This window comes from Myotis yumanensis, unplaced genomic scaffold (assembly GCF_028538775.1).
Source record: "Myotis yumanensis isolate MYYU_CA2020_CCGP unplaced genomic scaffold, mMyoYum1.0.hap1 SCAF_17, whole genome shotgun sequence".
NCBI lineage: Eukaryota > Metazoa > Chordata > Mammalia > Chiroptera > Vespertilionidae > Myotis > Myotis yumanensis.
This window is the reverse complement of record NW_027223768.1, coordinates 32,157,438-32,295,334: the sequence shown is the minus strand read 5'-3', so window position 1 is coordinate 32,295,334 and position 137,897 is coordinate 32,157,438. Positions and strand designations below refer to the sequence as shown.

The following is a 137,897-nucleotide window of genomic DNA, read 5'->3' as shown; positions in this document are numbered from 1 at the left end:
TCTGGTAGGTATCCAAATTGGGGTTGAAGAAGTCAAGCTGTCACTATTTTCATGACAAAATTCTATATAAATGAACTCCAACAAAAGACTATTAGAAAAAATGAACAAATACAGTAAGTTGCAGGATACAATATCAATGTACAAAAATCCATTTTGTTCTTATATATTAACAAAATATCAGAAAGATATAAAACAATCCTATTTACAGTTGCAAGGAACAGAATAAAATACTTAGGAATTAACAAAGGATGAAGGACCTTTAGACTGAAAACTACATTGTTGAAAGAAATCTAAGAAGACAAAGAAATGGGAAAATATTTCATGTTAATGGATTAGAAGAGTTAGCATTATTAAAATGGCAATATAGCTAAAGCAGTATACAAATTTAGTGCAATCCTCATCAAAATCCCAATGGCATTTTTCAAAGAATGAGAACAAAAATTTATAAAATTGTATGGAAGTGCAAAAGACTCTGAATAGCCAAAGCAATCCTAAGGAACAAAAAACGAAGTTAAATCTATTGTAACAGGGCATAATAATGTTATACTACTCTATCCATGAAATGGAATTAGAATAAAGTCTCCTAACCAGCTGGTAAAAGGAATTCACATACAGTTTCCTTATCACAGGCATCAGCAGTTCCAGTTCCTGCTTGTACAAAAATGGCCTCAACATGACTTCAGTTTATGTAGATTACCCAAATATACGGATTTGCCAAGCACTGACTATTCCAGTATGTTGATAGTAAAGATCCATATTGGGCCCTAGCAGGTGTGGCTCAGTTAGTTGGGAGTCATGCCGTTCACTGAAGGGCTGACTGTTCAATTCCTGGTCAAGGCACATGCCAGGGTTTCAGGCTTGTTCACCAGTAGGGGGAGTGCAGGCAGCAGCTGATTGCTGTTTGTCTCTTCCTGTCTCTTTCTAAAAATTTATATATATATATATGTATATATATTTAAGATTCATATTGAGACAAGCAAGGACACTGCCTACACACAGGTTAACAGCCTCTCCTGATCTCTTTGCTCTGCTTTCCCTCTCCCTCCCTGCAAAACCCCCTGCCTGCACTGACATGTTAAGATGGGCTTTGCAACCAGTCCCCCATCTTCTCAGGTGACTAACTCTCGAATAAACCTTTTTTTAAAAAGAATCTTTCTTTTATTGTTATTATTTTTTAAATGTATTTTTATTGATTTCAGAGAGGAGGGGGGGGGGGAGAGAGAGAAATATCAACAATGAGAAAGAATCATTGATCAGTTTCCTCCTGCACGTCCCCTATGGGGGATTGAAACTGCTCCCCACACATGTGCCTTTGACCGGAATCGAACCTGGGACCCTTCAGTCTGCAGGCCAACGCTTTATCCACTGAGGCAAACCAGCTATAGCTTGAATAAACCTCTTTTCTTTTCACCAGCTTCTCTCATGAATTTGATTTCATGGCAGCAGGCAGCTGAACCTTGGTTTCAGTAACACACTCCCTGACTTCAAACTATGCTACAAAGCTACCATAATCAAACCAGTATGACATTTACGGGAAAACGGGTACACAGACTAATCAGACAGAATTGAGAGCATAGATATAATCCCTAACATATATGAACAACTAATTTTGAAAACGGAACCAAAAACAGACAATGGCAAAAGAAAAGTCTTTTCAATAAATGGGACTGGGAAAACTGGAAAGCCACTTGCATAAGAATGAAACTAGACTTCTATTGATAGCGTACACAAAATTAACTCAAAATGGACTGAAGACTGAAAATAAGATCTGAAACAATAAAATACATAACTATTAAACTTTTGGACCTTAGTCTAGTAGAGGTTTCTGTGAACTTGACCCCAAAGGCCAGGAAGTAAAAAAGGAAATAAAAGCAACAACAAATTTTAAAAGCTTTTACACAGCAAAAAAAAAACCTCCCCCCCAAAAAACAAAAACAAAAAAATCAATAAAACAAAAAGGCAACTACCCTGGCCAACAATGCTCAGTGATTCGCTTATTGGCCCACATATGGAAGGGTCATGGGTTTGATTGCCAGTCAAGGGCATGTGCTTGTGTTACAGGTTTGATCCCTGGCCCTGGTTGGGAGACAACCAATCGATGTGTCTCTCACACATAGATGTGGGGTTTTTTTCCCTCTCACTCTTTCCCCCTCCCTCCCTCTCTTCCACTCTCTAAAAAATCAATGAAAAAATGTCCTTGACACATGGACAACAGGGGGATGGGAGCATGATTGTGCGGGGGGGAGGGTGGGGAGGCAGGGAGGTTGGGGGTTAATGGAGGGGATGAGGACACATTTGTAATACCTTAACTAATAATTAATAAATAAATAAATAAAAGTCCTTGACTAAGAATTAACAAAAACAACAAATATGGTAACCAACTGAATGGGAAAAAATATTTGCAAAAGATACCTTTAATAAGGGCCTAATTTCCAAAATACATAAAGAACTCATAAAGCTCAACCACAACAAAAAATCTGATTTGAAAATGGGCAGAAGACCTGAACAGACAATTATCCAAAAAGACATACAGATGGCCTATCAATATATTAAAAGATGCTCAACATCACTAGTTATAATGGAAATGCAAATCAAAACCACAGTGAGGTGCCACCTCACAGTTGTTAGAATGTCTATCATTACGACAAGGTATAACAACTATTGAAGAGAATATGGAGAAAAGTGAACCCTCATGCACTGCTGGTGGGAATGTAAATTAGTGCAGGCACTGTAGAAACCACTGTGGAGGTTCATCAGGAACTTAAGAACAGAGCTAAAATACAAACCAGCATTCTTCTGGGTACCTACCTGAAAATTTTGAAAGCACTTTTCAATATATGTGGAACATTATGTTCATGGCAGCATTATTCACAATAGCTAAGACATGGAAACAACTTAAGTGTCCTTCAGCGGATGATTCGATGAAGAAGAGGTACATATCTGTAATGAAATACTACTCAACCATAAAAAGATTAAATATTGCCATTTGCAACAAAATGAATGAATCTTGAGAGGATTATGCTAAGGAATGGAACCCGGGACCCTTTGGTTCACAGGCTGATGCTCTCTCCACTGAGTCAAACCGGCTGGGGCAAGATCAACAATTTGTTTAGCTAAATGGAAAAAAGTGTGGAGGTTACTCATAAAATTAAAAATAGAACTACCTATTGGTCCAGCAATTCTACTTCCTGGAATATATCCAAAGGAAATGAAGTCACTATGTGGAAGAATAGATATCTGCACCACCCTGGTTAGTGCAGCATTATTCACAATAACCAAGACATGGTACACCCTGTGTCCATTGACATGTGACTAGATAAAGAAAAGGTTATGTATGTCCTGCCATTTGCAACAGCATGGCTGGACCTTGGGGGCATATGTGAAGTGAACTGAGTCATACAGAGAAGGACAAATACTGTTGACCTCACAGATAGGAATCCGAAAACCAGACTCCTCCAAAAAGAAATCAAGTTTGTAGTTGCCAGAGCCAGGGGTTAGGGAGTTGAGGAAATTGGATGAAGTTGGTCAATAGTTATAAATTAAGGGTGTACTGGAATGTAACGTACAGCATGGTGACTATAATAGGTAATAGTATATTGTATACTAGAGGCCTGGAGCAGAAAATTTGTGCATGGGGGGGTGTCCCCTCAGCCCAACCTACACCCTCTCCAATCTGGGACCCCTTGGGGGATGTCCAACTGCCAGTTTAGGGATTGGGGCCTAAACTGGCAGTCGGATATCTCTCTCACAATCCTGGAATGCTGGTTCCTAATTGCACACCTGCCTGCCTGTCTGGTCACCCCTAACTGCCCCCCCCTTGCTGGCCTGATCACCCCTCACTGCCCCCCTGCCAGCCAGGTTGCCCCCAATTGCCCCCTCCCTGCTGGCCAGGTCGCCCCCAATTGCCCTCTCCCTGCCAGCCTAGTCACCTCATAGTGCACCCCCCTGCTGGATGGTCACCCCTAACTGCCCCCTCCCTGCTGACCTGGTTGCCTCCAACTGCCTCCCTGCTGGCCTGGTCATAGGCAGCCATCTTGTGAGGGTGTGAGGGTTAATTTGCATGTTACCTCTTTATTATATAGGCTTGCAAGATGCTAAGAGAATAGATCTTAAATACTCTGATCACAGGGAAGAAAAATATTTTTTGTAACTATGTGAGGTGATGAATATTAATTAAATTTATTGTGCTAGTTTTTTCACAATATACACATTATCAAATCATTATGCTGCATATCTTAAATTTATACACTATGCCAATTATATTTCAATATAAATTGGAAGGAAAAAAGATTTACAAAGGGAATCTCTAATTCTATTTCCTATCATGAATGCAGATGTTAAGACATAATGCTAACATTGCAATGTAGCTTGAACGTAATCAACCTCCTGTGATGTTTCTTTGAAATGGTTATGGATTTGGGTCTGAACATGTCTGTTTTTCTTATTTGCATTTATAGGGCAAGTCAACACGGAATTCCTGGTAATATTGAGGTGGGTAAGTGATTTTTAAATAAAATTTCCAAATTTAGAAAAATGTAATACAAAATGAAAGTATATTTTGTTTGTGTAGACAGTTGTTTTGAAATCTTGTTTCAAAGATTGATGCCAACTCTCAAGATTAATTCTTTCAACAACTCCAAAATGTGTTTTATATATTGTATATTGTATGAAGTATTTACTATGTGTACATCACCTCAGCCATCAAACTGAAAACAAGAACACTGGAAATTCAGAATTTGAACAAATTTTACTTTCTTTGCTAAAAATGTTATTAAAAGTTAATCTTATAGTAAATAAGGTAAATTTTTATTTTGAAAAATATTTTCATAACTTCTTGATGATTTAGAGAAGCCATAAAATTAATGTCTGGCATTTATTCTTCATCTCTTCTAACATCAACAAACCAGTCTCAGAATTAATAAAACTTGGACTCAGTTGCTTACTTCTATAAAAAGTTAGAGGGCGCTAACAATCCTAACAGGAATGCCAGCTGTGGCCTTGTAGTTTTCTTGGGGAGAATTCCCCTCTTTAAGAGAGAACATAGAATGTGCTCTGAATTCTGGCCCAGGGGGATTTCTCCCCAGACTTGAATAAAAAGCTCTCTCACTGCAGTAAGTCACCTGACAGTAGTTTTGTAGGAAGTAAATCCATCAGATGCCTGGAGCTGCATCAGAATTAGTCTTTGTGTGGGTCTCACCTTACCTGCTAAAAGGCAGAGTAAACATTAAGCCACATATTTCAGAAAAGGAAACATAACTTTGTGTGTTGGTGGTTGGTCTTATGCAGGGAAGGGAAATCACATAGCTCAGGTATCACTTTATGCTCAGGTGGACCAGATCCCTCCCTCTCCGAGTCCTCACACCTCGCAGGGTCTCTTCCAAAGGAGCCATGGGCAAAGGGGAGGGGCTGTCAGTCTCATTTATTCTTAAAGATGTTTTTTTTCTATTTACATTTTTATTTTTATTGGCACAAACTGGACTGAAGAAATGTTGCCCTGAGAGGGACATGGTTGGAAAATCAGAGTGGACCAGAGTAAATACTATTTTACTCTATAAAGTGTTCCTTCCCTTTGTAATCTCTGGTGAAGGGTATTAGGAGGATGAATTTGAGCAAGAATAAGCTGGAATTCTGAGTTAAATATAGAGTTGAAGTTTATAATGAATTTGTTTTCACATATTTAGTGTCAAGAATGTAGCACTTGACAAACCGGTTTGGCTTAGTGGATAGAGCGTTGGCCTGCGGACTGAGAGGTCCCAGGTTTGATTCCGGTCAAGGGCATGTACCTTAGTTGCAGGCACATCCCCAGTAGGAGGTGTGCAGGAGGCAGCTGGTCGATGTTTCTCTCTCATCGATGTTTCTGACTCTCTATCTCTCTCCCTTCCTCTCTGTGAAAAATCAATAAAAAATATTAAAAAAAAAAGAAGGTAGCATTGGCTTAGAAGCAAGGACAACTGCACTAGTTATTTTCTTAAAACCTAATTGAACCCTGGCCAGTGTCTCTCAGAGGTTAGAGTGTCAGCCCACGCACCGAAGGGTCTCAGGTTTGATTCCTGGTTAAGGGCAAGTATCTGGGTTACAAGTTTGATCCCTGTTGCAGTAAGCATGCCTGGGGGAGGCAACCAGTCAATATGTTTCTCTCACATCGATGTTTCTCTCTCTCTCTTTCCCCTTTCTCCCCTCCCTTCTCTATAAAAATCAATGGAAAAATATCCTTGGGTGAGGATTTTAAAAAAAAAAAACCTAATTGAGGTATTTTTCAACCAAAGTTTATTTTGCTAATAAACATAAATTGACTTTTATAGTAGGTTCTGCTTCAAATTTAGTTTTTATTTGAATATATTTATATGTGAGATTGAAATATATGTGTCAATATCACTTGTGTTCTGTTGTAACATATTTTGTCAATTACTTAAATACTAGAGGCCCAGTGCATGAAAATTCATGCACTGGAGGGGGGTCCCTGAGCCTGGACTGCCCCACTCACAGTCCGGGAGCCCTCAGGGGTGAGAGGCGACTCGGCAAACAGGGGAAGGTGACACCCCATCACACTCTGCTGCTGCCACTGCCGGCAGCACAAGCCTCAGCCGGCCCTGGTTACCTGAGCCTCGGGTGGCCCTCGGCAGCTGTGTGGCCGCCAGCCGAGGCTTGCCTGCACTTCGGGCCAGCCCTGGGCGGCTGGGGGGCTGAAGGGACTGGGGGTCACCAGAGGCAGGCACCCTGGCGGGGCTGAGGGGACTGGGCACTGCCATCTTGTGGCTGTGAGTACCACCATCTTTGAGGGCGTGACAGTCAATTAGCATATTCCTCCTTATTGGCTGCGGGTGCCACCATCTTTGAGAACGTGATGGTCAGTTAGCATATCCCCACCTTATTGGCTGTGGGCACCATCATCTTTTGTGATGGCGTGAGTGTCAATTAGCATATTCCCTCTTTATTAGATAGGATATGGAAAATCAGTGTTCTATAAAAAAGTTTGTTTACTAGTAAATGGCAGGGAAAATGTAGATTTGAATTAAAAGTTTCTCAAAGCTGGAAGAAATGTGAAGTCCCACATTGGGAGGTCTTTGTTGTTCATTTTTTGAAAATAGGATCTTTAAATATGGTAAAAATGAAATGTAGGATTGGGGAAGTTTCCTTTGTGATGATGTGTTTATTTCCAGTGTGTTTTATCTCAGCTCAGAATGTTTCTAATCTGGGCCAATTTTCTCTAACCATTCCATTCGCTCATTCATCACTGGTGCCTCTCACATCTCAGAGTCTGAAGTACATCCGGGCTTCTCCATTCCCAGCCTGTCATGTGCCTCTCCTGCTCACTGGTGTCCTGCACTCTGGTGTGACACAAAAAACTGGTGTTCTAAAATTGTATTATCCTCGAATAGGAATTGAGTTTTGTTTTCTGTTGTTTTAAAAATTTGCCTAAAATTAAGATTTGTAAACTGTGCTCTTACTAGATTTCTCATCTCCTAAATGCATCATCTTTGGTTGTATTTCCCTGAGACTGTAACCAAGAGAAGAAGGAGACGTAGTGGAATCTGTATCTTTTAGGTTCCCTACTGCTGCCTGCTCCATAGCAGCATATCATCTCCTTCTGCCCTTGAACTTCAATATGAGCAAGATCAGGGTGGGGAAGGAGATTCAAGGCACTATTTCTGCATGGACGTGGACGTCACTGACTACCTGTGAAACTCATGTGGTGGCAGGAGCACGGCTGGTCCTGCAAGGGATCGATCGGGTGGTTGGGCAGCTGGCTCTGTTCTCCTGCACCTCTCGCATCTCTGCCTGAGTGGGGAGTGGGGATTGGGGACTGCTGGCGACGCACCTTCCATATTTCTGTGATGACTCAGGACTGGTGTATGTCCGTGAATGAGGAAACAACCCTTTCGCAGCAAATGACCTTTATTGGGAAGTGCAGTGTTTTTAAAGCTAGAGCTTTGTAGCTGCTCGGTGCGGAGGTTGGAGGGTGTTTCCTCCAAGCGGTCAGTTCTCAGGAATACTGATAGTCTGCAGTATATGGGCTGTTCAGTGTGCTACACTCCAGCCTGATCTTAAAAACAAAGATAAAACTCTACACCTACTCTCAAATTCTGCTTCTTTCTCAAAGGAAAATCATGTGGAACTCCACCGGAACCTGTCAATGGCATGGTGCATGTGAAAAGAGAAAGCCCGTTTGGATCAATAGTTAATTGTTCTGGTAAGGAAAGGTGAGTTGGGGGCACTGTCTCTGAAATATGAGTCCTAGAACAGCAGTGTCAGTCTCTGTCCCAGCCTTAAAGACACAAACTAGACGACTGCCCCCTGTACTTGAAAAAGTAAGCAGTAGGAGTTCTGGACAGAGATGGTAGCTTGAACATGGGCACATGACCAAAGGAATCTAAAAAAGGAGGAGGAATCTGTATCTGTATTATAAACCAGGGAGGGCACCGTGCTCTTGCCAAAGGCAGTCCATGTGAAACCTGGTAAGATAGCCACTAGATCAGCGGTTCTCAACCTGTGGGTCGCGACCCCTTTGGCGGTCGAACGACCCTTTCACAGGGGTCGCCTAAGACCATCCTGCATATGAGACATTTACATTACGATTCATAACAGTAGCAACATTACAGTTATGAAGTAGCAACGAAAATAATTTTATGGTTGGGGGTCACAACATGAGGAACTATATTTAAAGGGCCAGAAGGTTGAGAACTGCACTAGATAAAAAGGACCAGCTTGCCAAGTCAGTAGGAGGAAAAATACTAGTTGAACTGTGCAATCATCCTTAACTGAGGTCAGTGAGTTCTGTAGCTGAGCTGGAGGACCCTGAAGTGGTTGGGAGATAAGTCTTATGTAATAGCAGCTCTAGGAACTGTAAGCATTCAAATACACAGAGAGGGGACTGTAATGGAGTTCTTGCTCTTGACTTTTCCTTGGGACAGTAACTGAGCAGAAGCCATTGTCTCAAATTGGAGCAAATAAAGAATGTATACTAATTTTTAGTCACCATAATAAATTCAGAGAAATAAAAGGTAGCTCTGTATATTAAATCTTCCTGCAAAACTGCCCTTGGTGACTGGCCCCATCCTATTCTACCCAAGGGATTATACCTATGACTTGGCAAGTTTAATAAATAAATCAACATTCACCCCTGCTTACTTTATCTGAGCCTGGAGATTTTAACATATTTTCATACAATCCCTTCTCCAGTCTCTTCTCACCTCCCATTGTGAGTAAGCCTAGAGCCTTTTCTTTCATGAGCACACAAATCATCAGGACATACAAGGGAAAGAAGACATATCAATTGAAAATAAAAGTGACCAATCTGAGAAATCAGAGAAAATATTCCTCCACAAATCAATGTACTCCAATGAACCAGAGAATAAACAGGATATTAAAAATCTGATACGTGTGTGTTGACATAGAATCTATGAAACAATAGGAGGCATTTGTAAGATTTAACGATCTGATAGCAGTAAAGTTTATATATGAAAAAACAGAAGTCTAAAAATGCAACAATAATCAGGGGATTGAATTCTGAAAAAAGAATCCAAAGAACACATAACCAGGATTAAATACTCCAGAATTACCTGAGGATAAAGCTGGAAATTATATATACACACACTCCTCACACACACATCTCGATGTGAGAAAAATGAAAGAAGAAAGAGGTAAAGCACTAATTAGCATATAATGGAAGATATTTTCTCCAGTCTAAAGAAAAAGACTAGCTTGTTCGAATCTTAAAAGCTTATTAAAAATATGTTCTTGTTCTACATGGAGAAGATATTAAAAAATACAGCAACTATCTAAAGGTAAACAGAAAAGGAAAAATAAAATCTACAGTGGCATTAAAAGTCTCCTCCATACACTAAATACCAGAAATTGAGAGGAAATATTGTACCATAGAATCTCTGTACTCAGACAAGCTATCATTTATCTACAAAGCACAGAAGTAGAGTCTCACCCAAGCAAGAACCAAAATACATACCAATTAGATATACTTTCTGAAAAAAGAATGATTTCTACAAACAGTAAATTTTTAAAGAAGAAATCAAAGAAAATATTAAGTGGCACAAAACAAGTTAAATAGAGTTACCAACATTGTTCTTAATATAGGTCTGAAACTAAGTATAATGACAGGACTAATTCTTGAAAGAAGACTAATGGAATATGAAAAGAGAATAATAAATAACCTTGAGATAAAATAATTGATTTTACCAGTACAACTAGGAAGTTGGGGATGAAGTAAAGAAAAAAAACTAAGCTTATAACATATATGAAATAAGTAGATAATAAATGTTCTTGACATGATGAGTAAAGAGGAAATGTTATTTGACACTAGTATAAAATTGAAATATGTAACTTCAAAATTACAAGGACAATCAAAAGAGGAAAACTACTTGGTCTATATGATGAAAGAGAAGTGAGAGAAGAAAGACCGAGGAAGCTTTCTGTCTCTCGCTAGAAGCAGCATCAGCAGATAAGAATGGAGTTAGTCTCATCCATGCTGAGTTCCAGCCCTCTTCCAGGTTGCACACATCTCGTTGTGTCCACACGTGATGGAGGGCCTAGGGAGTGCTGTTGGGTTTATTCCAGAAGAACACTAATCCCATCCATGAGGGCTCCATCCTCATGACCAATCCCCCTAGGAAAGGCCTCATCTACTAATACCACCACCTTTGGAGATTAGGATTCAACATGAATGGGGTGAGGGGGCATAAACATTTAGACTATTGAAGACACTATGAAGAGAGTGAGAAGACAACTCACAGAATAAGGAAAAATATTTGCAAACCATATATCTGACAAGGTGCAAATATATGCACGATATACAGACATTTGCAATTCAACAGTAGAAAGACAAATCATCCAATTTAAACATGGGCAAAGGACTTAAATAGATATTTCTCCAAAAAAAAAAAAAAAGATATACAAATGGCCAATAAACACATGAAAAGATGCTAAATATCTTTATTCATATGGGAAATGCAAATCAAACTCACTTCACACCTCCTACGATGGCTTTAATAATGTTTTAAGTGAGAATGTAGAGAAATTGGAACTCTTGTACATTGCAGGTGGGAATGTAAAATTGTGCAGCCACTGCAGAAATGGTAAGATACCTGCATTATAAACTATTTTGCAACAATCAAAACAGCTTAATTAAATCCTATATTCAACCTCTGGGATGGATGTGAAATTAATTCAGTAAACAATTTGCAGAGAGGTATGTAGAGTTTGTTCTCAATTGGAAAAATAATAAATTTGGATGAGGTATTCTATATGCATATGTGTTTGAATGTACTTGGAAAAGGTGGAGTTACCTGAGGTGAGGTGAAAGTGACAAAAATAGATGGTATTCTAAGTGAATACATATATTCTAAAATGATGTTAAATTATTGAAAACAAATAAACTGAAATCTATATATGTAAAAGCCTAATATGCAAAGCCTCCGCTTGGGAGTTTGATCACTCGCTATGACTTGTGCTGACCACCAGAGGGTGGTGTGGAACAAAGAAACGCCCCATCCTGCAGATTCTCTCTCTTATCATTAATGTTTCTATCTTTCCCTCTCCCTTCCTCTCTGAAATCAATAAAAATATATTTTTAAAAGAATGATAGGAAAACTGACAAAACCTAGAGCTAATGGAGGCTCAGAAAAAAAAATGCTCTGCTGAGACTTATTAGTAGATAACAGTGAAACTTTTCTGGAGGGCAATTTGGAAATATACACCAAAAGACTTAAAACTCTGCATAGCCTTTGCCAAATCTACAAATCTTCCTTTTGGGTAGTCAATAAGATCTGAATCATCAAGCTTTCTTTGAAGTCAGTAAAGTTTCTATCTTTTTCTTTTCATGTTTTCCTAGTGTGTTTCTTTTTTTCTAACAATGAAGATGAGTAACAATTTCAATTTCCAACAATAGGAAGTAGATAGATTATGGTCCATCCAAGTAATAACCAATAAACATTGACTAAGAATGATGTGGGGAATACTATAGGGTAATGAGGAAAATATTTCACAATGTAGTTCATAATGCTAAGCGAAATAAATCAGACAGAAAAAGCCAAGAACCATATGATTTCACTCAAGTGGGCTATAAAACAAAACAACAAGAAAAGAATCATGACAAACAAACAAAAACTCATAGACACAGACAACAGTATGGTGATTACCAGAGGAAAAGGGAGGTAGAGGGGGTAGTGCAGGGTAGAAGGGGTCAATTGTATGGTGATGGAAGGAGATTTGATTTTGGATGTAGGGTACATAATGCAATTTATAATAATAAAAGCGTAATATGCAGATCGATTGAACAACCAAACAGCAGAACAACCATCTAGATAACCACGCTATGCCATGCACTGGTGCCAGGCCAGTCAAGGCGGGTGCGATGTGATTGGTTGGAGGGCTTGCCATCGCCCCACGATCACCCCGCAGAGGGAGGCCCAGGACACCCTCTGCGGGGTGATTGATGGGGGGGCTCTGCGATCGATCACCTCAAAGAGGGAGGGCAGGGCCTCCCTCTGCAGAGTGATCAATCTGGGGGCCCTGCAATTGATCGCCCCACAGAGGGAGGCCAGGCCACTGGCCAGCAATGCTGTGATAGGTGTGCGGGGCTGGCCAGCATTGCACCCCACACCTATTGCCCACAGAGGGAGGCAAACGGTGGAGGAGGGGAGGCTGCACAGATGGCAAGCAGTGGCAGCATCAGGGGTGGGGCCAGTTGCTGGCAGCTGGGGGAAAGAAAGCCTCGATAGGCCCTGATTGCCAGCCAGGCCTAGGCACCCTACCTGAGGGCCCCGGATTGTGCGAGGGTATAGGCCAGGGTGAGGGACACCCCTGTGCACGAATTTTGTGCACTGGGCTTTTAGTGTATAGATCAGTGATGGCAAACCTTTTGAGCTCGGCGTGTCAGCATTTTGAAAAACCCTAACTTAACTTTGGTGCTGTGTCACATATAGAAATTTTTTGATATTTGCAACCATAGTAAAACAAAGATTTATATTTTTGATATTTATTTTATATATTTAAATGCCATTTAACAAAGAAAAATCAACCAAAAGAATGAGTTCGTGTGTCACCTCTGACACACGTGTCATAGGTTCACCATCACTGATATAGATAATGCACCAAAGAATTATATACTTGAAATTTGTATAGTTTTATTAGTCAATGTCACCTCAATAAATTTAATTTAAAAAATGAAAATAAAACTGTATTTAAAATTAAAAAAGGTTATAAAACAAGTGCATAGAAGTTTAAATTTTTGATTTAAACTATACCTGAAGATTTGAAGAGGTTAAAATTTTACCCATCCTCTTAGGAAAGAAACTGCATTTGTTTGAGAAACTACTTTGAGAAAAAGTGGAGATTAAATATGGGTCGGACAATTCTGTTACAGATTTTTAATATTATTTTTATTATATCTGGGTAAGATATTTATTATTCCAGAGAGGGAGGCTTTGGGAAAGAGGAGCCAAAAAGATGGCCAGAGATGCTCTTCAAAATGTGACCCTCTCCAAATATTTAGTAAACGTAATAAAGTCATGAAATATTTGGTGTGAGTGGAACTTTACCTGAAATTCCCAAAGGACTTGGGCTTTGTAGCTGAATATTGTCTATAGAACCCTGAGCCATAGAGACAGAGAAACATGAGGAAGTAAGCCCTAAGAAATCTGAGAACTCATGGGCATTGGGCAGGGGTTGGTGAGGGCAGACGGGAGTGTATACTTAACAGTTGTGAAATTTGTGCTCCAATTCAACCAGCTCTGGCTTCTAAAGGTAAGTGAGCCCAGTTGGCATCGGGTTACATATATATTTTTAGATGGAAAGCTAGATGGATCCATAGCAAAATATTACCTGTGATGAGCGGTAGAATTATGAATGGTGGTATTTTTCTATCTTTGGGTAATTTATGACTTCTCAATCTGTCTATAATAAATAAATGTTAACTTTCATAATCCTGTATAAAATTCAATATAGATTTCTAAAATAAGAGGAGGCCTGCTGAAGAATCAAATCTGTGAGCTAGTTTCAATAATTGACAGCGTATTGCATGTCTTCATAGATTCCATCTACTGCTAAATAGTTGAAAGTACATGGATAGGAAAAGATAGGAATGGCACTCTATCCCAGCCCTTAATCCCCTCTTCCCTGATGTTACTTATAAAACAAGTGCATAGGAATTTAAACATTTGGTTTAAACTATAGCTGAAGATTTGATGAGGTTAAAATTTTACCCATCCTCTTAGGAAAGAAACTACATTTGTTTAAGAAACTAACTTTGAGAAAAAATGGAGATTAAATATGAGTAGGACAACTCTGTTACAGATTTTTATTATTATTATTATATCTGGGTAAGATATTTATTATTCCAGAGAGGGAGGCTTTACATCCTGATGTCCTACATCCCTGATGGGCTCTCCAAGGCCTCTGCGTACTTCTCCACAGTGTTCATATTGATTCTAGGGAAAGGAATCTCATCACTCTTCTTGGACAAAGGTTTAACTTCGTGGCTAACCAAATCTCTAATGCCCAGGGGCGCTAATAATTAGGCTCCAATTAAAGAACTTCAGAGAGGTAGAGATCAGCTCAGGAAAATTTACATCGTCATGGCTACTACAGCATATCAGAGTCTTACAAAACCTTCAAAACATTTGCTGTTTTTATAGCCATACATAGGCTGGGTCCTGCTTCACATGGTTACTCCAGTGCTCTAGCTTAATCATAACGAACAGCTTACGACCAACCTTGATAAGGTCAAAAGTCATGATCCTATGCTCTTAAGGTAAATTTTAAATGGATGATAGGAGACAGGCAGAGCAAACACATGTCGTGCAGGTCTGATTATCTTCTTTCCTTACTCTACTGGCTCTCAAATTGTTAGTTTGCAGAAATTTTGAAGATTGAATACTTGTTGGAACAGTTGAAAAGATTTTCCAACATAGCCAATAAAAAACAAGTTAATAAGTAAAATTCAATCACTACCTAAATATAAAAGTGACTGGATGTGTCTACAAATGTATTCACTGTCTTTGTTATATCTACCTGGTTCCCATCATCTTTGTCACTGTTTTGGATGAGATAATTTATTGGTTGAGATTTGATTAAGCTATAAAAGACAGAGAAAAAATAAACAACAGGAACTTAAGATAGTAGTTTATTTTTCTCTCAGGTTAAGAACCATGAGTAGTGTAGGCCTCATATGGTGTTTCCACAGTCTGCAGAAATCTGGGATTTTTCCATTTGAGATTCCATCTCATCTCCTGGTCTGAACTCCAGCCAGCAAAAGAAGAATGGAAGAGTGTAACACCCATTCTGTTAGAGACACTTTTCAGACATTCCACTTACATCCTTCTAGCAAGAAAGCAGTGAGATGGCTACACCGGCCGTAGGGGAAGCTGAGAAATGAAGCCTTTACTGAAGGTTGGCATAGGCCAGTTAAAAACACAGGATTCTGTAACTGATGAGGAAGAGGAAAGTGGATACTGGAAATACTTAGAGTTTCTGCTACAAATGGTTAACTGCCCTGATCATGTATCTTAAGTAATCAAGAGGCAAAGTTCTTAGCTGGTCCAGAAACTATCTCACTGTTACATGACATTGCATTAGACACCTTACCTTTCACTTAATTGAGGTTAGTCCTGATGTACTTTGGAACACTTGACTAGCTTAGCAAGTATCCTTTGTGACATTTCTTGCAGTAACAGTATAAAAATATAATAAATAAAACATAAATAATGATGAAATATTCCAAATCCGTGGCCTACTTTGAATGGTTTTATGGCACTGTGGGTGAACCCCCTGCCTTTCACACTTAAAGTGCAAAGATGATTCACTATTTTCTCTGAATTTTCAGGGTAAAGCCACCATTCTTCCCTGTACTGAATCTTCAGGGTAAAGTCATCATTCTCGCCTTCAATCAATACATACTTTATGAGAGCCCCGTGTTTGAAAGTCTCTTACCTAGAGCTAGAGTGGTACATATGTCATTAGGACCTCTTGCCAGCTAATCATGAAAGTTTTCATTTCCTCGATGAAAGTACACATGGATAACATGACTCTGAGGTTCCTTAAGGACAAGTACAAAAATGTTCCATGATGAGTGGAATTATTGGGTTGAGTTGTGAGGGACTAGGAAAAAAGATGGATTAAAGAGATAAGAATTTGAGCTGCACCTTAGAAACAAAGGACTAATTTGCACGTTAGTGGCATTTCTCCTTTGAAATCTCCCATGTTTTAATCTTTCCTATAACTTATGACATCCTCTTGCTATTATTTTCTCAAAATAATGATGTTACATGAGGGCTGTTTCAGGAAATTTAAAATCAACCCATAGTGGAATTTGTAATAGTGTATGGATAATCACTTTTAATCTAATCATGTGTCTTTGCATCAGCAATATCTTTGACATTATAATGACCAGTTACTGTTTCAGGCAGTTGTATTAGTTGTGTATGATTTAGTACTCACAGTAGGATGCACTGTCTGTGGAAGGTAATAAAAATAGAGTAATTGCCAAGGAATCTTTGACATTTACAAGGTCTATATAATGATCAGCAGATTTCAGTAGAATAATCTGGGCATTTAAGGAGGCAAAGCCTCCTCCCCTCATCCTTTTGTTCCTGAACATTTGCTCATTGTGCTTCTGTGAACCTCTTTCTGGCCATTACAAATGTAGTGGCAAGAAGGACGAGGGCAGGTCTCTATAGACCAAGGGTTCTAAACCTGTAGGTCGCAACCTCTTTGGCGGTTGAATGACCCTTTCACAGGCGTTACCTAAGACCATCCTGCATATCAGATATTTACATTACAATTCATAACAGCAAAATTACAGTTATGAAGTAGCAACGAAAATAATTTTATGGTTGGGTCACAACATGAGGAACTGTATTTAAAGGGCCAGCAGGTTGAGAACCACTGCTATAGACGTTCTCTGCTTTGCTCACTCAGATGGAGAGCTGTTTTTCCTGGTGACTCACTGATGAGAGTAAGTGGGATGTCACAGGACTGTCTGAGATGGGGTTTGAGTTTAGGGCACAGCTCTGTGTTCAGCGACTTCTGTAGGTGACACTGGGCTATGATGCCTGTAAGTCCACTGAGTTACCATCTCTGATGGCTTTGCCCATTACAGGATACAGTGATTCTTTAGAATAATTTGGCAACAAGTTCCTGTCAGCTTTTGAATTCTGGTCCCTAATGAACAGACACTCTTAGCTAGACCTCAACCTCAAAACCAAACAGTATTTAGACTGAAGTGAGAAAACTGAGTGTCAGTGGAGTTTGATAGTGTGCCCCACTGGTGGGAGCTGCCAGTGAGGAAGAACTGAGGCTTTGCCTTGGATATGAAAATGATAGTTTCAGCCCTGCCCAGGCAGCTCAGTTCATTGGAGTGTGGTCCCATACACCAAAAGGTTGCAAGTTCGATTCCCTGTGAGTGCACATACCTGGGTTGCCGGTTTCATCCCTGGTTGTGGAGCGTGTGGGAGACAACAGATTGATGTTTCTCTCTCACATTGATATTCCTCTCTCTAAAATCAATGGAAACATATCCTTGGGTGAGGATTAAAAAAATACTGTTTAAAAATATTTTTTAATAAATCTCTTATAAACACCATTTATTTTTTTTTTAAATCCTCACTGGAGGATATGTTTTATGGATTTGAGAGAGAGAGGGCAATGAGGAGGGAGAGGGGGAGAGAGAGAGAGAGAGAGAGAGAGAGAGAGAGAGAGAGAAAGAGATAAGAAACATTGGGGATTGAACAGGCAACCTATGTATGTGCCCTGACCAGGAATCAAACCCACAGGCTTTTCGGTGTATGGAACAATGCTCCAACCAAGTTAGCTACACAGGCCAGGGCAACACCATTTACTTTTTAAGCTTGCAAAAACTTCGCAAGGATTAAGATCTAAAATAGACATTTTAACTGAGAATATATGCAGCTTTTGTATTCAATTTAATTAAAACAAATACAGATCACAGTCAATGAGATCCATGTTATAAGCTTGATGAGCAAATGGTATCCCCCTGAAAAGCCATTTATCACTTTAAGTGAGCAATTTTCTATAGCACAGTCTAAACAAGTGTATCTTCCTACAATAAGCTTTATAGTGATTGACATTTTAATATTTCACAGAAGATACCAACACAAACTTTAAAAAGAGAATATCACAGCAGAGCTTCTATGAACCATCTAGTCAGGACACCAATTTCATGATAAAATAATTAGTAGAGATGTCAATTGAAGTTAACTCTTCATCCTTCCGAACTAATGTTCTCTGTGTGTTTGGCTTGACATGTCAGTACACTTCGCCTTTCTTCATTCCAGAAATGAAAGTGGACATTGCCTGATGATTTACATGAGCAAATGTCCTGTGTCAATAACCTTTCCCCCTTACATTTTTCACTTGGTACCACTGCAACTTAGGAGTTCTTTTTTTAATTTCAGGCTTCTAAAAATTAAGACTGGATTCAAGTCGTTGGGGCTTCCAGTTTTCTTTTTCTGTACCAGTCTCCAGTGGAAACCACCCAGCACAAATGAGATAGTCAAGATGACCTCCCATCTCCTCCCTTCCAACTACTTCATTCCTCACCTCTGTGCCTCCTCCTCGTTAGTGAACCGGAGGACCCAATCCCCAAGTCTGACCATTGATTTATTTCACCTACGTCATTTAAGATAATTTCCTCCTATTAGTCATCCTCAGGTATAAAAAAGATTGAATAATTGTTCCATAAAAATTATTTATTTACACACGATTATGGCCCAACCATTTTCTCTCTGACCAGTGGCAACCTGGGGTGTGGCAAGGAAAAGATCATGGTCCTCTCTGACCTGAAAGGTCAGGGAGCAAAGCTCCGAAACATCTAAGTCACCTCCCATAAAACCTACTACATGTGTGTAATCCAGGAAGATTTCAAAACATTTCTGACCTCTTTCTTTTGACCTGCTTCCCTTTAACAAAACGCCACTTCTTTTCTTGTTAGAAATAATGATGCCTACGAAGAGGGGGAGGAGGTATTGAGCTTCAATAATCAGAATGCAGAAGTCCCTTCTCTTGGAGGCAATTGGGCTGATTAATCATTCTGTCATAGGCCCAGGCTGATAAGCTGAGAGGTGGGGCTACATTGGGAGGATTGATTATTATTATCTGGGGCTCAAGCTTTCCTCGGAAGAAGGGAAGGGCATAAAGGGCCTCACAGTAAAGAAGAAGGAAACCCGGTGAGAGACACAGAATAGAAGAGTGGAGAGGGCCTCCATAGTTGTCTAGCCAGAGAGCAGTTCATTTCAGAGCCAAAGAAAACCGGACAGGGATGGAAGAGTATAGAACAAGATGGCCTGCTTTGTGGGAGACACAGGATCCAACCAGGCCTGGAAGAGAGGGTGCAGGGTGAAGCCTACCTCTCTGACACAGGAGACAGTTCAGAAACCACCCAGGATTCATTTGGTGGTGGTGTTTAGCACACTCATTTCATTGAGTGAAGATTTCCCTAGCACCGCTCGGGGCAGGAAAGGCCTAAGGCTTGTTCTGTATCAGTGAAGTCAGGCAAAAATCCCTGCCTTTTATGGACTTTGCACTCTAGTGGAGGGAGAGAGACTGTAAACAAGACACTAAATCATTTCTATTAAAGGGGATAAAGGTGGCTCTCTGTACTTCCTGGATTTGAAAGTCTATTTCTTTCACCAGGTAAGGGAAGTTTTCTGTCATTATTTCTCCAAATAGGTTTTCAATATATCGCTCTGTTTGTTCTGCTTCTGGCACCCCCATGAGGCAAATGTTGGTAGGTGTGAAGCTGTCCCAGAGCTCCTTACACTCACTTTATATTTTTGGATTCTGTTTACTTTTTGCTCTTCTGGTTGGGTGTTTTTTGCTTCCTCATATTCCAAATTGCTGATTTGATTCTCAGCATCCTCTACTATTTTGTTGATTCCCTGTAAATTATTCTTCATTTCCATTATTGTATCCTTCATTTCTGAATGGTCCTTTTTCTGGTCTTTGATACAAGTCCAAGAAGTGGAGAGAGTCCCAAACAAGAGGAACCAAAAGAGGCCTACACCAAGACACATCATAATGAAAATTCCAAAGATTAAATACAAAGAGAGAATCTTAAAAGCAGCAAGATAAAAGCAGTCAATTACCTACAAGAGAGTGCCCATATGACTGTCAGCTGAACAGAAACTTTGTAGGCCAGAAGGGAGTGGCAAGAAATATTCAATGTGATAAATAGCAAGGACCTAAAGATTACTCTACCCAGCAAAGCTATCATTTAGAATTGAAGGTCAAATAAAGAGCTTCACAGACAAGAAAAAGCTAAAGGAGATTATCACCACCAAACCAGCATTGCATGAAATGTTGAAGGGTATATTTGAAGAAGAAGGAGGAGGCAAAGGAGAAGAAGAAATAAAAAAAATATGAACAATAAAATGGAAATAAATATATATCCATCAACAATTGAATCAAAAAATCAAAATAAATGAACAAGGAATCTAATGAACGAAATAAACTGATGAATAAAATAGAACCAGAGGCATGGAAACATGGAACAGACTGACAAATCTCACGGGGAAGGGGGGAAGAGATGGGTGGGAAGAGATCAACCAAAGAACATATATGCATGCATGCATTACCTATGGAAATAGACAAAAGAGTGGTGAAGACCTGGGGTAGAATGAGAACCAGGTAGAGGGGGACAGTGGGAGGGGGGGGACATTATAATACTGTCAACAATAAAGATTTTAAAAAAATACTCACCCCCCCCCCCCCCACACACACACACACACCCAAAAAAGTGGGATAAAGGCAATGGAGACATAGAGTAGAGTAAGAGAGGTCAGGAGCCTGAGCATAGGGGAGATGGCATTTTAATATGATGGTCAGAGTCAGCCTCATTGAGTAGTATTCTAAAGTGAGAGCATAACTGTGTGTATGTTCTTTCTGCTTTGGTCTCATTTTAATTTGTTAGTAAATCCTCAAACCGCTTATGTTTTTTTTAAAAAATAGAGATAAGTTTTCTTTGCTATGTTTGGAGAAGGGAGCGAGAATGAAGTGGCCAGAAAAAATATGAGTAAATGGGCTGAAGTAGTACATAGAGAGGCTACAGCAAAGAGCAGCGTTATGACAATGAGTGGTATCTTCCAAGAGTTGTGCTATGGTCCACACAGCTGCCACTCTTCTCCATCAGGGAATTCTGCTATAACTCTCTACCAAGTGGACTAGTACATCTTTTTTTTTTAATATATTTTATTGATTTTTTACAGAGAGGAAGGGAGAGAGAGAGAGAGTTAGAAACATCGATCAGCTGCCTCGTGCACATCTCCCACTGGGGATGTGCCCGCAACCCAAGTACATGCCCTTGACCGGAATCGAACCTGGGACCCTTTAGTCCACAGGCTGACGCTCTATCCACTGAGCCAAACCGGTTTCAGCAGACTAGTACATCTTTAACCTGTTCTAAACTTACCTCAGGATGCTCATCGTGTTAATAGACTAACACTGAACTTGGTGAGCAAATCTGTTTTAATCTCATACCACATTTTTGATGACTTTGTATGTCTCCTCAATTGTCAGCCTTCCCAGATTCACACATCTAATTACCCTGTGTATTTCCTCCCTTGCCCCAGCATTGGGCTTTCCCACATTCTATTAATTTATCTCTGTCTTCTTGGTTCCCATTACACTCCTCACCATCCACCCTGTCAGGTCCTTGTGAGCAGAGACCAAGTATAGGCACACAAAAGTAATTTTTATGATTATTGACCTCCAGTTGTACAGTAGTCAAGATAAATAATAAGAATAGCAACAGCTAATAGGTTTGTTTGCAAAATGCTTTACTATTTATTGTCTTCTTTGGTCCTCAAAACAACTCTGAGAGGTAGGAAGGCCCAATGATGTTGTTATCCCAAAGCACAGAAGACTCAGGTTCAGAGAAATTCAGCGACTGACTTAAAATCATACCAGGAGGAAGTTGTTAAGAGTTAGGGTTTTACTCCCAATTATCTGACTCAAAATCTTGAAACCATTCAGCTATTCCATTGATAATTTTAGTTGCCCATTTCTGAAGCTGATTCTATATCATTGAAATTCAGTGTCCAGAACTGTGTATAGCACAAAACTGAAGGATTTCCTTTTTTCCCTCATATCCCCCACCCCCAACCTCTATTTTGTTGAATTTGTTTTGGCTACTTGGGCATCTTGAGCCAATATCCTTCTGTAGAAGAGTATGTGATGTCTCCTTTTATTCACTATTCTGAGTTATTAGCCTGTTGGGAAATTATAATATTTCTGTAAGGGCCTCTGTTTATATTAAGGCTTAATGAAAACTTCCCTCTCTGTTCACACAGACTTGCAAGTTCTTTCTGTGGTTTAACATTATTGGCTTGACATTTCACTGATGATAAAAATGCTTCTAACTGCACATTTGATACTTCACTGGTATTTACTATATCAATAATTTGTGATAAATGTTAAACAAGATTAGTCATGAACCAGTATTTGAAGAATAGTACTGTTAGACTGTTCCATTCAGAGCCTATTTGTCCTTGTGCCTCTTATGCGTTCCCATTTATCTGCAAAACAGCCTTCTTGTTCATAGTCTGATAAAGCTTTAAACTTTTCCTTGGTGTGAAGCTTGGAGTGACAAATCTAACAAGGCCAAATCTGTAAAACCTCCTTGCATTACCCTCTATTCACATTAACCACCATTATTAACTAACTGGGCAGCCATTCAATCAACACATACTCTCTGAGGTTGTATTCTCTCACACCCCATGTAACCCGCATCAGCCAAGATGACTTTCAGGCCATTGCTCATATAGCCACTTAGTCATTGTTCCTAGGAGGCCCATCCCACAGAGCTGTACAACTCTCGACTCCTTCATACACAGATCTCAAGTTTGCCCTTCCTCATCCTGTGACAACTTTGACTTCCTGGATCACAGTCTTCTTCTTTGTCTCAAGGGTTGCCCTCATTTATTTTCCATGAGAGGGTAAAGACTGGGTGATGAGGAAGCAGTAGAACGTGGTAGAGAGATTTACATTTTGGGCTTCCGTTCTTAAATCCCTAATACCAATGCATAAAACTCTAAAGGTACTGGTATTATTTATCATTTCATTTGTGTAAAATGAAGTGCTCATTAACCCCCAAAGGGGCAGTGTAGCATATCACATGAGACCATGGGCTTTGCAGTCACTAAGACCTGTGTTCACCCTCACTTACTAGCTTTAATACCCTGGTTAAGATGCTTCATCTTTCTAAAGTTAATTTTCCTTGCCTGAAAAATAGGGATAATAATAGCTTCAACCTCACCTAACAGAGTGTCTCACTTGTGATGAAAGTAAAAAAAAAAAAATGTTAGCTATTGTTTTTTTATACATGACTGTTATTATTGACATTTAAAAGAGATTAAATACTTCTTTTAACTGTCCATTCTCATATACCTTTATGAAAACTACTGATGCTCTCTTAACTGTGGGTACTAATTGTACAGAAAACAGAATTTATATCTTCATTATAAGGGGGAAGGAAGCCTTGTGTAAGATTGCAAAACAAAATTATTGACATTGTGAAGCTCAAATGTCAGTCTTGTAATGTGCCGCATCCGGCACGGGCAGGTTCGGTGAGCCTGAGGAGGGGCGGTGAGGGATTAGAGAAAAGACAGACGAGAGAATAGAGGTGAGGCTCAGTGGATCTCCCAGGCCTGGATGAAGACACGGAAAGACCCAGCCTTAAAGCTGAGGCTTTATTTTGTAGGCAGGTCAAAACAAGGGTGGTGGTCAACATGTTCACAATGTTCTTGTGAGTTTCACCTTGTTTTGACAGCACTTGCTGCACCTCCCATAGCCCATTAGCTACCTGGGAAGGAACTAGGGAGGACTCTAAGGTTAAGCTTAATTAACCCTCCAAGCTGGGACATGTTTGTGGCCCTGTCACAGGTCAATCCAAGGCTTGACCCTATAGCCGCTCCCTACATTGTAACAAGATTTACTAATCAAAATTAGTTGGAAAACAGGGAAATGTGTTGTTCTAAGGCATGGGCACTTGTCTATGAGCAGTTTAGAGTTCCAACAATACATATAGCAGTGATGGCGAACCTATGACATGCGTGTCAGAGGTGACACACGAACTCATTTTTTTGGTTGATTTTTCTTTGTTAAATGGCATTTAAATATATAAAATAAATATCAAAAATATAAGTCTTTGTTTTACTATGGTTGCAGAGATAAAAAAATTTCTATATGTGACACGGCACCAGAGTTAAGTTAGGGTTTTTCAAAATGCTGACACGCCGAGCTCAAAAGGTTCACCATCACTGACATATAGGATGGTTTTAGTATTATTTCCTAATCCAAGCCTTCACTTCATCTTGAAAAGTAGAATTGGATTTTTTTTAGATATCTTTACTAATATTTCAGAAACATAAAGCAAATTATGCCCTGAATTTCAAAATGAAATTCATTTCTTTCAAAACTAAAATGTATATAATTATTTTTCCCATATTTTTCTCCCCTGCCAATTAGCAGCAATACAGATGCAAAACCTTAAAGAAGTGAATATCCATTTACATCCCAAGAAGGCCGCTGTGATCATGCGCAAAGTCTGCAAACAAATCAGGAACATAGCAGGTACCAAACACACAAATTGAATTCAAAATCTTTTCAACAACTCAAGTATGGAAAATGGAAACAGGATTTAAATATGCTATTGCACCAGGCAGATCACTGACTCCAAAGATGTTAGGAAGTACTTCAGGAGCTGGAAGCGCCATTGCTGGTGGTGGCTTTTCTTGGGTAATTGTTGTTTCCAGTGATTTGGGCTGAGGACTCCGTCAGTGCTGTGCACAGGCACTGTTTTTCGTAGCATTCCTATATTTTTGTGCATTTATGCTAAGAACCGTTGAGAAGTAGCAAGCTTTCTTTTCCTTGTGGAACCCAAGCATTTGCCACTTGGGTGGGCCTCCAAGTCCTTCAGCTCTTATTTAAAAAAAATATATTTTATTGATTTTTTACAGAGAGAAAGGGAGAGGGATAGAGAGCTAGAAACATCGATGAGAGAGAAACATGGATCAGCTGCCTCCTGCACACTCCCCACTGGGTATGTGCCCGCAACCTAGGTACATGCCCTTGACCAGAATTGAACCCGGGACTCTTGAGTCCGCAGGCCGACGCTGTATCCACTGAGCCAAGCCGGTTAGGGCCCTTCAGCTTTCTTAAGGATCTTTTAAGGATCCAGTGGAGACGTTCACTTTTCACTTTCCCCTGCTTTCCCACTTTATCTTAATTCTGCCCCTCACCTAAACGCCCATGACTGCTCTCTTCTTTCTGTCCTCTTCCATTTGGGCTTATTGCTATGTCTTATCCCTTCATTCCTCCTCCTCAAGCAGCCCAACCCCAAGCCGCTTGTGTGGTAAATGTTCAGCTGTTTGCTCGAGGTTTGGAGTAAAGAGGAAAAATACACTACAACCCAAAGTGGCACACAGTAGAGAAGGGAATATTGAAAATCACTGAGCTAAAAAGTAACTGTTTTTGTAAATAAAGTTTTACTGGAACAGAGGAGCCACACCCCTTCATTCACCTGTTGCCTATGGCTGCGTTCACACCACAACAGCAGACTTAAATAGAAGACACCGAGATCCAGAGGCTTCGTGGCACACACAACAGAAATATTCTCATCTTTCTTAATCACACAGAGCAGTTCACTTGGTCCTTCCTTGCTCTGGCTATGCCGTGGAGTCCTCTAACGTTTCCTATCCATAAGATCCTTAGGCCATTTTCAGAAACAGCACCACCAGAAGCCTTATAAAGGGAGGGGTGCAGCCCCTCCTGTAGAAAGCAGAATTTTAAAAACGCCACCTTTTTTAGTAAATTTTCTTTCTTTCTGTCCTACCTCTTTCCATATCAGTGTGCGCCTGGCATGTGATATTTACATTGAGCAGAGGACAGTGCAAGTGGCCACTTGGAAAGGGAAGAGGAGCCCTGACCGGTTTGGCTCAGTGGATAGAGTGTCGGCCTGCGGACTGAAGGGTCCCAGGTTCGATTCCAGTCAAGGGCATGTATCTTGGTTGCGGGCACATCCCCAGTGGGGGGTGTGCAGGAGGCAGCTGATCGATGTTTCTCTCTCATCGATGTTTCTGGCTCTCTCTCCCTCTCCCTTCCTCTCTGTAAAAAATCAATAAAATATATTTTTTTAAAAAAGGGAAGGGGATGGGAGAGGCATTTCTAGTTAACTAAGATATAGCCAATTCCATTTTTTTTTCTAAACAAACCAACCAAAAAAATAGTGAATTTGCAAAGCCCTTTATTTATTATTTGGTTTACACTCACTTTGCTTTTGTCCAAGAGCATGTTTTTCATGACTGTTTATGGAAGCAAACAAAATATTTGTTGAGTTTTTAAAATTCAAAATTGGTAATTAACTTTTTGAAGATTTAATAATCATGGACCTTGATCCTTCTTCTCAAATGGGACCAAGGTGTTTACATATGCCTGGGGAATGTGTGGCTAGTATACCAAGGAGACACAGAAGTCATGAGGGAAAATGGCATAGTCATCTAGGGAAATGTTTTTTCCTAATGTTTTTCCAATAGTTTGGAGGAGAAATAACATTACTTCTGTATTAACACAAATGCATTATAGGGAGAAGAAGGCAAATAATGGAGGAGATTTTAAGATAAAATAAGGCACAAAACGTTGTATTTTTCAGATGCTTTAAGTTAGCCTCCAACGCTCTTGGGGTGATGCATTTGTTTTCCTCTTTTATCAGGGAACTTCGATGGAAAAGTTATGCAAAACTGATTCATAGCCAGCTATCCTGCCACCAAATATAAAAGACTATATAACCAGACTGTGAGGGCAATGTTTGTCTTTAAAAGATTTTATTTTAAAATATTATCGAAGCCGAAACCGGTTTGGCTCAGTGGATAGAGCGTCGGCCTGCGGACTGAAGGGTCCCGGGTTCGATTCCGGTCAAGGGCATGTACCTGGGTTTCGGGCACATCCCCGGTGGGGGATGTGCAGGAGGCAGCTGATCGATGTCTCTCTCATCGATGTTTCTAACTCTCTATCTCTCTCCCTTCCTCTCTGTAAAAAATCAATAAAATATATTTAAAAAAAAATATTATCGAAGACTGCTTAAAATGTCATTTGACTTACCCTATTCCTGCCAGGTTACCTGCCTAAAACACTTTGCCACCTTCCTTCCGACCTAAGTTACATGAACCCAGCTCGGGATTCACTGACCCAAGAAGCTCCCCCAGATCCCCAGATAACTCCAGTCCAAAGTGATGTCTCTTTTTGGAACTCACAGAACTCCCTGTCTATTCCAATTTTCAAGTAAACGATTTTCTTTTAAGGTAATCTGTGCTTCTTATTGAAAACATGGAAAATGCAAAAAAACATAAAGAATATAAAAATTACCTATAATAGCCTCCACCCACTGCTTAGTATTTTTTAAGCTTTATATTTTACATTTACAGGATCTCACCTGGAAGTTATGTTCACTGTATAATATTGAATCTGTGTTTGTTTTCCTCGCCAAATGACAATCATTTCCTCCTCATTAAAAACTGTATATAAACACATCCCATTGTATTTGACCTTTCATTTGTTGTTTTTTTGCCTATTAATTCTATGGCATTCATTTACTTGATCATTCGTTCATTCTTTAAGCAATGATTAGTCACTTATAAAATTCCATAAGTTGTGCTTATGTGTTTTCTTTCCCATGCTAAATTAACTCAAGTAAAGACCACTTTTTAACGTTCCCAAAATTTGTGAGTATAGACTTAATCAAATGAGGAGTATTTGGGAAATATTTGAGAATGAATTTTCAAAATTTAATTTTATTCTCAACTTTTTGAACACATTCTTTTACATCAAGGTGAATCTCAAATTTTGTACATCGATGGTTGGCCACCTTTTAATAAAAAGGTAGGAATTCCTTAATGAATTTATCTCAAAGTGCTCTTTTACTAGTGGAGTTTTGACCACAGGTGTTCTATAGGAGACGGTTAATCATTTGTGGCAATATCTCAGAGACAAGGTGTGACTTAGAGTTTGTACCAGGCTGAAAACCTGTGCGCTCAGGACAGGGATAGGAGTAGTGGGGGTGATACTGGTAAAAAGGCACACTCCAAAGACAGGTGTGGAAGGACATGAGAATGCTCAGCGATGATGTATGTAACAGATGATAATTTATCTTGGGATAATTTATGAGCTAGAAAGAGGGATCAGGTGGCAGTAATTGCTTGGAGTGTCAGGTGAACTGATAGCCCCCTCAGGGGTCTGTGCCTTGCTGGAAGGACAGTGTTCCCAGCCTTAAGAAAGAGGAGAGGCTTCATCCTGGCCAAGGAAGCATTTGGACCCCTTAGACTATGCAATACTCCTTTCAGTCTTGACTGTGTTCAGTGCAGAAGGACATGCCTCCTCCCAACTAATGGATCCTGTTTCCTTCCCCTGCCACAGCCATGGTTCAGAAAAGAAAAGACTGAAGGAAATAATTCATGTGTTATAATAGACCTGTAGGTTTTCTGGAATAAGACTCGTTATTCATTTGCTCACCTCTGAGAACACTTTTGACAAAAGAAGCAACGAGGAAAGGTCAGTTAATAATTAATCTCTCGCCGAACCGGTTTGGCTCAGTGGATAGAGCGTCGGCCTGCGGACTCAAGGGTCCCAGGTTCGATTCCGGTGAAGGGCATGTACCTTGGTTGCGGGCACATCCCCAGTAGGGGGCGTGCAGGAGGCAGCTGATCGATCTCTCTCATTGATGTTTCTAACTCTCTGTCCCTCTTCCTTCTTCTCTGTAAAAGATCAATAAAATATATTTAAAAAAAAATAATTAATCTCTCTTATCTTCGTAGTTTATGCCATACTGTCTTGTGCCCTACATAGCTACCACAACAGAGGACAAAAAAACCTCCACATTATTCTGAACTTATAACTTATGTGTAATGCTAGCACTGATGATCAACAACATAAACATTCTGGGTGGTTCAGTTGTCGACCACGCTGCCATCCACATGAAAATTCCTGTTACTTCAGTGTCCTTCCTTGTCAAAAACTATAAAGCAGGAGAACACCTTGAATTAAAATGCTCGTCGGAAAGGAGCCGATTCATTTCAACAGAATAAGATCTGAGACTCAAAATCCTTGAAGTGACTTCACAGAGCTGCCGACATGTACACATGAAGATGCTGGAGCTCTCCCAGTCCCTAAGGAAGCTCCCTCCTCGGAGTGTGGATGCTGTCACTCCGTCTTCCTTCTTTTGTGCTGAAATGAACATACTTTCTAGTCCGGGGAAAGACTGCACTTAGGACATATAACTAGTCTCAGTTACTCAAAGAAAGAAAGTGTTGCCTGAGATTTCTGTTTACAAGTTTGTCGTTTTCCTTATTTTCAAATGTGTGTAATATGGAATTGGGCTCATTAAGGAGAATTTGGAAAATGCAAAAGTAAGATAGGAACTGCGGGGGCTGGGCCAGTTGCCGCCAAAAGCTCTTTCTAGAGCTAGTATTCTAACTCTGTTTTCATTTAAGACTGTGAAGCTTAAATGATCTACACCATTATAATGAGAAAGGAATAAAAGGTTTTATCTTTGCAAATTTACTTATGGAATATGCTTTGTAATATGTTTACTGTTTCAAGCCATCCAAAGCCAACAGGAAACAAAATGAAAATACATCCCTTCTGAGAAAATGCCCTTTCTGTATTTGACTGGCTTCAGAATAGCTGTTGTGGGTGTGGCATACACAGTAATGCTCTTCTGGTAACAGCTATTGACTGGCAGGTTTTACCAGGTGCAAACAGAGGTGGTATGGCTCCCAGGGCCAACATCAAAAAAGATGGTTTTCTTCCCTGTAGCCACTCTCTTTCAGGTTTCCACAAACACCTGCTGTGTAATTCACCAGGACAGTAGGAGGCCTTTTCTGAGAGCATTGACAGGTGCATTCATGCTGCTACCCCACCTCTGAAAAGCATCATGTAAATATACTAATGTAAGCCACAAAGAATCATCTAACATGGTTTTATTTTAAAGAAGTTGGCCTCTGTTTAATGACATCCACACACATCCTTACCTCCATTCATAAAGCCTTAAAGAAGATCTAACACAGCTCAAAACCTGGTCTACAAACATGCATATTTTCCATTCTCTCCTCATTGACAACATCTTGAGGGGAAACTGGAGGAACCACTAGTGCAGCGGTTCTCAACCTGTGGGTCGCTACCCCTTTGGGGGTCAAATGACCCTTTCACAGGGGTCGCCTAAGACCATCGGAAAACACATATATAATTACATATTTTTGTGATTAATCACTATGCTTTAATTATGTTCAATTTGTAGCAATGAAAATACATCCTGCATATCAGATATTTACATTACCATTCATAACAGTAGCAAAATTAGTTATGAAGTAGCAACGAAAATAATGTTATGGTTGGGGGTCACCACAACATGAGGAACTGTATTAAAAGGTCACGGCATTAGGAAGGTTGAGAACCACTGCACTAGTGTTTACTCCCCTACTTCCCTCAAGGCCTTGACTCTCTTGAGTCAATACTCTGCTGTGAATTCCATCACAAGTCATCTCAAGACTAAGGGGCGGACATTAGCTCCACCTCAAGGATTAGTTAGCTTCCTTGCCTGATTTAGGAGGGTTTTCTGTGCAGACAGTTGTAGTTCATTCCTTTTAGAGTCAAATCCAGCTTTGTTCTCTGTCTAATTATTATTACAATTAAAATCTCTCAGACATCTCCCATGCTCACGAAGAATGGGCAGGAAGATGTTATATCATTTGCCAGCAATACATGTTTATTTAGTAATTAATATGTATTTATTATGTACCTACTACAGGCCTGGAGCTATCTGAGCACTCGAGAAAACTCTATCCCTCCTTCATGGAGCTTGTCCAGAAAAACAAGGAACAAGGTTCAGAACATACCAGTTGGAACCTCAGGTGAGTCAACTCCAAATGAGTTAAAGAAACCAACAAGGATACCATTTATGATGCTAAGAATGGTTTGACGCCTTGGCCAGTTTTTCTCAGTGGTTAGAGTGTGGGCCGTTGGACCGAAGGTTTGTGGGTTGGATCCAATGGCAGGTACCTTGGTTGCAGGTTCCGAAGCCCCTGTAGGGGAACGTGCAGGAGGCAACCAATTGATGTGTCTCTCCCAGGTCAATGTTTCTCTGTCTTTCCCCCTCTTTCCTCCCACTCTTCCTCCCACTTTCTCTAGCAATTGTATCCTTGGGTGAGGATTTAAAAAAATAATTTGATGATTCCGAGGTATAGAAATTTCACTGGTAGGAGAAAAGTTCGAGTAAATCCCAATCGTTGAATCTAATCTAGTACAGTGGGGCCTTGATTTACGAGTTTAATTCGTTCCGAGACCAAGCTTGTTAAGGAGCTCGTTAAGGAGCTCATTAACTCAAATTACTCTGTCAACTCAATGCAAAAAATCTGCCGAGAGACAGCTGGTATCTCAAAAAACTCGTTAGTCGGGACACTTGTAAGTCAAGGCCCCACTGTACCTATAACTAGGAAACTGAACACTAGCTATATTTTTTTCCCTGTTAAATCTTCTCATGAAAACAAAACAAAACAAAACATACATCTTACTTCCAAGCCTAGAAATAGATGGGAAAGTTTTCCTCCAGCTTTACTGAGATATAATTGACATATAACATAGTGTACAGATAGATGATTGTGGAGAATAGATTCTCTGTTTGCACAAATAAGTGCCAACATTGAGCCACAGAACATTTCTGTTATACCTTTACAACTATAATAATGAAGACAGAGTCTAAATCCCCCTCATTGAGTTTCCTATTTGTTGCCTTACTTATACCTCCTTCAAGTAAATGTCACCTGGAGTGTCTGCATTTAATAATCCAAGATTCTAAGGCAGCTGTGGACAAACTACGGATCTGGCCCGTTTGAAATGAATAAAACTAAAAAAAAAAAAAAAAAAAAAAAAGACCGTACCCTTTTATGTAATGATGTTTACTTTGAATTTATATTAGTTCACACAAACACTCCATCCATGCTTTTGTTCCGGCCCTCCGGTCCAGTTTAAGAACCCATTGTGGCCCTCGAGTCAAAAAGTTTGCCAAACCCTGTAAGGCCTTTTTTTATACATCACCTCCACACACACTGGTACTGTTTTACGGCTCAGCTAACAATCCAAACGTTGTGTTGGTCTGAGAAGAAGAGGAAATTCCATGATTTGTTGAGCCCTGAAAGTCGTTAGTATATCTCAGATGCTAAACTGTTTAAATATATATACAGTTTTCTGATTCCAGGAGATGTGTTTGAGGTTTGTATTGAGAGCTTCCATTTCCTCATCATCCTCTCATTCCTTAACCTTCTGTGATAATTTCTATCACCATTCTATGAACAAAGTAGATGTTGATATATAAGTTGGGTTATTTAAAAAAAATTTCTTTACCTGATTCCAAACATATCCCTAAGTCAATATAGAAAACTGAAAAGCACAAAAAATGAAATATGCACAATCCTACCAACTGTTATGTGTTTTGTGTGTTTTTTTGGTATATTTCCATCTAATCTTTCTTTACGTGTATCAATAAACTACTTTTGTCTTATAAAAGGAATACCAAAAGGCACATACTGATTTGGAGTCTGCTTTTTCCACTAAAGAATAGATAGTTTCTCACATTATATATATATATATTTTAACACTGCTTACTGCACAGAATTGTATCCCATTAGCCATCTGGCAAAATTCCTTATACTTTCGCTAGATACTTAAGAGCTTATTTTTTTTCCCCCAAAATTATACATTTTGGCTCACAGGACTGATGGTCTCTGTGGGATGAACTCTAAATGTAACAATTTGCTTTAAAAGTCAGATCTATTTAAAAACTTCAGAAACACACAAATTATGTTACAAACCAAAGTTTTGTTACCACTCCACTCAGGAAGGGTGGAAAGGAAACAAGAGCTGGCCCAGTCATCACATTTTTATCCTTTGCAACTAATAGGAAGAAAATGTTAATTCTTTTTGTTTGTTCTTTTAATACTGGTCATATTACCGGCTTTTGTTTTATTAATACAGGCTTACTCACAATTCTACAAATAAATCTTGCTCATTCTTATATTTCTAGCATTGAGAGACTGTTTCATCAGAAAAATTCTCCGTATTATTAATTCCTATATATCCGAACAATAATGGTATTCATCACTTCCAAGAATTTGCCATTAATACATCCTTGTCCTTAACTTTTTCATTCATGTGCATTTCCTCTTCAACAAAACAGTTAATTGATGAAGAGCAAGGGCCCATATGTTTATGGTCAGGTATTAATTTACCTTCCCAGGGGGTACTCTTACATGAGGGGCTGGGAATGCAGTGGCCACACCATCTTGGTGATTTTGAAATCTAGCAGGCATCGAGAGGATCCAGTAGCAGGCCTTCAACCACGGAGATCTCAGGTGTCGTCCCTAATTATGCCGACTTAATGCCAAATGTTGAGCAAGGGCCCTGGTACTACTGGCAGTCTGGTGGCCCCAGGACCAAAGTGGAGCCCCCTAGGGGTGCTGGTCCCTAGGCGGCCCCGGTCTGGGCTCTGGGTTTCTATTTTCAGGTCCATGAGCTTTATGTTTCCATCCCGGGCTCCGGAAAGGGCGCAGTGATGACTGGGCCAGCTCTTGGTTCCTTTCCACCCTTCCTGAGTGGAGTGGTAACTGCCTGTTTAAGGACGCGGTGGTGAACCATTTCCCGCAAACCCTGTCAGGTGGAGAACCCTCGGTCCCCCGCCGACGGGGGCGGAGCCTGAGCTGCCAATGACCCGCCGGGTTAGAGCGCGGCCAGGCCACGCCCCTTTCCTTCCTGGGCGAAGGCCCCGCCCCCTAGCCTTACTTCCGCTCGGGCGTGGTCCAGGCCCATTGGGGCTCCGCCTTCAAGGCTTCTTGAGTCTCCGGGTTGCTGGGTCGGGTGCTGGTCAACGGCTTCCCGCTCACCTCCCGGAAAATGACGGCTTCTCGCGGGCCTCGGAGGGCACCTCGTCGCCGTCCCTTCTCTTCTTGGAGCCACTTCGTTGGGATCCCTTTGGTGACGCTCGCGCTCTGGTCACCCGCGTCCACCGGTAGGGGCCTGGGGAGGGGGTGCGCTCCCGGAGCGAGCTGGAGCGGGTTGGGGAGCCGGCCGCCCGCAGCCGAGGGCGCGGAGAGGTTGGGGTGGTGGGCTGGGTTAAGGGGGACGGGGCTTGGGCGGAGCTGCCCCGGGTGGTGCTGTGCGCGGCTCCCGGGGAGGGAGGACCCCGAAGTGCGGGCGGTAGCGTTTGCTCTGTGGTTTGGACGGAGCCTCGCAGGGCGCTGGGCGCGGCCGGGGTTTGCAAAAGCTTGTCCACAGCGAACGCGGGCAGGTGCTTCGGGACGGAGCCCAGCGGGATGGGCAGCGCAGACCCGGCGCTCCAGGTGAGGGCTTGCTCTGCGGTGCCCCAGCGCGTGGGGGTGTCGCCAGGGCCCGCGCGTGCCCGTCGTGGGTGTTTGCGCTGTGTTTCCTGGGCGGTGTGATGTGTTGGTGCCCCATGGGGTCGGCTGGGGAAGCCCGGGCGGGTGTTATCTGCTGTTGTCGGTGTGTGCTTACGGGAAGTGGCCTGGGCAGGGGTGCGGAGTGTGGGGCAAGGAAGCGCGCTGCTTTCTCCGTGTGGGGGCTGGGAGCGCATGCGGAGCCCTTGAGTGAGAGGTGTGGTTTTGGAAGGGTGCTCAGTGCTTTTGTAATTAAAGTTAACGGGCTTCTTGTTGCCTGGATTCGTATTGGCATTGATTTGCTGACTGTTGCGCCCGGTGTGGTCTTGTTCCCATGTAATATACGCAGTAACCTATTCAATTACTGAATGTATTTTGGCGTGTGTTTTTTGTTGTTGGTGTTGTTTTAGGTTGAGTCATATTTGAGGGGCTATCCAAAGTAACCTAAAACGTTGGTAGGCAAACCCAGTGAGAAATTAGTATCCCAAGAAATGGACAATAAATAATGTTAATATGGTTTTCCCCTACAGGTCATAAACTAAAGCTGGGACTTTTGCTAAAATTTATTGGGACTGACTAACCAAACCATAATACAAGTCTTTTTTTTTTTTTTTTTAAAATACGTTTTAATTGAATTTAAAGAGAGAGGAAGGGAGAGAGAGAGACAGACAGACATTGATTGGTTGCCTCTTGAACCCACCTTGATTGGGGATTGAACCCACAACCTGGGCATGTGCCCTGACGGGGAATCGAACTGGTAACCTTTCCATGCTTTGACAACACTCAACCTACTGAAACACATTGGCCAGGGCCAAAATACTTGTCTTTAAAAAAATAAAATAAAATACATATATATATTTTAATTGATTTCAGAGAGGAAGGGAGGGGGAGAGAGAGATGGAAACATCAATGATGAGGAAGAATCATTGATAGGCTGCGTCCTGCACACTCCCCTCCCCCACTAGGGATGGAGCCCACAAACAGAGCATATGCCCTGACCAGGGAATGGAACCTTGACCTCCTGATTCATAGGTCGATGCTCAACCACCCAGCCACTCCAGCTGGGCTTGATACTAGTGTTATAACCCCAGACAGGTGCTCTGGAGGGACGGAGCGTGATTCTCCGACAGCATTTAACAAAGGCCTGGTGGAAGGGAAGGCTTTTCTGCTCTGAGACAGAACAAACTCTGCCGCTTTGGGGCTTCTGCACTTGCTGTTCCTCAGTCTAGGAGCATTGTCCTCCTGCCTCTTGCATAATTGGCTCCTCCTTATCTTTCCAACTCATTGGTGGTGTTACCCCATCAGAGGGACCTTCTGTGACCATCCTATCTCCGGTAGACACACACACTCACACTCACACTCATCCTAACTTGTAATTACCCTTCCAAAACAATGTTTGCGGTTCTCTTCCCACTAGAATACAGAGATCTTGTGTGTCTTGTCACACTTGTGATTACAAATGCTCACTGTTTTGCCTCAGTATCAACACTGTTGTATAACTATTAAGTAGCAGGAAGTTAAATATAATAATTCAGCTGAGTTTGAAAAGCTCAGGAACAAAACTCCTCCGGCCTCTAGGAGGAAGCTTCTGTAATCATGTTTTCCTTAAACAAATAGATAGCCACATACTTGTCCAACAGAATGAGTTTATTCGGAAACAACAAAGAATTGTATTTCAGGACGTATTGTCTAAAGGTGAACCAACAACAAGCCCAGAGAAAGAAAGGAGAGGAACTGAAAGTTTGAAGTATAGTGACTTCTCATTGGCCGAGTTCTGGCAGTCTCATCAGCTGAATAGGCAAGGAGGAATCTTTCTCTTCCTCCTGTTGAGGCAGCAAAATAGTATCACTTTCTGTGGGGAATGCATGGTAAGGTCTCTCACATTTGGGATCATCCATATGTGTTGCTTAATGTGTGTGTGAGTTTTCTCATCTAGCCTCCTGACTCCATTTTAAATGAGATTTCTATTTTTTAATTTTCACACGACCCCTTTTGAATGATTTTTCTCCAAAATCATTGCTGATCAAGAGTCAGGTCTTTTTGGATTCAGTGGCCTTTTGTTCGTTGATGCCGGGAAGGAGCGTTCCTGAGTGTCATGTTCCATGTCAGAGGAAAATGTACAGGTTGTAAACCTATCATTTGAGTAATGAGGAATCTGGAGGGGCAGTGAGATCTCCCAGGAATTACCCTTCTCCAGTTTGCCTTGTAGAATAGTGAATCCCCAAAGGCATACTCAGCACAGAAAGAATGAAGAGTTTTGGGAAGACATACTGCCGGCATAAAACATGAAACAATTAAGCAATATTGCTCTCTCAAAAGAAACTGAAACAAAATGTCTTATCAGTAAGCCTGTAGGTTGCAAATTCAGAGACTGAATTGGATAAGAATCCATGATCAGTTAATAGTCTATGAAAGAGAGACTTTCGTGAGTTTCAAACCTTCTAATTGGCTTGGTCTGAACATCCTGGGGTAGATGTCTCATCAGGTGTACTCTGCATCAATTTTGGGCAATTTTCGCCCTCAGGTCACTAGATGGGGTGCAGGTTCAGTCAGGATTAGGTGCTTTTTTTAGATGTGTCACCTGAGTCCAGGAATGTATTGCCTGAAGTTTGGACCCAGAAGGGTTCGTTAGCAGGACCTGATAGGGGCCTTTGTAGCGAGGTTGCAAAGAGTCTTCTCCAGTAGATGAAGTGCCCAGGGTGCACAGTGTGTTGTTTAAGGTCTTCATCTTCCTGGAGTTCACTGTGAAAAGATTGCTTTACCAAAACATTAATGTTCTTATAGATTTCTTTTTTAAAAAATTTATTTATTGATATGAGAGAGAGAGAGAGGAAGAAAGAGAAAAACATCGATTTGTTGTTCCACTTATTTATGCATTCACTGGTTGATTCTTGTATGAGCCTTGAGTAGAGATTGAACCTGCAACTTTGGCGTATCAGGACAATGTTCTAACTAACTGAGCTACCCAGCCAGGGCAGAAAGTGGTTAATTTTGATAGAAGAACTTAGGCCATTATAATATTGAAGTATATCTCCTTTGACCTGTTGTCCATCAAAAGAGGCAGGGGCGCTGTGAGAGTTTGAGTTCTAAAGGAGGAGGATCTGAGATTTAGAAGGACCAACTGCAGTGCTTTTGGCCAAGGTACGTGGAGGGTTTCTGTAAATTTTGTCAACGAGTCTTAATGCTGTTAGTGCATGTGACTAAACCTGAGGATTGAGCATGCTCAGTGCAGTGAAAATGTTGTCAAACTGGCCATACAGTACAAAACCGTGAAAGCACCTGACTGGTAAAATGGATTCCTTTGACCCTTGTGGGTTCTGGAGGGCTTCTCTAGGTGAGGGCGATCTTCTCACAGGGACTTTAGCCACAGCAGAAGCAGTAGCCTGTCTGCTGGGAAAGCTTCAGTCTAGTGAGAAAACATACAGACCACTACTAAAATATATTCATACCCACGAGATGGGAAAGCTACGCGAAATCCATTTGTCTGACTGAGAATGGTCCATTAGGCAACTTAAAATATCCGGCAGCAGTTGGATCAGGCTTTCCTGGCTCGTACTTTAGACAAGTGGGACAAATAGGTACTTTTGGGGGCCTTATTAATAGGTGCCCACTAATATTGATGCATAGATGCTATCATTTTGTCAGTGGGCCAGTGGCTTAATGCGTGTGCAGTAGTTGGGAGTGGGAATTTTAGAGCCTCTGGTTGGACTGGGCTGTTATTTGGCCTGAACCAGAGCTTCTTTATATCAAACCAACACTTATCAGATTTCCAATTTTGTTTTTCTTTTTCCTGAGGCCAATTGTTGGACGTCACTAGCCAGTTTTTTGACGTTATCATTTGAGGAAATATCCCTTTGGCCATACCAGAGGTTTGACTGTTGGTTCCTTTTAAGGACTGCATTCCTTGTGGAGTCAGGTTTAGAATTCCCTGGGATCTTAATAATAGCTAAAAGTATAGCATCCAGTAATTTCTGAACATACAGGCCATTTTTAAATTTCAGCTGGAAGTAAGAAAGCCACGTTGCTTCGACAACATTCCAAATCATGACCTATTCCAAAGGCATCTCTCCTATCAGTAGAAATATCAGCAGTTAGGCTCTCGGCTAAAGTGCAGGCTGGAATGAGCTTGGGGGGCTGTCATAGCTAAAGGCAAAGGTTCCACTTCAGTTACATCAAACAGTGATGATGTTGCATATACAGTTAAATATTTGCCATTTAAATAAGAATTATTACTGAGACATGAGAAGTCAGCCTTACCCGAAGGAGTGTCCTCCAGATCTAATTTAAGGTTTCATCCTTTTCTGGTCAAGGCCTTGTTTTAGCTGAGTGGCTTCGGTTGGCACTTGCCTGACTTTTAAAATCAGGCTGTTTCACTGCAACTGTGATGATGTTCTTCCTTTTGGAGCCAGGCTGCTGCTGAAACTTGCTGGCCTACAATCTGTCTTTGATAATGTTAAAATACTATTGCCAATAATAGCAGTAATGGGAAATGGGTTCATCCAAGCATAAATATTTTGACATGAAAGAATTTAAAACTCTAGTAAAGGGAAATAAATATCTATCACTAAACCAATGGAAAAAAAAACTTTGAATGCAGGCAAAACCTGAAGAAAAAATTATGCTTTGCAGATATCTCTGGAACAAGCTGGCTGAATCATAAAGAATTTAATTTTGGTCTAAGAGTGTATAGAACTGACAACTGTGCTCATTCAGCTCTGGTTCTAGGTACCAGAAATGCAGTGATGAATGAGACAGTCTTGAGGGGAATGCGAATAATAAAGAATTACAATATGAAAAGTATATTGGGGTATCATGATGACATCCCAGTATTTTGAGTGACAGATGTCGAGCCTCAAGGAAGAATTGGCATCTAAGATGTAACTGAAAGATGAGTGGGTGGGAAGAATGACAGGGTTCCTGGTCAAAACTGAAGTAAAATAATGCATGGAGGCCTACAATGCTAAAGTAATTTAATGGGCCCCAAGGGATTGAATATAGCTTGACAGTAGTGTGCAAGAGATTGAGATAGTGACAGATTGTAAGTCTGTTAGCCATGCCAAGGAGTCTTAGACATTATTCTGAGGGTACTGGGGCTCCATTGCAAAGTACCTGACTTGGAAAGTCCTTGGTCACTGTGTCCTATCAATATTATTCGGGTAACAATATGAAAAATGAATTGAGTGAATAGGGCCAAGGTGTGGGTAAGGAGACCTATCCAGAAACTCTGGTCACAATCCAGATAAATGATAGTGGCTGTAGAAGTAAGGATAGAACTAGAGCAGTGGTTCTCAACCTTCTGGCCCTTTAAATACAGTTCCTCATGTTGTGACCCAACCATAAAATTATTTTCCTTGCTACTTCATAACTTTAATGTTGCTACTGTTATGAATCATAATGTAAATATCTGATATGCAGGATGGTCCTAGGCGACTCCTGTGAAAGGGTCGTTCGACCGCCAAAGGGGTCGCAACCCACAGGCTGAGAACCGCTGAACTAGAGAATGAGCAGACATTCAGTTCTGGAAACCAATTGAACTAGTTTGCTTGGTATGCCTGTGAAACATCAATAGAGCACATTCATTATGTTATTTGAGACAGCATGACACTTTCCAAGTGGAGCTGTGTGGGGTGTCAATTTAATATATACGTTTGTCACCCCAGCCAGAGATCTAGGATGGAAAGGTATTTGAGAGGTAGCTCTTTTTAGGGGTAATGAAGTCATGGGAGTATATCTACCTCCCCAGGGGAGTCTGCAGAATGAAATATCAAGAGAACTGCCTATTAGAAATGTCACATTATCCAATCAGGCAGAGAAGGGAGAGTAGTCAGGACAAGCTGAAAACCAAGTGGTCATGCTGTCCTGGGAAACAAAGAGAGTGTTTCAGGCAGAAAGGAGCCAAGACAGAGTGACCAATAGCTCCAGATGTTCTAGACGGCAGCTAAAACTACCAAGGAAGAAAAGGTTAGGAGTCATTGAAGAACAAGGAGGCCACTTAATGACTTTGAAAGTAATTTAGTGATTTTCGTAGGCCTACAAATGAGGCAGTGAGAAATAATTGGCAGGTGTAGGTGCCAGTGTCTACATTTTGGGAAGCAAAGAAAGTTTAAAAAGAGGGTGTTGTGTAGACAGTGGGAGGAGGAGCAGGATTGTTAGGTTTCAATGGGGTTCTGGTTTGGTGAGACACCATGATTTTCTGAAGGCACCACTCTGGGCAGAGGTGTGTATACTCATGTCAGAAAGTGATTGTAATTTTTGTAAGCAGGGAGAGAGTGCTTACCCAGTTTTGGCAAGTGTAGACAAGGTGAGCAGTTCTCTTGATCCATAGCAGAAAACGATTTCATTTTCCCGAAACCCATCTAGAACATTGGCGAGTTTTCTGAATGCAGCCCATCATCTTACTTAATGTCATCCATGTTAAAGTGTAGCATTGCAGCCAAATAAGAATTGTATTTAAACTACCTAGAAAAAACTAAGACAAGGTGCTATTTTTCTGGGTCCTGAAATGTTTAGTTTATAAACATTCACATAGAAAAAAATTCAGTATTCTGAGCAAGGGAAGAAATTTGCTTATTAAAAAAGATGTGGTATTGCATTCAATTATTACAGTGTAGCTAGCTTGTGATAAACTGGTTGCCGAACACTGACATGCACATTGGTGGAAGCATGTCTTTCATGGTGTATGTTAGTGGGAAGAAATACTTCCAATTAGTTGAGTGGATTAAACGATCTTACTGACTTTTCCTTTTCCATATAGACACTACATGTTAAAGTCATATTAGGAATCCTCTCTCCTTTATCTGCTTTCAAGATAGTTACTGAGATTGAATGCATAAAACAAAGGATACTTGTATAATTGTGGGCATGCTGTTACATGATTTCTTTCGTGGTGGTTCCATGAAATTCTAGAATGTTGTTGTGCATTTGTATCTGAACACAATTGTATAGAATTTCTAGCCCATGTTTGTTTTCCTATTGAAAATGACAATATCTAGCTCAGGGTATTCAGTAAATGTAATGTTATTAATCAATAAAACAACATTCATCAATGTTATTTTAAACAATGCTTTTAATTATTAGGGGCTTTGGTTTGCTTTTTGCATTTATTTTGTTTTGAGCAGTTGATTGAGGAACATTCGAATATCAAGGGCAGCATAGTGGAAATATTGAAAACATTTGCCAGTAGGTGGATGATGGAAATGAAATGTTGGATTGGGTATAGAGTTTTAGAATTTAGAATATGATAAAAAAAAGAGTAAAATTTCACGTGTTTAGCGTTCTCTTTATTGGTCTCTCAATCTGAAATAAGTCCAAGATTAAGGAAGTAAAAGAGGAAAGATTCCTTAGGGAGCAAAATAGATCTACCTTAGGCCTTAAACTTTATAGGAGAGGCCTCTGCATTCTTTTAGTCTTCTAGGGCTTTACTTAATGTGTCTCCATCACATTATTGTATGTAATTGTTCTAAGAGATTGGTTAGATTTTCAAGCCCACAGATAATTTTAAGCAGCGGTTCTCAACCTGTGTGTCGCAACCCCTTTGGCGGTTGAACGACCCTTTCACAGGGGTCACCTAAGACCAGACTGCTTATCAGATATTTACATTACGATTCATAACATAGCAACATTACAGTTATGAAGTAGCAACGAAAATAATTTTATGGTTGGGTCATAACATGAGGAACTGTATTTAAAGGGCCAGAAGGTTGAGAACCACTGAAAAGGAAGGCAAATTGCTTAAGTAGAAATGTCAAGAGAGTGAAAACTACCCCCCTCCAAAAATAACGGGTAAAAAGTTCTAAAAGCATAGCAATGAAGTAGCTTTACTATTGGGATATATATCGGATACACAGCCCATACAGTTACCTCAGGGAGCTTCTGAGGTCTTGTATGATCCATTGATCTCTGAAGGAAGATTACATTACTGTTGACCCTTGAACAACATTGGTTTGAACTACCCGAATTCATTTATGCCTGCATTTGTTTCTATCTATAATAATAAAAGCGAAGATGGCGGCATAGGTAAACACAGGAGTTTGCTGCCTCGAACAACCACTTCAAAAATACAACTAAAAGACTGAACAGACATCATCCAGAACCACAGGAAAGCTGGCTGAGTGGAAGTTCTACAACTAGGAGGAAAGAGAAAAGCATACCGAGGCTCAGAGGAGGCGCAGTGCTGAAGTAAAATACTTAGGTTCAGAGTGCATGCAGAGCGGGCTGGAGGCTGAGGGCGTGGTTGTCGTTTTCAATCGGGAGGGAGTCTCAGGCTCTGAGCTCCAGTTCCGGGCGAGTCTCTAAGGACCCACACTCATACGGGAGAAGCGGGACTTTCTAGCATTGCTCAGAACCCTAGGGCAGCTTTCTCTCCGTGGGGCTTGCAGTGACTACTGGGACATTGAGAAGCAAAGCCTCTGAGGGCAAGACTGAGAGCAGCCATAATTGCTAACCCCGCTCTGTTGATCCCGTGGGACCCGCCCCACCCAAGCCCTGCAGGGAGGCTTTTGCTGGATAGCCTCAGGCAAAGGCTAGATTAGCACCTCCCTAGAGATCCAGGAGCCAGGAAGCCCAGTGGTCAGAGTGGGACCATCCAGCTTGCAGCTCCATGGAACCATAAAAGACACACTCAGGGGGCAGACTCAGTGAGCACCAAAGCCCCATCGAAGCAAGTCTAGCCCCAGAGGGGTGTCTCCAGCACAGAAGTTCTCCCACCCCAGACACAGCTGATTCTCACAGCCAATTGGCCTGGAGGTCAATTCCTCACAGTGATAACTACAACAATCAAGGCTTAACCACAACAAGACTGTGCACAGAGCCCACAAGGGGGTGCACCAAGAGTGTCTACCTCAGGTAATTGGGACACTTAGCACAGAAAGGCACTCTATCGACACAGCGAAGCATAAAAAAATGCCGAGACAAAGAAACAGGACACAAACAACAGAATTGGAGGAAAGCAAACTGTTGGATATAGAGTTCAAAACCACACTTTTAAGGTCTTTAAAGAACTGTTTAGAAGCCGTCGATAAATTGAGTAAGGCCCTCGAAAAGACTGGTGAGACCACCGATAAATGTAGTGAGATCCTCGGAAAGACTGGTAAGACCGCCGATAAATGTAGTGAGATCTCAAGAAATCTAATGAGACTCTCGATGTTGTGATAAAGGACCAACTAGAAATTAAGCATACACTGACTGAAATAAAGAATATAATACAGACTCCCAACAGCAAACCAGAGGGTCGCAAGGATCAAGTCAAAGATTTGAAATATGAAGAAGCAAAAAACACCCAACCGGAAAAGCAAAATGAAAAAAGAAGCCGAAAATATGAAGGTAGTGTAAGGAGCCTCTGGGACAGCTCTGGGAGTACCCATACAACTGTCAGCTGATTTCTCAACAGAAACTTTATAGGCCAGAAGGGAATGGCAAGAAATATTCAAAGTGATGAATACCAAGAACCTACAACCAAGACTACTTTATCCAGCCAAGCTATCATTCAGAAGTGAAGGTCAGATAAAGAGCTTCACAGATAAGGAAAAGCTAAAGGAGTTCATCACCACCAAACCAGTATTATATGAAATGCTGAAAGGTATCCTGTAAGAAGAGGAAGAAGAAGAAAAAGGTAAAAAGATACAAATTATGAACAACAAATACACATCTAACAACAAGTGAATCTAAAAATCAAGTGAATAAATAATCTGATGAACTGGTGATTGTAATAAAATCAGGGACATAGAAAGGGAATGGACTGACTATTCTTACGGGGGTGAGTGAAGAGATTAGACAACAATCGTGCACCTATGGATGAGGACAGTGGGTGGGGAGTGAGGGCAGAGGGTGGGGTTGGAACTGGGTGGAGGGGAGTTATGGTGGGAAAAAAGAGTAACTAATGTAATAATCTGAACAATAAGATTTAATAAAAAAATAAATAAATAAAATAAAAATAAAAATAAAAGCATAATACGTTGATTAGCCTGGATGTCCTCCCGGACGACCTTCTGGATGAAGCTGGGGCTGCCAGGGTGGGTCCCGGGTGCCTGCTAGCGGCTGGAGGGAAGCCCGGGTCCCTGGTGCTGGTGCAGGAGGGAAGCCGGTGCCGGCAGCCAGGGGAAGGAAGCCTACTCTTGTACAAATTTCATGCATCGGGCCTCTAGTAAATATATAGAAACTGCTGGTATCTAGGTTTCACGTCTGTGGAAACAACCAACAGTATTTTCCATCTGCAAGTGGGAATCCGACAATGCAGGGGACACACTATAGGCATTGTTCACCACTTCATATAAGTGACCAGCATGCAGGGGTTTTTGTATTCATGGGGTGTCCTGAAACCCATCCCTCACTGGTACGAAGGAAACACTCTATTTAAGTTTTGGGGAATTCAAAATTCATCTGTGGAATTTCAACTGTGTGGGGACCCCTGACCCAACCGCCATATTGTTCAAGGGTCAATTGTGTAGTTAAAGTAATGTTAAGAAGGCAGAATTTTTTTCATGTGAAGCTATTCAAAGTAATACAGTTTTATTTTAAATGGCGTTTACTCACTTGTAAAAATGCTCACTTCGCTAATATGAAGTCTTATATTTTGAAATAATTTGGTCCATATTATTTCTATCTATGAAATCCCAATACTTAAATAATTACCTCTACTCATAGCATTTCTTGAGTACCCACTGGGTGCAGAGTGTAGCAGGAAAAGAGGCAGATGACCCTGACCTCTAGGAACTTGCCTCCTGAGAGGAGGCTGAGCCTGAGGTGACAAGTCACCATCAGTTTGCATTTCAAACTGTGGACAAGGACCCTGATCTAGGGCTGCATACTGACGATGTCCTAGGGGACAGGTGAGTGTGAAATGAACTGAGAAAAACTGGGGAAGGACACACACCGATAAGTAATTAAAAACCAAAACTATTGCTGCTGTCTCTTTAACTTACTATTGAATGAATATTCTCCTTATTCCTTAAGAAACCATAAGCTCACCAAGGACCTGCCTGCTGCCAGGCCAGAATCCGTGGCTGGTGGAAAAGAGAAAATACTTGACTTTCATGTCTTATTCTCTCATGCCCAGATGCCTGTGATGAGATACCAAGATATGAATCTATGAAAGCCAAGGGTAATCTTGTGCCTCCTGTAAGTGCTGGGATCGCAGTAACATATGAGTGTCGCCCAGGATACCGGCTTATTGTTCCTCCTGTTCGTAACACCACCACTGTTTGTCAGCCTGATGGCACGTGGGCACCTCCTCTCCAGGAGGCTTGTACAAGTAAGTACACAAAACTTTTTATTTTTATTGCTCTAAAGATTTTCATACATTTTAGATGGCATATTCTACTACAATGATGGTTTTCTCACGTGGAGGTAGTTTTTAGATAGTAATGTATTTTTTCAAGCTTTGAAAAATTTCCAGGTAATCTTTTTCTTGTTAGTTGTCTGGGTAAATGTGAATCTTAAGTTTCACATTTGGCCTTTTAATAGTTAAAGAAAGAAAAGTAGTATTCTCACAGTAGAGCAATGTAGAATTTTGGTTTTGATTCAGATCTGTTTTGGAGTTTGTATAAATCAACGAATTTAAAAAATTTCTTTCAGGAAAATTATGTCCACCTCTAGCAGAGCCCCTAAATGGCCGCGTAGAAGGAAGTTTTCAGTTTGGTTCACAGGCTAACTACTCTTGTAATGAGGGGTAAGTAGAGGAAATAGGTAAATATTACTACTTCTGTTTTTGTTTTGCTTCTCTTCAAAGTATTCCCATAATGTTGATTTAATTTTGCTTTGTGTGTGAGAAGTTGTACTTGTAGCCAATCAACTCTTGGGCTTCTTATAGAGATGGAAAAGATGTGTAATGAATAGAAAGGAATTTCCATTGAAGTAAAGCAGAACTGTATAATGCTATCGTATATAATAAAAGCCTAATATGCTAAGTGTCTGACCCTTCGTTTAACAAGTTGCTATGACGCCCACTGACCACTAGGGGACCGGCCAATTGGGACTGGGAGAGACAGGCCGAACACACCCTGGAGCCCCGTCCCACAGTTTCTCCTCAGCCAGCCAGCCCCGATCGGCCCCTGCAGGCCAGGCTGAAGGACCCCACTGGTACACAAATCCGTGCACCGGGCCTCTAGTTCTATATAATAAAACGGTAATATGCAAATTGACCAAACAGTGGAATGACTGATTGCTATGATGTGCACTGACCATCAGTGGACAGATGCTCAACACAGGAAGCCAGGGGAGTGTTGCTCAGCCAGGAACCGGGCTGATGGCTGGTGAGTGCAGTGGCAGTGGCAGGAACCTCTCCCACCTCCACAGCAGCGCCAAGGTTGTCCGACTACCGGCCATCAGTGGGACATCCCTCAAGGGCTCCTGGACTGTGAAAGGGCGCAGGCTGGGGTAACAGACACCCCCTGCCCCAGTGCACGAATGTTATGCACTGGGCCTCTAGTATATAATAATAAGCCTACTATTAGCGTTAAAAATGTAGTAATCATGGTGACTTTATCCTTGACAAGAAGTTGCACCCTACTTAAAATGGCCAACTTTCAGAGTTGATGGAGGCCTTATAGAAATGGGAGGTAGAATTGTCAGCCAAAAATAATCTTATATTGAGACTAGAGGTCCAGTGCACGAATTCGTGCACCATTGGGGTTCCTCAGGCTGGCCTGTGTGATTGGGCCGAAACTGGCTCTCTGACATACCACAAGGGGTCCCGGATTGCGAGAGGGTGCAGGCCAGGCCGAGGAACCCCACCAGTGCACGATTAGGGCTGGGGAGGGAGGCAGGAGGTTGGCCAGTGGGGAGGGACTGTGGGAGGGCTCCAGGACGTGTCCGGCCCATCTTGCTCAGTCCCAATCAGCCAGACCCCAGCAGCAAGCTAACCTACTGGTCAGAGTGTCTGCCCCCTAGTGGTCAGCGCACATTTAGAGACTGGTCGACCAGTCGACTGTATGCCCCTTGGTGATCAGTGCATGTCATAACAAGTGGTTGAGCAGCCTTAGCATATCATTAGCATATTACACTTTGATTGGTTGAACAGCTGACAGGTCTACTGGACACTTAGCATATTAGGCTTTTATCATATAGGCTAACTCTGTCAGGTGTTAAACAGACAAAGGTGGACCTGGTTATCCTGGACCATAATGTTGCTCAAGATATCTTAGGGGAGCCCAGCCAGCGTGGCTCAGTGGTTGAGCATCAACCTATGGACCAGGAAGTCACTGTTTGATTCCCGGTCAAGGCATATGCCCAGGTTGCAGGCTCAATCCCCAGTATGGGATGTGCAGGAGGCAGTCGATCAATGATTGTCTCTCAACATTGATGTTACTATCTCTCCCTCTCCCTTCCTCTCTGAAATCAATAAAAATATTTTTTTAAAAAATAAGAGATCTTAGGGGAAAGCTTTATTTTTGAGACTGCTTCAAAGGAGTGAAGATGTCAAAAAGAGCTAGTGAGCATTTAATAGTAGCCTTTGTTCCATGGGGCTCATATAATAGTATATATTTGGGATATTGGAAATTTATGAAAAATGTGCATTATACACTAAGTAGAATCTAACCCAATAAAAGAGAAACATGCAAATTGACCATAACTTCGCTACACCCAAGCCACACCCACCAGCCAATCAGAGTGACTATATGCAAATTAACCCAACCAAGATGGCGGCCGGCAGCCACAGAGCTGGAGCAAGCAGAAGTCTTGGTTGCCCGAGCAATGGAGAAAGCCAAGCTTCGTGCCTGCCCTGGCTGGCTGAGGCTTCCACTAAAGGCAACAAAGTTTCAATTATAGAAGATAAATAAATCCCAGATACCTGCACCCGCCAGCCTTCACTGGGAGCTTGGGTGGCTGGGGGCCCTGGCCAGACTGCAAACTGCCCTCAGCCTGTCACCCAGGCTGGCCAAGCACCCCAGCGGGACCCCCACCCTGATCCGGGACACCATTCAGGGCAAACCAGCCAGGCCTCACCCATGCACGAGGCTCTATCATCCTATCTAATAAAAGACAAATAGGGTAATTAACCATACCTCCGATACGCTTCCCATTGGCTAATCAGGGCGATATGCAAATTAACTGCCAACCAAGATGGCGGCCGGCAGCCATGCAGCTGAAGTGAACATGAGGCTTGGTTGCCCCGTCGATGGAGGAAGCCAAGGTTCCCCGCCTGCCGTGGCGGCCTTCTGACCCTGAAAGCAACAGCTCCGAAAGCAACTGTGTTTCAATTATAGAATCTAAACAAACCCCAGATACCTGCTTTCAGCCAGCCGAGGTCTCAGTGCTGGAGCTGCAACAGCATTTCAATTATAGAAGCCAAACAAACCCCAGATACCTGCTTTCAGCAGCCGAGGCCTCAAGCTGGAGCCAGGCCTCAGAGCTGGAGCCGGTTCTCAGCTCTAGTGACAGCCATAGAAGGTAAATCCCAGAATAAAAAAGAAAAAAAGGACAGGTTGGGAACTTCAGTCGCCCACCAGCCTGAAAACGGCCCTCAGCCCCTCACTTAGACTGGCCAGGCACCCCAGTGGGGACCCCCACCGTGAAGGGGGTGCGACCAGATGCAAACAGCCCTCAGCCCCTCATTCAGACTGGTCAGGCACCCAAGCGGGGACCCCCCCCCCCCGCCCCGATCCGGGACACCCTTCAGGGCAAACCAGCCAGCCCCCACCAGTGCACCAGGCCTCTATCCTATATAGTAAAAGGGTAATATGCAAACTGACCCTAACAGCAGAAAGACTGGGAATGACTGGTCATTATGACACACACTGGCCACCAGGGGGCAGACCCTCAATGCAGGAGCTGCCCTCTGGTGGTCAGGGTCCTCTCACATGGGAAGCTCTGCTCAGCCACAAGCCAGGCTGATGGCTGCCAGTACAGCGATGGTGGTGGGAGCCTCTCCTGCCTCAGCAGTGCTAAGGATGTCCGACTGCAGTTTAGGCCTGCTCCCCACTGGCAAGTGGACGTCCCCTGAGGGCTGTCGGGCTGCCAGAGGGATGTCTGATTGCCATCTTAGGCCCAATCCCCCCAGGGAGCAGGCCTAAGCCAGCAAGTGATCATGCCCTCAGGGGTTCCAGACTGCGAGAGGGCACAGGTTGAGGGACCCCCCCGCCCCAGTGCACAAATTTTTGTGCACCGGGCTCTAGTATATAATAAAGGGGTAATATGCAAATTGACCCTAACAGCAGAACGACTGGGAATGACTGGTCACTATGACACACACTGACCACCAGGGGGCAGACGCTCAATGCAGGAGCTGCCCCCTGGTGGTCAGTGCGCTCCCACAGAAGGAGCTCTGCTCAGCCAGAAGCCAGACTGACGGCTGCCAGTACAGCGGTGGTGGTGGGAGCCTCTCCCGCTTCCTCAGCAGCACTAAGGGTGTCCATCGCAGCTTAGGCCTGCTCCCCGCTGGCAAGTGGACATCCCCCGAGGGATCCCGGGCTGCCAGAGAGATGTCTGACTGCCAGCTTAGGCCCAATCCCTCGGGGAGCGGGACTAAGCCAGCAGGTGTTCATCCCCTAAGGTGTCCCATACTGCAAGAGGGCACAGGCTGGGCTGAGGGACACCCCCCAAGTGCACAAATTTTTGTGCACCAGGCCTCTAGTACCCCTAAAATGGAGTTGATTTTTTATATTAACTTGGGGTCTGAGTTCATTTATTTTTTTAAAAAATGTATTTCATTGATTTTTTACAGAGAGGAAGGGAGAGGGATAGAGGGTTAGAAACATCAATGAGAGAGAAACGTCGATCAGCTGCCTCCTGCAAACTCCTCACTGAGGATGTGCCTGCAACCAAGGTACATGCCCTTGACCAGAATCGAACCGGGCACCCTTGAGTCCGCAGGCCGATGCTCTATCCACTGAGCCAAACCGGTTAGAGCCTGAGTTCATTTATTAGTTCTAACAGGATTTGTGTGTGTGTGTTTGTAATCTTTAGATTTTATACCTATAAGATCATACTATCTGCAAACACTGGTAATTTTGCTTCTTTCTAGCCGGTTTTGATGCCTTTTGTTCCTTTTTTGTTTTCCTTGTCTAATTGCTCTGGGAAAACTTCCAGTACTGGGTTTAATAGAAGTAGTAAAAGCAGGTATCCTTGTACTATTCCTTATCTTAGGAAATCTTTCAACTTTTTACCATTGAGCATGATGTTTGTTATGGGTTTTTCATGTATGGTGTTTATTACCTTGAGGTAGTTTCCTTCTTTTCCGAGTTTATAGATTACTAGAGGCCCGTTGCACAAAAATTGGTGCACTCGGGGAGGAGAGGGGGTCCCTCAACCCATCCTGTGCCCTCTCGCAGTCTGGGACCCCTCAGGAGATAATGACCTGCTGGCTTAGGCCTGCTCCCGGGTGGCAGAGGGCAGGCCCAATCCCTAGGTGCAGCCCCTGGTCGGGCTCAGAGCAGGGCCGATTGGGGAGCTGGGGCGCTGCCCCCTGTTATGCACAGAGCAGGGCGGATCAGCAGGTTGAGATGCCACCCCTAGTCACGCTCAGGGTACCGCCGATTGGGGGGTTGGGGCACCGCCCCCTGTCACACTCAAGGCAGGATCGATGGGGAAGTTGCGGCGCCACCCCCTGTCACGCACAGAGCAGGGCCGATCAGGGGGTTGGGGCGTTGCCCCCTGTCATGCACAGAGCAGGGCCCATCAGGGGGGTTGGGGCGTTGCCCCCTGTCACACACAGAGCAGGGCCGAGCAGGGGGTTGAGGAGCTCCCCTCTGTCACGCACAGAGCAGAGCCGATCAGGGGGTTGAGGAGCTCCCTCCTGTCACTCACAGAGTAGGGCCGATAGGGGAGATAGGTCACCGCCCCGTCACACACAGAACAGGGCGGATCAGGGGGTTGGGGCGCTGCCCCCTGTCATGCACAGAGCAGGGCCCATTAGGGGGGTTGGGGCTCCGTACCCTGTCACACACAGAGCAGGGCCGATCAGGGGGTTGAGGAGCTCCCCCCTGTCACACACAGAGCAGAGCCCATCAGGGGGTTGAGGAGCTCCCCCCTGTCACTCACAGAGTAGAGCCAATAGGGGAGTTGGGGCACCGCCCCCTGTCACACACAGAGCAGGGCCGATCAGGGGGTTGGGGCGCCGCCACTGTCACACTCAGGGCAGGGCCGATGGAGAGGTTATGGCTCTACCCCGTCACACACAGAGCAGGGCCCGTCAGGGGGGCGGGGAGGTGTTGGGGCGCCGCACCCTGTCACACAGCAGGGCCAATCAGGGTGTTGGGGTGCCGCACCCTGTCACACACAGAGCCCCAAGGCGATCAGGGGTTTGGGTAGCTCCCCCCTATCAGGCACAGAGCAGGGCTGATCAGGGGGTTGGGGTGCCTTCCCCTGTCATGAACAGAGCAGGGCAGATAGGGAGGTTGTGGCCCCGCCCCCTGTCACACACACAGCCGCAGGGCGATCAGGGGGTTTGGGCGCTGCCCCCTGTCACGCTGATCCCGGTGCCGGGAGGCATATTACCCTTTTACTATATAGAATAGAGGCCTGATGCATGGGTGGGGGCTGGCTATTTTGCCCTGAAGGGTGTCCCCGATCAGGGTGGGCATCCCCACTGGGGTGCCTAGCCAGTCTGGCTGAGGGACTGAGGGCCATTTTCATGCTGGCGGGTGACTGAAGCTCCCAACCCCTCCTTTTTTTCTTTTTTCTTTTTTTATTCTGGGCCAGCTTTAGCTTTAAGGCCTCGCCTGCTGAAAGCAGGTTTCTGGCCTTTGTTTACCTTCTGTATTTGATACAATGTTGCGGTCCGGCTGGCTGAAGCCTGGCTGACTAATGCAGGTTTCTGGGGTTTTGTTTAGCGTCTATATTTACAACATAGTTGCTTAGAGTTGCAGCTGAGAGTCCGGCAAGTCGGCCGGGGAACGTTGGAGTCTGCCATCACTGGAGCAAGCAAGTCTCCCTGTTCGCTTCAGTGCATGGCTGCCGGCAGCCATCTTGGCTGGCAGTTAATTTGCATATCGCCCTGATTAGCTATTGGGAAGGGTAGTGGATGTACGGCTAATTACCATGTTTCTCTTTTATTAGATAGGATGTTTAACATGAAAGAGTGTTAAATTTTGTCAAGTGTTTTTTTACTGCATCAACAGAGACAATCATTAGTTTTTCCTCCTTTATTCTATTGATGTGCCATATGATATTAATTGTTATATGTTGAGCCATCCTTGCATCCCAGGAATAAGTTGGTCATAGTGAATAATACTTTTAATATGCTGTTCAATTCTGTTTGCTAGTCTTTCATTGAGGAGTTTTACATGTAGGTTCATGAGGTATATGTGCCTGTCGTTTTTTTTATGGTGTCTTTGACTAGCTTTGGTATCACGACAATGTTGGTTTTATAGAATGAGTTCAGAGACTTCCATCCTCTTTAATTGAACAAAAAACTTTTGAGAAGAATTTAAGTTTGTGTTTTTTTAAATATTGGTAGAATTCACCATGAAACCATCAGGTCTAGGGAGTTTCTTTGATTTGGAGACTTTTTATTACTGATTCTATCTCCTTACTAGTTATAGATCTTATTAGATTTTCTTTATCTGTGTGATTTAGTCTTGGTAGGTTTTGTGTTTCCAGGAATTTTTCCATTTTGCCTAAGTTACTTAATTGTTGGCATAAAAATTGTTCATAGTATTCTTATAATATTTTATATTTCTATATAATTGATTATTAATGTCTCCAGTTTCATTTCTGAATTTGGGTCTTCTCTTCTTTTATTAGTCGATCTAACTAAAGGTTTATCAATTCAAAGAACCAGCTTTTGGTTTTTCTCTTATTTATTTCTGCTCTAATCTTTATTATTTTCTTCCGTATGCTAGCTTTGGGTTTAGTTCTTTTTCTAGTTCCTTAAGTTGTGAAGGGAGGTTGTTCATTTCAGATCTCATTGCTTTTGTAGAGGGAGAGGAAGAGGGAGTGGACAAGGAGGAGGAGGGGGAGAAGGAGGCATATGTGTGAGAGAGAAACATTGATCCATCGCCTCTGGGGATTGAACCCGCAAACTGGGTTTGTGTCCTGATCAGGAATCGAAGTGACAACCTTGCAGTGGCCAGAGTGACTCAACCAATCTGAACCCAACTGCAAGGGCTCAGATTTCATTTCTGTTTTTCTTTTTTTTTTTCTTTTTTTATTTAATATATTTTATTGATTTTTTACAGAGAGGAAGGGAGAGGGACAGAGAGTTAGGAACATTGATGAGAGAGAAACATCGGTGTGCCTCCTGCACACCCCACCGGGGATGTGCCCACAACCAAGGTACATGCCCTTGACTGTAAATGAACTTGGGACCTCCCAGTCCACAGACCGAAGGGCTATCCAATGAGCCAAACTGGTCAAGGCTCAGATCTCATTTCTTATTATAAACTTTTATAGCTATAAATTTCCCCCTTGGCACTGTTTTTGCTGTCTCACAAGTTTGGGGATGTTTTCATTTCCATTCATCTGAAAGTAATTTATAATTTCTCCTGTGATTTCTTCTTTGATCCAGTGGTTGTTTAAAAGTGTGTTGTTCACGTTTCACAATTTTGTGAATTTTCTAATCTACCTTGTGAGAATTGACTTCTAACTTCATCCCGTATGGTCACAAGACACTTTGATATCTATTTTTTAAAACTATTGATTATTTAATACTAATTTGTGGCCAAATGTAGTTATATTATTAATGATGTCTTTATTTGTAGTTAATTTATTTACAAGTTAATTTCTATTACTAACCTAAAATATGGTCTGTCCTGGAAAATGTCTCATTTGAGCCTGACCCTGTGTGTTCTGTTGTTGGGTAGAGTGCTCTGTGTCTGTGAGATCTAGTTTGTTTATTATATTGTTGAAGTCTTCTATTCTCTTTTTTCTTGTTGTTTAATATTTATTCTAGAGAGAGTAATAGAGACAGGGACATCGAAGTGAGAGAGAAACATCAATCGGTTGCCTCCCATACATGCCCAAACCGGGTATTGAACCTGCAACCTGGGTATGTGCCCTAAGCAGGAATGGAACCCGGCACCTTTTGGTGTGTGGGACAGCTTAAGCAACTGAGCCATACTGACCAGGGCAGAATCCTCTGTCTTCTTACTTACTTTCTGTCTGGTTGGTTGGTTCATTATTATAAGTGGGGTATTGAAGACTCACACTGTTATTGAGAAATGCCTAGTATGTAGAAATGTATATTTCACACTTCAGTTCTGTTAGTTTTCGATTCATATATTTTGAAGGCCTATCATTAGGTGCAAAATAAAAAGTATTTTGTATGAATTAGTGTAGCATCTCTGTTCTCTTAGGGTCACTATGTGCATGGAATATATTTCTCCATTCTTTTACTTTCAACTTGTTTGTGTTTTTGTATCTCAAGTGAGTCTTGTAGACAGCATACATTGGATCCTTTGTGTTTACCTGTCCGTCCAATGTCTTGTCTTCAGATTGGAGAATATAATCATTTTAAATATAAAAGGATTATTGACAAGAAGGATGGTTTTCTATGATTATGCTATGGTTTTCGACATGCCTCAGAGCTTTTTTGACCCCCCTTTCCTGTTTAGTTGATTTTTATAGTGAAATGCCAACATTTCTTTACTATTACATATTGTCCATTTTATAGGGTTTTTGTTTGTGGTTATGATGCAGATTTTATATTTAAAATCCTACAGTTAGAATATTCTAATTTGAATTTATACCAACTTAATTTCAATAAATTGTAAAAACTGCAACTTTACAAATCTATCCCCACCACCTTTGGTTGTTAATGTGATACTAATCTCTACACTAATAATTGTAATACTAGCCTTCATAGTAATGTATTTATCTGCCTTTGAAGGATTATTCTCTTAGACCACACAGAAAACAAAAATTATAGGTACAAAGCATTGTTACAATAATACTGGCTTTAATAATTGCCTGTGTATGTGCCTGCAGTGAAATGCTTATTTATTCATATGCCTTTGGGTTACTTTTTATAATTTCACCTTTCAGGACTCCCTTTAGTATTTTTTGAAGGCAAGGTCTAGTGGTAAGAACTCCCTCAGCTTTTATTTGTGAATAAACCTTAATATCTGCCTCATGATTCAGCACAATTTTGCTGGATTGAGGATTTGGGGTTGGCTTTTTTCTGTTTTTTAAATCACTTTGAGTCTATCAGTTCACTGTCCTCTGGCCTCCAAGACTCTGATGAGAAATCTGCTGATATTCTTATTTAGAATCCCTTGTACCTGATGATTCACTTCCCACAGCTTTTCAAATTGTGTCACTGGCTTTTAAAGTTCAGTCATGTTTCTCAGTGTGGATCTCTTGAGTTCATCTTACTGAGAGTTTGTTGAGATTTTTTAATATTTATATCTGTCTTCCATGAAATTTGGGAAACTTTCAGCCATTGTTTCTTCAGATATTTTCTTTGCCCCTCCTGTCTTCTCTTTCTGAGAGTCCCACAATGCGTATGTGATCTGCTTATCCATTTTCCACAGGTCCTATAGGCTCTCTTCACTTGTCTTCATTCCTTTTTCTTTCTGTTCTTCAGACTCAATACTTTCCATTGGCCTTTCTTCAGGTTCACTGAGTCATTTTTTTTGTCTGCTAAAAACTACCTTTAATTCCTGTAGTGAATTTTTCATTTAAGTAAGTGTACTTTTCAGTTCCAAAATTGCCTTTTGATATCTTTTTAGGTTTCCATCTCCAAATTGATATTCACATTGTATTCATTCTGTTAGGGTTTGGCCAGGGACATGGGCTGTGAAAGAATTCACAACTGAGAAAGGAGTAGATGCAGAGAGAGGGAGTTTATTTTATTTTCCAAGGGAGGAAAGGGCCAGGTGCCTTTTGGCAGCACAAGGGGCCCAAGGTGGGGAGTAAATGGCAGCAGTGGCAAATGGATGAAGAAGGGAGGGTGATCGGGGACTTCACCTTGACATTTTCCAGATCCTGGAGGCTGTCCTGAGGAGCTATGGCTTGTTTGTCCTTTAGCCACAGATGTCCTACAGAGGTGTCTATTAGCATCTTCACAAGCCTGTAAAACCTTCTTACAGGGAAAGTTACAAAGGGTTCAAGGCAGGGGCGGCTTGGGTTTGGAAGGAAGGGAGTAGAGCACTTCTACCAACTAGAAACTCTGTTGTAATTTCCCTGGAATCATTTAAACGGCAGGGAAGCGGGTAATGGGGGAGGTGCAGCCTGCTTTTCAAGCCTGCTTGAAGAGAGAGGCACTTTGAATAGGGAAGTCTGCAATCTCCACATGCTTCTCATGGCTTATGCAAGGTTACCATGAGGGAGAAGAGGCCTTTTTCTTGTCCTAATACATTCTTTTTTTTTTCTTGATTTTCAGCATTTCTTCCATCAATTCTTTGAGCATCCTGTTAACAGTTATTTTAAAGTCTTTGTGTATTTGATCCGCAATGAGGTCTTTTTTTCAGCGATAATTTCTGTTAATCTTTTTTTTTCTTTGAAGGCACCATACTTTCCTATTTCTTTGTATGCCTTGTGATTCTTTTCTTGAACTGGACACCTGAATTCTAATAATGAGGTAACTCTGGAAGTCAAATTCTCCTTCCCAGGGCTTGTTATATTCTCCAGCTCGTTATAGTGTTTTGATTGTTGTAGGGTCTGAGGATCAGCCAGATATGTAAACTGAAGGCCTTCTCAGGTCTTTCTAGGCCTTTCCCTGGGCAGGCACAGTCACCTAATTTCCCCCATCTGTGCATGTCCTAGATTTGATGTCTGTCTCCTGAAAGGGGAAAAAGCAAAAATTGAAAGGGGAGCAAAGGACACTGGATCCTTAAATATCTGGAAGTCATGTCAGTAGGCAATAAATGGGCTTGCAAGAGTGGGGGACTTGTGACAATAATGACTGCCCACTTGGTGTCTTTGAGTTAGTGTTTTTTTGTGATCAGTAGTAGCAGTCAGTAATAAGTGCATAAATCCCTGGTATCTGTGAGGACAGGGTTCTTTTTTCACTCCCTGGTTCCTACAGGCTGTTTATAAGCTGCCCCAGGAGCACGTGCATAGCTGCCTGCTGTGGGAGTGGGATGGGTAGCTGCCATTGTGCTCAGAGCTGAAAGTGACTGATATTAAATCAATTTCCATGTCCAAGTCCTGCCTAACTAACTACAAACCTTTCAGGGATTCCAGAGTTGCAAAATAGTTACATCATGCACATTCTAGCATTGTAATTGTTGTTTAGGTGGGAAGAGAGATTCTTGGTGCTTCCTACCTTACCATCATCCCCGACTTCTCTCCTAATCTGTAATAATAAAAGGGTAATATGCTAATTAGACCAGATGTTCTTCCTGATGACCTTCTGGATGAAGCCAGGGATGCTAGAGAAGCCCAGGTCCCGGGTGCCAGAGAGAAAGAGAGATCAATTGTGAGAGAAGCCTTAATTCGTTGCCTCCTCTACACGTCCAGACTGGATTGGGCCCGAAACCTGGGTGTGTGCCCTGACCAGGAATCAAACCACCACCTTTTGGTGTACAGGAGGTCACTCCAACCAACGGAGCCACTCTAGCCAGGGCCTGAAGAGTATGCATAAGACTTGAAACTTAGGCAGCACGTTCCACATGCTAATTCATCTACTACTCACAGCAATCCCACAAGGTATGTACTATTATCCTCTTTTCATAGATGAGGAACCTGAGAAAGAGAAAGGGCCTTGCCCAGCTCAAAGAGCAAGTCAGTTGTGGGGCTGGGACTCCAGTGCAGGCAGGGAAGCTCTCGGGCCTGACCTCTCTACGCAGTCATTGTCCTGCCTGGGCAGAATGGCATGAACTCGGGCACAGGGGAATGTTGATGTGCCTGCTGCAGATAGCAGAGGCCAGACCGACAAGCACATGTGTAGATAGTTTGCTCTAGGTCAGTGTGTGCTCAAATGCAGCAACTCTCTCTTCCATTAAATTACAGATTTAGTTAGTACTTTCATGATAGGCTATTTAAGAAACTTTCCCTCAAACTACTATAGTGCAGAAAAACAACCATATAAAATTTTTCTTCGTTATTATATGCATCGTGTTAACTGGTTAAAAAAACAGCACAACAGTAATCTTTTTTTCTTCTTCTTTAGCTATATCTTAGTTGGAACACCAGTTCTACGTTGTGAACTTGCTGGAGATGGGAATAATGTGGCTTGGAGTGGTGACCCCCCACAGTGTGAAAGTAAGTATATTCTGTCTTTAGAATTTAGAGCAGTTCTCAAACTTTTGATCTTGATTTGACTTTATGCTTTTAAATTTAAAAAGACCCCCTATAGCTTTTCTTTAGGTGGGATATGGCTATTGCTATTCCATTATATTGGAATTAACCTTGAAAAGTTTTTTTTATATGTGTGTGTATATATATATATATATATATATATATATATATATATATATTATTGATTTTTCACAGAGAGGAAGGGAGAGGGACAGAGAGTTAGAAACATCGATGAGAGAGAAACATCGATCAGCTGCCTCCTGCACATGTCCTACTGGGGATGTGACCGCAACCCATATACATGCCCTTGACCGGAATCGAACCTGGGACCCTCCAGTCCACAGGCCGACGCTCTATCCATTGAGCCAAACTGGTTTTGGCACCTTGAAAAGTTTAAAAAATAATTATTAAGAACAGTAAGCACAGTACATATTAATATATACAACATATTTTTAAAGGAAAACCAAAATTTTCAAAAAAGTGAGACTAGTGGCATTGTTTTACATGTTTGCAAACTCACCAATATGTGGCTTCAGTATAGACCTCGATTTGGGCCGTTGCATTAACACACCATTTGCACATTTGGCAAACTGCACTACATACTGTATGGATGAAAAAGATCATACTTTTTTTTCATGGAAACTTTGTTTCAGATAGATATTGGATATTCAAATAGATTGTAGAAATCATATGTTAATGAATTTATTGAAGCAGTTCATAATGCATTACTAATGCTGTCTTAACTTTTATCTTTTCTTTTGTGTTTCCTGTCCTCTTTTTTTATCTTTTTAAGAGATTTTATGTCAACCACCTAAACAAATAGAAAATGGAATATTCAGCAATAGCCACAAGGATATATTTGAATATGGTGAAGTAGTCACTTACAGTTGTAAACCTTCGACTGGGCCAGATGATTTTTCACTTGTTGGAGAGAGTAGACTGATTTGTACTGGGACAAACAAATGGAGTAGTGACCCTCCTGAGTGTAAAGGTAATAACATTTTTTTAAATTTCTTTATTAGTAAATAGTATGGAAATACTTTGTAATACTCGACTAACCAGTAAACAATAGCTATATATGCTCCCTCACCCTGCTAAATTGTTTTCTAACTTAATTTTAGAAAGGTAAAATTGAATGAAAACTAATTTTACTTGTATTATTCCCCACTCTTCACCATATATATTCTTGGCATTCCAACTTATACATTGTGAATTACTCTGTAGATGCATGAGTTGGGATTTTTTTCTTGCAAACATCAAAAAACTCAACACACATTGGTGTAAAAATAACAGATTTATTTTGCATTGCAAGAAGTCTAAAAGTACTGACTAGGAAAAAATGGTAAATTATAAAAGACTAACCTTTTCACCAGTACAATTGATAAACTCTGGACAAAACATCAAGCATACCTTGTTTAATAGTACTTTGCTTTATTGCATTTCACAGATATTTTGTTTTTAAAAATTGAAGGCAAGACCCTCAACAGCAAATAGATTATACCTTGCTTTATTATGATACTCATTTTATTGCTGTGGTTTAATACCAAACCTGGTATATCTTTGATGTATGCCTGTACTTTAAAAACAATGTTGAAGGCCGTAGAGCATGACTGAAAACAGGGAGGCAATGGATGGTATTTGACTCTTGAAAGAATGGAACCACTGAATAATACCAAAATAATTAGTCTTGTCAAAGGCAAATGGAACATCCCATTCTCTAATTATATATTCTAAGCATTTCAAAATATTGAAATCATTTACTATACATTATCTGATGACAGTGGAGTGAACATAGATATCAAAATAAAGATATCAAATCCCCAAATATATGAAAGTTATGCAAGGCACTTCTAACTCATGATACAAAGAAGACTTCTCAATGACAATTTGAAAGTATTGTGAATTGAATAAAAATGAAAATACCACACATCAACATTTGTGGGATACAGCAAAAAGCATTAGTGGGCTACTAATAGCATGAAATTCTTTTATTAGAAAAGCAGAAACATCTCAAATCAATAATACACACTTCTGTTTGAACCTAAAAAAAGAATAGCAAATTGTACTCCAAATAAGGAAACAAAAGGAAAGAATAAAGATAGAAATCAATGAAATTGAAAAGAGAAAAAAGTAGAATTAATGAAATCACCTAGTTCTTAGAGAAGATGAGTCAAATGTTTTAACATATAACCATTCTGACAAAAAGAAAAAAAATACAAATTACTAATATTAAGAATGAAAAAGCAGACATCACTAAACATATCCAACAGGTATTTAAAGGATGATAAGAGAATAACACAAATGACTTTATGCCTATAGATTTGACAACATAAACCTTCTCATGAAGAGAACTGTTCTCCTTTGGGAATCTATCAGACATTTCAGGAGTAAATAATAGTAGCTCTACACAAACTCTTCAGGAAAATCCAAAAGTGTGTGTGAGGGGGAATACATCTCACATCATTTCATGAGGATTGCATTGCTCTGATACTAAAACCAGACAAACATTTCAGGAACATTAAAAACAATATCCATAATGATCATAGAACCAAAAGTCCTCAACAAAATATTAACAGATCAAATCCTATAATAAATACTAAAAGTAATACATCATAATCAAATGCAATTTACTCCATGTATGTAAGGTTAATTTAAATTTAAAAATTAAATTTACTATATCAGGACACATAAAGAAGAAAAATATACATGATTATCTTAATGTGAAAAAAAGCATTGGACAGAATTCATCATCTTTTCATTATACAACTTCTCAGTGAAGTACTAGTAAGAATAGAACTATCAGTCCCTGAAAAATGGCTCTAACTAAAATCCCATAGCTAACATTTTACTTACTGGTACATGAATGATTTATTTCCCCCTTAGGTAGGAACAAGACTAGTATGGTCCTGCCCAGTACAGTAAGGCAAGAAATTTATAGACATACATGTTTAGGAGAAAGAAAGAAAGTAGATTTATTATACATCATTGTGTAGAAAATTCGAAAGCTTGAAGTTTTCGCCAGGTGGCAAGCATAATAAGATCAATGTACAGAAATCAATTGTATGTCTATATACTTGTAATAAATCAGTAAGAAATTGAAATTGTTTACATTATACTTACAACAGTTTCAAACTACATATATTTGAAAATGTATAACACATGTGCAAGAATTGAATGGTAAAAACAACTAAACACTTTATAGAATAAATTAATAGACCTTAATAGAAATAAGGTTGTGGATTAGAAGGGTAAACCATAATAAAGATAATAATTTTTCCGTAATCTATAATTTTGGCACAGTCCCATTAAAAATCTCAGTAGAACTTTTTGTATAAATAGACAAACTGATTCTAAAATTTATATGAAAAGACAACAGAGGTATAATCGTAAAGATTTTTTAAAAGTTAGAAGACTCATTCTACCTGTTGTGAAAGCTTATAAAACATACTATGGAATATATGATCAAGACAGTATGGAATGGAATAGAGTCCAGAATAGACCCTTTTGCCTGCGTCCAGTTGATCTACCACAGGTGCACAAATAATTCAGTGGAAAATGGTAAAAGCACAGGCACATTTGATACCCATATGCAAAAAAAAGAGATCTCAACCCAGTTTTACACCATATACATTTACTTAAACCATCATAGACTTAAATATAAAAAAATAAGACCTTTACTAGAAAATATAGAAAGTATTTATGACCTAAACGAAGATTTCTTAAATACAACCCTAAAAGGAATCTTTTAAAAGAAAAAAATTCTTAAAAACTCAAAAATTCTGCTCTCATAAAACAGTTATAAGAATCAAAATATGAGCCATAGACTTGAAGAAGATATTTTGCAAAGTACATGTATATAGATCTCTGAAAACTAAGAAAACATCCAATATTTTAAAAATGGGCAATATGTTTGAATAGACCTATTCCATCAAAGAAGATATATGGGTGGCAAAAAAGTAATGAAAATTGCTCAATAGCATTAGTTACAGAAATGTAATTTAAAAGCATAATGATATACAACTAAACACCTATTAGTATTAAAAGTAACAAGTTAACCATACCATTACAAAGATATGGAGTAATTAGAACTTTCATAATGGAAAGTTAAGAATGCAAAGTGGTATGTGTATTTAAGAAAGCATTTGATGATTTGTTGTAAAGTTAAAACATGCACTCACTCCCTAACCGGTTTGGCTCAGTGGATAGAGTGTCGGCCTGCAGACTGGAGGGTCCCAGGTTCGATTCCGGTCAAGGGCATGTACCTGGGTTGCGGGCACATCCCCAGTAGGCAGCTGATCGATGTTTCTCTCTCATCAATGTTTCTAACTATCTATTCCCTCTTCCTTCTTCTCTGTAAAAAATCAATAAAATATATTTTAAAAACAAACATGCACTCACCATACAACTCAGCAATTCAAGTAAATTAAAAGATGATCACATAGAGCCCTATTATGAGAATATTTATAGCAGCCTTACTCATAATCGTCACATATTGGAAACAGCCCATCTTTTTCAGTTGGTGAATGGCCAAACAACCATGGTGCATCCATATAATGGAATAATGCTCCGTAATATAAAGGATTGCGCATCTAATCTTGCAAGTACAGAAGTGAATCCCAAATGCATTATGCTAGGTGAAATAAGCTGTACTCAGAGGCTGTGATCCCATTATGACATTCTGGAAAAGAAGCATAGGGATAGAAAACAGATCAATGGTTAGCTGGTGGAAGGTGGTTGGGGGATGGGGACGGGGAGAGTTGATTACAAAGTGGCATGAGGGAATGTTGGAAGTAATGGAACCTTTCTGTGTCTTTACTGTGGTGACAATTACATGGTTAATATTTGTATTGATCAAACCTCATTCAGCTGTGCACTTATAAGGATGAGTTTTAACATATGTAAGTTATATCCAGTAATTCTAACTTACAGAAATAATTTCTGTGATTAATATCAGTTTAGCACAACAGAGAATAGATCAATGTACCTGACATGAGGACAATAGAAACCAACCAGATGAATTGAAAGAATTATTTTTTATTATCTCTAGAAAGACTTACAACCTGGGGAACAACTAGCAGTCAGATGTGCATGGAGAATAGCAAGGAGTCAAGTATGCATGTCATTGGAGTTCAGAAAGAGAGGAGAAACAACAGTATAGATGATTATTTGAATAATTATCCACATTTGATCCAAAACAACCACCCCACAAGTCCAGGAAATTCAGTGACCCTAGCAGGATAAATAAATTTTGAAATTTTACCAAGAACCCCCCGCTGAAGTAACCGATCATGGTAAAACTTCTGAAAACAAACAAGAAGCAGCCAGTGTGAGGGGGAAAGCAACACCAACATATTCCATTCGCCCCACCCCTCTCAGTAAGAATGACAGCTGACTTCTCTTAAGGAACTTGTAACTAGAAGACAGTAACATCTACTAAACTGCTGACAGAAAAATAAAACGGGACACCTAGAAATCTCTGTCAAGGGAAAATATTACTAACCTACAGGTCTGAGTGTCTGCCCCCTGGTGGTCAGTGCACATCTTAGCGACTGGTCGAGCGGTAGAATGATGGACCTATGGGTCAGACACTTAGCTTATTACACTTTTATTATATAGGATAGGATTACTGGCTATATTCCCTATGCTGTACTTTACATCCCCATGACTATTTTGTAACTGCCAATCGGTACTTCTTAATCCCTTCATCTTTTAAGGAGAAATCTTTTAAAACTGAAAGTGAAATAAAAACTTTTAAGATAAACTAAAGCTAAGAGAGTTGTCACCACCCCACCTGCACTACAAGAATTGCTAAAGGACGTTCTCTTGGCTGAGGGGAAAAGATACCTGATGGACATTCAGGTCCACATGCAAAGAGGAAGAGCTCACTTCCAGTTTATTCTCATAAGATGCTCTCTGTACTCACTGCCAGTCAGTGTTTTATTTTTTCCAAATTCTGCCAAACCCATTACTGGATCCTGAAATCAATCTAGAAGGTCAGCACCAGGGTTTTTCTTCTTGAGAAGTAGAGTACAATGGGAAATACCAGAGTCTAAGTATTAACTTTTAACTTTATGTCAGGCCTGTAGGATTACATACTGATTTACAAAGGAAAATGTAGTTTTTGGTTCCTGGGTTGGAATCCAAAATGTATGGAAACACTGCCCTGACTCCTTGGCCTTTCTGTGTCTTGAACATCCCAGTTCTTGTATGTTGTCAGTCCCTGAGAACCTTCTCTCTGCATCTCTGCAGAGCCAGCTGCTTTCCAGCTTTCACATTTGAGCGGAAGCTTTTTCTCATCACAAGAGCCTCTCCTAGGAGCCTTTGTACAGAGCAGGGCACTGGACTCAGTGTCAGCGTGAAATTGTAACAGAGCCCTAGGGCCAAAGAGCACCCAAAGGCTGTGTTTGAACTTACTAGGAAATTGTCCCTGGGAGGCAGACCTTTCTCAAAACTTGTCAATAATGGGGCGAAATGTAGGAAAGCCAATAAACCTAATGGCATCTCTTCTAGGTGGGAAAAGATGGTTGGATTGCGTGAAATCTATTTACCTGGAATTAAAATGTACGAGTAAAGTTTTGTTTTTTTTTAAATATATTTTATTGATTTTTTACAGAGAGGAAGGGAGAGAGATAGAGAGTTAGAAACATCGATGAGAGAGAAACATCAATCAGCTGCCTCCTGCACACCCCTCACTGGGGATGTGCCCGCAACCCAGGTACATGCCTGTGACCGGAATCGAACCCGGGACGCTTCAGTCCACAGGCCGACGCTCTATCCACTGAGCCAAACCGGTTTCGGTACGAGTAAAGTTTTTAAAAGAAGATGAACATCCTGCCTTCCATTCCTGGTCTCTCTGTTCACAGTGGAAATGACGACCTTGCGCTCGGTTTTCTCTCCTAGGCTAAAACAGCTTTTCATTAATTCTGAAATTTCTTCACTTTTCAGTGGTCAGATGTCCATATCCATCACTCCCTAATGGAACTATTGTGTCAGGATTTGGGAAAAAATATTACTACAAAGCAGAAGTTGAGTTTGAATGCAACCAGGGTTTTTCCCTTGAAGGCAGCCGCAAAATTGTCTGTGAAGCTAATAATGCCTGGGTACCCGAGATTCCTCGCTGTGTTAAAGGTACAGAGTGTCTTCTACTTTTTTGTTGTTGTTTAGATTTGATATCTTTGAAATATGAATGACAGAGTAATTGAAGTGAAGCACTTTTAGTATTTATGTCTTATCATGACACATGTCAAAGTCAGAAAGAATTCTGCTTTTGTTACTTGTGTATTTTCATAGGGTTGGCACATTATGTATATCACACAAGTTATAAAGTTTTCTTCTTTGACTTTATGTGGAAAACTGTATAGCAGCCATCTTTAAGAAAATTGAAGCATGGGTATTTCCATCTGAATAAGTTAAGAATGAAAAGACCATAATTCCTAAGTGGTTAATTCAGTTGAAATTATTTTCTCTTCTAGTGGTGACTTCTCCCAGTACCACACCTCCGATTTTGAGTCCTTCAGGTTTAGTAACATCCTGCTTATATTTTCAAAATTCTTTTGAATTCTTGGTGCTAATGCCAGCGATAACTCCCAAGTAATTTGATCCACTCTACATTATTTTGTTTTCCAGTGTCAACTCCTCCCAGCACAAACCCTCCAATTTCCAGTGTCACAGGTTTAGTAACTTCCTACTTACATTTTTTCAAAACCTTTTAAATCCCTGGTGATTTTTAGAAATCATTTTAATTCCTAAATATTTTTTCATAATCCTTTAACTATCTGGTGATTTACACTCATCGTTTTTAGTAATGAAAGGAGGAAGCACATCTTTACAGCCATCCTACTTGTTTTACGTAATGATTCTAAACTGATTTGCCACAACTTGGCAAGTTATGTAAACCTTAAATGTGTTTATTTACATGTAAACTGTTCAATGCCTTCCTCACTGGATGGCAGGAACCTTTAAGTGGGATCCATTAAAACATTTCGCACAGTATCTGGCATATCCTAGTAGGAAGTTGTTAAAGGAAGCTACATGCCTTAACAGCATCACTCCAGTTCGTCAGTGAACAAGAAGATCCATGGCTTCTGTTTTTTAATGTTTGTTTTCTGTCATCGTCATTGCGATTTTATCCATTTTAAAAGTGTTCTATCTGGTGACACCTTTATAGGGTATCTTTCTGATCCAGGACAAAGTTCATTTCCTGGACTGCGAACAGTTTCATTCTTTTTCTATAGTGCAATTTCAACTGGTACTTTCGGATGGTGTCTCTAGAACAAGACCCGTATTGCTACTATCCTCCACTCGCATCTCATACAGTTATTCTTTTTGTCTTTACTGGGTCCCTTCCTTTGTTTTTCAATCCTCACTTGAGGATTTTTTTATTGATTTGAGAGAGAGAGAAAGAGAGAGAGACAGTGAGTTATCAATTGGTTGCCTCCCATATGCAACCCAACTGTGGATCAAACCCACAACCTAGGTGTGTGCCCTGCCTGGGAATTGAACCTCAACCTTTTGGTATATGGGAACATGTTGTAACCAACTGAACCACCTGGCCAGGGCTTCACTAGCATTTTCATTTGGGAATAGAAACTAAATTTTATAGCAACTGAAATACAGGGAAAAACTTATTGAAATGAAATGGAGGACTTGTTGCGTGGACTACTCATCAATGGCTCAGCCTAAGACCTGAGAGATTATTTTCATGTGGTGGAAGGAGTTCCTGATTTCAGTGCTGCTTTCTTTGGCTTCTTGGTTTCAGCAGAAACAAGAGACAGGAGCAGTAGTGGGAAGACCGTTAGCCTGGGCTGACCTCACTCAGAGCCCTCAATTGGTTCTACTTTCTCATGGAACATCATTTCTGTGGGCTTTAATTTCCTGTTGGTTGAGGGTGTTGAACTCATATCTCAATCAGTGGCTTTCAGTTTGCTTGTATATTTTCTGTTTTCCTAAGACCTTAAAAATTGAGGGAAGTTACGCATGTTAACATGGTAATTAGAACACCTTTTTATAATCCCTGTGTATCTGGCCCCTGGTAGCCTCGAGTATCTCAGTTGAGCGCTGTGAGGTCTGGGGAGTGGGGTGAGAAGAGATGGTTTTTGCATGTGAAGTTTATACTCATTGGCCCATCGTGTTTATGCACATGTCCTAGTGGGCATATGCACTGTGGGATACTGTTTGTTGATACGCTTTTGAACGAGTCACCATGAGAATTCATAAAGGGTTTATAAAACACCTTTACAATTTAGCAGTTGAAAGAAGAGGAGCAAATTGATTGTAAAATGTTTTTAAACTATAGGGTTTTTAATTATTTTTATTCTTTATTGTTGAAAGTATTACATATGTCCACTTTTTCCCCCTGTGTACTCCCTCCAGTCGCCTCCACCCCAGGCCTTTAGCAACCTATTGTCTGTGTCCATGGGTTATGCCTATATGCATGCAAAGTCTTTGGTTGATTACCTCCCATCCACCCACCCTCTCCCGCCTTCCCTCTGAGATTCTGTCCCATGCTTCCATGTCTCTGGATCCACTCAGTTTATCAGTTTAAATATCAAAAATCAAAATTCTTCATGTGCCTGTAAAATATATTTTGTTATTAAAGAAAGAATCAGTAGTAACATGTAATAGTGATAAGGTATATCTAATTCTGCTCACATTAAAAAATACCCAAGAAGTGCTGAGGGAAAAGAAAAGGATAGAAATTATGTACTGTAGCATAATGCTGCTTGAATGGTATTTTTAAAAAGATACATATATTTAGCCCTGGCTGGTATGGCTGGGTTGGTTGAGCATCCTCCCAAGCACCTAAAGGGTTGCTAGTTCGATTCCTGGTCAGGGCACGTGCCCAGGTTGCAAGCTCAATCCACTGTCGGGATGTGTTCTGGAGGCAGCTGATCAATGTTTCTCTCATATCGAGGTTTCTTTCTGTCCTTGTTTCTTCCTCTCTCTCTAAAAATCAATAAAAACATATTTCAAAAAATATTAAGATACAAATGTTAATTCTGAATACTTTTTTTTACTATTATTAAATAACTTGTGATTTCCATTGCAAAATACAAAACTGTAGTGAAGACTGTTATGCATACATTGTTATGTATTTTTAAAATATATACTTAGGTTAAATGCCAAGAAGTAGAATTGCAAAGTTCAGAAAGTATCTGTATTTTTTATGTTAATGACTAATTAACATTTTTATAAATAAAAATTCAACCCATAGTATATTGATAAGGCTGGTGAATGGAATCAAATTTACTTTTCCAGGTGCCCCACCTAGTCCACCAACCACGCCTCCAGTTTCAAGTGGTCCAGGTTCAAAAACTCTTTGTTCTACTTCTATTGTTAAGTTTATAATATGACGGGTGGAACATTTTCATGTTATGTATTAATTTGCATTCTTTTAATGATCAGATAAGCTTTTTTGTCTAAATTACTTATTCATGTCCTTTATTTTGTTAGGTTTCTGAATTATTTGTGTTGATTTATCAGAACTTTATATAAATTAAAGCCCCTTGCAGTGGTTCTCAACCTTCCTAATGCCGTGACCCTTTAATACAGTTCCTCATGTTGTGGTGACCCCCAACCATAAAATTATTTTCGTTGCTACTTCATAACTGTAATTTTGCTATCGCTATGAATGCTAATGTAAATATCTGATATGCAGGATGTGTTTTCAGGGGTTGCGACCCACAAGTTGAGAACCTCTGCCTGAAAGGAACATTTTTTTCTAGTTTCCCCCCCTCCCCCCCTATTATTTTTCCCAGTTTCCTTTTAAGATTTTTACACTATTGGATATAGATTCCTTTATATAACTACTTTCAATTACATAAGTAGTGTATATGAATATAAATTTCAAACATTATAGAGTAAAAGAATCTTCTCTTAGTCCATTGTATCTGTTTCTATACCTCAATATCTTGTATGTGTAGATCTACATATTTTGGCAGTTTTTCTTTTATCTTACACAGAAATGGCATCACGCTGTTGATATTTTTCTAACACTTTTTACACTTACCATCTTAGATTGGGTTAGGGTTAGGGTTAGCGGTTGAGCATTGACCTATGAACATGGAGGTCACGGTTCGATTCCATGTCGGGTAGGACACATGCCTTGTTTTCGGGCTCCATCCCCACTGTAGGGCATGCAGGGGACGGCCGATCAATGGTTCTCTCTCATCATTGATGTTTCTCTCTCTCTCCTTTTCCCTTCCTCTCTGAAATCAATAAAAATATATTTAAAAATTAAAGTATATTTTAAAAAAAGATTGGGGTTTGTATTTAGACTTGGTCCCATCATTTTAATGATGACTTTAATATATGCCATATTTTACTCTATCAGTGGTCATTGATACGTGCAGAAGCTTCACATGAATAGGTAGCTAGCTATATTGATCACTTCCCTAATGGCTATGGGTGTTACCATTGTCTGTCTTATTAAAGCTTTAGATCTTCTCAATACTCAAATTACATAAACATTTCAACCATGTGTTCTGGTTGCATTCTTTGCATTTAAATTGTTGATACATCTGAAATACGTTATATGGAATGAGATACAGTTCCTTTACACTGAACCCACCCTATTTGTTGATAAGTTGTCTTCTCTCCAACTGTTTTGAAATGCCAATTTTTATCATACATTTTATATTCCCACTGCCAGTACACAAAGGTTCCAATTTTTCCGCCCTTTACCAACCTTGTTATTTTCTGTTTCTTTTTTTTTGTACTAGCCATTTTAATGTATATGAAGTGGAATCTCATTGTCATTTTTGTTAGCATTTCCTAATGATTAGTGTTCATATTTTTTAAAATATATTTTTATGGATTTCAGAAAAGAAAGGAGAGAGGGAGAGAAACATCAATGATGAGAGGGAATCATTGATCAGCTGCCTCCTGTATTCCCCCCACTGGGGATGGAGCCTGCAACCTGGGCATATGCCCTGACGAGAATTGAACCCTGACCTTCTGGTTCATAGGTCGACACTCAACCACTGAACCACACTGGTCCGGCAGTGATCATATTTTTATATGCTTATTGATGTTTTGTATAGCTGCTTTGGGGAAATGTCTATTCACGTCCTTTGCTCACTTTTTTATTTGGTGTGTTTTTGTTGTTGCTACTGAGTTTTAGATGTTCATTATGTATTTTAGATATTAATCCCTTGTCAGTCGTATGATTTGCAGATGTTTCCTCCCATTCTTGGATTGCCTTTTTACTCTATTGGTAGCGTCTTTTGATAAACAAACGTTTTTAATTTTGATGAAGTCCCATGTATCTATTATTTTTCTTTTGTTGCCTGTGTTTTTGGCGTCACATTGCCAGGTCCAACATTATGAAGCCTGTCCTCTGTTTTGTTCTCAAGAGTTTTATAGTTTTTGCTCTTATGCTTAGTTCTTTGATCCATTTTGAATAAATTTTTGTCTATGGTAAAGGCAGGAGACCAACTCCATTCTTGTGTGTGTAGATATCCAGTTTTCTAAGAACCACATGTTGAAAGACTGTTTTTTCCCTTTAGATATTCTTAGCATCCTTGTGCACATTTGACCATATATGTGAGGGTTCATCTCTGGGCTTCTATTCATTTGGTTTGTCTTTTTGCCTGTATCACTGTGTTTTGATTCTTATAGCTTTTTAGTCAGTTTTAAAATCAGGAAGTTTGAGTCCCCTCAACTATGCTGTTGTGTAGTTGTTTCAGGATTGTCTAGGCAATTTTTAGATCCTTGGATTTTAAGAATTATAAATTGGGCCCTACCTGGTTGGCTCAGTGGATAGGCGTGAACCTGAGGACTGAATGGTCCTGGGTTCGATTATAAGTTGGATTTTTCTATTTCTAAAGAATGCATATTCAAGATGGTGATAGGATGCATGTAATCTGTAGGTTTTTTTTGTAATATTAGCACAGGATATCTTTCTATTTATTCATGTCATCTTCTATTTCTTTCAGCTGTTTCGTACTTTCCAGTGTAGGAGTCTTTCACCTGCTTGGTTGTTTTTTCCTAACTATTTTATTTTTTATGCTATTGTAAATGGAATTGTTTTCATAATTTCCCTTTTGGATTGTTCATTTTTAGTTCTAGAAATGCAACTGATTTTGGGGTGTACATTACGTAGCCTGCAACTTTGCTGAATTTATATTTTAGTTTCAACAGGTTTATGTTTGTGTGTGTAATCTTTAGAGTTTTCTGTGTAAAAGATCATGTCATCTGCAACAGAGATAATTTTAGTGCTTCCTTCCCAATTTGGGTGCTGGTTATTTATATTTTTTTGCCTTATTTCTTTGACTAAAACCTCCAATATGATGTTCAGTAGAAGTAGGAAATGCAGGCATCCTATCTTGTTCCTGATCTTAAGGGGAAAACTTTCATTCCTTTACCATTGAGTATGATAATAGCTATTGGTTTTTCTTAAATGGCCTTATGTGTAAGTTTCCTTCTACTATAGATTAACTTCTAAATCCTTTTAAGCCTTCCTGTTTGTTTGTTTTTTTTTGTCTGTTTGTTTTTTTATTGATTTTAGAAAGGATTGGAGAGGGAGAGAATCCTTAATTGGTTCCCTCCTGCATGCCCCACACTGGGGATCGAGCCCACAACCTGGGCATATTCCCCAACTGGGAATGGAACCATGATCTCTTGGTGCATAGGTTGAAGCTCAATCACTGAGCCACGCAGGCCAGGCCCTATGTCTTTTAATTTTATGTAGAATCACATCAATCCATAGGCTAATTTTGATGTTAATCTAATGATAAATTTAATTACTGTACCATAGAATATTGTCATAGGACATGTTACTGGACAGGAATATAAATTTACAATATTTTATGATATTTGGAAAAGAAACTAATATAATTTATGTGAAGAAAATAAAATTGAGAGTTTTTATTCAAAGGTAAAAATTCTAAACTTATAATTTAGAGGTCTTAATCTTTGTTATTGTCTTCTTTCCCTTTTTACTTACTTTTTTTCTTTTGTTCTAGGACGTCCCACTCCTGATGAAACACCATCTCAATCATTAGGTATTATTTTAATTAGTAATGCTCTGCAGTATGAGATATTAAAGTTTTACATGGAAATATATTTTGATTACCTGTAGTTTAAGAAGGTATAATCAATCTATCACTAATGTGTGAGAATTAATATTTGGTAATTTTACTAGTAATAGTGTAGATACCATGACAAATATAAACAGTAGTATGTGTAGACACATGTAATTAATACAGTTTTTAAGAGGATTTCTTGTAAGGTGAGATAACTTTCTCAAATGCTGTATTTATTTATAGGTTAAAATTTGTAGGCTATAACTTTCTTTCCATGTGATAGTGTCATTTTGTGGCAACTGGTAGGTAAGTTTTCTTTTTATTCATACCTTGTATACACACGCCTTAACGTACTATAAGTTGGGTTAACATATCTGGTGTGTCTCACTTTATGTAGACTTACATAGTACACACAATATATATTCAAGAAAATGATCATTATTGTTCTGTCATTCAAATGAAGTATAAGGATTTTTGATGAATAAAAGAAAAATGGGTATTACTTTTCTTTACATTAGACTAGTTTAGTAAGGTTTTTTTTTTTTATAAAATGCACCTTAGACTCGTTAAGTTTCCCCTCTGAACGCTGTGGTGCCAGTAAATCCAGAGCACCTTCATTCATCAAACACTTGACAATTTTTTTAATGAAATAAAAAGCGAAGAGGTAAACAAGACATTGTATTCTTTGGCTCATACAAATTTAATTAAGATGTAATTAAGGTTTTATATAATTATTTATTGCTCTCTTGATAGTAAAAAAATACTTAAGTTTTTAAGTATAATTTTATCCATGTGTCCTGGTATTTCTTTTACATTCTTAGAATCTCCTTGGTATGTCTTAATTTGAAGGTGGGCGTGCATGAGGAAGGATTGATGATAAGATAATGTATTATTTGTGAAAATTCAACATACTACATTTCTGCGATAAATTAATAGAACTTTATTATGACTTATTCCACAGACCCACTGCTGTTGGTGAAAAAATATAATTTTGTAATAAAGTTATAAGAAATGATAGGCTGAATACTTAACTATATCAACTAAGATGGAATAATACATTTTTAAAATGATTTTCCCACTAATCTAGTGAATTCTAATTGTTCTAGTAATATTTACTAATAACCTAGTGTGGTAGCTACAGCACAAAACAGTGTTGGGGCCCTAAGCTGGAATCTGATTAGAAGGGCTCTGTGATCAAATGAGCTGGGTGCACTGTCACACTAAACTAGACTGATAAACTTTTTGTTGTTGTTGTAGTTTATAGATGATTTGATTAAAATGTAATTGCCACCTGGAGACACACATGTGCTCAGTTATCTTCAAACTGGTTTTATTTTTCTCAGGTGCTGGAGCCATTGCTGGCATTATTGTTGGTATATGTAAGTGTCCCAACTTGTATCCCACTTAAAATATTAATGTGAGGAGCATTATTTGTGTAACGGTTTTTCAATTTCTACAGTTTTTATAGCTTGAAATTAAGTAAACCAGTCAGAAACACCTCACCTTTTATATGAGACTAGAGGCCCAGTGCGCGAAATAGCGTGAGACCAAGACCTGCCGTGCCGTGAGACCCATCAATGCACCTCCTGGTGACTGGTCATTTGGTCATGACAGCATTATGGTCACTGCCTTTTTATAATATAGATACTGCCTTGTGTTGCTGATTATATATTCATTTATATTTTATATGTATGAGTCTGCATCTCAAATATGCTTTGGGTATCTTTTTAAATTGGGAAAGGACTCTTCTCTGGCTTACTGTGGATTAAGTGATACCAGAGACTTGCACTTAGACAGTGAAGAGTCCAGATGGAACAAATGAATGGCCAGGGCAATGTGCTTAAATAAAATAGCATTTTCTGCCATAGCCGGTTTGGCTCAGTGGATGGAGTGTCGGCCTGCGGACTGAAGGGTCCCGGGTTCGATTCCGGTCAGGGGCATGTACCTTGGTTGCAGGCACATCCCCAGTAGGGGGTCGGCAGGAGGCAGTTGATCAATGTTTCTCTCTCATTGATGTTTCTAACTCTCTATCCCTCTTCCTTCCTCTCTATAAAACAATCAATAAAATATATTTTAAAAAGTAAAAAAATAAAATAAAATAGCATTTTCTGCCCACTGAAAAATTTCTTCTGCTAGATTTTGAATCTTGGTGATTAGTTTTCAATTACATTTCATTTGTTCTCTGGTTTATTGTAGGTGTTTTATTGGGACTCACCGTTCTTTGCTGGTTTCTGTGCCGTCAGAAGAAGAGGAAAGGGTAACATACAGCACGTTTCTTGAACATATTGGTGCCTCTCCCTCTTGACGTACTTTTGTGCAGCTTGTGTTTACACTCTGTATTGCATGCATGTTTTTTCAATGTGCCTACATGACTGTGCATTCAGAATTGCATTTCTTTACTAAAAATATTTACAGCGATTTTTACTATCATTGTAACAAGAGAAATCTGTGTAGAGTTGCTTCAGCTATATGTCTGTAAGAAAAATTTCTGTGTGATTTGGGGTTTCAGTTCTGCAACATGGACCATGATGGGACCTTCCCTACTGTAGGTAAACCCTACATTCCAAATTAGGCTGGTGGCCAGAATTAAATTTAAAATTGTTCACTGTGGAAATTTTGACAGGTATATTCACTGGAACTTTTTTATGAAAATGTTCCGTTTGTTTTTATTAAGTAGTTGTAAGAAGCTATGTAGATGTCATCAAATTAGAGTTATTATTTATACTAGTTGGGAATTAAAAGCAACACTATTTGATTTCCCTCTTATGTTCTCTTAATTTACTAGGTTGCAGAAAAACTGATGGGGGTTAAACTTGCTGAGAGGGGTAAGATTTATAAGGCACCTCATTAACTTTGTCTTTTTATTTATAAAAAATGAAAAAAGATGGGAAACTTAGAAAATAATAATGTATAAATCCTAAGGTCACAGGGTTTGTAAACATTAATCTTATAATTTCGAATAAAATAATTTATAATTTAATGAAAGAGAATAAATCCTGGAGCACAGACAAGATTAGGTACTTTGAAATTTGATTTTTAATTGTTCATTCTTCCCAATTACTTTGGAAATAGCTTTGAAATCAAACCAATACTTCTTTTTAATCCTCACCCGAGGGTATGTTTATTGATTTTTAGAGAGAAACATCCCTATCAATTGCCTCTCGTATGTGACCTGACCGGGAATCGAACCCACAATTTTTTGGTGTACAGAACGATGCTCAAACCAATAATTTTAAGAATCTTGGTATTCATGATTTTGTGATATAGTTTTTTCTTATATTAATCATTGTGTTTAGACTATGTAGTAAAAGTATGTTCTACACTCATAAAGAGCTCAAACTTAATTATATTATTGGGTTTAAGTACTCACAGTGCCTTCATTTGAGTCTTCAATCTTATATTTGTAGAACACATGCTATTTCCCTCTTAGTAGTATTTTTTAAATTATCCATACAATCAGCCTGAGTAGGAAGTACTTTTACAATTCCAAAAGGTTCATGTAGAAATAATTTCTAAAGAAAGCAAAGTAATATAGCATTGTATCCCTCACTTTTCTTCTTTAAAACGTCACTGCATCATAATACTTAAAGATTCTTAAACAAGTTTGAATCAAACACTCTAGCTATCAATTAAAGGTTCTTTTAAAGCTGAAGAAGTCTCTGAGTGCTGTAGCCCCGGATTCAGTGTTCAGTACCATAACTGATCTGAGATTCCATTTCTGATGAGCCCTGTGTGATGATGATGCTGGGCCTGGACTACAGTTCGAGTAACCAGGGTGAAGGCTGTTCGTGATGTGCCAGTATACTTCCAATGTGAGGAAATACAGTAAAGTTTACAGGCAAATTTTTCTCTTAAGATAGATTTTTTAAAGACTCCTAGAGACTCAAGAATATTTGGGATAAAACTTAGCTTTACCTTGTTTTAAAAACTAAATATTTATATTCTTTGCACTGTTTAGTGTTCATAGTCTATGTTCCTCCCTTCCTGCAGACTGGTTGTGGTTGCCTTAGAAACTCCTTTTCAGGACTATAAGATGCATGCAGTTTCTTCCCCATTTGTAGGGGTAACTCTGGAAGCAGGACACCAGGCACAGATAATCCCAATTGCTGTTTCAACTAGGCACAAATTGGATTTGATGTAAACTTGTATTTATGATGATTTGGGAACGCAATAGCCCTTCTACGGACTTCATGCCAAAGTACAATATAGTGAAGAGGTACAGGATGTCTGTGGCATAGGTGAACACTGAACTCCCTCTTCCCATGAGCACATCAAAATTTGCACCTATATAGAGAGCAGTAACTCCTGATAGGCAACTGAGGGCTCATTGAACAGCTTCTGAAGAACAAACAAGAGGAGGAGACCAAATAGAGAAATGGGAAACCACGGGGGCTCTCCCGAACCTGCAGGAAATCTGTGAGAGGAGGTGCAGGTAAACTCCATTGTATACATTGCCCTCCCCCTCGATAAGGTGAGTGGGAGCTCTCTCTGGGTGCTTTGGCCCACCTGCAAGATGGCTGCAGTGTGTTCTCAACCACACTCCCTGTAGCCCATTTTGGGTCTGAATAAAAGGAGTAAGCAGTATGAACAAGGTGTCCCTGACCGGAGCTCTTCCATCCTGACAGTCTAGAGTGCTATGCGCCTGCCTGGCTCCAACTGACCTGCCAACACTACCCAGTACTCACAAGCTACTCACTTTTTACACAACAAAAGGGGGAGAGACCTGGTAGAGGAGAAGAGCTGCAAGAGCAGTATGGAAATCTGAGGTTGGAGTTACCAGTGAGCACCATTGTATATCCTCTACACCTTGAAAGAGTGGGCGGAGCTCTAACTAGGTGCTCGGGCCTACCTGCAAGTTTGCTGCATCTCATTTTCAGAATTATCTGAACCAAAGCGGGAAACAGGATCACTAGGGCACACACCTGACCTCCCCACCTGGAGCCTCTCCATCTCCGTAGCCCCATGCCTCAGGCACTATAGGCATCTGCGTGGGTCCAAGTACCCCACCAACAACCACCCGACACACATCCTACACAAAGGCCACTTTGTGAAGACGGAGAGAGAGCTATTTGGTCTAACTGATATTAACGAACATAGAAAATGACACAATGAAAACAAAAGAATATTTCTCAAATGAAGAGACAAAAAGTCTCAGAAAAAATCCTAATGAATGGAGAGAAGTATTCTGCCTGAAAAAATTTAAAGAGACAGTCATAAGGATGCTTATCCAACTTGAGAGTAGAGTAGAGGAACTTAAGGAGAACTTCAGCAAAGAGTAAGTATGCTGAAGAATGCAACCACTGAGACGAACAATAAACACGGGGATCAACAGCAGTTTAGCTGAAACAGAAGAATCAGTGACCTGTAGGCTAGTGGACATGAACCAATAAGAACAGCAAAAAGAAAAGGATTTTTTAAAATGAGGCCAGCTTAAGGGATCTCTAGGACAACATCAAGTGCACTAAGATTTGCATTGTAAGAATCTCAGAAGAGAAGATGGCGGCGTAGGTAAACACCGGAGACCACTGCCGCAAACAACCATTTCAAAAATACAACTAAAAGACTGAACGGACATCACCCAGAACCACAGGAAGGCTGGCTGAAGAGAGACTCTACAACTAGAAGGAAAGAGAACAGCAAATCGAGGCTCAGAGGCGGCGCAGTGTGGAAAATACAAAGGTACCGAGGTGCGCGCGCAAAGCGGGCTGGTGGCTGAGGGCGCGGTTGTCGTTTTCGGTCGGGAGTGAGTCTCAGACTCTGGGCTCCAGATCCGGGCGAGTCTCTAGGGACCCAGACTCAAACGGGAGAAGCGGGATTATCCGGCATCAGTTGGAACCTGAGGGCAGCTTTCTCTCCGAGGTTTGCAGCGGCTGCCGGGGTTCTGAGAAGCAGAGCCTCTGGGAACGGGACTGAGCGTGGCCATAACTGCTCCCTCCGCCCGCCCTGTTGATCCCGCCCCGCCCAAAGCCTGCGCACAGCCATTTGCCGATTGCCTCAGGCAAAGGCTGGATTAGCGCCTCCCCAGAAGGCAGACGTTTTCCACACAGCTGATTCCTATAGCCAGTCGACCTGGGGGTCAAATCCCTCTAGTGTTAACTACAACAATTAAGGCTTGGCTAGAACAAGACTGCGCACAGAGACCACAAGGGGGTGCACCAAGAAAGCATAAAAGATGCGGAGACAAAAAAACATGACAGAAATGGAGGATATGGAGCTAAGAATCGCAATTTTGAGGGCTTGCCATAAATTTGTGCAGAGCCTCACGAAAACTAATGAGACCCTCGATGCTACGATAAAGAAATTAGAAAGTAAGCATACACGGACTGAAATAAAGAATATTATACCCAATAGCAGACCAGAGGAGTACAATAATCAAACCAAAGATTCGACAAAAAACACCCAATTGGAAAAGCAAAATGAAAAAAGAATCCGAAAGTGTGAAGATAGTGTAAGGAGCCTCAGGGACAGTTTTAAGCGGTCTAATATCAGAGTCATTGGAGTCCCAGAAGATGAGAGACAGCAAGATATTGAAAACCTATTTCAAGAAATAATGGCAGAAAACTTCCCCCACCTGGTGAAAGAAATGGACTTACAGGTCCAAGAAGCGCAGAGAACCCCAAACAAAAGGAATCCAAAGAGGACCACATCAAGACACATCATCATTAAAATGCCAAGAGCAAAAGACAAAGAGAAAATCTTAAAAGCAGCAAGAGAAAGAGGCTCAATTACCTACAAGGGAATACCCATACGACTGTCAGCTGATTTCTCAACAGAAACTTTGCAGGCCAGAAGGGAATGGCAAGAAATATTCAAAGTGCTGAATACCAAGAACCTACAACCAAGATTACTTTATCCAGCAAAGCTATCATTCAGAATTGAAGGTCAGATAAAGAGCTTCACAGATAAGGAAAAGCTAAAGGAGTTCATCACCGCCAAACCAGTATTATATGAAATGCTGAAAGGTATCCTTTAAGAAGAGGAAGAAGAAGAAAAAGGTAAAGATACAAATTATGAACAACAAACATGCATCTATCAACAGATGAATCTAAGAATCAAGTGAATAAATAACCTGATGTACAGAATGAACTGGTGATTATAATAGAATCAGGGACATAGAAAGGGAATAGACTGACTATTCTTGGGGGAAAAAGGGGTGTGGGAGATGCGGGAAGTGACTGGACAAAAATCATGCACCTATGGATGAACACAGTGGGTGGGGAGTGAGGGTGGAGGGTGGGGTGGGAGCTGGAAGGAGGGGAGTTATGGGGGGAAAAAAGAGGAACAAATGTAATAATCTGAACAATAAAGATTTAATTTAAAAAAAAAAAAAAGAATCTCAGAAGAAAAAAAAGGGAATGGTACAGAAACTTTATTTGAACGAGTAATAGCTGAAAACTTTCCTAACATGGGAAAGGAAACAGACATCCAGGTCTAGGATGCGCAGAGTCCCGATATAGGAGCGCCTAAATATATAAAGCAAATACTGTCTTCAGAGGGAGAAATTCATAGCAATACAATAATTGTAAGGGATTTTAACACCCGCATTCACATCAATGAAGAGACCATCCAGACAGAAAATTAATAAGAAAATAATGCCCTTAAGTCTCACATCAACCCAATCGAGTTAATAGAACATTTCATCCAAAACTGCAAAGTACACATTTTTTCAAGTGCAGATAGAATACTACTCTCCAAGATAGATCATATTTTATGCCCCCCAAATTCAAAAAGATTGAAATCATGTCAAGCAAACTTTTGAAACACAGTGGCATAAAACTAGAAATCACCCACAGGAAGAAAACTGGAAAAATACAAATATATGGAGACTAAATACTAGCTTCTATACAATCAGTGGATTAAAGAGAAAAATAAACAGGAAATGAAAAACTGTCTTGAGTCAAATGAAATTGAAGACACAACTAAAATTTATGGAATGCAGCAAAGCAGTTGTGGGTGGGAAGTTCATAGCTATACAGGCCTACATCATGAAACAAGAAAAGTCCCAAATAATCTAACTTTACACCTGTGGGGACTAGAAAGAACAAACAAAACCTGAAGTAAGCAAAGGAAAGAAATCAAAATCAGAGCAGAAATAAACAAAATAGGAAAAAAGAAAAGAATGTAAAAGCTGGTTCTTTGAAAACGAAACAAAATCGACAAACCTTTAGCTAAATTCATCAAGCAAAAAAGAACCCAATGAAATACATAAACGAAAAAGAAGTTACAAATGACACCAAAGAAATACACAGAATAATTAAGGAATATTGTGAATGTATGCCCAAAAAAATGCCACAGTCTGGAAGAAATGGATGCATTTCTAAAAGCACACATACAATCTTCCAAGACAAAACAGGAAGATATAGAAAGTGTAAACAGATAAGTTACTAGCAATGAAATTGAAATGGGTTGGGGGGTAAAATAAAACTGCAGGATCAGAGGGCTTACAGGTGGATTCTAAATATTTAAAGAAGTGATACCTGCGCCCTAGCCAGTTTTGCTCAGTGGATAGAGCATCGGCTTGTGGACTGAAGAGTTCTGGGTTCGATTCCAGCTAATGGCACATGCCTGGGTTGTGGGCTTGATCCTTAGTAGGGGGTGTGCAAGAGATAGCTGATCAATGATTCTGTCATCCACCAAAAATTAATAGAAAAGAATTGAGTAAAGTAGCAGGATACTAAATATACAGAGATTCATGGCATTCTTACACAACAGTAATGAACAATCAGAAGGATCAAACAGCATAAAATACCTTGGAATAAGTTGAATCAAAGAGGTCAAAAACCTGTATCCTGAAAGAAACTGAAGAGGATACAAATAAATAGAAAGATATATGCTTAGTAATTGTTAAAAAAAGAAAGAAAAAAAAAAAAACCTTGAAAGCAAATGAAACTTTAAGAATTACATGGGAGGTATCAAACTTCCTTATTTCAAACTAGACTACAAAGCAATAATAATTAAACAATATGGTATTAGAATAAATACACCTAAACAATAGAATAAAATAGCCCAGAAATTCTCACTCAAATGGTCAGTTAATTTATGATAAAGGAGCCAATACAATGGGTGTAAAGACAGGTCTCTTCAAAAGGAGGTGTTGGGCCCTGACTGGTTTGGCTCAGTGGAAAGAGCGTCTGACTAAAGGGTCCCGGGTTCGATTCCGGTCAAAGGCACGTACCTTGGTTGCAGGCACATCCTCAGTTGGGGGTGTGCAGGAGGCAGCTGATCGATGTTTCTCTTTCATTGATTTTTCTAACTCTCTATCCCTCTCCCTTCCTCTCTGTAAAAAATCAATAAAAAAAAAATTTTTTTTTAAAAAAGGAGGTGTTGGAAAAATTGAGTTGCATGCAAAAAAAGTAAAATTGGACCAATTTCTTATACCAGATACAGAAATAAGCTCAAAATGGATTAAAGACTTAAATATAAGATCTGATTTCCTGAAATTCCTAGAAGGAAACATAAGTAGTAAACTCTTTGACATCAGCCTTAGCAAATATCTGTTTGGGTATGTCTCAGGAAAGGGAAACAATAACAAAAATAAACAAATGGGACTACATTTAAGTAAAAAGTTTTTGCAGAGTAAGGAAATCGTCAAGAAAATAGCCAGCCTACTGAATGGGAGAATATATTTTCCAATATTCAATAAGGGGTTAATATCCAAATACATAGGGAACTCATACAACTTAACATCCAAACAACCCAATTTAAAAATGAGCAGGGGACTTGAGCAGACATTTCCCCAAGGAGAACGTACAGATGGCCAACAGGCATATGAAACGATGCTCAACATCACTAGTCATCCGGGAAATGCAGGTTAGAATCACAATGAGATATCACCTCACACCTGTTACAGTGGCTATCAAGTCCGTGCTGGCAAGGATGTGGATGCCGGCAGTGTTGGTGGGATTGTAGACTGGCACAACCACTATGGAAAGCAGTATGGACATTCTTCAAAAAATTCAAAATAGACTTACTATATGACCCAGCAATTCCACTTCTGGATGTTTGTCCAGAGAAAACAAAATTACTCATTTTTAAAGATATATACAGCCTTATGTTCATTGCAGTATTATTTATAGTGGCCAAGATATGGAAGCAACCTAGGTGTCCATTGATAGGTGACTGTGTAAAGAAGATATGGTTAATACATACAATGGAATGTTACTTGGCAATAACGAAAAACAGAATGATTTTGTCATTTGCAACAATGTGTGTGAGTCTACCGGGTATTATGCTAAGTGAAATATGTCAAAGACAAAATACCATGTGATTCATTTATACGTGGAATCTGAAAAATACAAAACAAATGAATAAAGAAAACAGACACAAACCCATAGATGCAGGGAATAAGCTGAGGGTTGCCAAAAAGAGAGGGATTTGGGATGATAGGTGCATTGAAATGAAGAAATGAAATGAAACACGAAATTGTAAAGAATGAGACATAGTATAGCAAAACAAACAACATGTCCATATACATGTAAGACTTGATTACACCTTAGACTTCTTTGGAGACATTACTGCTAGAATGTACAAGGCAACATTTGGTAGAGTGTATGTGAGGGCAGGAGAATACATTAGACTCTAATGATTAGAGGCCCTTGTATCATTTTCTAAAAAGCACATGATTGGGAGTCTGTATGGGATAATGTCACCAAAAATTATAACATACGAGGAAACTACTATCAAAAGAAAACTGTCCCTCATCCATTGGCTAAAGAAAGAGGGCAAACAAAACAAAAACCAAAGTACAAAATAGAATAAGTAGTCCTTTTAAGATTATTACGTATCATTTAAATTATGGTGAAGCCCAGCCAGTTTGGCTCAGTAGTTGAGTGTCAACCTATGAAGCAGGAGGTCATGGTTGCATGCCCAGTCAGGGCACATGCCCCAGTTGCCTGCTCAATCCCCACTAGGGGACATGCAGGAGACAACCAATCAATGATTCTCTCTCATCATTGATGTTTCTTTCCCTCTCCTTTCCTCTCTGTGAAATCAACAAAAATATATTTTTTTAAAATGTGTTTTTTTTTTATTCTGATTAAAATGGCCACAAAATTTAAGTACTCTGGTACGTTTTTCTATTTCTTAGCTCTCAGCTAAGAAGACTAACAATAGGATCCCAAATTGGTCAGAAATGGGCCCCATCTATACGTTCCTTCCTCGTCTGTCCAGTTTCCGTTCTTAGCTGATTCCCCGCACTTTCCAGTCTGGGCGTGCACAGCCCTTGGCCTGTCCTTTGCTGCCGCTGCCGTGACGTTTTGCGTGTCTTGACTGTGCACTGCCAGCTGCCTTTTGTTTACATTAACATTTTCCCTTATTTGTAGTGAATACTTTCCTCACTGATGCATGGTTTTCTTTATTCTAGTTACATCATTCCAGGATAAGTACGAGTTTGCCATGTTCATTAGAATTCTCTGCATAATTTATGTATTTTAATAATGTGACTAAATCGTTTTGTTTTTTTTGTACATTAAAGATATTTAATGACTTGTTATAACATAAACCTGTTTTTAATATTAGGTTAATCATGCCTGATGCAGTAACTTTGTGATTTTTAAGCCGCCTGCTTAAATGAATGTCACAAGGTTTGGGGGATTAACTGTATATAGTGGCCAGGGCAGGTGGTTGGCAGAATAGTGACCTGGGACACAACAACAGAAGGATCAAATGAACGTGCACATTTTTCTAGTTGGGTCTCAAATTCTGGAGCATTCAACAAACTTTTCAAATATTTTAAACAGAAGACTGAGAAGAAACAAAGATTTTGTAGTTAGTGGAGAGAGCACATTTATGAGATTTAGACCCACCCCAGGGAAATGGGAGAGGCCTTATAACGAGTTTACAGAGATTCTTCCCTCAGTGCAGAAGTCAGGATGCATCTGCAGATGTGCAGCTTGTCATAAAACAGATTTCAAAGACAGTACTACATGCATTTAATATTATGCCGTGTGCTCCCTCGGAGCCTAAGGTGCTAGAGCCCAGGCCGTTTCTCCTCCCCACTGTGCTATCCTGTGAAAGAGTTTGTTCACTTCAGGATCTGTAAGATTCTAAGTTAAAGTAGCTTCTGGCACCACGCTCCTCTTTCCAGTTCCTAAGAATCAGAAATGTCATGATGTCTGGAGCTAATTGTCAGCTTTCCTTCTATTCGGCCCTGTCATTGATTTTATCCCTGTTATTATGCCACTCTTCCTTATGATTTATTATCACTATTTTATTCAGCCCTTTTCCCTTCCTCTGTTCAGCACCTACCTAACTGGTGAGAGCCACAAAGAAGTAAAATTTATTTCTCTATGAGAAGATGAGATGAGAGAAAGGTTTGCTTTTATCATCATAAGGTATCTGCTTCCTGTGTGTTTTTCAGATGTCCTTTCTTTTGAAAAATGTTGAGTGATTATGTAGATGTCAGTAACCTCAGCTAAGATATGATGACAGTAAACATTAACAAGGACACTTAGCCTCCAGTCTCCGTTGCTAAATTACCGACTTAATACCATTCCAGTTGTAATGTAAAGTAGTGTGGACTGGCAGGGTTTGGTTTGAGGTGGGCTCATTAGAGTGACGTTCCCTTGTCTTTTTATCTAGCAGCTGTACATCCATAAATGAGGACTTTTTTAGCCCAATGGGAAATAATCATAAATTTGTTCATGTTAAGTGCAGGGAGGGAAAGTTTCCTTTTACAGAAATCAAAAGACGCTTTACTTAATTTTGCAAACGTGTTCAATTTTAACTTAAAAATATTGACTCCCTGAAGGCATTTGTCTCTCCCTTGACCAGAAGTTTTAGTATATGAAAGAGAAGACAATTAAAAAAATCAGATCTTGAAACATTTTGAATTGCATTGTGTTAAGCCCTATGACCCCCTCCACCTTCTCTCTGAATGACATGAACTGCAAGTGCCCCCGTTTGTGGCGGAATGTGTCTCTACATAGCAGGGAGAGGGGGAGATCTGTATCCAACACCTGTAATGGGAGGCCCTGCCTAGGTCACAGGAGCTTAGAGCAGATTCTACAAAGCCCAGTGGGGAGGGCAGCTTAGTAAAAGCAAAGTGGTGTCTTTGATCCCCGGGCAAAGGCAAGTGACATCCTAGCCCTCCTGTCTTCCTGGTCTCTTAGGATTCTTTTGAGGCTGAAGCCAACCAGGACTGTCGTTTTCAGACAGCCGTGAGCTTCACGGTGTCTGTAAACAGTTGAAATTAATTGAATGAAAGGCAAGGTTAATACAAAATAACTAGTAATTGGGTTTCAGATTTTTATCATCAAGTAGCTTCACTGTTATTTTATCAAGTGTTTTTAGACATTTGTGAATTCTTTTTATCTTTATCACATATTGCAATTATATTTCAAATTCTTTTTAAAGAAGTTTCAGAAAATCAAATGAATTGACTGTGAAACACAGAAAAAGGAAGTGGTGTTGGAGAGCTCAGTGACAGGCCTACCCTTTGCCTCCCTCCCCACCACAGTCCTCAGGACCTGGCTCTGTCCCAAGGGCAGTCCTGTGGCAGTGGTGGTTCACAGAGCTGGCCTCCCACCAAGAGAAATATTCTAATATGCAAACCAACCTGGAGCCCTTGCACTGGGAGGCGTCCCTGAAGTGCCTGCTGTGAGGAGCAGACTGTGAATCAGTGGCTGGACCATTTGAGCTTTAGTCTGTCTGCGATGGTGCATTCACTGAGGCAGGGACTACGGCTGCATTTTCCAATTTAATACTTAGTGATTGTTAATATTCCAATTTAGTAGTTAATCCTATTGAGGACTTCAAAAGTAGCTAGTCCAATGCAAGATGTGCTGGAAGTGTGAAATACACACCAGATTTCAGCGTTAGCACACAAAATGTAAAATCGTGGCAAATGTTAATATTTTCACTGTATTGGGTCAAGTAAATATATATTAAAATTAATTTTCCAGTTTTACTTTTTTAATGTGGCTTCTAGAAAATTTAAAATTACCCCTATGATTCACATTTTTTTGGACAGTGCTGGGCTAGAATAGCAGGTTTTAGGCAGATGTCTGTTGCTACAATAACAGTGTGATGGCTACGTCAGGTAGGTAGGAGCATCTCTTACGGGAACCTGTGGTTTCCTTGACAGTATGGGAGAAAGGCATCATTGAACAGGAACGCTGTTGGAATCGTCACCTTTTTAAAAGTCTCATCTCAGAGGTAGATCTAAAACTGCTATATTAGGAGAACACGTTTCTCCCCAGTCTTTCCCATTGGCCCTAAATATAATTTGTGAGATATTTACCAAGTACTTTATATGCAACTGCTCTAATTCTTGTTTGCATGGAGTAAATAATACAATATAGAGATAGAAGAAGGGGGTTCTACAGTTGAATTGTCCATTTTCTAAGTAGGCTTCTGAATGTAACTTCTCTACTTAAATTGAGTTTGTCTCTGATGCTACCTCTTTATCTTGCCTTTAGGAAAACAGAAGGCACTGCTGCCTACAGCACGTACCAGAATAAATCAAGCACTCCAGCACAGTAGATGCTGTGACGGACTTTCCAGAACGCTCTACCACTTCATCTTTTTTAAAATGTCAGGAAAGACCCACATTAAATTCGATGGCTACTATGCAAAACAGTATGGAAGGCCCTCAAAATTAAAACCGGAGCCACCCTATGACCTTACGGGAATATATCTGAGTGAAGGGAAATCACTATGTGGAAGAGAGAATCTTCTGCCCCTCCCTGATTGTTGCAGCACTATTTACAGTAACAAAGACATGGAAGCAACCTGAAGTGTCCGTCAGCCAATCAGTGGATAAGGGAGATGTCTGCACGTACAGTGAAATACTATTCAGTCATTAAAAAGGAAAACGTGTATTGGCCTTCAGGACATTTCGCTAAGTGAAATAAGTCATATATATAAAGAGACAAATACTGTATGATCTCCTTTATATGTAGAGTCTATTTTAAAAAAATTCATCAAAGAAGCAATCAGATTTGTGGGTGGTGGGGTGAGAGAACTGGATGAAGGCAGTGGTCAAAAGATTCAAACTTAGTTATAAGCACATACTGGAATGGAATGTACAGCATGGTGACTATAACTAGTAATACTTTATTGCATATTGGTAAGTTCCTTAAAGAATAGATCTTAAAAATTCTGATCACAAGGAAAAAGATTTTTTTTTGTAACTATGTGTGTTGATAGATGGTAACTAAAATTTCCTCATAATAAACTTATCAAATCCCTATGCTGTACACCTTAAACTTAGATAATGTTACATATCAATTACATCTCAATGAACTAGAAGGGGGAAAAGATCTACAAAGGCGCTCTCTGGTTTATTTCACTGTGAAGGCATAATGCTAACATGTCTCAATGCCACTTGAATGTAGTCACTGTCCTTTGACCCCTCTGAAATGGGTGTGAACTTGGGAGTGAACATCTAGCCTGTTATCCCTTAAAAAAACACTTGCATTTACAGAGCAATTCAACACAGTGCCCTTGGATTATGGTAGGGAAATGATGTTTTTTATAAACTCTGAATATTTAGAGAAGTATAGTTCAAAATGAGACATTTCATCTATAAAGGATGTGATTTTGCAATGTTCATTTCCAAAGTTAATACCAACTTTCAAGACTCTTAACTCTGTGTATTGTAGATAATTTATTGTAAAAAGTCTGTATAAATATGTGTATACCGCTTCAGCCCTTAAAAATTAAAAACAATTATTGAAAACTGGGAATTTGAGTAAGTTTGACCTCCTTAACTAAGATTATTATGGGGAAGTAATTTTATAGGGGATGGGATAAATTCCTATTTTGCAAAATATATTTTAACTTCTTGGTGATTTAGAGAAGCCATGAAGTTAATGTGTGGCATTTGTTCTTCACCTTTTCTAACATCAACAAACCAGCCTGAGAATAACAATTTAGGCTCAGTTGCTTACTTCTATAAAAAGTTAGAGGGCGCTAACACTCCTAACAGGAATGCCAGCTGTGGCCTTGTAGTTTTCTTGGGGAGAATTCCCCTCTTTAAGAGAGAACATAGAATGCGCTCTGAATTCTGGCCTAGGGGGTTTTCTCTCCCGACTTGAATAAAAAGCTCTCTCACTGCAGTAAGTCACCTGACAATAGTTTGTAGGGAGTAAATTCAACAGATGCATCAGAATTAGTCTTTGTGTGGGTCTCACCGCACCTGCTAAAAGGCAGAGTAAACATTAAGCCACGTATTTCAGAAAAACAAAAAAACAAAAACCTAAACTTTGTGCATTGGCTGTTGGTCCTATGCAGAGGAGAAAAATCATGTAGCTCAGGTATCACTTTATGCTCAGGTGGACCAGATCCCTCCCTCTCCGAGTCCTCACACCTGGCAGGGTCTCTTTCAAATGAGCCAAGGGCAAAGAGGAGGAACTGCCACTCATTTATTCTTAAAGGGTTTTTTTATTTTATTTACATTTTTATTTTCAGTGACTCCAATTGGTCTGAAGAAATGTTGCCCTGAGAGGGACATGTTTGGAAAATCAGAGTGGACCAGAGTAAATACTATTTTACTCTATAAAGTGTTCCTTCCCTTTGTAATCTCTGGGGAGGGGCATTTTTCAACCAAAGATTGTTATGCTTCCCAAAATTAACTTTTATAATAGTGCTTCAAGTTTACTCTTTTTTAATTTTATATGAGATATATGCATATAACTATTATGTTGTGAAATTCTGTTACTGAAATATATGGGGAAACCACTTTTCTGTAGAAAAATTTGTTTAAATGACAGAGGAGGAAGTATATTTGAATTAAATGTTTCTTAAAACGAGAAAAATGTATTTGCATTGAAGTGGGAAGCCCCACGAATGGAGGTCTTTATTGCTTTTTGAAAAATGTGTTCTTAATATCTGATAAAATAAAATGTAGGGTGGGTTAAATTTGCTTGTGTCAATGTGCTCATTTCCAGTGTGCTTGATTTCAAATCAGAGTATGTTTCTAATGGGGTCCCACCCTCTCTAATCTTTCCACTCTCACAGTCATGACTCCTGCTCCTCACATCTCAGAGCCTGACATACATCCGGGCTTCTCCACTCCCAGCCCATCTGGCCCATCACCTGCCTCTCCTGCTCACAGGTGTTCAGTGACACCTACAGCAGAAGTCCAAGTTCCTCAGCGTGATGCTTGAGGACGTTCTACAATTAAATCCCAAATTTTCTCTCCAGGGCTCCTCTTTCTGCTGCATTTCTCTAAGTAACATGTTAGTCAAGCTGTACCATCTGCCCTGTGCCGTATTCCTGCTTCACTGATGCCTGAGAGGCCTGTGGTCCTTTCAGATTCTGGGCATCTTCCAGGGCCAGCACATCATACCAATTGGGTGAAGCTTTGCCCGATTTCTGCCCAGGTGTCCTATTACCCAGCTTGAGGCAACCACATCTGAGTATCTGTAGACACTGCTAGGACACATACCTTCCGCGTCAGTTTAATGTGTGGGTATGGCTAAGTACTTACAAGTCCAACAATACTATCTAATAAAGATGGAATATGCAAATTGACCTTCCCTCCATCACCAAGAAGGCGGCACCCATAGCCACAAGATGGTGGCACCCAGTCCCCTCAGCCCCACCAGAGTAGTCCTTTTAGCCCTCGCCGCGGTGAGGGGTAAGCAGCCCCCCCACAGAGAGCAGGCAACAGGGCCCTGCTTGCCCCTGGCCGCGGCTATGAGCCAGAGAGCAGACAGGCAGGCAGGTCCACAGAGAACCAGAGGGAGTGGGCCCTGGTGTCTGCTCTGAGTAGGCTGTCAGTAGGACATCCCCTGAGGGCTCCCAGATTGGAGAGGTTGCAGGTCGTGCTGAGGGACCCCCCCATCCCCCGTGCACGAGTTTCATGCACCGGGCCTCTAGTGAAATTATGATTTGATTTGTGTAATTATTAGGATTTTTTTTTTTTTTTTACTTAGGTAAAAACAAACAAAAAAAACTCTTACTCTTGGCATTAAATCGGGTTGCTGGAGCTCTGAGATCAGGCTCCGTGGGACTCAGCCATGGCTGCAATCACTAGCAGAGCTTCCACCCAGAATTCCCAACATAATGGATCTGCTCTGTGCCCTGGGCAGAGGGATGTTTTTAAAGCTCCTCAAGTGTTTCTAATATGCAGCTAAGGTTGAAAACCTCTGCATTGCTGACTCTCATCCACAGTCCGTTTCTACATGGAAACTTATAAACACAGGAGGGAAAGGTTTATATTTGAGAAATTTGAGTTTTATTAAATCAACCTATGAAAGAAATCAGAAATGCCTTAGACTTGAATCAAGGTCTTGTTGCCGGGCTAACCAAACAAGGTTATCTGTGGTTTAAAAATACAAGAAGCGCCCTAGCTGGTTTGGCTCAGTGGATAGAGTGTCAGCCTGTGGACTGAAAAGGTCCCAGGTTCGATTCTGGTCAAGGGCATGTACCTTGGTTGCGGGCACATCCCCAGTAGGAGGTGTGCAGGAGGCAGCTGATCAATGTTTCTCATCAATGTTTCTAACTCTCTATCCTTCTCCCTTTCTCTCTGTAAAAAATCAATAAAATATATTTTTAAAAAAATACAAGAAGCAATCTTTCTAATACCAACACTGGAGGAAAATTAACTTGATTATAAACAAAGCATTTTGTTAAAAAAAATTTTTAAATATATATTTTTATTGATTTCAGAGAGGAAGGGAGAGGGAGAGAGAGATAGAAACATCAATGATGAGAGAATCATTGATTGGCTGCCTCCTGCACGCCCCTCACTGGGGATTGAGACCACAACCAAGGCATGTGCCCTTGACCAGAATTGAACCCGGGACCCTTCAATCTGCAGGCCGACGCTCTACTCACTGAGCCAAACCGGCTAGGGCTTAAATTTTATTTGGCTTTATCTTGAGGTTATTTTTTATACTTGTCTATTGGTATAAAATATACAGGAGAACATTCAAGGTGACTAACAATAAAAGTCTTCTACGAAAATGCTAAAAAGTGGGAGAGGAGGAATTTGAATTTTCATTGTTAAAGGAGATGTTAGGTTTAAGGAACTGGTATTCTAAAATTTAGTAATGCCCAATGCCTGACAGCTAATATGGTAACTCAGAATGAACTTTACATATTTTAAGAATTTGCGTATTTGAACAGGATTTAACCTAGTGTACTGACTTACTGAAATCATGCAAAATTGAGGATACTCATTTTTTTTCCCTAACCTACATTACTTTCATTTCCAGTCTTGTCCATGAAAAGTTACACATACACACACACACACACACACAAGCTATTTTTGTAAATCGTAGCACTGCTGCCCCCATGTGGACAGTTGGAGTATTGGAAATCTCTTCCTTAGCCCTTCAAATTCTTTTGTTTTTTAAATGTTTTTATTGATTTCAGAGGGAGAAACATTGATAAGCTGCCTCCTGAGCATACATATATCCACTGGGAATCAAACCGCAACCCAGGCATGTGCCCTGACCAAGAATGGAACCGTGATCTCCTGGTGAATGGGTCTACACTCAACCACTGAGCCACACCAGCTGGGTGCCCTGCACACTTTTTATTCAGATGTTTCAGTCACTAATTACCAGAAGCCCTTTATTATTTCCTTTTGGGTCTAGTATTAACTAGCTCTTTTCTGGTTTCCTTCTGTGAAATTAGCAGTGTTTAATGTCTATAGTCTGTCCTTTATTGCTTAATATGGGGGAAGTACCACATTGGGGTTTGGGGTCAGGAAACCATTTTCCCTTCCCCCTCATTTACATACCAGCAGAAAGGGAACGAATGACCATAGCACAGATCACACTGAGAAAGTTACCCACCCCGATTCCCGACTTGCCCACGAAAACGTGCAGCGGGGTAGTAACACCCACGTTCGCAGAGGAGCCACTTGTGGTTATGTTACTTTTCTGAAGCTTTTTGAAAAAATTGAATTATTGTATGTTGCAGCGGCAAGCCTTGTGCCAAATACCGGAAACAAGCGACAGCCCCGCTCTCCTGGGACTTTGGGCTTGTTGCTTCCTTCGGAGACCACTGCCATTTAGATGAGCACTTGTTTATGGTGTTTGAGAAAAGGATTGGTCTCTGACCACCTACCGCCAATGAAAAGGCTCCTAGGAAAACACTCCTTCGAGTTGCCATTGACATGGGACTCCATTATGAGAGGCTCTTTGGTTAAGGTCCCACAGAACCCTGCTTCTCACATTGTAGTGTGTAGGTGAATCACAAGGTGATCTTGATAAAATGCAGATTCTGACTCAACAGGTCTGCTGTTTGTGGTAGTTTGAATCGTGGCCTCACAGATGTCGGGTTGAGGCCATGCTATTCCTGGGACCTGTGATGTTACCTGCACGGCAAAGGGTTTTCTCAGATGAGACTTGGGATGGGGGAGGTTACCCTGGCTTATCCAGGTGGGACCCTAAATGTAATCACAATCTCCTTCCAAGAGGAAGGCAGGGGGAGATGTGACGACAGCACAAGGTGATGTGACCACTCAAGCAAAATGCTGCTGGATGGAGGATGGAGGATGGAGGCAGAAGCCAAAAAACAAAGAATGCAGCTCCAGAAGCTGGAGGCAACGGAATTGCATCTCTCCCAGTCCCTGCCAATACCTTGCTTTCCACCAGTGAAACTGATTTCAGATTTATGACTTCCAGGACAAAAAGAATAAATGTGTGTTGCCTTGAGACTCTGTGTGAATGTTTGTGTTCCTCCAACATTCCTGTGTTAAATCCTAACCTCCAAGGGGATGGCATTAGGAGGTGGGGCCACTGGGAAGTTACTAGGTCATGGGGGCTCAGGCTTCATGAATGGGATTCGTGTCCCTATAAAAGAATCCCAAGAAAGTCCCTCAGCCCTCTGCCAATGTGAACTTATAGCTACAAGGCCCTGTCCATGAACCACAAAGCTGGCTCTCACTAGATGCCGACACTGCCAGGGCCTCCATCTTGGGCTTCCCAGCCTCCAGAACTGTGAGGAACGCATTTCTGTTATTTACCAGTTACCCAGTCTGTAGTATTTTTTATAGTGACCCGAAGACACTGAGACTCCCAATCTGCTGTGATTTGTTACCGCAGCCACAGGAAATGAGCCCCCAAAGCTATGGGTCCCCAGAACACGCTGTGAGGAGCAAAGCCTTATAGAAGCCAAGCCACAGACAGGTGGTTGTCATCCCCAGCTACGCATTAGCATCATCTGGGATGAGTTTGAAACAAACAGCAAAAAGCAATGCCCAGGTCCCACTGCTGGAAGAGTGAAGGCAGAACCTGTAAGAGTGGCTGCTAAGCAGCACTCTAAAGCAGCGGTTCTCAACCTGTGGGTCGCGACCCCTTTGGGGGTCGAACGACCTTTTCACAGGGGTCACCTAAGACCATTGGAAAACACATATATAATTACATATTGCTTTTGTGCTTAATCACTATGCTTTAATTATGTTCAATTTGTAACAATGAAAATACATCCTACATATCAGATATTTACATGACGATTCATAGCAGTAGCAAAATTACAGTTGTGAAGTAGCAACGAAAATAATTTTATGGTTGGGGGTCACCACAACATGAGGAACTGTATCAAAGGGTCGCGGCATTAGGAAGGTTGAGAACCACTGCTCTAAAGGCTCCTTGGGTGAATCTGATCAGAAGGTAGGGAGGAGCTGTCTCATGAGAATAAACCCAAAATACAGCTTTCCTTGTGTTCAAAGGAAAACTCTTAAGCTCCCCAATATATGGACACACTAGTCTCCCGCCACCCCGCCTGCCCCGCTGAACTATATGCCGGCTTCTCAGTGAGGCCTGGGCCCACGCCTCATGTGAAGAATTACCAGGTTCGAGACTTAACACGTTATTTCACCTAAGTTGTGTTCAGCTCTGCTGTCTCGGGCTTATGAAGAACGCCTCAGCCTTTATTTCCACAGGTGGGAACCATTGCCAGTACAGCCAGCACGGGCCCGAGTGAGCCTCCCATCCAAGACGCCTTCCCACTTACACACCTACAGCCAACCAGGTGGCACAGCTTAGCTAAGCGGGACTCCCAGCCAAGGAAGCATTTTCCAGTGCATTGCCTTGAAAATCAGATCCGAGATGTGCCCCCAAGCAGCATCCTGCTAATTTTAACTTCTAGTACTTAGTCATCCGGGGGCCGGAATCAGAGCAACCTGTCGGCAGAATCCCTGTCTTTTTTGTTGTTTTTTGGATTTTTTCCCCCCAGTACCTAGGTTGGAGCTTGGGACACAGTGCATGGGGCAAAAATTGTTCAATTTGTTACAACTGACCCAACGCGCTCAGCAACTACCTCCCAGAGAAGTGAACGAAACAACTGAGGGTCTTACCTATTCCCACCACCACATCCTGGGGACCAGAACATGGCATCTTCCATCAGCAGCGTGCACTGGCCTGGAGCTGCCGTCCCGCGGGAATCGCATCCACAGGGGAGTTTTCCCAGCAGGCGCTTCACCCCCTCCCGGGCCGGCAGGGCCAGCTGGGAGGAGAAGCTGCCCGCGTGGCTGAGTTGCCACCACTCACCGAGAACCACGGGGTCGAAGTGAAACCACCGCAGGCCCTTCACAGTTGGCCGGGCACGTTCCGTGCAAAAAGCTCCAGCAAGGGCCCACGGCCCTGCACCCTGAAGACCCCGCAGGCCTCGGCCCCTGTACTGTCAGCTCTGGCTAACGTCTGAGCCCCTCTCCGGAGCTCGGCGCCCTGTCCTTGCGAGAAACTGAGCCTTCCAAGCGGAGCTCTCCCGCTTGGCTCACACCGCCACGGAGCTCAGCAGGCGGCTCCTTTACAGCCACGTGCAGGAGCGCTGCCTGCCGGGATCAGGGCGGGGCCGGGCCCAGGTGGGTTTCCCCATCAGGTGTAGCTTCCCTAGCCCCACGTGACCCACATCTGCCATCCTCTCTCATCTTGTTTCCTGGCTCCCAGAATTCCATTTTGCCTTAATGGGCTTTTTAAAAAAAAAAAAAAATTATTTTTTTTATTGATCTCAGAGAGGAAGGGAAAGGGAAAGTGAGATAGAATCATCAATGATGAGAGAGAATCCTTGATCAGCTGCCTCCTGCACGCCCCCTACTGGGGATCGAGCCCGCAACCCGGGCATGTGCCCTTGACCGGAATTGAACCTGCGACCCTTCCGTCCACAGGTTGACGCTCTATCCACTGAGCCAAACCGGCCAGGGCTGGGCTTCGTTTTTCCTGTGTGTCTGCTTGCAACCCACTAGAATGCTTCATAAGGCAGGTAAGATCTGCATAGGGAATTAACTTTTCAGGCCCCCGCCTTCTCATCATCGCAGAACTCTGAGTGGGAAATAACAATGAAAAACACGGACATGATACATCGACGATAGTAAAATATTTATTACGTTCAGAGGCATGGACAGTTTATTTCTTAACAGAAAGGTCAGTCAACAAGCAACCAATCTGTAGAACTTACAGCAGGGCTACATTCCAGCAAGAGGCAACCGAGGGCCTCAGAGAAGTTAGCGATCTGTTCTAAAAAACCCATGACATCATCTCCTACCTCCGCAGTACAGTATCACAAATGCAGGTACAGAAATTAGCAGGAAACAGCGTGCCCTCCCTCCCCCAGCCCCCCGCCCCCCCGCCCCCTGCCCATCCATCTTCCAGGCAAGCACAGGCCGTGGCTGAGCAGACTTGGCAGGAGGCTCCGCGGCTGCTGCTTTTCCCCCTACATCATAACCGATTTCAAATGGTGCTAGACAAAAACAGACTCTGAACACCAGGAGAAATCGGTCAGCCTGTGTAAGAGATGGCTCCAGTGGCGGTCCGGGGGTCCTGCCCTCTGCCGTGCAGGTGGCAGGTCTGCATCAGCCGCGCTGCCAAAGCAGCGGAGTGTCCCAGGGCCCGGGAGCAGGCGGACAGCGCTGACCGACGGATCTGTCCTCCAGGTGCACAGCCCTCCCCCCTCCCTCGACGAGCAAGTACCCGCCCAGCAGTGCCCCTCACCGCGCTCACAGGCTCTGCCAACAGGTGACTGTGGCTACCTGTCAGCGGTATCCCGACCTGGCCCCTGCTCTAACCCCCGACACACACACTGTCACCCCCAACCCAACATACTCCAGGGGGTGCTTTGCTTTTTCCAGTTGCTCCTGTCTTGACGCAGCTCAGGCGGCCCGAGGAGGAGCCCATCCCCAGAGCCGCAGCTCCTGTCGCCGGCTCCCGGCTGTGCTGCAATTCTTACTCCTAAAACACTGATTTCAAATGGTGCTAGATACAAAGATGGAAAAATCTAAGCCACCATGTGAAACCAGCTTCCAGAAGAAGAGGGTCTCGCTGGAGAAAAGAGGGAGGTGCGATCGGAGGGCCCGGCCTCTGGCCTGGGGAGGACGTCTTCTTGCGGTTCCACGCGTGGCGTCACCAGATCCATCGGGAAGGCAGACAGGAGGGTCCACAAGGAAGCTCGGGGCGCGTGAAAGTCACGGCTGACGCTTCACGCCGACGCAGCGGCACAAATCCATCAACTCTGCCCTAACCTGTCTAACCCCACTAGTCCCTCCGAACCAGCAGACACGTGCTGAGCTAAAGCAGCCGAGGCTGCTGTTACCATGCGTTGGGATCGCCCTACGGCAGATCCACACAGTAGGCAGGATGTTTTCTGACATGATCTCACTTGCTATGCCTGGGGGGCTCTAGCACTGCACAAAGGTGACTGCCACCCGGGCCAGGGCACCCCTCCTTGTGCCCTATCCAGGAAGGACGCGGGCCCCACAGTGCCACACGTCCGTGTCACCACCCCACCGCCTGACTTAACTTCTGGTGCGACCCAAGGAAACCAGCGTCCGGAAACTGTAGCAAGTAGATGACCCTCTAACGCAGGCACCGAGTTTTGTTTCGTGTTGCTATGGACACCTGCCTGAAAATAAGATTTTTCAAACTGTGTTTAAGTTAGGTTTCCCATCTCCTAGCGGGCCCCGGCTCCTCTGGCTGTTTGAAGCTCAGAAAACACGTCTCTATTTCCTCTGAGGCCCTGACCGTGAGCAAATGGAGGCAGTAGCATCCGTATCTTTCAGGTTCCTTACCACCCTTTAGGCCTCTAGCTACAGGCTTGTTTTCTATGGTTCCTGGAGGTAATGGTACGTCCTGCTCTGGGGAAGAGGTGGCGGTAGCGTCTGAACACGGAGTTGCACTCTAATCCTCACAATAGTGGTTGGGAAGGGGCCTGCCTGGTCCCGCCAGGGGCCGTGGTTGGGCACCTCTGGCGCTTTGCAGTGGCTCACAGCTGGCCTGTGGGAGTGGGGAGTGGGCACCGCGGGAGAGGAGCTCCCCATACACTGGGAAGCCCAGCACCAGGCTCTGCAGCCGGGGGCTCTGCCAGGCCTCAGCTGGGCGGGCTCTGCCAAGTGAGGACACTCCAGCCAACAGCGGGGCCTGTTAACCAGGTTCCTGCTGGGCTGTAAGGTCAGGAGCGAGTGCTAAATGGCAGCCATTACCATGGGGTCTGAATCGTGTACAACGAAGAGATCGACATTGGGTCATTCTCAGCTTTTCTCCAGCCAAGCTCTACCTCCTTAGCAACTTCCAATGGCCAGTATCCTTACCACCTTCCCTAAGATGCCGTCACACAGACACCCTGCAGGGATCCAGGCAGCACCCCGCCTCTGCATATGCCGCCCCCCGCTTTCTGGAACATTCTCCATCCACTCTCCCACTGCTACTACCTGTCAACACCCCCCCCCCCCCCATCCCAGCAATGCAGGGGTCTCCCTTCAGGTTTCCCCTCCTCAGGAAAACTGCCCCCTCGCCTCCACCCCCTCAGCCCAGCTTCCGGCTAAGTCACCAGCTCAGCGTCTAGTTCTGTTCCTTAGAGCACACTTGTCATTTGATCATCTGGGTGATTAATTCATGCCTCTCCTGCTGCCCAGGGAACGCCAGCCAGGAGTTCAGAGGCCGGCTGCCCAGCCCAGGGTCCTGTCGCTGTCACAGGGAACTAGGGGGCACCAGTCAGGGTGTGGGCTCCCAGCCTCCTGGTTATAAAACACTCTGAGTTCTCTGGAAGAAGAGATACAAAATCATTAGCGAAGCATCACGGGGACTCTCTTCAAGAAGAAGAGGGGAGAGGAGGTCATCTCAGCACCAAACGTTCCGCCCTTCCGATCCTATGGGATGAAACCTTCTGCGGAGGTGCCAGCTTTCCCGCCAGAACCAGGCTTCTCTCTCAGAACCAGGCTTCTCTCTCAGAACCGGGCTTCTCTCTCAGAACCAGGCTTCTCTCTCAGCTGCTGAGCCTGAGCATGGACGCACCTGCAACCAGCTGCTGGTCTGCTCCCCGGTGGGATCTGGGAAGGGCTGCTGAGGGCTGCGGGGCCTGCTCTCCCTGGCACCTAGGTCTGTGTAGCCCAGGAGAGCTCTGCCATCGCCTGCAGGGGGCAGGATCCTCCCGTTGGCCTAAGAGCCCCAAACATACTGGCCAGTGGAGAAGGGCTGGGTGGGCAGCCTGGGAAGGGAAGTGCCCACCCAGAGGAGGGGGTTGGTCACCCTGGGAGGTGCCTCCGTACAGAAACGGGGCTCTGGGAGCCAAGCGCAGCCCCAGTGCATGTCTGTGCCCACATTCTGTTTGCAGGTTTGTCTACCCCCCACCCCCCCACCCGCCACCCCCCAATGCCCGGGACCCTCCCCGGCCTGGGCAGGGACCCGAGCTCGGAGGATAGGTCACCACACAGTGAATCAGAGCCCAGGCCTTTACTTCCTGCTCGCGACTCTGAGAGCCTCCCTGGCACGGCCTCGGAGTGCTCCTCGGCGGAGGCTGGTGCAGACTGGTCACCGCACGTCCCGGGCGCCGGACCCTGCAGGAAACAAGACAGAGAAGCGGCCGCAGCGAGCAGGAGCCGCGTGCCCGGGGAGGCCACGTGGTGTCTGAAGGCATGCAAGTCAGACACGTCCAGCAGCAACAGCAACTGTGCAAGCCCCACGAAAACATCGAGGGTTAACTTCAGTTCCTGGCCGTCGGTTACAGAACCGTCCGGGGACGGCAGAGAGAGCTCCAGCTCCATTCTCTAAAGGACGCTGTGTCTTTCAAAGCCCTAACGACCCACGGATCGCAGGCCCAGCCAGGTGCCCGAGAGGTAGCCCGGGAGGAGAGTGGGCAGGAGAGGCACTCTGCTGGATGAAATCCGTCACCAAGCCCGGGGGACCCACATAGTCCCCCCCAGGAACCAGCGCAGCTGATGTGCTCTGCGCAGCCAGGCTCTGCTCACAGCCAGAGCGCCGAGGCTGAGGCTCCGTGGAGGCAGCAGCTCTCCCTCCCCGCGGGGCTGGGTGCTGAGTCACAGCCACTTACGTGACTGACTGACGCAAGTTCCAGCCCGGGCGGGGGAGGGGTGCCGGAAGCGGAGCCCAGATCTGGCTTCTTCCTGCCACTGGGAATGCTGGTGTCAGGGCTCCCGGCGGCCAGGCCGGGTCATCGGGCTGAGAGAGGGGCCCGGGGAAGGCCCTTCTGAAAAAGCGGAACATTCTGCCCTCCAGACAGCCCCAGTCCATTGTCTGTACGGACCCAGAGGCCCGGCCCTGCTTCCTGTCACTCCCTGCTCTCGCCCAGGCCCGGTGTCCTGGACACTTTGTCTTGAGCTGTCAGGGTGAGGCCTGTGCCAACTCGCTGTGGTTAATGAATCAGAGGAAAGGGTAGTGAAAGGAAGGGCCGGGGTACGGAGGCCTGGCGTGGAGGGGACCGTGGAGATGGCTCTCTGTTTGGGGCAGTTTGTCCTCCAAAAGGGGGCTCAGCAGCCAGGGACCACACCACACTTCCCAGGCCCCAGATCCCCAAGCAGGAATAACATGCCCCAGACCCACAGAGCCCCTCAATGCCCACGGAGGCCTCAGGGCAAGAAGTCACAGCCTCCTCACTTGCGGGGGCCCAGCGTCAGCATTCTGGCCTCCCCGGAGCCCGGGGTATGGAAGCCTGTGCTCCAGGTGGTGCTCTCTGTCCCTTCCTGACTGCCAGCAAGAACCTGGGGCTGGAAACCCACTCGGTTCAGGGCAGGGGACCCTCGGGCGGGCGGGCGGGCTGGAGGGGAGGAGGCCCCACGGCTCCCCTGCCCCTGGGTACAGTGGGCGTGGGAGGCAGCGGGAGGCGGTGGGAGCCAAGGGAAGGAGGCGGGATGGAGTGGGAACGGCTCAGCCCAGGGCTTCGGAGGACGGCACAGCCCTGAGCGGGAGCTTCCCACGGGAGGAAAAGGGAGTGTGCCCACGGCCTGTTACACAAACACACTGCCCACCACCCAGTGCCCAGGTCCAGGCCAATGTGGATCCAGAGGAAAACCACCAACTTCTGTCCTTGACTCAGTCCAGGGGGACTCAGAGGGGACACTGCAGGTGAGAGCTAACTCTGGAGGTCCAGGGAGAGAGGCCAGGCCCAGCCTCCCACCTCCCCAGGCAGAGGAAGCAGCAGACGCGGCGTCTGTGGGTGCCCCGCTCACAGCCCCTCAGGCCTGCTGCTGCGAGAGGCCCTCCCTCCTCGTGCCCGGCCCGGGCAGCACAGGCCCCGCTGCTTTTGGAGGGAGAGCAGAGCTGCTCCCCAGGCCACGCACCTCCCGGGGCACCTCCTGGAAGCCCGGGCATATCCACTAACCTCCGAGTGGCGGTTCTACCCGGTACCTGGGCACACACCTGGCTGAGCACATGGACGGGGCACACCCTGTGACATGGTTCCACTTCCCTAGCGGGAGGGAGGGAGGCTGGGCAGACGGGGGGTAGGTCCAGAGTCCAAAGCCAACCCCGAGCACCTTCCTCTCCTGCTTCCCCTGACGTTGGCGGGGCTGGTGGCTGTGCCTACATTGCTGGGCCAGCCTCATTCTGCTCTCAGGGCCTCTGTTTGCCAGTCTCAGAACCTGGAACAGTGAGTGGTGGGAGGAGGCAGGAGGGGGTGGGGGGGAGGGAGGGGAGAGAGGGAGGGAGGGAGGGAGGGGGGAGGAGGAAGTTTCACAGTCTAGTGCATTCCCATCAGATCAGAGAACGGGGAACACATACAACTTCCCCTTTTCAAGCGCGTCTCTGCCCCCCCCCCCCCCCCCCCCCCCGTTTCCTTTCAGTTCCTTCCCCTCTGGACGGGGGATGGCATGGCTGGTGGGCTAGACGGGGGCAGGCACCCAGGTACGCAGCCAACTGGGCTCCTGCCCGGCTCCACCGTGGCCTGGCAGGCTCCCTCGCTGTTACCCGGCATGCCCTTCTCCTTGTCAGGGAGGCCTCGCCCTCTTGTTTTCAAAGTTTTATAACAGTATTGTTTGTTGTCCAGCAGATTAAATTCTTTTGGAGGCTGGGGTGGCGGGGGGGGGGGGGGGGGGGTGGGGGTTGAAGGAGAGAGAGGAGGGAAAAGAGAGAGGGAGAAAAAAATACAAATAACTTCCATTAGGGCCAAGAGGTGAAATGAGCTCCTTTTTGAACACAGTCCACCTGTTGAGAGAGGCCAGGGGCCAGGAGCCTGTGTTCCCCGCCCCTTGGCCTGTCCCCTCCTCCCCGAGCTGGGGGACAGGTGGTCTCCGACGTCCAAGGCTCTTACTCAGGGGCCACGCTGAAAAGAAGAACCAGCTAGTGTCTGGGGGATTCACGCGTGAGCAACCCCCACCCCAAAGAGGTGGCCTGGCCCTGGCCGGTTTGGCTCAGTGGATACAGCATCGCCCTGCGGACTGAAGGGTCCCAGGTTCGATTCTGGTCAAGGGCATGTACCTTGGTTGCGGGCACATTCCCAGTGGGAGGTGTGCGGGAGGCAGCTGATCAATGTTTCTCTCTCATTGATGTTTTTTTTAAAATATATTTTATTGATTTTTTACAGAGAGCAAGGAAGAGGGATAGAGAGTTAGAAACATCGATGAGAGAGAAACATCGATCAGCTGCCTCCTGCACTCCCCCTACTGGGGATGTGCCCGCAACCCAGGTACATGCCCTTGACCGGAATCGAACCTGGGACCCTTCTGTCCGCAGGCTGACGCTCTATCCACTGAGCCAGACTGGTTAGGGCCTCATTGATGTTTCTAACTCTCTATCCCTCTCCCTTCCTCTCTGTATAAAAGAAAGAAAGAAAGAAAGAAAGAAAGAAAGAAAGAAAGAAAGAAAGAAAGAAAGAGGTGGCCTGCCCTGCCGTGGCCTGAGCTGGTCCCAGCAAAGACCCCCGATGCTCACCTCCTCAGAGGTCTGGGGACTAGGAGGGGCGGGGAGGGTCTGTCTAGGCTCCTGCCCCGCTCAGAGATGGCTCATCTCTGCAGTGAGCGTGTGGCTTGTTCGCATCCGAAATAAAAGTGATACGTTCAAGGATGCCAGAGACACGGAAAGCACCACACCCCCGCGCCCACCCAAGAGCACGTGTGCATGGGCAAGTGTTCACTCGCTGAAGGAACGGGTGAGAGTGAAAACAGCAAAGAAAGGAGAGAAACAGGCAGTCTAAAACAAGCGTGATCTTACAGGAAGGAGGGCCCACTGAAATGGCCCCCACCTGTCAGGCCGTTCGAAGCTAAAGCTGCGGGAGTCATAACAAGAAAGGCTACACGGTTCTCCATATTTAATACAACCCTCATGCAGCCATTAACGGGTTTATTTCCGGCTTCGGGTTTCCTCTAAATAGTATGCCCATGTGCACACACACCTGTGCCTCCAGCAGAGCAGGTACTGCCAGTGGCCCCCGAGCTGTGCATCTGCCTGAGAGAGTCCTCTTCTACCTCCTACCTTCTTCCCAGCAAACCAGGCCCGGTCCTGCCTCCTGCCCCCCCCCCACCCCCCCCCCACATCTCCAGTGCCCAGCGAAAGTCCCTAGGGCTGTGGGGAGCTCAGGGCGGGCGGTACAAAGACAGGCTTAGAGCAGCTCAGGGTTCTTTCCTGATAGGGATGAAGGGCAACATGTCTTTGCCCTTTTTTTACTTGCAAATCGTATCAGTCCTACAGGGTCAGTTCCAGAAGTTGTCTCTGCAAGGGGGGAACCGGGCGAGAGCTCCCCCCGCCCCCCAGCCTAGGCTCGCCTCAAAGGCAGGAAGGAAAGACGGACCGTGCAGTCAGAGTGCATTCTGGCCCCTGGGACCCACACCTCATGCTGTCCAGGCAGTCTCAGAGTCCACGGGCCCGGGGCTGGGAGGACATCAGTCCTCCGTCCAGTCCCCCCCACCCCCCCGCCCCGCTGCCCCCCAGAGAAAGAGGACTCGTCATTGTTAGGGAGCCATCAGCAAAGGGGATGCCAGTTCTCCCTGAAGGCTAGCCTAAGTCACTCTCCCTGCACAGGCTCAGCCATCCTCCCGTCCTCCAGGTGAACAGAAAAAACTGGGATCAAGAGGACAAACCTCCCTCCACCGCAGGTGACCTTACAGAAGGCTTCGGCCACCAAAGCCACCCGCTGTGGGTTCCCCATCACAGGGCTCCTCCGCAAGCTGAGGCTGGATTCGGGGGGCACAGAGGGCCCGACCTGTGCAAACACAGGCAATTGGCCCGGTCCAATCCCAAGCCTTCCGCAGGGAACACCTGCAGATCCAGCCTGAACCATCCGGGCTATGGGTCAAGTAAATACACACACAACACTCCTCGCCCCCTTCCTACAAGCCCTGGCTGTTCAACTGCAGATCCCTCAGAGGGCCACCCCGCCAAGAAGACAGGCTGTTCCCTGCTCTGCCTCAGCACCCCTAGAAAGAGTGGGGGTCGGGCTCACTATTCAGGGAACACAGGTGCCCAGGAATTCTCTGACCCGCCTTCCTCTCCACGGGGGAGGTCTGCCTCCTCGAGTCAGCCATGGAGCCAACGTTCCCCGTTTCCAGGACGGCATCTTACTTCCCACTGGACATTAGCCAATCCTCCCAGCAGGCGCTGTGCTTTCGCCAGCGAACAGGTAACACACACAGCGCAGGTGCAGGCCGGGCAAAGCGCCGGGCATACCTCCCACACCTGCCGGAGAGACGCTCCAAGGCCCCGCGACCAGGCCTCGTTTCTGAGAGCCGCTTGGCGGAGACGGGCCTGCATGCACACGCCAAGGTGCCGTGCAGCCGGGTCAGAGGTGCGGAGCGTGAGACCTCGCAGACGCCAGGGCGTGACTGCTCCCCAGCCCAGAAGCACCCGTCGGGTCTCACAGGAGCTCCAAGGAGCTGAGAGATCGGAGAACACGAGACCCCGGGTGTTCTGAGAAGAGACCTGCAGCCGACAGAGATCAAGGCAACTGCCGAGACCCGCTCCCCATCCCTGCCCCGCCCCACCCCACCGATCCGTGACAGAACACGGCTGGAAACCAGGGAAATGACAACTGGACTCAGGGGACCTGGGTCGGACCCACATTCAGCCGGTACCAGGGATCAGATCTTGGCAGGGCTCTCTGGCTCAGCTTCATCAACTACAGGGATAACACCAGCTACCCTCGCAGGGCTGTGTGGGGACCAAATGAGCTGGAAAATGTGAAAAGAACTGCGAGCATCACATGGTGTGCGTGAGAGAGGACGGCTGCCGATCAATTCCTCTCCCGCCGGAGTCCCAGCCCAAATCCCCGCGCGCCCCACCATTCTGGGGCGAGGGCGGTGGGCTCACAGTGCTGAAGCCCAGGTAAGTGTCTAGTAAGCAGGTGGTATCTTGGAGAGATGTAGCCATTTTTAAAGCCCTGCATTCTGGTTAGCGGGCAGCACGATGCGAGCCCTCAGCCCCGGAGGAGAGGGAGTGGACCTCGGGGAGGGAGGCTGCCCGGCCGGAGCTCGGCCCAGCTCCCAGCCCTGCTGGCCTCGGGCTGGCCTTGCACAACCGCCCGCAGGACCTGGACCTGGGCTCTCCCGCACGCGTGTTATTTTTGTTACCTTTGAACTAGTGACTCAAGACTCAAAAGCCAAAATGGAACTGGCGGCTCTGAGATATTTTTGTTTTTGTATTTTTTTGCCCCCTCTTCTCTCTCTTTTTAAATAGAAGGGCGAAAACAACCTCACGAGAAAAGAGGCTAAATATAAAGGAAAACTTCCTGACAGCAAAGGGCACAGCCCCCGAGCAGGTGTCTCGGGGAAGGGCCAGGACACACAGGACCTGCCTGCACTCCCATGTTCTCTCCGAACTCGGGGCCAGACAGAGCAGTGTGTGCATCTTTCTAGAACACGGCACCTCAAGTCAGCCCAAACCACAGGCACAGCTGGCCCCGGCAGCTTCCACACGCTGGCCCATCGCTAGACAAGCCTCTTGGTGGGAGCAGAGTCTCCGTCCTCTGTCACCGGAGGGTCCCCATCATCCACCTCCCCACCTGCTTCTGGGGGAGGGGGCCTTTGAAAGTTGTCCCTACCCACCTGCCTGCCCTGATTGACAGCATCAGTGCCTCTTCAGAGCACAGGATGCCGCTGAAGGTGGGTCCTCAGACCCCTCCCCTCTTCCTAGCTGGGGTCCAGCTTCCCTTGTCCAGAGTTTCTGGCTGAGATCTACCTCCACCCACACCCAGGGAGGCCCTGCCGGAGTTGGCAGGAACCTCCCAAAGGCTTCTTTTCCAACCCCCTCATTTTCTCGAGAATGCGATCGAGTCCCAAAGAGGTAAAGCGAGCGCGCTTTCACCAAGGGAGCCAAGGCCTGCCGACCCGTCTCCACCAGGTCACGGAAGCCCGCGCTCCCTGAGCCCCCACCGCACCCCGTGCCACCCCAGGCCCCGGGCGGCAGAGGGCAGTGTCGGTGGTGGGGAGGGGGGCAGGTGTGACCCGGGGCCAGGAGGGAAAGGGCTGCATGTGGCCTGAGTCACGTGGCCCGGCCGCTGTTCCGCTGGCGCCACGTAAACAAGTCCTGAGCCCTGAGCCGGCCCCACGGAGCTCTCCCTCCCACGTCCCCAGCCGCCCACTGCCTCAGCCTCAAGACATCATGCTCACCCAGGCCTCGGTGACACGGGGTGACTTCTCGTCCCTTCCCCTCCGCCTGTCCCTTCCCTATCGCGACCATCTCAGAAGCACGTGCTGTGCCAGGAGAGGCTGGGCACAGAGCGCTGCCTCCCCCGGGCACATATTTTACCAGTGACTCGGCAAAGCCATATCCCGAGGTGCCCGTGCTGTGGGGCAAGGGGCACGGTGACCGGGCTGAGGCAGGGACACCGGCAGGCGCCGCTGAGGGTGGGAGACGGAGCACCAAGGGTCAGCCACGGCCAATGGAAACACCCTGGTCTGCGGGAGCCCCACGGCCTGATGTCTACGGCCTCCGAGGTCCGTGCAAGTTCCTCTGAGCTGTGCGGACCTTGGATGCCTTTCCTAGGTGACAGACGAGAGGGCTTGGCATCCATCTCGATCCTGACTCTCTGGAGGCCCGAAGACTATGGCTTCCCATGTGGCTGAGGTCCTTCGGGCCCCTACATTCCCTCCCTGACCAACACCTGGACCCCCACTCCTTATGCGTGGGGGTCCTCCTTTTCCGTAACGTCTACTTTATGTTCCTTTTCATTCTGTTTATTCCTGTTTTCTACCTCTGCCACACCAGCATGCTGCCTCCCCGGCACCTCGCCCAGGCCCTGGCACATGGCAGAGGCCGAATCCAGATGTGAGGAGGGGATGGATTTGCCTGCTCTGTCCTGCCCGTCCACGGATACCCCAGGGGGCCTTCCTGGGCCCGGCCTCCCCCAAAACGGGCGCCTGGCCTTCCACTCTGGTTCACATCCGTTCTCCTGGCCGCCTCCCCACGGAGGGCCTCAGCTCCCCAAAATGTCTGCACCAGCCCCAGTGGGCGAGAATGAAAAGTTCAAGCTTTGGACGTGCCTGGGTTGAAATCTCAGCAACCCCACTTACCAAGTGAGTGACCTTGGTGAAGTCACTTCACAGTCACAGTTCCTTTCACCGTGAGAGGGAAGTAACACCTGCTTCATACGGTGGTTCTGACGGTGAAATCAGATAAGCAGAGGCGGGCTCTGCACACAGGTCAGTTTCCCTTTCCCGGGGCTGCCTGCTGAGACCAAGAGCTCTGCTGCCCATCCCACGCCTCCCAGGCTCAGCCCGGACCCTGAGCTGGGCTCCAAGCGCACACACGTCCATTCCAGGCCCCAGCAGGCAGCCCTGGCTGAACACGGGATACACCCTCCCACGCCCTCCTGGCCTTCAACCTGCGATCAATGCACAGCCCTCTCCCTACCTGGCGTTCTCCATCCTCATCCGCCCGCTCCTCCCCTGCCCAGGCTCAACATGATTGCATCCGGTTCTGCATGGGCCTTGGAGCCTGCGGGTGCTCCCCGGCTCTATCGGCCCACAGGCAGCTCCCGTGGAGGGAGCCAGCAGGAACCCAACCCCAGCCTCTGCTTTCCTCACAGACACTGCAAGTCCCAGAAGAGCAAAGCGAAGCGAGGGCCTCCCTGGAACAGCCCGCTGGTGGGAAAGGGCAGGCGGTATCTCTCGCCTATCTCCCAGGAAGGCAACGTGCCCACAGAAGTGACCGGCACAAGGTACAGATCCTCTCTGAAGCTGTGGCTGCAGCCTCGGGGGCACCGGTGCCAGGGGACAGGGCCAAGGCATGCATTAAACCGTCCACAGCCCCGACCAGACCGGGATTCAATGGGACCGAGAAGGTGCTGACCAATCAGGTCCCCTGGCAGGGCCCCGCCTCCAGTGCCCGCTGCCCAAGCCACGCCACCACAGCTCGGGTGCCACCAGCTCGGTTAACCTCTGCTGGACTCAGATGGAAAGGCCTCACCCTGCCTCCTGGCTTCCAGACCACAAGGATCCAAAGGTCAAGAAAAAAGTGCCAGATATGCCTGTCCTACCCGCCCCCTCCCTCCCCGCCCCCCCCCCCCCCCCCCCCCCCCCCCGCCCCAGGAGGTGTCAACTGTTCTGCTGGCCTGACTTGCAACACATAGTGCCCCAGGCTGGTGAGCAGGGACAAAAGAATGAGGCGAGGAACACACATAGGAAAATCAACAGGGAAGCGCCAACCCAACCCGGGGCTGGAAAGGCCAGAGGTGACAGGCAACTGCCCCGTAGCTTCCCACCCTGGTTCTCCCAATCTGGACAGGCAGGGCTGTGAATGGGAGTGGTGGTCACCCAGAGCTGGGCCAGGGATGCACCGCACACGGGAGAGCAGAGGCCCTTGAGCACGGCCAACAGCTCCGTCTGGCTCCAGCCCCACAGCCGGCACATCTTGAGGGACTTGGCCCGCGCCTCTTCGTCTCCCCAGCGGCACCAAAGTCGATCCCTCCTCTTTATTCATCTGCCAGACCAAACACTCTTAGCCATCGCTTGCTCCATTACTGCTGGAGGGGCTGAGACTGGTCAAGTTCCTTGAAGGAAGAGAAACCCGACTCATCCCCCACAGCCCTGGTGCCTCTGTCTAGAGCAGTGGTTCTCAACCTTGGCTGCGTATCAGAATCACCTGGGGATCTTTTTAAAATTCTGATTTCTGGGCCTCATCCTCCAGAAATTCTGTTTCTTTGTTCTGGGGTGGGGCCACCACATTAGTAACAAAGAAACAGAATTTCCAGAGGATGAGGCCCAGAAATCGGGATTTTAAAAAGATTCCCAGTTGATTCTAACGTGCAGCCGAGGTTGAGAACCACGGGTCTGGAGGATCTCAGGCTGCTCAGAGCCAATTCACAGATGCATCTCAGATGGGAAGAGAAATGAAAGAAATGAAACATGGTGGCAGCACTGGCCTGCCTTCCCAGGGGAGGGAGTGGGGTGAGGAAAAGAGAGCAGAGAGGTGGGACCCCACAGGGCCTCCAGGTGTTAGCGAGGGTGTCATCAAATTACGCAGCAACCCTCCTTTTCTCTTCAGACACCAGACAAAGCTGCCCTGGCTAATTCCAACCAGTGCTACTGGCCCAGAGCGTTGCCGGAATTTACACGGTAGGGGAGAGGTTTCTGGGTGTTGAGAACAGCGCCGGGAGTCGGCTCTCTGAATTGTCTCTACAAGGCGACAGGCCTCCCCAGTTCTGCAGCCGTCATCGTTTTTAATCACCGATGCTATTATCCTCAAGCGAGGCAGAGAAAAACATTTCTACATCCACTGCCTACAGATGCTCTGCCATGGCTTACTGGGCGTGGAATTTTTTTTTTAAGGCCAAGGCAATAATAGCTTAGAGGAAGAAAGTCACACACACACACACACACACACACACACACACACAAAGGTAGGCAGCCCGGGCAGTGTGGCTCAGTGGTTGAGCATCAACCTATGAACCAGGAGGTCACGGTTCAATTCCCAGTCAGGGCACATGCCCAGGTTGTGGGCTCAATCCCCAGCGTGGGGAGTGCAGGAGGCAGCCGATCAATGATTTTTCTCTCATCATTGATGTTTCTATCTCTCTCTCCCTCTCCCTTCCTCTCTGAATTCAATAAAAATATATATATTTTTTAAAAAGGTAGGGAAAGAGCCCCTAAATCTACTGCCCAGGCCATAGTCTAAACTCCAGACTGAGCTCTAGACTGAGGCCAGCAAGGCTAAAGGTGCTAGAGTAAGAAAGGACATCCCCAGAGATGACTTCGGGAAGAGGACACCCCAGTCCCAGGCGGGTTCCCAGGACCTTGAGGGGTCACAGCCAGAATCTCAGGCTAGGTGATATACTGGGGGCTGAGGAGAGTAGCCCGTCAGTGACGCGGGAGATGCAACTGCTCTGCGAGCAGCCACACCCAGCAACCTCCCAGCCATCTCCCACACACCCTAGCAGCGTGGTCGCTTGCGGGCCACCTTCCCCCCGTATCTGCTGGCGACTAACCCTGTTCACAGAAGAGCTGGGAGGAAGAGAATGGGAAGGAGAGAAAAGTTGTCTGGGAGATTCTGAATGAAGACGCTGAAGGATTCCTCACTGAATAAGGAAAATGGCCTCCACGGGAAGAGAAGGGGTTGGGGAAAAAACGAGAAGGGGACAGGCCACACCCGACTTACCTGGGCGGCCGGGAAGGGGTTAAGTCATATTTTCCATGCTGCATCAGGTTTCCACGGAGCAGCCTGGTGATGCGCCACATCCATCAGCACTCTGGGTCCCGGAACCGCAGTGGTGGCTCAACAGCACCTGCAAGAGGGAGAAGGCAGAGATCCAGCCCACGCTGCCTGTACCACCCAGCATGACACCCTCAGTCACCACCAACTCTCCCGAGGTCGGCTGACACCTCTGCCTAGCGAAGGCAGATTTCCAGAAACTCCAAGGGGAGTGAGGGCAGGGAGCAGGCGCAGTTCCCGGATGCCGGAGCTGAGCTTGCCCTCATGTACCCTAAAGAAAATCAAAGGAAGGAGGAGGAAGGGGTGGGGAAAGGCAGGGAAGACAAGAGGTCCAACAGAAGGAAGGGGGAGGTCAAAGCAAGGCAAACAGGAAACCCAGAAGACATACCAGGGGCTGGTCTTCGCCACGGGTCACGCTGTGCCTTCAGCCACATCCAGGGCCTGGTCTCTCCTCGTCCAAAGTCCAAATCCATCGAGGCTGTCAGCCCCTCCTCCATCAGGACCCTCATCCATATGACCTTTGTATCCATCCGTATCTGAATTAGGGGAAGAGAGCTTAGCAGCCCTGAATCGGGCGAACACACACACACACACACACACACACACGCCCCTCCCAGAACGAAAGGCCCCTGAGAGGTGCCTCACTCTCTAGGTTCTGATCCTCTGGTAGAACTACTCCTCTCCCACAGGGGAGGGCAGACACGTCCGATAAGAATTGCTTAGCGAAGGCTATATATAGTCTAGGTTCCAACCGGCCTAGAGATTTGGAGCTAGAACTTGGCAGAGAACCATGCTAGATGCTGGCAAGGACCAGCCTCCCTCAGCCAGCCAACTGAGAGCCTCACCTCCCTGCCGGGGGCAGGGAGGGCAAACAGGGTCCTTCCATTTGGCCCGTTAACACTCTGCACTGAGGGACACGGGCTTTTGGTTCCATTTTAGGGAAAACCGACGTCTCCGAAATGAGAGGGGGATGTGTGGGGGCTGAACCCTGAGTTCTAGCCTCTCTACAGCTCTCCGCACAGCAGGAGAAATGCAACCCAGTCCTCTCTTCCGGAGCACCAAGGGTGGGGTGTGCCAGAACAGAATGGAGACGCCACAGCAGCTGGCTGGGGTCAAAACACATCTATCCGCTCCCGATGTCTGAAGGAATAAAAAAATGCAGACAAATACTTACTGCACGGAGCCAGGATGCCACGCATCTGTCTCTTTTTGGGGGGTGACAAATAAATGCAAACGGGCGCACATGGCCCCACAGTATGGCCGCTGTCCTCTGCTACCAGCACCATCCTCAGCTGGGCCGAGTCTCCACGAGGTTGTCACTCACGGAGCTCAACTCCTCTTGAGTTCTCTGTGGGGAAGAAGCAAAAGGAAGACAGGTGGGCTCAGCTACAGGGCCAGCCGCAAGCAATTCGTTGTGCAGGCTTCAACCAGGCCCCGTTAGGGTTACGATGTGGCCCTGGGACCGTGGCCCTCCGCTGCGGCTCAGCATCCAATGACAGAAGCAACACTTTGCTGGGCCCATCGTCCTGGAGAAAGACCAGTGCCACTGGGCACAGCGTCTTGTCAAGGAGGGCCTGTCTACCAGCTCTTTCAAAAACAAACCTGAGGCTGGTGTGGCTCGGTGGTTGAGCGTCGACCTGTGAACCAGGGGGGTCATGGTTGGATTCCCAGTCAGGGCACATGCCCGGGTTGTGGGTTCGATCCCCAGTGGGGGGCGCACAGGAGGCAGCTGATCAATGAATCAATGATTCTTTCTCATCTTTGATGTTTCTACCTCTCTCTCCCTCTCCCTTCCTCTCTGAAATCAATAACATTATTAAAACAACAACAACAACAACAACAACACCTGAGGGACGACGGAGCTCTCTGAACTACAGAGTTGGGTCTCTCTTCATACACACAGCTTCTGGACAAGGAAACATGAGACTCAAAGCATCCAACACCCACCTATATATGATTTTTTTTTTAGGTCAAGTTGCTCTGTACTCAGGCTCAAAGAGACATGACGCAAAGGGGCTGGTGCTGCCTGTGAGCTCTGGGTGGGGACGGCTGGCTCACCCATCGCTCTGACCAACTGTCCGCTGTGACCTCGGTCAGGTCTCCCTGCTCCCTCAGCCTCCCAAGGCCCCACAGCCACTCCTTCCAGAGGTCCCCCGTGAGTCCCGCCCGAGGTCTCTGGGGAAGGGAGGGGGTGCCAGCATCGCCTGTGGGAAAGCCTGAGACTGAGCAACGGGGGCACAGGGACAGGAGGCCGGGCGCTCCGGGCCAGGCTGCCCCTCCGTCCCCGCCCACAGGTTGTCTGCTCCCCTGCCCTGCGACACGGAAGGGGGAGGAGAGCGAGCGAAGCCAGATGCTGGGGATAATGGTTTGGCCACCATTCAGCGGCAATGGAGCTCCGTGTTCTCTTCCTCCCCAGCAGGGATGGTGGGGCGGGGCCGGCGGGCGGGCGGGGCCCGGGGGAAGGTCACATGTACTCAGCGCAATGCGGCAGATTCAGGAAAAGCCTAGAACCCTGAGCCGCCATGACACCCGCCCCCTTCAGGTCAGGAACTCAAGGTCTACAGTTTTCCCTGAGAAAGGAGGGAGGCAGATGAAGGGGTGGGGGATGGGGGGAGATAAGCTTTGATTTGGGAAGGCAGGAAGGGGGAGGCCCGAGCAGGCTACCCAAGAGCTGAGCTTCAGCTTAAGGCCAGGGATGTGTCTCCACCATCTTCACACGATGCCAGCTGAGAAAACCTAAGATGCCACATCCCCACGATGGGCATTTGTTCATGGGGTCCCGGAGCGCTCCTGCTAGGCCGGCCCCCACCCCAAGAAGAGACTCCCACCTTCTGTCCAAGGCAACGAGCCACAGGGAGGCATCCCCAAGGGGCCCTGGCAAGGTGTCTCCCATTTGGGACTCAGGAGAGGAGCTCAAGAAGCGACCCTGTTTGTCAAGTTCATCTAAAAATACAGACAGCTGCGTGTTCTCTTCCGATTCTAAGCAGCAAGGGCCCACAGAACCCTGGTGAGTCCCTGGGGCTCCCCCCGGCCCCGATACCCAGCGGTGGGCTTCTTGCTGCCCAGCCCGTGTTGAAAACGACCCTGGTGGCCGCCGAGGGGTCAGCTCCCAGCCCCGACAAGCTGTGTCTGCTTTCACGCTGACAGAATGTCCTGGCCATTCAGCTGAGCGCTCCATCTTCCTGCTCCCAACGCACTGAGTCATCATCCAGAGAGGAAAAAAACAACAGAGCAGCCGTCACCAGGGTCCCCACTGCCGTCGGCTGGCGACTCATGGCTGTCGTCACTCTCCGCTCTGCAGCCCCAGAATTGGTGACGAGGGGCCTCGGGGTGCCCGGCTCCCCTCCCACGGATGCGTGGCAGGAAGCAGGCAGCCACGGCTGCGAGGAGGGGAGGGAAACTAACCTGGCATCCAGAGGCTCCCAGGAAGGCGCCCCGGTTAACCCTCCCTCTGCCACCACCGGTCCTCTGGCTCCGTTCCCGTGGCCTTGCTCGCTCGGAGGCAGACGGTGGAGGGGCATTTACTCTGGGTGGGGAAGGGCACGGCCTGGCAGGCTTCAGGTGCCTGCTGCCTGGGGATCTTCCCCCCGCCCCCGCCCCCCGCCCCCGCCCCCGCCCCCCGGCTCTGCTCCTGCTGTCCCTGAAGGCACGCAAGCTCCCCTCGCCCCCATTTCTTCTTGAGCCCAGCCAACTGCTGTGTTCCTTCCTCATGTCCCTGCAAACCTACTGGGTAGGGGCAAGGGAGTCACACTTTCGGTCGGGAACCTATTTGCTTGGCAAGGTATCAGGCATTTCTGTGTAGTCACAGTGGCTCCGTCTCCCTGACTGAGGACACAGAGACTTAGGAAGATCAAGTCATTTGTCTAAAACCACCCGGTGAAGACGAGGCAGGGTCCAGACGCAAACCTCCGTCTGTCCAAGAGCAATCCATGTTCCTGCTCCCTGCCTCCCACGCTCTCCACTCCCTTCTGGGTTCTGGAGCTGATTTCTGCTCAGAAGACACCATACCCCACCCAACCTCCTCATCCTCTTCCAGGATCACTGAGGTCTGTCAATGCATCCATGTCAGCTACAAAACAAGAAGCCGGCCTCATGAATGAAACTGGCCACGACCGAAGAGGATGAAGTCAATGAGGGTGGTAGGGGCCAGCTAAGGGACCCAGGCCGTGGGTGCAAAAGGACCGGGCACCCCAAGTCCCACCATGCATTAGGATTAGGAGCTTACAAAATTCCTTAAATAGTCACGTTGGGGGGGACCTACCTCGTCGTTCAAAGGCATTTTGCAGACACAGAGGATGGAGAGAGAAAAAAACCACAAAGGCTTTGAGAGACCAGGGTTCGAACCATGATCAGAACATTTACCAGCCATGGGTGCTCCCCGCAGGGTTGGGGTGAGGAATAAATGAAATGACCGCTGTGAGAGAGCTGGATGGGGGACCCAGCAGGCAGGAGGCACCCACTGGCTACGTGTGAGCTCACAATCTAATAGGTGACGTGAGATTTACAGACAAAAAACAACTAAAGGGGCATAAAGGGGGATGAAGCCCATGGGAGCTGGGCCCAAGGGGGCAGGGGTGGCTCTGAGGACCCCGATGGTGAAGGGGAGGACAGGTCCGCGGGGGACGGCGGGCACTGCGGCAGGTGGGTGGGTGCCACGGAAAATGCCACCGGTGAAAGCAGAGATGGGAAAAGCAAGCAAAAGGAAGTCACCTGGTTTTGCGAGAATCTGTGGCCACCTAGGGACAGGATCTAAGGCTGGCTGCAGACAGCCCCCGGCAGGCAGCCTGCGAGGGGAAGGCTCTCCTCTGGATCGAGGAGAAACCATTTCACGTTTCTGGGCAGGAAGACAAGATGGCTGCTGCACGCAGCCGGCCGGGAACGGCATGGGAACGGGGACGGGGACGGCAGGGTGCCTGCTGGGCTCGGGGTTCGGCTCTGGTAGGGGCCTGAGCACAAACAGAGGGGAAAATGGCAAACAGGCAGGGCCATCCGAACAGATCCTCAAACTGCCAGGGACCACCCCACCCCTGCCCGTGGGAGGCTGCCTGCCCGAGGCAGACCTATTTGGGGAACCCCAAGCACAGATCCCACACGTCTGAGATGAGCTGCCATGGCTCTGCCTCCTCTCACGCCCAAGATCCAGCTGTTCGCCCGACAGCCCTAAGCCTCAGGCTGAGGCATGATGACCCAGGCCTTGGTTCAGCAGGGCCCCCGCTCTGGCAATACCTGGGCCCCAGGGGTGAACCCCCACCAGGGCTGTGCTTGGGGTTGGGACTGGGCCACCTTCACTGCGGCAGCCACCGATGCCCGCCTCTGCCCCCCCCCGCGTGCCCCCCTGCCCCCCCCTCACAGCCCCTGCACCCCCACCCCCGCCCGCCCACTGCAGAACCGGCACAGCAGGACCAGAAAAACCAACGCCACCATGTCAGAGACCAGCACACATACCTCCAAAATGGCAGCCTTGCAAGGAAAGGAGTCCAAGCACATTATCAGCCCACCTAGGGAACGGAGGGCCAGTGACAAGGGTAGTCGACGGCCAACCACCTCCCACCGGGGCCCCCCAACCTTTCCTCGCTCTCCCAACTGGCACATCGTTCCCCTCAGAAACTGCCTCTCAAACGCCAGAAGCATAAGAGGGAAGGAAGGGCATCAGCCCATGCCCCCGGGAGGTCCTGGGGGCCAGAGGTGGCCCCGGGCGCTCAGAAGGACAGCCTACGTTCTACACCCCAATACGAGGAACAGCTGCCTGCAAACCTAGCTCCTACCTCTGACCGGACGACAGCGGAACCTTTCATGGCTCCCCTGTGAGACCCTCCCCAGCTTCGTGGGCCCCGGGAGCCAGGAGGTAGGCTGGCGAGGAAGGGCCGAGCAGGCGCAGCCGTGCCCTCCGTTATGTAAGAAGAAGGGCGGTGCTGCCCTAGGCCAGAGACCCAGGGCGCATTGCGCTCCCAGATGCGCAGTCATGGGCGGGGGCCACTGCGCAGGGCAGGGCAGGGCCTGGGACCCCCTCCCCACCAATGTGAGACCTGCACCACAGACGGGATGGGGAGCTGGAACCCTGAATTTCCCCCGTCCCCTGCCCCCCAACCAGAGGAACAGCCTGCTGCCCTAGTTTTGCTCTCACTCTCGTCTCTCCCCAGAAGGACAAGCCTGGCTCACCTCTCAGGCCCCAGGGGCTCTCCCTGAAATCCCACCTGATACGCAGCTTCTGAGCAACATCCGGGGGGGGAGGGGGGGTCGGTCCCATCCTCACCTTTGCAAGCGCCAGGGAGCAGCAGCTTCCAGAAGGCAGGTCCTTCCCACACTGGGCTCAGCTCTGGGCAGCCCCAGACGTCAATGCAAATCTCTGGTCCCCCCTGGGAGTAGCCCAGAGTCAGCAGGAAGCCCGGGGGGGTGGCAATAGCAGCAGCAGCAGCTCTGCCCTACCTTGCCCGGGCGTTTCCAGGGGAGCCAAGAATTATTTTGCCGCAACACTGAGGTGTGGCTGGTTGGAAAATTCCCTTTTCTGACACCAAACTAAAGGACAGATATTTTCTTCCAGTTGGGCCAACCCTCTGTGCACCTGTCTACCTCCCCAGCCCTTCCCCCTGTATGAAGTTTGGGGTGCCCTGAGCTCCTCTTCCTTAGAGTGCATGAAATAAAAAGGCCCAGGGAGAGGTTTCTGCTGGTCAGTCAGAAGCAGGCACCCCGGAGCACATACGCACACCCCTAAACAGATTTTAGAAAGCTGCTGGGCTTCTCCCCCCTCCCCTTTAAGCAAGTGAAATGCAAATTCAGATTTGATACCTTGCCCTCAGCCAATGAAAAAGAGGTTTTCACCTGCCACGGGCCAACCCACCAATCAGAGGAAGTGTCTGGAGTGAGAGCCCTCCCCTGGCCAATGGAAGGCCAGCTCAGTCACTTAGTTAATGATGCAGCAGTACAAGGAAGGCCATCACATGTGAACTGGAAGGGTGCCAACATGGAGACACAGAGCGCGCAAGGTAAACAACTTTCCAACGCCAAAGGGATGACATTTAATCTCTAAATGCTGGCTTCCCTGCTCAGCTCGTCTTTAAACCCTCTCGGCTGGCCCCACACACCCCGGGAACCTCACTACCTGTCCCCCTAGAGATCCTAACAAGATGCAACAGTGACTGCGTCACCATTCCCCACTTTCCCCAACTACGCAGTGACAAACCAACCAGCTTCACCCCACGTCTCCCAGCCCATACCCCACCCTGCCCACCTGCTCCTCACCGGCCAGATTCCCAGGGCTGAGCGTTTCAATACGGCAGCCCCTGGGCAACTGTGCCCTGGCCTCCCTCTCAGCACCTCTCCTTCTCACTCCCTCCCCCCCTGTCTTCTACCTGAGACCTGCTCGGTCAGACAGACAGTGCTGACACTTAACCTGGAAAACCAGTCCGTATGTCTGCCCAACAGGAGAAAGGGAGGATAAAGACTAGGAGGTCAGGTGGGACGCCTGGGACAGCTTGCTCCTCTCTCCTCTCCCCTGAACAGGTTTGAGCAGCTGACACGAAGGGAAAAGAAACTGAAGTGGAAAAAAAAAAAGCTCTCTCTCCAAGAAAAAAATAGCAAAAAGTGAGAAAGGAGGTGAGAAAGACAGAGCGCCCACATACGCAGAGACATCGCCCCCGATCCCAGCAAATACGTACATGGGGGAAGAAGAGGGTTACGCCATCAAGTCCTGAAGCCCATCGGACCGCCCATCGCCGGCTGCGCAGACCCAAATCTTGGTCCGGCTGTAAGATGCCGCAGTCTCGAATGTTCCAGAAATCGGTCCGGTTAAGTCTTCCACCGTGGCCCCACCACCTCTTGCTCCCACCCTTGCCCCCCCTCCCCACCTCCTCCCCACGGGAACCGCCCGTGCCACCTTGCGTATCATCCTCTTATAGCCTAGGCTACCCAGAGGCCTCCAGCCCCCAGCAGATTTCTGAACGGCTTGGCAAGTGAGCTGGCAGAACCTGGTGCCCGGTGTTGCTATGACTTGTTTCTTGATTTCTCTCTCTCTGCTGCAGCACGGCTGTTGCTAGCAGACCTATCGACGGAGCGCTCTCTCTCTCTCCCTCTCCCCCTCTCTCTCTCTGAGCTCTGTGACGCAGATCTAAATTCTCCAGTCTGCTCCTTGTGTTGCAAGAGCAGAACTGCAGCTTTTCCCCTGGAGAGCCTGAGGGCAGTGCCAAGGCTGGTCAAACAAGGCAAAAAAAAAAAAAAAAAAAAAAGTTGGGCCTGCACTCGGCTCCCTGGCCACACTTTCCCCCGTCCCATTTTTACCCCACACCTCACTGCTCTGGGGCATCGAGAGCCTGGTCCCTGCAGGCTCACACCTTCCCTGAGGGCTTCCCAGCCACAAGACCAGCTTAACTCTTTGAGGGACAGCACCCACAAGGCAGACAGGGCTGTCCCACACCAAATGTTGCGTCATCTTTTCTTGAGCCCTGGGAGAAGGCCCTGTGAGCTTCTCCTGGCTGGCCGTAAGAAAAAAAAATGGTCCTCACCCCGAGACCACTGTCCTGTTAACTCTTTCTGCCACAGACAAGTCCAGATTCACAGCGCAGCTGGTCTGTGCTGCGTTTTGCTTTTTTGGCCACCAACCAGGACCTTTTTCTCCCTGGAATTTCCTAAAGACAAAAAGTGTAATTAAAACATTGCCTGGCTTATCCCACGAGTGAGACCCTTGTATCGGGGCAGGAACCGGAGAGCCCAAATTGAATGGCAGCCTGAAGAATCCAGAGCAAAACCGCCTGGGTCTCCATTCTTCCTGAGCTCAGAATTTTAGAGACGGGGTGGATCCGTCCAATCGCTCCTCAAAAGGCACTTATGCCACACTCAGTCCCGGAGATCCAGGTTGCTGAGTCATTTGTTCCCAAGAAGATCCTCCGACAACATGAAAAGCAGCAAAACAGAGCGGCAGCCACGCCTGGACCTGGAGTGGCCAAGGACTGGGTTCTTCTCTCTGGGGGTGGGCAGCCAAGTGAGATAAGGCGCCACCAGCCCACCCCCACTGCCCCTGCGATGGTAATGCCTGGGCAGTCACATACCTGGACACTCTTTTGGGGACGGCGGCGGGGGGGGGGGGGCACCAATGCTCTGGAGAAGGCCTGAGACTGTCTTGGGAGACTGACAGGTCTCCACTACAGCAAAGCACAGACCCAGATATGTTTCCAGAACAATTCTGATGCTATCACTGGACCCTGTCTACCTAGGCAGACCCAAGGGGTCTTGGGTCCCACACTGTACATCCAAAGAATCCAGGCCCATAAAGGTTTCTGACAATCAGTTGCACCATAGGAGGCTAGACCTGACTGGAAGTGAGAGAGATACTCGGGTCCTGGGGCAGGTGACTCATAAAGTACATCACACCAAGAACCCTGCCACTCCCAAGAAGATGGCTTGAGAAAGAGAGGCCAGGCAGCCCCGGTATCCCGTGCCCTGCCTCCCCAGCAGCCTTCTTCAAGCAACTACCCTGGGCCCCGGTTTCACGCAGCAAGAAGACCACTTGGAAGACAACCACGGCACTCCACCGTTTTCAAAGAAGCCCAGGGCATCATCGGTGCCAGGCTCCCCGCGGGGGGCAAAGTGCTTCAAATTCACACCTTCTGGGCTCCAGGGTAGAGCATGCCAATGAAGAAGTTACCTACTGGTCTGATGACCGAAGAAATGCGGCCTTGATGGCACTAGAGCCAGCCCCCCGGAATGGTCCTCTGCCTACTTAAATACCATTTGCCGGAGTTTCCTTTTCCATGGAAGAAAAACATGCCTAAGTTCATGTCAGGACATTCCTGATTTATCCAAGAGCCCAGGATCAAATAAACAAAGGGCTTTGAGCTCTGCCAGGGAGCCTCCTGCTCCGGGACAGAGAACCAGAGGGAAGTAGGGCTCCGCACACAGTTGGCCCATCACCCGGTGAACCTGGTGAATGACGTGGCTGCTCACTGCCATGGCGCTGGGGATGTCACGGGTGGGTGGCGGTGAGAAAGAAGAGGCAAGTCAGTCATGAGAGACGGAGCAAGAGCAAGTTCGGGTCAGAGGAGGGCCGTTCACAGCCACAGAGGTTGCAGGTAGAGGCCGACTGTGGCCAGCCACTGAGCTTGGGTAAATGCAAAGAACGGTCCCCGTCTCAGGGGCTCAGCCGGAACCGACTCTGACTTGCAAAGCAGTATGACAAGCTCTACGTTTGGGAAGCTTTTGTTAGATTTCACTCTTCACCTAAGTCTTCTCTTCTTCTTCTTCCCACAGCCCCATCACCGTTCTTACCATGTCGCTAGGATTGAAACGGTCTTTTTAGGTGCCTCTGCCCAATTCTAGCTCTCTCTTCTGTTAACTTGATTCTGCGTGGCACCGAGAACAGAAACACCCCAATGGGATGACCAGGAAGCAGAAACGAATTTGGTTCCAAAAAAACCAGGGGAGGATGTTTACTTAGCAAGCACGCTCGAGCCTACCAGGAAGCGACTTTACAGGGTGCTACGTGCCGTGTTTGACTTCGGGGGTAGAGATAACTTGTGGGTGAGGAGAAGGGGCTGGCTCCTCCCGGGGACACTCGGGGGCCTGCGGAGGCTGGGCCGGGGCAAACTTGCAAAGGCAGGGCTTCCACTCCAAGCCAGCAGGCCACTGGTCCTCCTGGGCTTCTTTGCAGCTACAGGCCTCGGAAACTAGCCCGGCTCTCCAAACATCGCGAGCTCCCCATGGCCTCTGACGGATCTGGGTCAAAACTTTGCAATGCCAAAGACGAAGAATTTTTTTTTTTCTTTAAAGGGAATGAGCTGAACTTTTACCCAGCCCTTGTCCAGGGTTTGGAATGCAAGCACCCTGTCATTGCCACAGACTCCCGTTTGGCATCGGCCAGGACAGCAGGCTTGGGGCGGCCTCTAAGTCCCCTCATGTCCTCATTAGGACCCACTCTACAGGGACAGGAGCTTTGATGCAGAGAGAAACTGTTTCTCTCCAGACAGGGGAGCTGGGCCGGGGACTGATCCCAAACTCCACACCAGTATCAGGGCCCGAGTGGGTGTTGCAGAGAGAGATCAGGCCCAGGCCCACAGTGACGAGGTGTTTCTGTGCTCCGCCTGGGAGGGCAGACGACGAGCACTCAGAAAATCATTTCTTAAGTTCCTACGAGGTGCTAAGCCACACACGGCAAACAACGTAAGACACAGGCCATCATCTCAAGACATACCATTCTAGTTGAGGACCCTGTCAGCATTCCCAAATTTGCATTGTTGATATATCTGCTCTTTAAAAGCTGATATTCATTTTCCCATTGAAATATACTAAAAAAATATTGTTTGGGTTCCCAGGATAGCCCGCAAAAGCCTATTTCAGTCTCGTCAGAAAGTCGCAAACTCAAATGCCTGTGGGCTGGCCGGCAGGTAAGAAAGGCGAAGCCGCTGGGGGGATATGCCACGTGGAAGGAGGACCCTATCCTCACAGGCAGCCCCTCCCCAGCCTGCCTGCTGGGGAACCAGCTGGGGATGGAGCCCCCAGGAGCCCAGATCACCCTGTTTTTCAGGAGAAGGCGGAAATCCAGATTTATTATATTAAACTCTTGATTTAAAAAAATATATATATTTTTTAACTGATAACAGAGAGGAAGGGAGAGGGAGAGGGAGATAGAAACATCAATGATGAGAGAGAATCACCGATCAACGGCCTCCTGCATGCCCCACACTGGGGATCGAGCCCGCAACCCGGGCATGTGCCCTGACCGGGAATCCAACCGTGACCTCCCTGTTCATAGATCAGTGCTCAGCCACTGAGCCACGCTGGCTGGGCTAAACTCTTGATTTTTAAACACCGTCCAAAGTTTTAAAAGCCAAAACATACCTGCACACCTTCCAGTCTGTCTGCTCTGTGGTAATGGGTCCAAAATACAATATGTTTGCAATGAAAAATAAGAGCAGTCACTGCCAGAGTGAGGATTTAAATAAAGAAACAAAGAAAAGTCACGGAATAGGAAACTGCCTCACAGAGGCTGCGACTGGAGGAAAGAATGACACAGACAAAAACCAGGGGACCCTTGACCTTCGGCTCAAGGCTTGTCAACCGGTTCTAAGTTGAGGGCTGCTGGTAGAGCCTGCCTCCGAATCATTTAAATATTCATGACACCATTAAAGGCCTGGTATTTGTGCCCAGCCTAACCCGGCAGGGGCACAAAAGAATCTCCCAATTGAGAGGTGCTGCTCTGAGCATCCCCAAAGGGTCCGTCCAGGGCTTTGTTGATAAAATCGGAAGGGATTATCATAATCCAGCTGCCCGTCCACGGCACCGGGCCCTCCACAAACAGCACCGTGACCTAGACGTGGTGCGGTCTAGCCTCTGCCTGAGCCAGTGACTCCCATCCCACCTTTGGAGGTCCCACTACTGGGACAAAACTGAAGCAAACTGTCTTTCCGGGTCCTATCTACCGCTCTGCCTCCGGGGCCCACAGAACAAGCCTACTCCCCCAAAGGCTTTCAAATATTTTAGGATAACTTTTACGACCACAAGTTTTTTAGGCTAAACAAGGAGGTACAAAAAGGGAAATGAAAAAGGAGGTGGGGGGTGGGGTTGGGGGGAAGCCGGGGAGAAATCTTCTTAAAACAGCTGATCAAAAATTAACAAGCCCAAGGAAAAGAGGAAGACACACACACACACACACACACACACACACGCACATATATTATGTATTCATGAGAAAGAGGCACCTTCGCCAAATAAACAGCTGGGTGACTCAGGACTGTGAAAGGAAGGGCCCGGGGCCACACATACCGGAAGAGAACAAGAACCACAGGACCTGACAGTTCCCAAGGCCAGCCACCAGGCCGTGCCCTGATCAGGCCAGCTGCTTAAAACCTGAAATCGGGAGAAGAAAACCACATACAACCCACCATTATAAGGAAGGGGCATTCCTTTGACCATGTTGAGGGAAGGGGTTCTTTTTCTTATGGATTTTATGGATTCCTTATATGTTCTGAATACAGATCCACTTGCCAGTTATCGGTGCAGCCTGCATCTCCACTCTGCTTCGTTTCTCTCTTTTATTCAGGTCTTTTGACGATCAGAAGTTCCTCATTTTAATGTCAGTCAACTGATCGGTCTTTCCCTTGATAGCTAGTGCTTTCGGTGTCTTCTTTAAGAAATGTACGGCCACTCAGAGTTATGAGGATATTCCATGTTCTCTTGTAGATGAAGTTTCACTTTGGATTCACTTGGGCACTTAGATTGATGAGCTCTCTGGAATGTATTTTTGTGTGTGATGCGAGGGAGTGGTCAAGAGTCATTTCTTTCCTCGTAGATATCCACTATCCCAGCAGCACTGTTTGTTAGAGTGACTGTCCATTCCAAACTGCTCAGCAGTGGCCCTGCTCAGGTGTCCAGATGTGTATGGGTGTGTTTCTGGGCTCCCTGTTCTGTTTCTTTGGTCAGAAATAAGATGATGCCTGGCTGGTGTTGCTCAGTGGTTGAGCATCGATCTATGAAGCAGGAGGTCATGGTTCGATTCCCGGTAAGGGCACATGTCTGGGTTTCGGGCTCAATCTGGGGGTATGCAGGAGGCAGTCAATCCATGATTCTCTCTCATCATTGATATTTCTATCTTTCCCTTTCTCTCTAAAATCAATAAAAAACATTTAAAAAATTTAAAAAAAGAAATAAGATAAAAAATTAAGAAAAAGAAATAAGAGCACTAATCTTCAGGTAGGTGATTTGACAAGTAAAGTTTAAGAAAATATAAATCAAAGAGCCAGTTTTGCAAAAGGAGTTCAATGTGGACAGAAATAGTCGGGGAGGAGGGCTCCAGCCACGGCCCCTCAGAAAGAATACAATGAGCAGGGAAAAGCAAAGAAGAAGCAACCCAACCGAGGAATGGGTAGCAAGACGAACGGGGCAGAGGTCAAAATGAGTCTTGTTTTTGTAGGTAGTTAACACAGTGATCAAGAGGATAGACTGATACTGCATCCAAGTCCTGAATATATACTGTTTAGCCTCAGTTTCCTAAGCTGCAAAATGGGGAAACTCTTCCTCACTGAGCGGTGCAGATTAAATAGGTTCTTTGATGTCTGCCACCTCGCCCAGAGCCTAGCACTGTAAGTATTCAGAAAGTGCTGGTGTCATCCGCATCGGAGTTAGTGCTGCCATGGAGATCAGGCAGACTATTGGAGCAATCTTGCTGTTCAACAAACATTAAGTGAGTATATGCTACTGCACACGCACACACACACACACACACATATATATATATTGCTTAAAAACTCAGACTCTACAATGAGACATGCTTGAGTCTAAATTCTAATTCAGCCTCTTTACTAGTTATACAGACTCGAATGACTTATTTGATCTAAGTTTCTAGTTTCAGCTTCCTCCAAACTTCCTAGTTTTCTTGGTGACGATGTTGTGCAACACAGAAGCCTTTCGCACAGTGCCCCATACAAAGTAGTGATAGTGATAGATAGTGATGCCAGCTATCACTATGATGACAACAACCATGGGCAATGACGGTTCTGTACTTGGTATCCTGTCAGGCACTGGAAGGCAAGGCCCACTAACCCCTGGAAAAACCTACAGTACCTGGCATTCTCTGTCTTCCATCCAAGGACTAACCAGGCCCGACCACACCTGGCTTCGTATTGACAAGACTAAGGTGGTAGGCCCAAGACGAAGGAAGAGCTTGGAGGAAAAAAAAGGGCTAGAGACATCAAGGAAAAGCCGAATGGCTGGGGCAGTTAAACACTTGGTAAGAAAGAAGAAACAGCCCTGGCCGGTGTGGCTGGGGCAGTTAAACACTTGGTAAGAAAGAAGAAACAGCCCTGGCCGGTGTGGCTCAGTGCATAGAGCATCGGCCTGGGGACCGACGGGTCCCGGGTTCGGTTCCGGTCAAGGGCATGTACCTTGGTTGTGGGCACATCTCTGGTGGGGGGTGTGCAGGAGGCAGCTGATCGATGTTTCTCTCTCATCGATGTTTCTAACTCTCTATCCCTCTCCCTTCCTCTCTGTAAAAAATCAATAAAATATATTTTTTAAAAAAAGAAAGAAGAAACAAAAACACAGAATCCCACCAATATATATAATCAGAAAAATTGTGAAAATGTACTGGGTCGCCAAAACCGGTTTGGCTCAGTGGATAGAGCGTCGGCCTGCGGACTGAAAGGTCCCAGGTTCGATTCCGGTCAAGGGCATGTACCTGGGTTGCGGGCACATCCCCCGTGGGAGATGTGCAGGAGGCAGCTGATCGATGTTTCTCTCCCATCGATGTTTCTAACTATCTATCTCTCTCCCTTCCTCTCTGTAAAAAATCAATAAAATATATTTAAAAAAAAAAAAAAAAAAAAAAGAAAATGTACTGGGTCGAGGGGGTCAGAAATGTCACTCATAGATTAAAAGTCTGATGGTCTCCATGGGGAGAAGGTTCCTGAAGAACAAGCCGTCAACAGCTCCAATCAGCACTAATGACCATGCTATGGTCAGCCTGAAAGGCCGCAGCTCGGCCGTCTCCTGCAGCAACCACCCCAGAGCCACCGAGTTGTTTGAGGCAAGTCCCCAACCCGAGGGACCACCGCACGCACACCCGGCGGCTGCGCTGAAGTGAAACACGGCCCAGCAGGGACAGCAAACACTCCAAGGACACAATACAGCGCCACGTGCCAAGTGAGAACCCGAGAGACAAGGGCCGGGGACAGCCTGTGCTTGGCGAGGTCCTGGCAGAGGTGAGATGCAGATGCTGACGCGAAACGCCGCCTCAGACCGGGAGCTGGAGCCAGGCAGCAGACAGTAAGCGGCCTGGCAGACGCTGGCCCTGAGCACACGGGCCTCCCATGGCTGCAGGGGGAGGGAGAGGGGAGATGGCCCTCAAGTCCTGACTTCTCAGCACAGGTGGAAGGGAACCCCAGCACCCACAGAGACCCCACATGGACTACGGGCAGTGTGGAGACGGGAGAGGGATGGGGCATGTTTGTTTGGGGGTAAGGCCAGGCCTGGGGTGGGATATTTGTAAGCAGAAGCTTTCCCTTGGGCAGACTGAGTCAGTCAGCCACTGAGGCCAAAAAGCCTGGCTCCACCCCTAGCCGGCTGCTCAGTGGTTAGAGCGATGGCCCTTGGACTGAAGGATCCCAGGTTCGATTCCATTCAAGGGCACATACCTCGGGTGCAGGCTCGATCCCTGGCCCCAGTCAGGGTGCATGCGGGAGACAACCAATCGATGTGTCTCACATCAATGTTCCTCTCTCTCCCCCTCCTCCCTCCCACTGTCTCTAAAAAAAAAAAAAAAAAAAAAAATCAATGGAAGAAATATCCTCGCGTGAGGATTAACAACAACAACAACAACAAATAGCCAGGCTCCAAAATGTCCTGCCCACGCTAGGTCCTGTCACCTCCTGGGAAAGTGAAAGAGGCCGACATGTCTATCTTGCCCTAGGTCACTGGCCATTGAATCCAAGTTCCTGCCCCAGCGGATGTTACCCTGGAGCAAACTGCAGGCTGCAAGGGGACTGGCACCTGCTCTTCTGACGCTGGGCTGGGGCTGAGTGGACACGGTCACTCCCCTGGCCAAAGCCCTGGACCAGCAGCTTCCAGTGCCGCCCACAGCGCAGGGGGACAAAGTCTTCTTGGAACTCGGGGAGTAAGCCAACGTACCTCCTGGCTGGCTGCTCTTGAAATCCTGGCCTTGCCAATGGGTGGAAGTAATTTCCAGAGAGATGGAGTGTGGCTGGGCCATGTGAGCCGGACTGGAGAGAGCTGTACACCATCCCTGCGCGGGGAAAGCTGCGGCCTGCGCCCAAGGCCAGACCGGCCGGCTGGGGGGGAATGAGGGTCCCGCCATTCACCCCCCAACCACAGGCTGGGACCCTTAGATGTTACGCTGGCTGCTCTTGGGGTTCTTGGTCAAGGATCGAAGCTCTGGGCAGGAGGAGCGGTCCCCAGGGTAGAGAACCTGGGCAACTGATGACTCATGCGCTGCACTGACCTCTGTGTGACCACACGAGCTCGCACCATGTGACTCAAAAATGGAGTTTCTTTCCTGCTCCGGAACAAACCCTTGCTTTGCTTAGCTGAGTCACATCTAGACGGCAAGAGTCTCCAACACAAGCAGGACAGGGGGTTCCCCAAACAACTCTGACTTGAGCTGTAATTTCCATACTGCCCTCTCCCCGACACAGGGGTATGCCCCTGGCCATTCCCACAGCCGAAAAGGGAAGACGCAAGACACCGGGGCCATCGGGCCCACCGGGGTGCAAATCTGGGCTTCCGGCAAGGGCAGCCTCGTCAGGAGCTGGAGCAGGGACCAGGCCTCGAGGGAGGAGACTGTCACCTGTGGGGTGGGAGGGGCTGGGAGCAGGCTAAAACATCGTACTTAATGTCAGGCTTGGGGGCAATATTTGTGATGCACGTCATATTGAAACCTTGACGAAAGTAAGGGTCCACAAGATCTGGGATGACATGAAGACATCCTGTGCCTACAGAAAGCTGGAGCGTGGGGAGGGGCTGGTGACCAAAATCGTGGGGGTGAGAGGCAGTCAGTCCCTGATTGACTTACAGAGGGAAGGTGTCGGACAAACATTCTAGAAGGTTCAGCCCTTTGAAGCCCTTTGGGGCCAGCGGGCAGTCGTTATTCTTAAGTTAGGGTCTGGCATGGGTCTCTGGGGTCACTGTTCTTTCCCCCAAACCGGAGCAGCGGTAACAGCTCTGCCTTAAAAAAACAGAGAAACAGCCCTAGCTGGTTTGGCTCAGCAGATAGAGCGTTGGCCTGCGGACTCAAGGGGCCCAGGTTCGATTCCGATCAAGGGCATGTACCTGGGTTGCGGGCACATCCCCAGTAGGGGGCGTGCAGGAGGCAGCTGAATCGATGTTTCTCTCTCATCGATGTTTCTAACTCGCTATCCCTCTCCCTCTCCCTTCCTCTCTGTAAAAAAAATCAATAAAATATATTTTTTAAAAAACCAACAGGGAAACAGAATATTTCCCCCCAATGCCATGTAGTTTGGGGTGAAAGGAGCACCCCACCTCTCTCCAACACTCTCCCTCTGAAAACTTCAATATCTTCAGGGGTCAAGGTCAGCACTGAGAAAGCAGGTGAGTCCTACAAGAATGGGTATTTATTTACTCCAAAAACATGTGTTTGGGGCCCTGGCTGGTTTGGCTCAGTGGCTCATACCTCGGTTGCAGGATCCACCCCGACCCGGGCCCTGGTCAGGGCGCAGGCAGGAGGCAACGAACTGATGTGTTTCCCTCACATTGATATTTCTCCCTGTCTTTCCCTCTCTCCTCCACTCTAAGAAATCAATGGAAAAAATATCTTTGGGTGAGTATTAAAAAAAAGAAAGTATTTGGGGACCAGCGTGTGTCCGTGGTCTTCTTGGAACCTGCCCTTGGCCAGCAGGGCTTTCCCCGTCACCAGAGGCTGGTGACCTGGAAATCCACGAGGAGGACAGGGGGCTCATTAATCCCAGCCTGGGCCCCCAAGCAAGGCAGCTCAAGTCCTGCCACCTGCCCAGTTCATGGCATCCAGACACCACTCTGTGCCCTTCTGGAGAGGCAGAGCTGGGTGGGGACACATGCAGGCTGAGTGTGCTGCCAGTCAAGATGCCTTTGGGACCCTGACTGGTTTGGCTCAGTGGCTAGAGCGTCAGCCTGCAGACTGAAGGGGCCCAGGTTCGATTCCGGTCAAGGGCATGTACCTTGGTTGCAGGCACATTCCTAGTAGGGGGTATGCAGGAGGCAGCTGATCGATGTTTCTCTCTCATCGCTGTTTCTAACTCTCTATCCCTCTCCCTTCCTGTCTGTAAAAATTCAATAAAATATATATATTTTTTAAAAGATGCCTCTGGGAAGGCTGACATGAAAGAAGCACCACTGGTGCTTCCGAGAGCCCCAAGCCCCCAGGGGATCGGAGGACACAGGAGAGGAGGAGCTGAGATGCTGAGATAAGCCTGGGATTCCCCAGCCACTTCCCCCGGAGAGGCCTTTCAGGAGCAGCCAGCAGAGCACCTTTGCGGCAGGCAGAGCCCCTCCCACTGACCCGGAGGCCAGGCAGAAGCACCCACAGTGAAGTCACCAGAGAGCAGGAACTCTCCCAAACCCAACAGAGCCGTTCAACCGCATCCAAATGGGCCAGAATGACCTGCCAGGGGAGCCTTTCGAGCCCCTGTGTGAGGTCAGCTGGCCTCATCTTCCTCAATACAAGGCCAGCCTTGGGGTCACGGCCAAGGTGTGGGACCTTGGGTGGGTGACTTCATCTTTCAGCCTAAAATTCCTTGTCTATAAAGCAGGGCGAATACGCCATCTGTACCCCTTGTGGTGTAAGGATTAAGTGTGTCCACACGAGTAAAGCACTGCCTAGAACACAGTGTTCAGTGAGCGGCAGCTATTACTCTTGTTTTTATCATTAGTGCCCCTGGGTGGTGGCCACTCAGCTTGCCTATGAGCACTATGGCCCCACGGAAGGAGCTCCCTACCTCACAGGGTCACCCATCCTCCCTCCCTCACATCCTCCCAGGCTCAAATGGTGGGAACATTAGCCGGTTCCATGCATCACCACTGGTCTCCCGGTCACTGTGACCTGCTGGCCCCGGGGCTGCCCTGTGGAGTGCCACAGAGGGAGAATGACACCCACATCACGTGACAGTTCTTCAAATACACAAAACTGTGCCCATCAAACGCCCTCCACCGAAATCCTCCCTTCTCGGGGGCAGATATTCCCGTGTGTTAACCACTCTTCACAAGCCAGCAGTCCTACTCTGAACTTGTTCTCGAGTTTGACATTTCCTGCTCTTACTCCAGCTTCTGGAAAGGGTCCCCAAGCAAATATCCAAGGGCCACGTGACCTGTGCTTTCACACACACCAGCGGTCCCCTCCCCCGCTGGTCGGGGGAAGCCAAGGGTTGCTGCCTGTGGCATGAAAACAGCACAATGTCAACTCTGAACCCTGGGGATCGGTGGTGCGGACTCCCTTCCCGTGTGGCCCCACTGAGGCAGAGAATGGAGGAGACAGACATCACCTGTCCTCTTCTCCTAGCTGGGAAGGCACTGCCAAACCCACTCCCACCGGAGAATCGAGGACCAGGTCCTCTCCTGGCTCCTGGTGGCTACTAGGTCTGGGCCAAGGAAAGCATGGAGCCCTTCCTCACCTGATTCCTAGCAGACAAAGGGGAGAAGGGAGCCAAGGAGCGCCATCCCGAGCCTGCGGGAGGCAGGTGGGGAGCCGGAGCCTTGCCCGCCTTCAGGTGCCTCTGGGGCTGGGCTGGAATTCTCACTGTTATGATGAACACGCCCCAGCCAAGGAAAGGCCCTGTGCCTGGCTCTAGGCATTTCACAGAGACCGATGGGCTCCCCACAGGCGCTCTGAGACACGAGGAGTGGTGACCACACGGAGAAAGCCCTTCGTCCCGGGAGGCTGGTCTAGGTGCCGGCTCTCGTTCCTTAACAAGCTCTTCCCAAGTATATGTCTGATTCGCCCAAGTATGTCCCACCCCTAGGACAACGGCCGGCACACAGTGTTTGTTGATACGGCTCCTGAATCCAGGACAGGACGAGAAAGAGAATCAAAATTAAATATAAGATATGGTTCAGAACCAAAGCAGTTCCTAAAATAGCTGCCGGAGCTAACATGATTTGGGAACAGTTACAAAACAGCCCGGCCGCAAGGAAGCTGCGTGTGAGCCGGGGCGGCGTCGCACGGCCCCTCGTGCCACCCCGATGGCCCTTCCCTTCCCGGCGATCGGCTGTGGCCGAGAGGACAGAGGGGCACAGGAACGGAGACACGGGGCAACTTCTGTGGGGCCTGCTGCTAGATATCCGGAATCTCAAGGTTGGAATCACAAAATTCCCAGATACCGACTGACCACTGCCGACCACGAGGCTATCTGTCTCCGGAGGTATCATGTCACCTCCGCGCAGGAAAGAGACCCATGTGTCCCTGCAAGCGGCCCCCACTCCGGCTCCCTGGCTCACGTTTCTCTCTCACACACAGAACAAGTAACGAGTTAAAAAGTGGCCGGAACCCTTGGTGAGTAAACTTTGCTCCTTGGCCAGGATGTGGAAGCCGAGCGACACGGCGGAACGCACCCTCCGCCTGCAGGTCTGCCACCTGCTCAGGTCCAAGCTGGACTCTGGCCAGGGCACCTCTTGCACCCGGCCGCCTCCTTGGGGCTTATAGGGGGATTTTAGACAGAGGCTACCCCCCTCCCCTGCAGCCCTGACGCCCGCCCCCCTCACCCCCAGCTTTGGGAGATGAGGAATGATAGAAATAGAGCCTTCATTTGGCTTAAAGCCCCAACAGGGGTCTGTCTAGCTTCCTCCCAAGGTTGCCCTGTGACCTCAGCCCTCATTTCCACTAGACATGGATGTCCCTCTGTCCCTCTTCTTGTCCTTCTTCTGAAACAGCCTTCAGATGTGGCCAAGCCCCCAAACTACAACACCCCTTGCCTTCTATCTGCCCACACAGCATCCTCATCATCATGAATGTGGACCTCAACATCCATCAAGCGGGAAACACTCCTCGGGCCTGGTGCTCAGGGCCCTACATGGACACAGCTCACACCACCTTCACGGTGGTGCTATGGGGCCCGGGCTATCTCCACCTCCACGCTACAGGCCAGGAACTGAGCAGCGTGCGAAACAATACACACCCAGTAACTAGACTGTTAACCACTGTGAGAGGCAACCTGGCAACATCATGCCTTTAGGAGACTTCCCCCAACTCCTGTCCCCATTTCACACCTGACAACCCCTGGTATAACGGTGGGACCAAGCATGTTTCCTTAAAAAAAAAAAAAGACAATCATACATGTGCTGTTGTTGTAAATAAATATTTTTAAAATGAGATTTTACTATTGACGCATTTAAATGAGGTTTAATGGATGGTGTTGGCAGAGGGGATAAATGGAGATGGAAAAAAAGAAAAGAAAAAAATAAAATAAATGAGCTGTGAGGTATGTATAACTCCTAGTGTGCAAAGTAGTTTTATGACAAATTAGCCTATGTCCTCCCCCTTGAAGTCCCCTGAAATAGACACAATGATTCCTGTTTCACAGATGAGCAAATGAGAAGAGGGGGGAGCTGGCCAAGATGGCCCAGCCAGTAATCAGCAGAGCAACAAACTACCCCAGGACTTCCAACCGCTGAGTCCTGTGCTCTGGGTGCCCACGGGGTGCCCGGTGGCAGAGCCCGGGGACTGACGGCCGTGGCCTGGGACGCAGGAGCGCTCACAGGGACTGGCTGTGTGACCCGGGCAAGGTCACCCACCTCGTCTCGTCTCCGTTCTTCATCCATAAAACAGTGCTAATAACACTGTGACATGTGGTGACCATGAGGATGAAATGCGATGATGTATGCACAGCGCTTAGCACGCTGGCCAACACATAATAAACGCTCGGTCAATGGCAGCTATTTTTATGAAGCTCCGGTGCCCAGGCAGGAAGCACGGTGCCTCCTGGACTCTGTCTGCCTCTGCAGAGTGGAGACCAGCGAGAAGCCACGTCCTTTCTCCTGCCCCCGTGGCTCCCAAACAGCTGCCCGGACGCACAGGCCGCAGACGGTGAGGAGCTCAGTGCCCCGGGCCGGAATGAACTGCTCCATGGCTCAAAGGGCACCAGGGCTGGGGCCTGTCCCTCCTGCCGGGAGGGCTCCCAACCCCGGCGCCTCTGAAGCGGCACGCTGTCCTGATGGCCGAGCTGCAGGCGTGGCCACCAGCAAAATGGCCGGGCGGGCCTGTGCCAGCCGGCGCACCCTCGCCTGCCTTCCGGGGCGGCGGCCTTTCCTCCACCGCCTGCCTGTCACCTCCCTCCCCCGGGGCTCCGGCCTCTGCTCCCGGGGCTTGGGAGCATGCCTGTCCTCGGTGAGAAGAGCAAATAAAAGCGCATGGCCTACTTCCAGCTGCCTCCCGGTTTCTCACTCTCAGATTAAAATAATAACGCGCAGACACACAGAGGCTGGAGAGGGCGGGGGAATGAAGTGGCACCGAGCACAAGGGCTCCTGCAGCAGGGGCTGCGGTAGCCTGGCAACCTGAGAAGGTGTGTCAGAGCGAGGAGGATGCAGACAGACCAGGGCTGGGCCTGGAGCAGCCAGGGCTAGCCGGGCAGGGTCGCACAGCCTGGCCTGGCTCTTCCTGTGCCGAGGAGGGAGGGGAGAGCAGATAGCATGCTGCCTGCCACACGGCCCTGTGTCCCCGAGGCCACCTCCCTGGTCACCCTGCTAGCTCCAGGCTCTCTCTTCTCCAGTCCCGTCCAGATGCCTGGACATGCATGACCTTCCCCTGCTCTGAAGCCTCTCATGGCTCCCCAATGCCTCACAGAGGCATTCTCCTAGCGGTCAAGGCCCCCCCAGCACCTGGTCCCAACCTACCCCTCCAACCTCACTTTCCTCTTCTCCCTCACTGAACCCTCTGATCCTGCGTATACATCCCTCCTATAGGCCTCCACATATGGCGAGTCTTCCCCTCATCTTGGCCCAAACCTGGAGGTCACTATTCTCCTAACACAGTGGTTCTCAACCTTTTTTTGGACATTCCCCCCCCCCCCCCCCCCGCCACACACACACACACACAAGCATCTCTAAAATCCTGATGCCTCCCTATGACATATAATTCTTATTATTCAAAAAGCGAACCCTTATTCACATGGAGGAAGCCTAAAAGGACATTCACTTGGCCTAAACAAGCTTCCAAAGAACATGGCATCCATGAAAGAGAAAAATAAAAGAACGAAAGTTCAGTTGAAGTAATGAGGAAGAAATCCCTAAGAAATTGTTAAAAAAAATAATAATATAAAGTGATATGAAAAAAATAGCAACTAAAGTTTCAAAACATATAATAGAGAACTGAAATGCATAAATATGTCACAATATATATTTATATACTGTATATGAGGCCCCTAGAACCATAAGAAATGCAAAAACATTTATTGTTAATTCTCGAATCAAACTGCCCCCCTGTGGGACGTGCGCCCCACATTGGGAACCACTGTCTTAACACATATTTGCCAAATGCCTACCATGCACCAGGCACTGCTGGGCACGGAGACCACAGGAATAGTAGGACATCTCCTGCCCACAGTGAGCTCCTGGCCACAGGGCCAAACAGGCCCATCAACACGACACTAAGGTGGCAGGTAATCTAGGCTTAACAGCCACAGGGCACTTGCTAATTTAACCCTTTATAGGCTCATGTAACCCTCTCACAACCCCTATGACATAAGTGCAATTACTACCAGTCAGTTCTATTTTATGGATGAGGGAGCTGAGGTATGGATGGGGTGGGGAGGAGGGATGGGGACTTGCTGCCCCTTCAGTCCAACCCAGGTGGCCTTTCTCCTCCTCCTCCTCCTCCTCCTCCTCCTCCTCCTCCTCCTCCTCCAGTATCTTCCTGAAATTGGCTGGAATGTAGGCTCCAGGAGGACAGGGACTTCTGTCTGCTTTGTAAACTGCTGAGTCCCCAGGGCCTAGAACAGTGATGGCGAACCTATGACACGCGTGTCAGAGGTGACGCGCGAACTCATTTTTTTTTTTGGTTGATTTTTCTTTGTTAAATGGCATTTAAATATATAAAATAAATATCAAAGATATGTCTTTGTTTTACTATGGTTGCAAATATCAAAACATTTTTATATGTGACACGGCACCAGAGTTAAGTTAGGGTTTTTCAAAATGCTGACACGCCGAGATCAAAAGGTTCGCCATCCATGGCCCAGAGCAATGCCTGGAATACAGCAGGCACTCAGAAATACTTGTGCCCTAGATGGTTTGGCTCAATGGATAGAGCATCGGCCTGCGGCCTGAAGGGTCCCGGGTTCGATGCTGGTCAAGGGCATGTACCTCGGTTGCAGGCTCAATCCCCAGCCCCGGTCGTGGTGTGTGTGGGAGGCAACCAATCGATGCGTCCTCTCTCTCTCATTGATGTTTCTCTCTGTCTCCCCCCCCTCCCTTCCACTCTCTAAATATCCATGGGAAAATATCCTCGGGTGAGGATTAACAAAAAATAATAATAAATAAGTAAATACTTGTAGAAGGCATGCTTTCTACATCCACCTTACAGATAGGAGAACATGGACCTTTCCCAAAGTTATACAACTGGTGTGGCAGAACTAAGGTTCCGATCTGGCACTTGCCAGGCACGAAACACACCTTAGCATGCCTTTCTGACACTAGGATTTACTGAGTACCTGACATGGACAAGATGCTCGGGAGACAGTCCTCACAATGAAAACGTTACTGGGGGCCTATTATGTCCCAGGTGCTGGGGGACACAAAGACATGGCCTTTAAAACAACAACAACACTGTCTATACACATACATATATGTGCCTATGGAAATAGGCGCCATTTGAATATATGTAAATATCATGCATATATGCAAATATTTATCCATATAAATTATTTTAAGCCACCACTAGACAGTCTGGGAGGGCCCGATGATTGCAACAGCTAACAGATGCAACAGAAACCGGGAGGGTGCAAGATTCCCTGGAGGCAAAGAGGCTCCTCGAAGGAGACAGAAGCTGTGGGGGCCCTGAGGAATCCAGAACCTTCAATAAAAACGGAAGGAGCTAAGGCCATGCGGGGGGAAGGATTGATGTGCGGAAAAGCATGAAAGCAGAGCTGTGTAGGCTCAGGGAGCAATTCACGGAGAAGTCAGGCTGGCCGAAGGTTTTTCTTCCCTGTTAATTTTTTGAACATTTACACCTCTGCTTTTAACTGTTGCCTATTCGGCACCTACCTTTGGAAAACACGTTTCACAGCAGCAAAAGGCTATATTTTTTGAAAACCAGGGCTCCAGTTCAATCTCATTATCCTACAGATGGGAAACTGGAATTGCCCCTGGTCCCGGAGCTGGCTCGAGGCAGAACTGGGGAGCCAGCCGGGCCTATCACATCTCACAGGGCACATCGCAGGGGGCGGAGGAGGTGGGCCGCTGCAGAGACTGAGCGCCTCTGAAGGGTCCCGGCTTCGATGAGGGCCAGGCCTCTGGGTCCCGTGGGTGAAGCTCTCAGGGTCTACGACCAGCACAGGACCGGGGACGTCCGGGCCTCCGCAGCGCCCGTGTCCCTCCTGCTGCAGAGGCCGCAGAGCTCTCTGTGCTGGAAGTCATGAGTTGTTTGTTGGTTTTCTTCCTGCTTGGCTTGTTTTGACATGAGGAAGAGGCTAATCCTTCTGGCAGGCTTGGGTAATACCGAAGGGCAGCCGTCCCCTCCCTGAAGCCGCGGAGGCAGCCAGCGCCAGCAGGGAGAAACCGGATCCAGGACGCTGCCTGGTCAGCAGCTGACCTCTCTGCTGGCCCCTGGTGGCTCCTCCACATCCCGCTGGGGCTGCCTTCCCCGAACAGCACAGGCTCTGGAGGCAGGTGGGTCCAACTGCGACTTCCACCTGCTACGAGCTGAGTGATCTCAGGAAAGTCACTAGACCAGCGGTTCTCAACCTGTGGGTCGCGACCCCTTTGGCGGTCGAACGACCCTTTCACAGGGGTCGCCTAAGACCATCCTGCATATCAGATATTTACGTGACGATTCATAACAGTAGCAACATTACAGTTATGAAGTAGCAATGAAAATAATTTTATGGTTGGGTCACAACATGAGGAACTGTATTTACAGGGCCAGGAGGTTGAGAACCACTGCACTATACCTCTCTGTGGCTCAGTTTCCTCGTCTGTCAAACAAAACCCCAGCGTTACTATGAGGCTTAGATGAGTTAATACATAGAAACTGGTCAGAACAGCACCTAGAACACTCGATGAACGCGACTATCCCTATGATGTTTTTATTTGTACCTAAGGAGCCCTGAAACCTGGTCTCTGAGATGCTGGGCCAGACAGGCTGAATGCTGTGGGGCTGGAGCAAACAGTGGTACCCAAGATGATACAGGCTCAAGCCTCTAGAGATCCAAAGCCCCCTTCAGCGTCTGGGCTTCCCTTTCAGCATCTCCGAGAGCTGGAGGCAGGCTGGTGATGCTAACTGCTTCACGCTGCCAGGGAAGCCCTGGTACTCAGACGCAGGTAAGGCCTCTCCCGCCTCACGCTCTCTGCCACAGTTGCTGCCCTGGGCGGCGGCATCTGACTGGTTCCCTGTACAGGTACAGAGGATTCACGTTCCACACGCTTGGATGCTTCGTCGACGTCCTGTGGGAATGCTCCAGGCATTTTCCTTGAAATAAGTAATTCCAGACATTTATTCCTTGAGATAAATCCAGTCCCAGGATTTGGGGGAGTTGGCTGGATATTATCTTTCAAAGCCATTGCTGAATATTCCCTTGAGATCTGGGGTCCACCTGGTGGGTGTACACAAGAATTCACCCGACTGCTTCTTCAGAAGTGGGTATGTCTGAGAGTACACGTTTGCCTGGCCCCAGGGAACAGTGTCGGCAGCTTGGCGTTGATGTAGAAGCTGCCAAGAGTGAGATGGCAGCCGTGGCATCCAGGGATGCAGCCGTGGCATCCATGCGCACAGTCTTCTCCCCAACCGCTCCCCAGGTTCTGCAGAAAGTCTTTAAGACACAGGTAAGTAGAGGGACCATTCAGGCTCAACTCTCACTTTGTAGATCTCAACCTTTCCATCTTCATATCCCGGCATCCAGCACCTGGC

General features: G+C 45.5%; 1 protein-coding gene and 1 long non-coding RNA gene across 11 annotated transcripts; one reads left to right on the top strand and one right to left on the bottom strand.

Moving 5' to 3' along the window:
• Window positions 1-33,880: 33,880 nt before the first annotated feature.
• On the top strand, window positions 33,881-89,455 carry CD46 (CD46 molecule). Of its 8 annotated transcripts, none has more exons than XM_070397324.1 (14): window positions 33,881-34,072; window positions 45,511-45,705; window positions 46,029-46,122; window positions 58,444-58,535; window positions 59,365-59,562; window positions 65,517-65,699; window positions 66,044-66,088; window positions 66,198-66,242; window positions 68,829-68,876; window positions 72,536-72,574; window positions 73,939-73,974; window positions 74,792-74,852; window positions 84,835-84,906; window positions 87,013-89,455. In XM_070397324.1, exons 1-13 carry the CDS (start codon window positions 33,958-33,960, stop codon window positions 84,884-84,886), a joined length of 1,203 nt encoding a protein of 400 aa, XP_070253425.1. In that variant the 5' UTR covers window positions 33,881-33,957; the 3' UTR covers window positions 84,887-84,906; window positions 87,013-89,455. The 8 variants fall into 8 exon arrangements, with proteins under 8 accessions (XP_070253425.1, XP_070253424.1, XP_070253427.1 ...); XM_070397323.1 differs by having other exon boundaries at window positions 84,835-84,927; XM_070397326.1 differs by lacking the exon at window positions 84,835-84,906 and adding an exon at window positions 75,381-75,420.
• Window positions 89,456-101,560: 12,105 nt separating this feature from the next.
• LOC138995916 (uncharacterized) lies at window positions 101,561-118,169 on the bottom strand. Of its 3 annotated transcripts, none has more exons than XR_011468696.1 (4): window positions 111,530-112,618; window positions 110,744-110,891; window positions 110,302-110,428; window positions 101,561-101,785 (listed from the first exon to the last, which is right to left on the bottom strand). It is a non-coding gene; the product is annotated as an uncharacterized lncRNA (long non-coding RNA). The 3 variants fall into 3 exon arrangements; XR_011468695.1 differs by lacking the exon at window positions 101,561-101,785 and adding an exon at window positions 118,011-118,169 and having other exon boundaries at window positions 108,916-110,428; window positions 111,530-111,703; XR_011468694.1 differs by lacking the exon at window positions 101,561-101,785 and having other exon boundaries at window positions 108,916-110,428; window positions 111,530-112,610.
• Window positions 118,170-137,897: the final 19,728 nt, after the last annotated feature.

Excerpts from the sequence above, each read along its gene's own strand:
- CD46 (XM_070397322.1), top strand. The coding sequence starts at position 33,958 with ATGACGGCTTCTCGCGGGCCTCGGAGGGCACCTCGTCGCCGTCCCTTC. Across the intron at positions 65,700-66,043 it reads GATTCCTCGCTGTGTTAAAG|TGGTGACTTCTCCCAGTACC; the intron begins GTACAGAGTGTC and ends TTTCTCTTCTAG. Across the intron at positions 66,089-66,197 it reads TCCGATTTTGAGTCCTTCAG|TGTCAACTCCTCCCAGCACA; the intron begins GTTTAGTAACAT and ends TTTGTTTTCCAG.